Source organism: Synchiropus splendidus, chromosome 15, assembly GCF_027744825.2.
Source record: "Synchiropus splendidus isolate RoL2022-P1 chromosome 15, RoL_Sspl_1.0, whole genome shotgun sequence".
NCBI classification, from domain to species: Eukaryota; Metazoa; Chordata; class Actinopteri; order Syngnathiformes; family Callionymidae; genus Synchiropus; species Synchiropus splendidus.
The window spans coordinates 9,351,256-9,495,434 of record NC_071348.1 but is presented as its reverse complement, the minus strand read 5'-3'; the positions used below and the strand labels follow the sequence as shown (position 1 = coordinate 9,495,434).

The 144,179-nt window shown below is 41.7% G+C and overlaps 5 protein-coding genes across 6 annotated transcripts; 2 read left to right on the top strand and 3 right to left on the bottom strand.

Moving 5' to 3' along the window:
• Nucleotides 1-31,912: 31,912 nt before the first annotated feature.
• syndig1l (synapse differentiation inducing 1-like) lies at nucleotides 31,913-69,589 on the top strand. Of its 2 annotated transcripts, XM_053844055.1 has the most exons (5): nucleotides 31,913-32,172; nucleotides 38,524-39,143; nucleotides 54,538-54,675; nucleotides 65,967-66,128; nucleotides 66,280-69,589. In XM_053844055.1, the coding sequence occupies exons 2-4, from the start codon at nucleotides 38,634-38,636 to the stop codon at nucleotides 66,123-66,125; spliced, it is 807 nt and encodes a 268-aa protein (XP_053700030.1). In that variant the 5' UTR covers nucleotides 31,913-32,172; nucleotides 38,524-38,633; the 3' UTR covers nucleotides 66,126-66,128; nucleotides 66,280-69,589. The 2 variants fall into 2 exon arrangements, with proteins under 2 accessions (XP_053700030.1, XP_053700029.1); XM_053844054.1 differs by having other exon boundaries at nucleotides 65,967-69,589.
• A 36,497-nt stretch (nucleotides 69,590-106,086) lies between these two features.
• On the bottom strand, nucleotides 106,087-108,769 carry vrtn (vertebrae development associated). The gene is made up of 3 exons (XM_053843799.1): nucleotides 108,749-108,769; nucleotides 107,880-108,200; nucleotides 106,087-107,808 (listed from the first exon to the last, which is right to left on the bottom strand). Exons 2-3 carry the CDS (start codon nucleotides 108,189-108,191, stop codon nucleotides 106,087-106,089), a joined length of 2,034 nt encoding a protein of 677 aa, XP_053699774.1. The 5' UTR covers nucleotides 108,192-108,200; nucleotides 108,749-108,769.
• Nucleotides 108,770-112,176: 3,407 nt separating this feature from the next.
• Nucleotides 112,177-114,580, bottom strand: LOC128746596 (uncharacterized). Its single transcript, XM_053843756.1, has 7 exons — nucleotides 114,531-114,580; nucleotides 114,253-114,459; nucleotides 113,047-113,337; nucleotides 112,898-112,951; nucleotides 112,733-112,831; nucleotides 112,588-112,634; nucleotides 112,177-112,528 (listed from the first exon to the last, which is right to left on the bottom strand). The coding sequence occupies exons 1-7, from the start codon at nucleotides 114,577-114,579 to the stop codon at nucleotides 112,412-112,414; spliced, it is 864 nt and encodes a 287-aa protein (XP_053699731.1). The 5' UTR covers nucleotide 114,580; the 3' UTR covers nucleotides 112,177-112,411.
• Nucleotides 114,581-115,521: 941 nt separating this feature from the next.
• iyd (iodotyrosine deiodinase) lies at nucleotides 115,522-117,894 on the bottom strand. Its single transcript, XM_053843677.1, has 5 exons — nucleotides 117,705-117,894; nucleotides 116,422-116,622; nucleotides 116,180-116,339; nucleotides 115,951-116,107; nucleotides 115,522-115,860 (listed from the first exon to the last, which is right to left on the bottom strand). Exons 1-5 carry the CDS (start codon nucleotides 117,886-117,888, stop codon nucleotides 115,678-115,680), a joined length of 885 nt encoding a protein of 294 aa, XP_053699652.1. The 5' UTR covers nucleotides 117,889-117,894; the 3' UTR covers nucleotides 115,522-115,677.
• A 1,187-nt stretch (nucleotides 117,895-119,081) lies between these two features.
• On the top strand, nucleotides 119,082-140,556 carry ppp1r14c (protein phosphatase 1, regulatory (inhibitor) subunit 14C). Its single transcript, XM_053844034.1, has 4 exons — nucleotides 119,082-119,409; nucleotides 135,701-135,784; nucleotides 137,224-137,256; nucleotides 138,557-140,556. The coding sequence occupies exons 1-4, from the start codon at nucleotides 119,176-119,178 to the stop codon at nucleotides 138,629-138,631; spliced, it is 426 nt and encodes a 141-aa protein (XP_053700009.1). The 5' UTR covers nucleotides 119,082-119,175; the 3' UTR covers nucleotides 138,632-140,556.
• The last annotated feature ends 3,623 nt before the right edge of the window (nucleotides 140,557-144,179 follow it).

The window sequence follows — 144,179 nt, the reverse complement described above, 5'->3', positions numbered from 1 at the left end:
TTGCCTGGGGCAAGAAGCAGCAGGAGGTCACGGCACCACCATCGGGGGGGGGGGTTTACTATGGTCTCCATGCAATGGGGGATAATGGATTTATCGTATTTGATACATAAATCTGTTTTAAAATGCAAAGTGGGTGATCACGCAGGACATAGAAAGCCTCTCTCTTTCCAGTGGTTGGAGGCTTCATGGATGGATGGAGCCCTGGGTCGTACTTGTATTGCAGTCCAATCTCTGAAGCTCATCTGGTGATGTGAGAGACATGGCTTTCTGGACTCCATCATTATAAATAAATCATAGCACTTATGGTGCTTTATAGCTGATGATGGAGTGATGGAACTGGCGTGCACGTCTTCTACCACATGTGGCACATGAATCACAGACTGACATCTCTATATATGTTTTCATCCCAATCAAATGTTCCTTTAGGTGCAGGTTCTGGTTGTCAGTATGGATAAGCTCTTGTCAGATGTTAAAAAAAAATACAGTATATATTTGTATTTATTTATTTTTTCAATTTAATTTTAAATGTAATTTATGTAATGATATTATTTAATTTTTAAATGATTTCACATTTAATTTGATTTTTTATTGTTTTTTTATTTATTTCATTTTATTTTTTTAGAAAACTTACTATATATAGCCATAGTTCAGAGACAGTAGCTCTGACACGACAACAACTACAGTTAGAGTTGTCTGAGCTGAAGGTTGTAATATAAGAGCACAAGATTATAAAACAAGTACATCAGAGGAACAGCTCATGTGGAGTAGCCTGGAGAAGATCGCGGGGACTGAATCACATGGTCGTGTACATGAGGAGGAGAGCCAAAGAAAAAGACAGACGAAGGGAAAGACGACCAAGTGATGTCCGAGGACATAATACAGGCAGACAGGAAGAGGACAGATGTAACTAGAGAACATGATAAAGAGTGACTAATGTGTTCCCAAGGGCTGGTGATGGGTCAATGAGGTTTCAGCTCATCCGCTGAACAAGCTTGTTGATTTCTACACCCGGGTTCCAGTCTGCGCTGCCAGATGGTTGCTCTGCGTCCTCCGGTAAAGTTCCCCTCAAGATCTAGTTCTTTAGCATTCTTTGTAAACTTGTGATTGTGCGTGCCTTTTCTGCCATTTCCTCGGTTTTCCCTCTATCTTATTTTCTGTCCTTTTCTATCAGCGTTTGGTGCTTTGTGTGAGTGTTTTTGTACTTGCGTCTTGTTTTCTCTAGTTGGCTTTTTCTTTCTAGCATGTGTGTTTGAGTCTTCCACCACCGAGCGCTTTTTGTTGTTTGGGCCTTGCGAGTTTATCCGAGTACGTTTTTGGTTGTCCCCATTAGTTGGCTTGATTGTAACACGCCTCTTTTCTGTTTCAGCTTTTTCCCTTTTCTCACTCTGCGTTTTGGCGGCAACGTCTTTGGTTTCTCGTTTCCTGTCTGTGCCCTGTTATTTTTATTTTGTTAGTTGTACATAACATTTTGTAAACGTAACCTCGTCTGTGTCGAGTCCTGCGTCAGCCAGCAATATAGCACTGTTTCATGATACCTCATCTACTTAGGTCATTGTCCGGCAAGGGAGATAAAATGAGTTTCAACACTTCAACACACATTGAAAGCAGTGTAGTCACAAAAGCCTTTCAACTTGTATGATCGATGGAGCCTGACATCCAGCGTTGACAAACATGTGTTCTGCAGTGTTATTGTTGCTAAGCAGCGAAACGGACAGATTTGTGTGTTGGGTTTAGACGGGTGCTCACAACATGTCATAAAAACCTGCTCTCAGGCGTGCAAATCCAGGTGGTTGTTGCGCTACAGTTGACCTGATGATGACACTTCCTGCCAAATATTAGCCTCAGTTTAAAACAGTTTTCTAAGCCAACATGCATGAATGGGAATTGTTGGCAGAAGAAAAAGAAGAAAAGACAGTATGGATGAGGAGTCGGGGGAGGAAGCATCGTGGGGTTAATTAAAACTCTAATCGTATTAAGAGTTTGGGGTTCAGGGTCCTGTCAGCCGAGCGGATTCTGCCACTCGCAGCCTGCCGCTGGATTATTTACATGCCAGTTTGAGTCCATCAAGCTGCCATTGTTCTTTCTCACCAGGCTTTACTGACCTGTCACTCCTGCTCCCCCGACAGCCAATGCAGCTGCCTGAAAGTTTCCCTGCGTCGGTGGTTGTAGACTGATGGGAGCAAAGCGTCCTACGCCACAGCTGCTACGTCGACCGAAAACTTGACAGCAGCTCGCTAAAAAATATTTCACCGTCTGTTAATCCCCTCTCAAAATACCTCATGGAGCCTCACTGCAGCCGGGTTCAGATGAGGTCGGTGTCGGATTTTCAGAGGGCCAAATAATGGACTCACCCTCCAAGGACAAGCTTCGAGTCGAAACACTCGAAAATTTGACTCATGTGTTGCTCACACGGATTTTGAGACAGCAATTAAAAATATCTTCATCACTTTGGAATTTATCAAAGTAGCAGACAAAACCCACCAAAGCATAGGATCATATGGAAAAATGTACTACACACTGAAATGTTGCAGGGGACCTTATGAGGTCCCCAGTTTTGATCCCAATTTGTTTGTGGATGAGATATGAAATTATATTACTCTGGACTGTGTAGCTATATTCAAAAATCCTGTTTTCATGGTATAATCTCTTGTGAAACAAGCAAGCAAAGCGGCCACTCTCTTTGGTCGGTCACAAAGTAGGCTACGTGTGAGACCGTCCTCAAGCTCTGGACACCCTTGCACAACATCCAGAAAACCTCAGCCTAAAAATAGCCTGGAGAATAAAAACCACAAAAACACAAGTCTGTGTCAGTGACCAAAACTTTAAAAGTGTATTGCTTGACGGAGGGTACAGAAAACTGCAGACAGGATGTGTTTTGTAAATAAAAATCACGACCTCCATGTGCTCAACAGCCTCCGGCGTTCAGACATCGGCGATGTTTCCTATCGAGCCCCTCTCCTGAGCCAATAAACAAGCAGCTAAAACTCTTCAGTTGGTGGGAAAAACAATTCTCGAGAACTAGAATGAGTAGAAAAGAAAAAGGCCACACGAGGGAGAAAAAAATTTGTGGTTTGACTCCAAACATGAAACCTGATCGACACCCTTGGAGAAGGAACATGAGGGAGACAGTCAAGAAGTAGTGTGAAGAATATCACTGCTTGTCTTGCGTCTTTTGACAATGAACTGGCTTGGTTTCCACTGTGAAAATGTAGAGGTAAATGGGGGTGTTTTTGGCTTTTACATGAAACCTATTTGACAATTCACTTACTGAATGAAATTGAAATTGTTGAACTATTTCTACTTCTGTTTCTCCCTGATAAACCAGTAGAATTATTTTGAATGTGTTTATTTTTAGAACTAATTGGTCATTGCTGTTGATCTGCCCCTGCTGCGATCGGTGGTGGCGTGTGACTGCTGCATCCAATGTGAGCGGCAGAACTTGGTGAATAGTGTGGACTTTTTTTTACTCTTCTGTTCCCTCCACCAAGCTGGTTTTGTTTTTCGCTGGTGTCTCTCAGTCGGCAAAATGAGTCAAAGTAATGGACATTTTTCAATGTAGCTGTCAGGAAATGACTGAATTGTTTACTTGGTTTTTGAATTCCCATCTAAATCCCACAGCGGCTGCAACGCTCCTAGTAGGTTGTGTGAGCCAACACATTTTCATTTCTAGGGCGTCACATAACTATTTTCTAGAGGACGTTGGCGGCCAATGTTGACACAGAAGTCTGCGTTACCCATTGACTCCGGAGTTTCAATGTAGTCCCGCAGTCCCGCAAAAGTGTCCCGCAGCTGTGCTTCCTTTACGTACGAAATTGTACCCGACCCTTTCAATCAATGTTGCCGCTGATCACATGCATCCATGTGTTCTTTGTGTTGGTATTGCTGTTCACCAATATATCCACTAGGGGGAGCATTCCAGAGTCAAAAGTTTATGACAAACTCCAAAACCAACATGGTTGATAAATATATGGCGACGGGAGGACAGAGAATTTCCGCCATTGTTGTGTCTTCTTTGTGTCTCTTTATAGCACAAGTGGGTAATATAATTTTTTATATATTGTGACCATTGAGAGGGGCCGTCAAACTTAAAGAAAGGAGAATAAGAGAAAATCTTACCCACAAATTTGTTGTGTTTCATTTATTTTACACCACATTCCATTTAAGGATTCTCCATGTGTTTCATACATACGCGGACACAAGGCTCCGTCTATATCCGGATCTGTATGCAACGTTGAGCATTAAAAATAAACTTACCAGAAAGTTTGGCTAGAATTGTTGTGTATGATCAGTGTTGCGTGAGCCTCGCACCATAAGAGTTAAGAGTCGCAAAAAACATATACATTTTGTCGTGTATGGAGATATGGAAACCGAAGTGAAGGGCATCTTCCAACCGTCAGCGTCTACTTGTACTTGAGTTGACAATGATTCACGTTTCAGCCAGAGTCATTTATTGCCGAGGCTTTAAATCTGGATTTTTGTGGGTTGGTGGATTTCGTTGATGGAGCCTTAACATGTTTTTTTAAAAAAAATTGAAGTCTCCAGTTGTACTATATCAAGCTTGATAGAATACATGAATACTTCATTTCAGATCAAACAAATGGTTTTATCAGAAACCTTTTACACAACAACACTTCAAACCCATTTGAAGGCTGAAAAACACGAGTAATCCATCGGACCCAGAAGAATCCGGTACAGAACCATTACGTCAAAACTGGCATGAAACGTCTACCACTGGCCTGAATATTCTCCCAATGCAGCCAGAATTAAACAGTCTTGACAAAATACCTTTCCACCCAGAGGCTTTCATTTCCAAAAAATTGAGTCAGCTTTGTATTTTAAAAGCACTGAATGCGAAGAAAGAAAACCTTTGAGGTGTTGCAGTGGGATTAGCTATTTGAAAAGCCACATAGCTTCGGAAGGTGGCTCTTGGAAATTGCTTTATACACCCATTATGACGGACCACATGCAGCAAGGAGAACTGCTGGTGTTTCTCGGTTCGGGATTTATCACTGACAGTCCAGACAGCATTAACTTTAATAGGTGGCTTCATGACAAAGGCCGGGAGAATACAAAACACATTGCAGGTTTCACAATGAAAATTGATGGGGCTTGGAGAGGAATTCCTGAGCTGATATTTCAATTTCAAACAAGATCTGAAAAGGACAGGGCGAGCGGGAAAGACGAGCAATACATCATGAGAACGCAAAAAACAGCTGAGAAAAGATTCTGTAAAGCTTGGGCTAGTTGTTGGCCATTTGCCTGGGAGCCTTCCATAAAAGCGCCCTGCATGGTCAAGTAAAAGGATAAACAGTCGATAAAGATTTCATGAATAAACAATACAGTTTCAACTTTGTCTCTGAGTGTCACAAAATGTCATGGCCTGCAACTAGAGAGAGGGCAGAGACCTTCAGGGGTTTGAGGATTTTCACCCAATATTATCGCTCAAATTTACATTTCCTCAGCGGGACAGTAGGTGGCAGCCCCTCTGTTTTTATTAGAAGTGCGACTCAATAAAAAGCTGAAATTTAGAAGATAAAAAGATAAGATTCGATAGAAGATTAAAATCTCTACAGTGGTGAAGTTGACCTCTCTATTGTTCCAATTATTTCCCAATATTCTTAGCGTATTTCCATTGAGTGCATTTTTTTTTTACCTCATTATGCTTTTTTTTTGTCGTCTTTTCTCACACTTACAGCTGCACTGTCGGCCTTTAGTTCTGTGTTCTGTTTACCTTCTGTTTTCAGTGTCCTCAGTGCTTCAGTTTTTTTGATTTCCACATATTTGTGCTTTCAAGTTTATCCTCAGTTCTATACATATGCTCTGCCTCCTGCATTGGAGGCACCACTGCTTCTACTTCCTGTCATGTCTGCCTTTTGTATTGCGATAATTCATCATCAAAACCAGTATTAACCTTGCTAAAATTATATATGCTGTCTTTAATCTTGAAATATGCAACCAAAAGATGTTTAGAGCAAAGAAATATAATAGTTACCTGGAGCTAACTCCAGTTCTATGAGTACACGTGAACCCCTTGAACAGACTTTGCTATTGGTTCATTCCTTTAGGCCTTTGCTTCGGTTATAAACAAATAGCAAAGTCCGTTTGAGGTTGCAGCAAATAATAGTTACCTGGAGGTAACTCCGCTTCTATGAGTACATGCAAAGCCCTCTGACTGTTCGCGCAGCTGGGCCTTCACTCCTCTGCTGAGTTTCAACGTGGACTTCTCACTTGGATTAACTTACTTTACTTTATGTTTTGTAAAGTGAACATGAGGTCGCATAGAAGAGCACATACACAATGCACTCTCTTAACAATGAGTAACCAATGTAGAGAGACAGTATTCTGATGAACACAACTGCTACACTGTTATTTCTTTTGTTGAACCACATTGTTATATCTAAAGCTTGAAGCAGCAGAAGAACTACACATTGCATTGATCAGTTTCGAGGTTTGTCATGTCTAAGTTCTGCACGATACAGCGATTGCTATGGCAACTGTGGAACCCGTGTTGTTATATTTCAGGAGCAGAAAAGACGTGAGCCTTTCTCTTAGGAGACAGGTGTATTTTGGGGCTTACTCCTAACTTCATGGTGGGAATCTGGGAGTAGATTAAGGCTTAGGTTTCTCCACTGTGTTACTGCACTTCTAAATACAGATCTCCTGAACCAGGAAGTGTGAAGGTGAATTAAAGTAGCCGTCATTGGCCTATTCACTTCAGAGTTTGTGGGTTTAATGGTTTGCATCACGCGGAGTTTGTGGAGAAACAAGCGGCAACTGTTGCTCACCAACACTCAGGAAGCTCAACAGAAAATAAGAAGCTCTCAGCTGCGGCACGTTTCTCATTCAGCTCCTTCTTAGCACCGCTATCTTCTGAAAGTGAAGGCTGTCTGACGTTGGCTGATTTAGGAGCGCACACTTGACGCTTCATCTCACGGAGAGACGTGTCGGGTTGGGGGGGACGCGTCCTCGAAAAAGTGACTTCTGGTTATCGTGCTACTTGGGACTTGCTGGGCATCATTTCTCATCTTCTTGACATTGCTCTCTGTTTCCCATTTCTTTCCCATCATCTATGATGCTGTTCTCACTACTTCTGGATAAACCTCATTGTCCTCCAGGAGAAGACTCCTAGGTTTTGTTTGCTGGAAGTCACACAAGAACACTTTGTCCGCTGTCATGAACGAATTATCGCCATGTCTGAAAAGAATAATGGCGCTTTTATTCTGAGCTTGTCCTTGAGGACAGAGGTTCTGCAATTCAGAATCACTATTTAGAGAAATGTCTCTTACAAGGCATTTGTCACACAACTGAGGCTCTGCCTTTAAACACCATGTGGCAAGACAAGATAGAAACATGACAAGTAGATCAACTTTCCTGTTCATGAAAACAACAATTATATTCAGAATATAGAAACGATGCAGTGCATTTTTTTCTGGAGGTGGGCAGTCAATATTTATTTCCATGAAATGAATTCTCTAATATTTCTCCAGATTTTCTTCAGTTTTGTTTTACTGCTTCAGTCGGTTTCACTGCTTCATGTATGCATGAAAGGTTCCGGAGGTTATTATGGAAACACATATTTTCTATATAGCCTGATACCCTTTTTCAATCATCTTATTTCACAGGTTCTTCAAGCACTGTTGGTCTGTGAGTGCGAGTGTGTGTGGCGCAGATATGCAGAGCTGACAAACTTAAATGAGATACATTTCGTCGGAACTGTCGATTGAAGGATTGAAGGTTTCCAAAGTGGGTTTCTTCCTTCAGTCAAAACTACATTCACCTTTAATACCTAAAACATGTCTCGCTGTAATACCAAACTTTGTCAAATATTATTAAATGAAAGCACAAACCTGGAGGTAAGATTTGCTTTATTAGTCCCACAAGGGGAAATTCCACATTTTCAGCAATGAAGAGTGCAATAGAAATGAAATACAAGACATTAGAATAGAAGTAAAAACCATAATACAAGATGCTTAAAGTGTTGAGTGCAACTTGCTCAGAATGGATCAGAGGGGCGCAAGGTGCAGCCCGGGGGCCACATCCGGACCTTTGCCTGCATAAATGTGGCCATCATGAGGTCAATTGTAGTTCATTCTAAATTTTCATAGTATTTCTTCATTTCAAGTTTAGATACGTCTTCTTTGGTTTTTTTCTTTCTGAATTAGATTATTTTAATGAGTAATGCTGATTTTACTGTGTAGAAAAATACTATATAACTAACTAATGAACGGAAATACATATTGAAATTTTTTTTTTCTTTTTATCATGTTTTAGATGTTTCCCACTTAAATATATATATATATAATAATATATAAAAATAAATAACAATCATACTTTTCATTATATATATAAATTATTATGCCATGACATTGTATGTGTGTATATATATATATAATTTCAAAAAGTATTGGTTACATAATTTTATGTCCAGTGTAAGAATTCACAAAGTGACAATCAACTAACTGCAACAATCGAATTTGTTTGTGGAGTTTCTATTTGATTTAAAATATTTTTCATGGACAATTTTTGGTAATTTTTAGTGTATCTACCCCATTTTAATTTTATGTATTTGTTGTTTTTAATGTCTGTTTTATCCTGATTTAACAGGTGTACAGCACTTAGTGACGATCTTGAATTGCTTTTTAAGTGCCTTCTAAATAAATTTTGTATGGTATGGTATAGTACAATTTTATTACATTGTCTGCTCACTACCTACAAATAATCCTTGTATGGCGGCACTTGTGGCCAATCTTCAGACCTGACAGTCTTGGAGGGTCAGAGTATTCGTCCTTCTTCATGTGATATGTTGCAGTAAGTGTTTACTTGTCAGTGGCATCCAAAACAATTCCGGAGAATATAAACATGGCAAGTTCACACTGTCACCTTCTGAACTCTAACTCTGACCTCAGAAGTCGCTGCACATGCTATTAGCGACTATAAAAAGAACTTGCGATGAAGCGACACGTGTTCGACGGTGACCGTGGCAGAGGGGAGTCATAGCTGTGATGCTCAACCTTGGGGGTCAGGCACCATCCTCACAGTCCATTAGCACAACACCGAACCCTCTCAGGCACCAAAGCAGAACAGCCCATTCCACGCTGCCACACAGATTAAAGTGGTCTTAATGCAGCTGCTATAAGGTATCCTGCTCATGCCCCGGTGAAAGACGGGGAGAGGAGGAGAAAGAAGGAGAAGTGAGGGCATAATAGTGAGAAATGAGGAAGTCAATGATGTGTGCTCCTCTGATGATCACTCTATTTGATGTTGCATCCGATGGAGCATGCACACATTAGCACAGGAAATAGTTTGATTTGACGTCTCTTGAAATGCGGGAGAAAAGTTAAAACAACAATCATCCTTTGGCAGAGCATGCGGCGATCCGTTACCTCCGGTCTGGGTCAGATTAGGTCCATTTCCCCAGACTCCCCCTCCCCCAGCCTCAGGAGAGTGAGAGCTACTCTGTCAGGTGAAACCTGACAAGGTTCCCAAAGCAACTCTCACGCTGCCCTTGAGGTAGAGCAGCAGCGTCTCAACTCCGAGCACCTGAAGGAAGACATAGCTTCCCTTCGTATCACTCTGTTCTGACACCGAATAACCTCTCACTCCTGAACTGTCTCCTAGTTTTTGCTCGACCTTTGCCATGGAAAATCTGTCATCTCTCCATTTGGTTTGGCCCGATTCTCTTCCTCCACTTCTCAACTTACCTGACTGCTGCTCACCACATTTCCTTCCTGCAGTATGACTTATTTTGGACACAAACATGTTGGCGGTGAAGGATAATATAATAATATAATATAATATCATGGGGAAAAAAAATGAACAGCTTTATTGCTTTGTTCTTTACATGCTTAACACAATTTCACTCTTGAAATCTGGACTAGTGAGGTTTCATGAAACAGTGTCCTGATTTTCAGAGTCCACCAGATGGCGCTGTCTGCTGTCAAACGTTTGGTCATGAACAACTAATGCAATGAAACCTCACAGCATTTCTAAACCAAGAGCGCCATCTAGTGGCCTCTGAAAACTGGGACACTGTTTCATCAACCCTACAGTACTGTTTCATCATACCTCACCAACTCTTCACTCGAAATAATCCAGCACATAGTTACACTAAATAACTGAAAGACAAGGTGCTAGTTTCAGTGAATTCACCAAGTGAGTCATCTAAATCAGTTGAAACGCAGTCTCTTGTTTTAATCCAGGAAGTCGTGGCAGCGTGGGGTGATTCTTGATTCCTTCCTTAAATGCTGGCTCCGAATGAGGTCACCGCCCAGGCGACCATAATGCTTTAATCTGACTAGAATCTGTGTGCAAAAGTGGCCAGTGAAGCTGAGTAGTGAATGGTTTCTTAAAGCCAGTGGCAAGAAGGAGAATTTGTGGTTGAGCCTTGCAAACAACAAATGTGAGTGACCCAGTTTGTTCTCTCATGGCAACTGCCATCGCTTATTTCTTTCTTCTGCGTAATTTTTTTTGTTTTTTTTTCTTTCTTCATCGCTCTGTTTTCCAAAAAAAATAATAAAAAACACTGGGAAGTACATTATTAAGCGGATGCAAGTCTTATCTCCAAAGGACTGTGATCATGACTGCGACAATGTGAACCCCCTCTGAGGCAGAGAAACCAGCCCATTGATGAAAGATTCTCCAAAATCTCTTTGTCCGCTTGTGCGTTTGTGCCATCACAGACTAGTTTTCCTCAAAGCACTCTTTTAAATTTGTGTTATTCTTTGTTCCGATCCAATGATGTTGACGGAGCGACGGGTGTCAGGGCCGAGCTATTGAAAGCTTCGATATGATACGAGCCTCGGTGTTACAGTGGAGCTTCACCAGAAATGGTGTCTATGCTTTTCTCTATCAACCCCAGCTGAAGCGGAAGTGCTCTCACAGTGGGACGATGAGAAATATTGTGTGGCAGTGGATTCACAGATGGACGGACATCCTGGATCTATAATGACCTTTGAGAAAATGATATCATGGATGACAAAAGCGGCTGGAGAGAGATGCCGACAGGCTTTCATTCGTCATTTAATTGACTAGTGTGGGGGAAGAAAACAAAACAAAAAACACCACCTCGATTATTGTCAGGTGTTCACGGGGAAATGGGCTTTATGTTGTTTGGCTTCAGCATCATACCAATTGCATCATGGGTTATTGTCTGTTTATGCTAATGGGCCTTTCAAGTGTAGCTGCACTGGGGGTGGAAAACCATGATGTTTAGCACCAAGACTTTCTGCTGAAACAGTTTTGCATCGCTGATCCATGAAACCTTCACGGCTTTAAAATATACTTCTGGTGTTTCCACTGGACTCTTGCAACAACAAATGTTTGTCTTGAGTCGCCAGGTTCAAATCAGATACAGCAGGTGGAAGCCACATGACAAGTGATGGGTAAATGAGGTTTCATGAAACAGTGTCCTAATAGTTTCCTTTTCCTTGTTTCTCCCCAGCTTCATAGCAGCGCAGCTGGATCCCATTCCCATCAGACTCCACTGATATCTACACCCTCGCTCCCCTCGTGTTTCTGAATATTCTAAAGATTTCCTTTTCAGCTGCTTCCTCAGTTCTTGTTCTTCTCGCTTCATTTCTGCTTTCACTTTTCATCTCCGGTAGATTTCCGCGTGTGAGCATTTTGTAGATCTCACTTTTTGTTTTCTCATTGATGTAGTTATTTCCTCGTGTGTGTTTTCCACCGAGCGTTTTATGTTCTTGCAAGTTACTTCCGAGTGTGTTTCAGTTCTCCCCATTTGTAATGCTTGATTATAATTCGCCTCACTTTTGTTCCAGGCTTTTCCCCAGCCTTCACGTGGAACTCCAGGTCCATGTTCTGGTTCCGGCTCCTTTCGTTCACCTCGGTCTAACCTCAGACAGCCATGACACTTGGCTTAGAAGTCACCTGAGGTTTCCATTGAGTTAGTTCAAGTCCAGACACTTTACAGCAGACAGTGCCATCTGGTGGCCTGGGTACTGTTTCATGAAACCTCATCAACCGTTCAATACTGTGTCATGAACCCTCATTCACCAGTGACTATCCATGACCAGTGTTGGGTAGATGAGGTATAATGAAACAGTTTCGCACCTGATTTTCAAAGCCATTAGGTGGCGCTCTTCAACAACAGATAGCGCCATCTGTTGGCCTCTGAAAATTCCACCCTTCAATACTGCGTCATGAATCCTCATCTACCCATCGCTAGTGTTCAGTATTCAATAGTTATTCATTAACCCATGATGCCATTGAACTAGACAACTTATTACACCAAACAAATTATTTGTGAACCATTTGAAAATGAGACGCTTGTTTGTCAAATACAGACTCCTCAATAACAGTACAGTCATCAAGTGTTCTGTTATGACTAATAAGCTCATTTGAAATTCTTATCACTTCGATTACATCCATTAGTCATCGCTGTTGTTTACTGTATTGAGTGGAAACACAGCTGTGTGTGTGTGGGCCTGTGTGAGCGAGGGAATGCTGCTGCTGCTGCTGCTTTCACCTTCACGTCTCTGGTGCATTTCAAATTTAGCTCACAACAGAAGTTGACATTTTCTCTCAAAAATTACATACCCGCGCTTCTTTTTCCAGTCTCCCGAAAATTGCTAGATCATTAGTTTCAGGGAAAGTCTGTCACATCCTGCCGGCTGAAGTTGAAATGTCATTTTCAAATTGTTTATATGAACAGAACAAAATCCACAACGTGTTTCAAGACAGATGTTTACCCCTAATTTAGTGGTGGTGTAAAATGTTTTTTGTTTTCCCCTTTTTTTTTTAATCCCTAAAGTGAGACAAAAATATATACAATATAATAGTGTTGTCCCAAGCAAGCCACCCTCACTATTATGGTGTAATATATTAACGTTGGGGAAGTTGCCTTTTGTGTCCTACTCTGACGAAAAAGCATTTGAATGGAGCACAAAAAAACTGTATATTACACCATGGGGCTGAGGATGTGTTGCAATGTCTCAAGTGAGTGAAAGATGATAAGATCTTATTCCCGATTTTCACCTCAAACGGCCACTAGCTTTGGGTAGCGAACCAAAAAACAAGATCCACGTGGCCGAAATAACCTTTCTGACATGAGAAGTCTCTTCACATGGAGAGAGGCTTGTTGACTTGTCTGTATTGTGTTGTTCAGAACCCTCCTGGACAACAGCCCTTTACAAAAATGTCCAATCCGGAAGATACCCCTGGACACTCATTACGCCTCTCAGTTGAGGTTGTTGCTCCTCGATATTCCCCCAAAAGAGCGAGAGCGCGTTAGAGGCTGCTTGCTCGGAAAAAAAACCACCCAATAAATAGCGCTGATTCGCTTTTATATTTTACGGCCATTGGACTCGAATTTCTCTTCTGTAAAGGGTGAGCTCTTCTCACTTAACACCAAGTCACATGTAATGACACTTGATAGCGCCTTGCTCGTCTTGAGCGAGAATATGAATTATTCAGCGCTGGGAAATCGAGCATTGAACATATTCTGATTAGTTGTGGAGAATTTAGCAGGCAGCAGCGAAAGAGACGGGTGATTACACCTGCATAAAAATGACTGGGTATTGATTCCACAACTGCTGCTATCCACTCAATACCAACGTGATGTCAATACGAGATACTCTCCACTGAGCCTGACCTGCCAGCCAGACAGAAGGCCCAAGCATATTCTCATTCTTACAGAGGTTATTGCCACTCCTATGTGAGATATTATATGTGATAATTTGGCGTCAAATGTATGTTCATGATTTTCACATAGAGCAAACAAAAAGTGAACTGCTGGTCCAGGTATTGAATCATTTCTGGAGATATTTTGTGTCTACTTTATTGAGCCACACACCATATTTTCTCCAGATTAAAAGGCGTCACTGGACAATAGTCACTTCACTTCTAAAAATATTGTGACAGGATATTTTACGGCATTATATATATATATATATATATATATATATATATATATATATATATATATATATATATATATGTATATAGTTCAGCCAAAATAAAGAGCTGCAGTTCGTTCTCAGCATAATAACTTTGTTATAACCCAAACCAATGTGTTATCAAAGCATAACCAATAAAGAATGAAAACTAAAAGTGCTGAATTTGTTCAGTCCTACTTTTAACTCCTAACAGTATCAACACTGTGATGCTTGTTTTTCTGAGGTAAGCTTTGGTCAATAAGCTCATGAATGCAGTAGATGAAGAGAAATCGGGTTTGAGGAGGAGAATCTTTCAGAGTTTATGAGCCACCTAAGTCTAGAAGACTAGACTACAGGGGTCAAGGTCAATACCTGAAGGGTATGAAGCTAAGAATTCAAAGAGTTTTGCACTCCCAAAACCAGACAATGCTTATTCAGAATATACATTTTGCTTCAGACTCAGGCTGTGAAATGTTAACTGTTCAGTGCTTCAGTTGTTGCAGTACATTATGGAGAAATTATGGGAAAGATTCTATATAGATTCTCTGTGGATGAGTGTGGTTTAGCTCTACTTGCAGGTGTTGTTCCCATGGTGTCAGAGGTTCCACAGCCACCTCCATATTCTCACTACCCAAAACCAGAACAGGCATCTTTGTCCTCAGCTGAACAAAACAATACAATGTATTTCCCAAAGCAAAGAAGCTTCTAATGCAGCAGCACATTACCTCAGTCTGTATCAGAATATTTCCGAAAAATAATGACTGGGGTGAAGATGATTTCCCCTCTCGAGACCTTCAGTACCTGGTACACACACAAAGGGGAGAACGCACGTTCCAACCTCTCCTCTCAGAACCACCAAAATATATTCATTTCTATTATTTTAAAATATGAGGAGCTGTCACTGTCATGCTGTTGCCACAGCTGTAGTCGAGCAGAACCAACTGACCGGAGACCAGCAGACTGTCTGACTCTTATCTGAATGTGTTTGGTTGCATATTTAATAGAGAAGGTGGAAGCCTCACAGCCATATCCATAAAGCTACTTGACCAGGAGTAACATGGGGTTTTACTGCTCTTCATGGAACTAGGTTACACTGTTCATAGATCTATTTATTCAGCGCCTTTGTATTTTTCAGCCGACTATCAAGAGATTGACGTAATAACATGGTTATTATACATTTCATCACATATTGGCTGCATCAGTCAGACTCATTCTGTAACTGCAAATAGTTTCCCACATGGCAGTCGGAATTTGCCAATAAATCCACATCATAATCCAGATTCTTGCTTCCTTTTTAATAACCTCAGACGCATAATTATGATCATTTGTTTGATTTCAGTGAACACATGCGATTGTCTTCAGCAAAACAACTAAAAGCAGACTCATTATGTTCAGGCAATTCAGACACATCCGCCATTAGTTTTCTCCGCGGGCTTTACTACCTGCAGATAATGAGAGCACACATTTTTAAAGGAACTTAAAAAAAAAGGCTTTGTTCCATTTGCAAACATAACAAGTTGTTTGCACTTTATTCTTGGGCAACAGTTATAATAAAATTAATAGCAACTGTTGAATCTGTTTTTTTTGCCATGGTTTCAGCTAGAAACGTGACCTCTGACCTTTTCTACCGAGGTCAATGCCATTTCAATAGCTTTTCTTTTTGTTTGTTTGATTTGTTTGCTTTAGCTTTTGTCTCTGGCGCTGGAAATGAGAATGTAGCGAGAGAAATTGGTGTGGAAAACAGGTGAAGAAACCTAGAGATAGGACGCTTCTAACGCAGTTCCTCTCAGATACGAGGATTGCAAGCATTCTCTTGGGGAAAAAATGTCCAAAAAAAGAGTGGCCCAGAAAAGATACCTCAAATCAAGGTACCTCAAAGAATGAGTAAAATCATCCTGCTTGAAAAGCTTTCATTTTAAAAAATGAAAGCTTTTATTCCTCAAGATAGAATGTGTTGTTCACCGTCTATCCAGGGTTTGTTTCAACTTGGAAATGCATTTCAGAGTCGAGCAGAATGGCCTTATAATCCTGATCCCATTTCGTGGCTGTGCTGAAAACAAGACAATTTAAACAGCCAATTTTGCCGACAATCTTCTCCTTTATTTAAAAATTGCCTTCTGCCTAAAACCCAATGAAATGGCTCGGCTTGTTTCTGGCCCGTTCATTTAGTCTGTTCAGCTTTTCGTGGCGTGATGGGAAGAAAATTGCATCTCCTTGTTCAGGGATGAGGCAGGAGCAGAGTCGGAGGGTGTTGTTATAAACAAACTGAGCTATTTCTGGCAAGATACCCCCGTTACTAATGCGGTGCTGATTTGGGAAAATACTACAGTGAATGTTGGCGTCTGCAGAAATGTGACCCGAGCTGCCTCACTGCACGTGGAACACTCCAGTTATTTTCACACTGCGATATTGCGACTTTAAAAATATGAAGCATGTTTAAATATGAAAACATTCTCCTCCGGCCCAGTAGGGGCGCCTGTTTACCTTTAAAAATCCATCACACCTGGCGAAAATGCAGGAGGTCCTCGACTGTATGTTGGTTTATAATGAGACTTTTGTTTCACTTCAAGTACATTGATAAGTTTAACATACCCCTATGGAGAAGTACATCCACTGTATGAGTCAGCTGGGCAACGTTATTGTGCACTACACACTGATGTTCCTCCTGTATACACTTCCATCACTCATACGTATTAACCAAAATAACAAAAGACCCCCTTTTCATTCCAAACTTAATGGCATGCTCCAAACATTCTGACAAGCAATCCGCAACTATCTGAATTTAATGAATAACATCAGTCTCTGCGTGCTACCCAGTCGAGCAAATTGACAAGAAAAAAAAACAAAACACTGGCAACAAATTAAAATGCCTCTCACCGCAGCATGGGAGCTGCAACATCTGTCATGTTGTGCCAAATAGCTCTGTGATCAAGAAAATACACAAAGGTTCACATCGAAACGCAGTTTTATAAATTGCTTTTCCCCATTTTGACTGTAATGGAATGCCATCCGTTTGCACATTCATGGAAAAGTTATTTACAATCTTCACTTCGGAGCAAACTCAGCAGTCCACGGTTGGTTTTGAATTTTTTATTTCAGATATCAAGCAAGGTGAGTCTCAGAAAAGCATATTAGTGGTCATCTTGTTTGCTGAAAATTAAAGTTGGGCTCGGAAATTTTTACTTAAAAACATATTTGCTATATTGTGTGGTGTGTCCCAATACTCCTAAGACGGAGGGCACTCACCGTTCCTCACTTGAAGTGATCCCTTCAAACCCAGGGAGCTGCGGAGCTGACTTGAAACCAAGTGGAAGGCCGTGTTTATATGGAAATGTAGCTTGAATTAGACCCTGTTCTCGCTGCAAGATTCAGTTTTGGCAAATCCCTATTACCAGCAGTTTTCTGCCATCTTTGTAGTCCTTATCGCAGGGTCCGTTCTATCCAAGTGCTCCTCGCAGCAGAAGCAACGGGGTTGCACCACGTCCAACCCAGAAGCATATAAAACCCATACTGGTTAATTTAACTACTCCAGGATTACTATATATGGTGCTCAACCAGTGGGGTTTTTAACACTTAATGAACTTTACGCTCCATTCGGTTACATGAAATGAAGTCTAAAATAATGCCTCAAGAAGACTTACCAAAGTTCCGCGCAGGCAAGCTCCAGAAGTCTTTGAATGGCTGTGACTGAACCAGCTGGGGGGCAGGGTTTGACGTACCGGCCACTTTAGTAAATATAACTTGGTAAAACAATGTGACCATATTCCAAAGGCACATGAGATTTGTTTACCTGGAGAACAAATGATGTTTAATATCCCCTTTTAACCTTTGTTGCGGGGTCTTTCGCAAAGGCAAAAACATATGCTTCCCTCAGTCCTAGAAACGCTCTTCCTCATTGTTCGGGCGAAACTGTGAATGCAGGAGAAGAGTAGTTCTACAAAGTCCTTTGAGCAGTTGTGTAGTTATTTATCCTGGTGCATGTTGCACTTGCAACTTAAACTGAGTTAGTCCTGAAGGCAGAGAGTTTCACATTATATTATATGCAAACTTGACGTTCCATCTCGCTAACCCCTCCGAACTGCAGATAACTCTTGTACCACCCTTCCAGCAGTTGAACTTGCTTCTTTATCAAAGAGATTTGCCCAGGCTCAGCGCACAACTGTTGCAGACGAGGAGATAGAAGTCCTGGCTTCCTGTTAAGTTTCTCGACTCCCTCCGTTTTTCAGCAGAACAAGGGACCAGATGAAGAACTCTACACCTGTCAATCAAAGCTTGTCAAATATATTGAACACGAATAATGTATATTATAATTGAAGTGTAATTATATAAGCTAGTTTCAGTAAATGTGCATCCCTTGCTAGTGTTTAAAAACACCGCATTGGATCAATGCATTGGAATTGGTTTTCGGTCAGGGTCATTAGCCTTAAGCAACGTAGCGATTGCTGATGTGAAGAAATGTGTTTTTCTCAGAAAAGGTTTGGTGATCAAAAAAACTGTTTTATACATTTAAATGAAAAGATTCCTTCGACTTCAGGAGGTTATTTTGAGAAATCCAATGAAGTTAAGCCAGTAGTTCTTGGGGTGAAATCTCACAAGATGTAGTGCTGAGAAGGCAGTTTTTTAAAGAGTGAAACTTCATATAGACTGAAAAGAGCAGAGCAGATCTTGGAATGTGTTTGTGGAAAGAACAGAGGAAATAAAATGCAAATTCACATAGCATTTAATTGTATTCTGTTCCCCCCTCCCCTTTCATTCCTCCCCCTTTATGTGCCAAATGTACAGCTGTTTTGTTAACATCCACCTGTGTGAGTTCCTTCCTCCTTGAGCACTGGTGAGTCGCACTTGTTTATGATTTATTCTCAACTTTGCACATCCTCAAGTGTTACTACACATTATTTGGAATTATTCGGCATATCTCCTGGTGTATGTCTCTCCGGCTTGAGTGACAGTGTGTTGTCGGGACTTAACCTGCTTCTGATGCGACCGTGTGCTGTTTGTGTGTCCTTTAATCTTGGTGTGTTCTTCTTTGATGTTAAGCGTTTACTGCTTTGATGTTATTTTGCGCTCCTCTATTGAGTGTGCTCCCCCTGAGTTCGGGTTTCACAGTTCTGGGCAAAGACCATAAGGGACATTACATTCAGTTTCAGTTTTACAGACGTCGCTGACAATGAATTCCGACAATTACATTTCCAGTTATTAAAGTTTGTGATCTTACTTTCCATTCACGGCTCCTTGTCGCCAAAAAACAGCAAAATAAAGCAACATGTAATCTAGAATGACTCAACAGTTCTATGCCCAGAAAACCGATCTGTTATCATGCCAGAATTGGAATCACTTTTTTTCCCTTTTCACCAATGGACCAGAGGTGTGTTGGCTGCTCTGCAGTGAACTGCAGTGCATTAAAGAGACCTAAATATGTCACATTGTAAATGAATGGGTTTTCATATATTCATCAAAATTGCCCACAAACCAACAGTCCTTGACAAATTGGGTTCCGCCAAAGCAATAAACATGCAAATGCCGGTGCACCTAGTCCATGCACAGGTGCATTTCCCTTTATGTTGTTTTGCCTATTAAAGACAAACACAATGATTTTAAAAAATAGAGGTGAATTGGAAACGTTTTGTTCTTGTCAAATTAAAGGTAGCAAGCATTCACGATTTAAATGCAGGAGGTCACATCACCCCTTTAGCAGTCAAAAGGGTTTTTCCAAATGACTTGGTGACAAGCAGAAACCCAGTTCTGAGTCCTGAACGTGTCAAACTCACACAAATCACAGAATAAAACGGATTTTAAACCAACATCACATGTCCACAATTGTCAAGTGCATCTTTCAGTGAATCTGCATTGGACTTTTGTGCGAATTGGGGTAAGGGTTAAGACATGAGGTGGCTGCCTCAAGGTGGCAAAAATGTGGCACCATGTGTCAAGCTCATGATCACAGAGGACTAAAAAGTAGCATCTCATTGTGTTTTTCTCATCTCATATCTTCAGCTTCACTTCAACCATTTCCTTACATACAGTTGATACAGAAGGCTGCCTTCTCCGCCTAAAGTTCACTTGACTATCATCCATATGTGACGCCTTTGGTTACCACTTATTCCCATCTGATACCACAATCTTGAGGGATCAGTCGATGCTGGCCCGATACCTTCTACTTGTTGCTCATTGTTTCGATATGTGAACTGCTGTGATCACCACCCTACTGAAGCTGTGCACAGCTGTGGCTTCATCTAAACCAGACCTGGGCAAAGTGCGGCCCGGGGGCCAAATGCGGCCCTTTGACTGTATTTATGTGGCCCTCCTGGAGTCAGAGCAAAACTATAAAACTGACATTGTTGTTGTCTCTGACATTTTGTCTTATGGATTGTTTTTTGTTTATTATGATGTAACTGAAACATAACCTTCTTGTTTAATTATTTTTTCTAAATCTTCTCTCGTGGCTATTTTAGGAGCATTTCTTGTCAGTAAGTAAATTTTGAAATGTATGAGCCACATTGACAATCTTTAAATGGAATGTGGTTTAAATTAAATAAAACACAACAAACCAACAGTTTCTATGCATTTTTACAGTGTAGATTCATAATCACACATGATTTTTATTTTCAATTTTCTCTTGTCCTCCTCTCTTTGTGTTTGACGGCCCTTCTCAACGGTCACAATATATAACCCGGCCCCTTGGGAAATTTAATTGCCCACCTCTGATCTAAACGCAAAGCTTTTCTCAGCATAAATAAAAGAGCGCTATGGCAAAAGATATTGAAATAATTTAACAAAAATAAAAACCAAAAACAAAATACTATGCTACACACCTTCATGGTAAATTGAAAAAGATATTTTGCCATGTCACACCAAGTGAAACTAGAAACAAGTGAATGTGATTTTGGTCTCTCGAGATCAGATCCGATGCATATAACCTTCCCTACTTCGGAGCGACGATGTGTTGTTTAAACCTTTGAGTGTGAAACTTACAGTATGAATGATACAACTGTTAGTAGTAATAATAGTTTATAATCATTGAGTAACCAAAGCCTGAAGGCCTTGAGTTTGTTGGCATCTCCAGTTACATCACCACAGGCAAGGCGACTCACTATTTTTCTCTTTCTGGCTCAGCTCTTTTGTTAGTACTGCAGCAAGGAAGGGATCAATCCATCTTTTCTCCTTCAATAAGAATGACTTGACGTGTGTTCTGATCGTGACTACTGCTGCTTCACACTCATTATTGACCCGGGATGTAATCTTCAGCACTCTGAGCTACAAACCTTCCTCTCCATGATTCTGCCCCGAACACCTTCCTTCACTACAGCAAATGGGGAAAAAAGGTATCCCATTAAAAAGCCCTTGTTACCCTAGCAACCGTGTTGACACTTTTAATCTTTGAAGACATGAAACTATTGTGATTCGAGCGGAAGTTTTGGGATGCTGTCACAAATACTGACTGGATACTGTAGCTGGTTACCTCACTGGTTAGCATCGCCATGTGTATTTTGAAGTTGTCTCTTGAAGTACTGAATGTAACAACTCGATGATCGGAAAAAAAAAAAACCTGGCTCACTCTGTGTTAAAAGCTTAAATTTTTTTTTAGTGTATTGTGAACTTGCCGGCAGCAGCAAGTTGAAGACAGCAGTTCCAACACTGTAGGTGTGAGCAGCCGGGAGTCTGAAGGTTTCCACAGTAGTGACCTGCGACCGGTGAAAAGAAAAGTAGGTGTGCAGCGGCTGATTTATTGTCTACACTAGAAGGGAGGATGCTTTCTCTGCCGGCAAGCTGATGGTTTCAGGCACTGAAGATGACACGGACGATCTGTTGATATTTGAACCTTCAAATTCCTTTATGTAAAAATTGATATTTTCTGATGTGCAGGAGAAGTGTTTTTTGTCCACATGCATGCACGTGTTTTGCCGCTAATATCACTATGCATGTTGCTGAAAACACTCAGGTTTGCCTTCCTTCTCTCTTGGAGTTTCCATTCACATGCGTTCTCTCCACTGCCCTGCGGCGGAAAGTTCCAGTGCATTTGCAGCAGAACAGACAGATTCTGCAATTGTTTCTTCCCTCGGGCTCTCAGACTTACGAGCTCGCAGTATTCCCCTCACCCCCTCTGCCACACTCCAAATATACGCAGCGAAGCACCTGAATAAGAAATATGAATTAATGTGGCTTCATTTCTGTGTTGAGAAAAATAAATAAATGAGTGAGTGTGGAAGGAAATCTGACAGAACTGCACCAGGAAAGGGATAATCCGACATTAGAAGAACACGGCGGAAAATAGTTGGATACTTGCACTTGCTTTAAGACGCTGAATATCTGAATGGAGAAAATGGAAAATGGAAATGAACAGCACAGACGTCATGTGCTATTGAACATATATATATATATATATATATGTGTGTGTGTGTGTGTGTGTGTCTCTAGTATCACTTGGACCCTGTAACTATCTACTGCCACCTGCTGTCCAACTGAGCTCCCTGCTATCAAGGATATTTCAAATGATTGACTGGGTTCAGAATTACATAAATACATAGGTGTAGGGTGCCTAAATGTGCTCTCTTAAGTGTCTTCGTAGTTGGCATAGTATCACCCCTGGTGTCAGCTACTGCCTCTTCATGTACAGCAAAGCTTTATAAAATTTTCCATTGACTCTTGAACCTTAGAAACACCCAAACTATGCGAACAGTTATTTAATAGTCAATGGGGCAGTAGAATTTAAGTACTAATACTTGTCCAGATCTTCATCCTGCAGTGGTTTCTCTCAGGTGTTGCTATTGTAAGACACAAACCAATGAATTCCCACACTTTTCCCTGGCATCTCCACTTCAAAACTTCCTCATCTCCTCTCCTCCATGTGTCTAGGCCATTTGAATCTGTCCTTCTTAACTTTGGTTTTCCACCTGAGCTGTACTTCTGACACATTCTTCGCCAGTCACTCGCAATGAGAACCTCACAGTCTTATGTCAGTGTCTAACCAGCTCTCCCTACTTCCTAATACAAGCCTTGAACTCCAGCTGCTATCCACCTGCCCCACCCTGGCTGCACTGTCTTCTTCACCTCCCTCAGGATCAGTCCAATAGTGTGGGCTATTGGTAAGGTCGAATAACACTAGTCATCCCAGGGAGAGCAGTGATATAAATATTGATGGAGATGAAAAAGGAAGGAAATAAATTGTAGCCATGCTGTTGCATTAAAGCAGAAGTCTGCTGCTTACCTTGTTTCCTGTCACCATGCGTAATTTGATTTTATGTTAATATAAAACACAACTCCTCAGCTGGCAGATGGGGCTTCCAATTTTAACATGTCTGCATAGATGATACTAATATACCTTCTTGAGATGAGATTTAATTCAGCTGATCTGGGGAGGGGGGACTTTACACAAGGGGCATTTACTGATGAGAAGTGTTATCAAACATGACGGCTCAGTTTCAGTGGCTGGGTCATGTGATGGAACACAGCTCCTTTGGGGTTGTCGATGGTTTCACGGAGCGCTGACGGAACTGCAGTGGCCCTCACACCCAGCGAAGTGGTGGGATTAAATACGAAGACACAGATGCTTCCTGATATTGCTTTGTGTTTGCTCTGGTGTGAATTAATAATGAAGTCTTGACTCCATTTTTTTAAATATGAAATCTAAAAGTCGCAGCGGCTTGTGTGCTTTAGTGAGCAAGGTGTTCGGGCAACATCAGAAGCACCGAAAGCCTTTAAAGAGATGCTTGAAGACAGAAGAAACCATTTCAGCTCTTCATAACATCTACCTCCAGTTATCTAGTTTGAATACAGCAGTGTGTTTATCACATTATCATCTACATCAGCAGCCACCCTTTCTGTTCCAAGGTCATCTGAGTATCGCAGTGCTTTAACTTGGCACCATATTTCCTTTTATTTCCAGGCCACTAAAGCCTCTACTGACATGTTTTAAAATGTTCCTGAGCAAGACTCGTCCTGCACTTCCAGCTCCAGCGCGCTGTGCTTGTTAAACCTCTAAGGAGGATGCACAGGTGTTACGCTCGAAAGGCGCTGCAACACCCTCAACTGCCTTTTAAGATGCTGTGAAAATCGCTGTCGCTAAAGAATAGAACTCCCAGAAACCTTCTCAATACAGGGAGTTAGCAGAAAACAAGTTCCACATACCAAAACAGGTGACTGACAGAGGACATAAAGTGCCGCGTCATTTTTTTTATTTAGTTAGACAACAAAATATGGTTTATTTTCATCAGTTTGACAATAGCACAATAAATCACGATGGTGGCTATATTCAAGTTTTCACCTTATTTAAACTAAAGCTCTTTTAATGTCTTGAAAATATTTGTATAATAAAAATATAAAAATTTCAAGTACATTCAGAGTTGTGGAAACTCTGGACATTGTGTAGAGAAAAACCTCCCTGAACAAAAGCAAACAGATGCTTTTGTTTGCTTTTGTTCAGGGATTCCTCCATGTTTGTTGTTGTTGTTCTCATCCTAGCTGCCACGTGTCTCGTGCATCAGTGGGATCAGTGGACCAGGAAGTCCTGCACTTACAAAGGTTCCCTGTTCTCTGGAGAGCAAACTGTTATTATATTAAATTAAATTAAATTAAATTAAATTCCCAGCATTAATTCAAGTACATGCAAACAAAAAGTTATATTGTAAGACCCAAACCAATATATTCACACAAATGTTTTAACAGTAACATTGTGCAGTAAAAATTCTTTAAAAACCTCAACTTTCTTCTAAGCACTGCATCCACTGCTTTCTGTGACGGCATTTAGAGAGCTATTTTCACCGCTATTAATAGTGAAAGCATAGAAGCACAATGAGAAGCTGTCAAGAAATTTGATACGTCTCGTCCAAGAAATGGGCTTTTTCTCCTGTAATTTCTCTCATGTTCTAATTCAATCATGAAAGACCGTCAGAGTTGCTTAAACCAAAGGATGTTCGGCGCCGAGGACGGCCCACGTCAAGTCTTATTATTCTCAGACACTTCACATGTCCAGTCGGGACGCGCGAGATCCACGGTGATCCATTCCTGTTCCGAGTGTGAACAAAGATTAACCGTGGATAAAAAGGGTTTGGGATTTTAAGTGAAGCTTAGCAGAGCGTTTTGCAAAGAAACCCAATCATCAGAATGTTCGCTCTTCTTTTGCCCATGAAACTCACTCTAAACAAGTGATTCGAATCACGTAGGCTGTGTCTCTCATTAAATCCGTGTGCTCAAAAAGGAAAACTTGAAGAAGCAGGCTTGTTTACTGAAAGATGTTTAGCATTCCTCGTGTACCATTTCGACTTGTTGCAACGTCAACCATGCAGAGGACCGATCTCTGCTGTGAAACACTATAAATATTGCATGTTTTAACTTGGCCATTGTCTCCATGCCAAACTTTTCCAAGTGGGTTTCAAAGATGTCGAAGAATTGTCTAAATGAGGGGTCAGGAACCTTCAGCTCCCAAGCCAGACGTGCCTCTTCCGGCGAAGGAGTCTGGCTCTTTGGACCTACTGACATCAGAATCGAAAACCGTCAGTACTAAGCACAGTCTCCCTGACTTCAGTCCAATTTGCTTATCCTGCTTGACCACTATGATAAATGAAGCAGCATATGAGGCATCATCACCCTCAACAGCAAGCTCAATAAGGGTGACTTCCCATGATGCTCTGCAGCCCAGACAACCGTCCATATGTATTCCTACTTCTTCTTCTTCTTCCCACTTATCTTCTGTTCCCGAGCACCGCTGAACGGCTGTGGAGGCGGGACCATGTTGCAGCGATCAGTTGACATAGGATCATTTTTATGACCATTTTCAGAATCAAACTTGTCAAGTTCAGCGCCAACTGCATTTAATTTGGCTGGGCCCAGACCATTAGTTTATGATACTAACTACGTTCTTCAGTCCCATAATGCACTGCAACAGTTTACATCAGCATATCAACAACAGAGCTCAGAAGGCACTCAAAGTCTGTGGGTTATATTCAGCCAGTGATGTGATGTTTAGTGTCGGTGCCAGTAAGTTATTGGTGCATTTTAAAGAGTGGTTATGGCTAAGCATGTTTTTATGCTCAGTGGCAGGTTGATCTTCTGACAATAAGTCCCAGATCAAAATAAGCAGAGCTAATCTGACCAGCATCGCATGGACAAGCTTTTCCCCTTTTAATACGCTTGTGTGAAAGGTCTATCAATGTAACCATAAATGCCTTGGTGAAAGAGGAACTCGGTGAACCTCTTGGTACATCCAGATTCATGCCCTTCAAGAGTCCACCTTCTGCCTTTATCTTTGTCAATCTGTCTCCCATCCTGAGGCGCTTGAGCCGCCCGAGCCCAGGGATATTAATTTGTAGCACTAACGTTCTGTGGCAAAGAAATTGGAGTCATCTCCACACTAACAAATTGGATCTCACAGCTCATCTGCAATGCAAGCTGCGCCTGAAGCCAAAGCAGTGAGCTGAGTGACCACCTCTAAAATGCACAGCGGGGTACGTCTGAATTCTTCTTCCCAGCCCACATTCTGTTGCGCCATCATCGGTTCAAATGAGGGCAGCGAAACAAGAAAGACATAGGTGTATATGATGTCTGTGATTGATGGTTTTCTGATGAGCTCCTGAGAGAAACCGGCTTGAGGATTTGAATCTATTTTTCAGAATGGATTCCACTGACAGACAGTGAAAAAGACATGGAATAAAAATCAGAAAAGGTGGTGCAGAGGAAAGCTTGTTCACAGAGTGATCAGTGTCCTGTGTGGTTATTAGACTGAGTCATACTTTCATATTTAGTTGTCATAATCTGCATTGTATTTTCCCAAGACACGCCTAATATAACACTGTTTATGAATTTGTTTATGCTACTACTAGTGCAAATAACAGAGCGAAGAAAATAATCGCCATTGCAATGAAATGATATATTTTTTTAAAACATGTTTTCATAAATTTAAGATACAATTATGTCTGCTGGGGACAGACTGAATTATCGTCATGGCTTGCCAAGGAGATCGAACCCAGTAGCTGAATTGGTGCAAGTTTACAGCTGACTCGGTAGAGCGAGGGTAGTTTTAACAATTTATTATAATAAATAATGTGAAGACAAAAGACAAACAGGAACAATGAACCAAGGGCATCAACACCAAAAGGCGTCGAGAGGAAACAGGAGTTTACCGTGAGGACGAGAAGCAACCATCTGGCGACACGAGCTGCAACCGAGGTGTTGACATCCAAGCGAGCTTGATTAGCAAATGAGTCCCAGCCGTGTAGCTTGGAAAGCTGGGAAAAACAAGGAAACGGAAACACGGAACCGAACAGGCTATAACAGGAAAACGGAACATAACAATTGTTCTAGTCACAACCAGGTGAACGAATGAGCAGACCCCATCTGACGTGCTCAAAATCTGGGACCATTGTTCACAGACCAGAAAAGTAGTTGCGCCTAGTTAAAAAACAAAACAAAACAGCAGAACCAGTTTACCTATGATGATTAACTTTGGTAGTGACTTAAAGAACAAGGTCACACATACAAGCAGCCGAAGGGTGAGAAGTTAAGGACAGTCCGAAGCCAGTTGCAGTGGCTTGGCTGTGTGGCAAACGATAAAGGTAGAAGGGGTGACTTGCTGTGAGACGCTGGAAAACAAAGATGTTTTGTAACTCAGAAAGATGCTAACCCTTTAGGAACAGGAAAACAAACCTGTCTAAATGAACTTCATCAAAATCCATTCCACAATTCTTCGCCTTCACGGAGGCAGGAATATACATGGAAACACTTTGAGGAAGTTGGCGACAGCATTAATCATGAAGTGGTTATCCACGTAACAGAGAAAGGAGACAGGAGAATAAGCTACTACTTACTACAATTACAACTTACTACAACGGCTCCACAAGGTTAGAAAAATCTGACACACCACTGTGTCTAGAAAACTGTATGCGGAAAACTGATCCCTCTGCGAAGTACGTGAATATATGCATTCCAAAGTGCAACTTAATAAAAAGACGATGCGTCTGTTAGATTATTTTGACTATGATTCTGATTCTCTATCATCACACAATGGTGCTGTTTATCCAAGGGAGAGTGTTGCCTGGCAGAATACAGCACTGATCTGTGGATGGAGGCGAGTAACTGGGAAGAGGGAGACAGTGAAGACAGTGAAGTGATTAAATGGTGGAAGTTACAGCAGGAAGAATGCTGCTCAGTGTTGAGGGTGAGGGTTACGCTGGCTGGGGATGCTCAGGAGGGACTCCCAGAGGTGTAGGGAAGAACGGCAGAAGCGGGGAGGGAAAGTGCAACAAACAGGTGGGGAAAGAGGTGTATTGCCAAGAAAAGGAAAGGAAACTTCCTGATCGAGTCATGAGGTTCAGGAGAGTACCAGGAAATAAGGAAGTGAATAAACATAAATATTTATGAGAGACTGGAAGGGAGGAGCGAAGGATGGACTCAGGATAGCAAGGTGGAGAGATAGTAGGAATGGGTGTCCAACAGGGGAATGAGAGAGGCAGGGGGGTGGGTAAAGGCAAGGTTGGGTAGTTGATGAATTTAGCAGGGGGGAAGTGAGGGCAGCTCTTAGTAGGACGAAGAGTGGGATGGCAGTTGGTGCAGGCAACATGCCAGTCTAGGTGTGGAAGTGTTTAGGGCAGGGTGTGGAGATCTTCCTGACCAGGCTGTTCAATGGTGTTTTGAAGGCAGAGAGAATGCCAGAGTAAGAGTGTTCTCCTGCCAATTGAAGGACAAAGCGAATCTTCAGAGCTACAAGAGCGGAAGTGCGGTATTGTATGAGGAAGTCAGGAGCATTAGAATGAGGGTTGTGAAGGACTTGTTTGAAATTGGACAGACGGAGGAGTCTCCATGGACTATGGTGTTTGTCGACGATAAGGTGATCTGTACAGAGAGTCAAGATAAATTGGAGTAGACGTTGTCACATCCTAATGTTGTCCGAGGACAGTATAGTTTTAATGGAAAATGTGCTAGCAGTTTATGTTTTCTTTTTTTAAACTTGAGGCAGCACTGCATGATTCATGACAGCAGCAATTGCCTTTTGTCACATTACATCTGCTATGTTGCAGTCGCCTGAACCCTTCTGTTAGACTGATAGAGACATTCTTTTGCACCTGTCCTTGTGTCTTATCCTCTGGTTTTCAATGGAAATGATCAGTGTCAGTAAAAGGCGGCACCTTCTCTTTTTTTTTTCAACCTTCTTTTCAGCTCTTTTTCGATCCACCGTGTCGCAGACAGAACCAGCCCGGCACCCAGCAATAGCGTGTACATGAAAGCACAGCATGTCAATAACAAAAATCACTTGGCTTCAAAGGCGGCGGCTTTTTCCTCTTAGGATTAATATGACAAGATTGCTCAATACTCGCTGAACATATGGGATTTCAGACGTTGATCTCTTTGAAGTTCATTCGCTTCACTGCTATTACACCACTTCAACAGCCATTAACTGGGAAGTAGCAATTTTGATCTTTTCATTATGACCATTCCTTTTTTTATACCCAAAGAATCTCTGATGTTTACCACTGCTTTCTTCTTACAGATGGCTGTGGAAGCACATGGAATATAAAACCAGGCGCCATGTTACACAACAATAACCATCCTTCATAATACAGATCAAAAACTTCCCATGTCTTCATTCAATTTCATTTATAATATGGTAATTACATCGAGGTGCTGCTTCTGTGACTCAGATGAAGGAAAATATAATTCAATATTTAACAATTTAATTTATAATCTGCCTTGTAGCAAAACTCCTTTTTCATTAGGAGCAATGCAATGCAGTCTCGCAGCTACAATTATCCATCTTACCACCCACTTACCTTGTTCAACAACTCCAGGCATGTTTCCTACTAGCAAAGATGTTTAACTATTAAACTAATACTAAGATTTGTTTGAAAAACAAGGTCAAATAACTGGTCAAACAGTAGCTGAAACCACTGCATTTATTAGTTTCTGCTTAGTCACGATAATGTCCCGAGTTCTGGATCCCCATTTATATGGCAGTATTCTAGTAAAGAATAAAAAGCGGATAAAGCAGTGTTTTTCAAGCTCTTTTATGCCACGGCACAGTTATTTTTGTTAAAAAAAGAAGCTTGGCTGAGATTGTGGAAAATCTCTTTGACTTTGTGCACTAGAGACATTCAAACATAATGGTTTACAGGAAATTATTGAATGGTTGTTGACTATCTCTTGTAGTGAAAACATTGCTATTAAACACATAACCAACTTGGATTGACACCAACATCATCCAGGGTGAGCATGAAACTACTGTATTGCTCAATAAGAATTGTTTTTGTTGGGCATTTTTTAAAAATAAGTTTTTGATGTCTTGTTTGAACAGGTCAGGCAGAGATATCCTTCTTGAAACTCGGCCTTGCACGATAAATCGTTTAAAAAAATCACGATTTTGATTCACCCTTGTGTCTGACTTAATTTTGAATTAATATCGATTTGCATTTAATTTACAAACCGATGGTTTGCATCACAAATGCTACTTTCCTTAGTGAGTTTTACGCTCCCAAGCGGCGCTGCAAGCTACTACTTTCTGAGTTCCCACGATGCTTGTGACTTCTCCTTCAACCAATGACATATATATATATATATATATATATATATATATATATATATATATATATATATATATATATATATATAAATTTGCTGCATTCTTGCCTTCTAGAAGAGATATAATAAAACCTTTCTGAGTTAAAATGACACAGAAGGTCTCATCATTTTGAAAACAAATTCATTGTCAAGCCATGTGATCGATATCGGTGATCGGCTGCAAAAACCCTGATCGGAGTATTGCTACCACAAATCTTTATCAGCACCTCAAGCATAATATGCCTGGTGATGCAACTTTGAATTTTAATAGTGATGGCTGGATAGCTAAAAAAAAATCGTGATTCATATTTTCCCCTGAGTTGTGCAGGCCTACTTGAAACCCAACTGCTGAGCTGAACATGTCTGTCATAAAACATGTTTCAATAAACATTTACCAACATTAGATTCAAGGTTTGACCTCATGTTTTCCTCCATATGTTCAAAGTGAAAGGAAAGTGAAGGTGAAATGCCAGCAGTTTAAAACAGACATCATCATTGGCCGTGTATGTTGGAACCTTTCGACAGGAAATAAAAAAGAAAAGTTATTAAAACTGCCATCATGTCGGCCCTGGGAGATTACATACATCAGCCCCGGCTCTCAGAGGATGATTTGCAGCTCTTCTGCAGACCTTTCTTCAAGGCAAAATGATCAAATTATCCAGCAATTGAGACCATTCACTCATCCATCTCCAATTGTTCTCCCGGCCAGGATCATTCGTCTCACTGCGGTTGGAAATAATGGACCGCATGTCTGGAACTGAGCTCAATATTTGACTTAAAACATCCCGCATCCGTATCTAATTGCTGTGGGAGAGAACGTTTTTCTTCCCGCTGGTTTATAATCGTGACCTCTGATCGGCCTGTTTACAACACTTTTATAAAGTAGGTGTTAAATTAACTGGCACATTTACTGCCACTTAAATATCTCTTCATCTCGCCGCTCAGTTATGCTATTGATGTAGTAGCGTTTGACACCATCTGCTTTTGTCTCAGTGCCGTCGATCGTAAGCATGTTTCATTCTCGCCCTGTATAACTGCAGCAAGCTGCTAACAAGTTGTGTCCGCACCTCTATGTTCACCCTTTATGCTCTTTCATCTAAGATGTTTTATAAAATAAGAGACATATATTTAAAAAAAATCATCATTTTTTATCATGATACTAACTGTTGGTAATGTATAAAAGGTGGAACTTGGAAGACTGTGTCCATTTTGTCAAGCTTTCATTGGGAGTTTTCTTTAAATTATTTTATATATTTCAAATATGACGACGCCACACATGGTGTTTTCATGACGATTAACCAGCAAATCCACCCACTCTCTCAGAGAAGATTAACCTCGTTCACACATGAAAAACACTCGGAGAAAGTGCTCACAGGGAGGATGGGGCGGGACGATGCTGCCGCCTGTGTGAAGCCTATTGGACTCTCTCCTCCTCTTCCTCCTCCTCTCCGTCTCCGCTCCTCGCTGCGCCAGCATCGCCTCCCGTCTCGCGCAGAAGCTCGTTCAACTTTGGGAAGAGACGGCTGCCTCTTTATTTCTTCTCTCATTTGGAGTGCGCGACTTCTCACTGAGGATCGAGATCGCGAGGCTGTGGAGGACCTGCTCGCTTCCTTCCCGTCAGAAAGTCTCGGAGATGTCTCTATTTCTTGAGCGACACCTGCAGTGTTACGATGTCCAGCCCAAAACAAACCAGCGGTTGCGTCCCTCAAGCAATACGTGGACTGTCAACAACTCTAAGGTAGGACACGTTACCTCTCCTTGTTTTTATTTGCTCTCCGAATACACCGTCGGATCTCTTTGTTATGACGCGGAAACACGTGCTGACACTCCTTATAAACTCCATCCAGAAACTGCCGTTAAATAACACGCTGTTCTTTGAGTCCACATTGTTGCTTAGCGATGCGCGCTGAAGGGGGGAATAACTCCACTTTCCACCTGCTGGAGCGTATATTTCACCCTGTCTCTGTTTGTCATGAAGTCATCAGGTCAGTCCTTGGACTCTGGAATTGCTGCGAGCAAAAGCCATTCATTTTCGAAGAATTGCTTCATATGACTCATTGTGTTTATGTGTGTGAACGCAGCAGGATCACTTCCTCATATATACATGTATACTCTTATAAACCTTATATTTGTGACAACCTTGATGTTGAATACATCAAACATTGCTGGCGTTTTCGCATCAAGGATCATTAAAATAATTGTATGGTGCTTGAATTTTATTAGAGTCAAATTGAGATGATCTAATATTGGTCCTTTCCGTGAGTAAAGCTGATAATGTTTCGTATAAATCGAAAATATAGGTCTATTAAATTCAAATAATAGGAAGCCTAGTCCAGTATTGTCTGGCTGACGTCTCTAGTCTATGGTGAACTTTGTTGTACATTCAGCCTGTCTTGGTCTCTTCAGTAGGGTGTGATCCTGTGAAATATAATTAAAAAAAATACAAAAAAAATACGCTTTATCAAGGTGAAAGGTGAGCCACGATCTGAGAAGGGATTGTGCTAAACAGGAAGTCAGTGTTGAGAGAAAAATACAGTTCAAATCATGCAGAAATTCAAAGGGTACCATTGTCACGCACCTGCTGCTTTAACATGTAGTTACAGGTTGCTAGTACCTGGTCCCAGTAAAAGGGTTCAGTGGTTCTGGGCCCCAGACTAATGCCACCATGTTGTCAAAGCCACTTGCTTTGCACTTCAGTGAGTCGCCTTCATCTTGATGCTTTTAAGTGCTGCATTGAGTTGTTGCCTTGGGATTGGCTGCAGAGCAGTTTGTTTGTGTGTGTTGTCATTCATAGGAGGAACATATTTTCCATGTTTTGATCCAGCTATCCGATAAAATCGGCCATCTGCTTCGCTGGAATTGCAAAGATATTATTTGAAAGTACATGACTACAGTAGAATGAGACGTGGTGTCACATGCTGACTGGTCGACTAACCTTTGGTGACTTAGTCGGTTTGTTTTGGAGAGCATCTGCAGGATCAGAACTAGTGCGGCATTTAATTCCTGTATGTCTCATGAACCGATGTCGTGAACACAGATTTGTTTACAGATGTGGAGTCAAAATGACTCCACGTCTGTTCTCATATTGTGTTTTTTTTTGTTTTTTTTTACGGTAATCTTGGATGATGAATAAGCATTCCCCAAAATTGGCTCTAGCATAGCAGGCCGACGCGCGATCATCAATAATAACCGACTATTCCATTATCAAGACAATCACATATGAGCCACTGGGGCCATAAATTAAATCACAGAAAGACGTTGCGGTGGTTTAGCGGCTGAGCAAATTTCCAGACGCAGAGGAAACGCTGGCTGATGGAAAGGTTTGTTAAGAATGGTGGACAGTTAAGGCGCATTGGTATTCAGGTGTGCCTGGCCGCTGCGGCCCCGGGGCCGCCCGATAACGCCGGCTTGAGGATGCGGGGTCAGAGGTCCTGTGTTGACTGGCAACAGGCTGACACGGAGAAATAGAGTGCTGACTGGATTAATAGGGCTGAAGCTCATGGGTGAGGCATCGTCGCTGGCATGTGAGCAATGCCATGCTCTTGTTCTCACCCCCCTGTAGCCTCCTGCTTACAGGTTGTTCACTAATCTATTAGCCCCCTGTCAGACACCGCTGGGCATTCTCTGGCTGCATCAGTGTGGCGCCGCGCCGGCTCCTGTTTATTCCAAGCGTTCAATGCCACAGCAGAACAAATCAGCAGCTTAAATAAAATCAAATCATATTTACCGCTTCTTTATTTCTATGTTGTATTAGCATTTCCTAGACTATTTAATGTGGCCTATGAATGTGCAGAGTCACACTCACACAATGCAACAGAAGCTTGCTGGTGTCGTTTATCATTGAGTTGGATACTATTGGTGATACTATTGTCAGCAACAGAATATTTATCTTCCTGTCTGTAACGTACTTACAAGAAAAAACACTATAATAATAACAGACACCTTGTTACTGGTGGTAAGTCATGTTACAGCGATTCCAAAAAAATGGACCAGACCTATTTCGAAGTATCATGGAAGTCTATTCAATATTCGGAGCCAATTATTATTTTCATATGAAATAATAACTTCAATTCCAATAACTCACGTCCTCTCGATTCATAGTAGCTGCTCACAGTGTTAGCATTATCTGATAACGTCGAGGTCTTGGACCCTAGATTAAATCAAACGAAATGTAGTGATGGAAGACCCAGCTGGTGATGAGGTTTCATGAAACAGTGTCCTGATTTTCAGAGGCCACCAGATGGCACTGTCTGCCATAAAATGTTTGGACTAGTTCAATGAAACCTTGCATCATTTCGAAATCCAGAGCACCAACTAGTGGACGCTGTTTTGCCAACCCTGCGACACTGTTTCATGATGCCTCATCCAGCCATCACTAGTATTAGATGGAACTTTCCTCTGTGCACTTGCTACTGAAAATCACTACAAAAACATCTCATCTGTAAGCTGGGCGGGATCTTCTTGAGCTAATCGTACATTAAATAAAGCTAGATATTTTTCTCCACTGCCTCACTGTGCTTGTTTGTGTTTGAGGCTGATGCACACAAACCCCAGCGTCATGGAACTGCACACGCCTGGCGATGCTATCTCTTCTTGTGTCATGAATCCTGAGCATCTCACCGTCCCGGCTGCCCTTGTAAAGTATTTAATCGAGTAATTCTACTCAATTGGTTTCTATGCTTTTTGCCTATCGCTTATCCCGAAGTGGGTAATTATCTGGAAACAATACCAGCTGACAGGGTGAGAAAGGTTGCTTTTATCCCGGGGTCTACGGCGGAACAGCTCGACAGCTCCTTGCAGAAATACCTCCACTGACAGTGACAATACGCTTCATATACAGGGTTTTATTTGAAACTAAATAAATGTGGTGTTTTTGCAGCAACACTAGCGCACAACTGTGTTCAGAATCAATGTGTGGTATCTGTAATCTTTCATTATCCTGTCATTTAAGCGCAGAGAAAATGACTCTTCCCCCTTGTTATGGATTTACTGTGCTGCAATGAAAAGCTGTGGCTTAACACGTCATGTCTCATAGTATTGCATCTAGTTCTCCAGAGGATAACTAACTCCGCAGTAAATTAAAAAAACATCCTTTCAATATAATGATAAATGGATTCTCTCTGAAACGTATCACTTGTTGTCAGACACTGATATGCTCTGACATCTGTCCGCCCCCCCTCTTCACTTACGCTGGTTATGGAAGATCTGCACTTTAATTTGAGTCTGATTTTAGTTATTTTTTTGGTCCTTGGCCTTCACCTGGTAGATCCCATCTCTATTCCAGCGTCACATTTTTCATCTTGGCTAGTTGGGAGGAGACAGTGTGACACCAGGGCAAGGTAGATGAAGCTATGGGCCTTGGCTCCGGGTCATCCTTCCTGCTGGTTCTGAAAAGCAGCAGTGCAAAGAGATGTGCGCAGCACTCTTGCTTTTCTATTATGAAACAGCACTGCTTCCTGCCGGCTGCACTGGTCTGGGATCTGTTCAGGTTATTGCAAGTTAAAGATTCCATGGCTGTTTAGGAGTGATGTTGGTTAAGTGCAACATAGTACACCGTCATTGTAGTACATGAATTGAATCCAAAGCATAGAACAAAGGTCATTGCTGGTGAATTTTTAAATAATGCATGGGTAATAACACTATAATAATATTGTTATTATTATTCTTGTTATTATTAGTAGTAGTATTTCAGGGTTCTTGCAGGCACAATAGCATCATGTCCCTAAGATTTTGAACCCCTATGTTCAGGGGTTGTCTGAGTGAAATTTGTGTCGCGCTATTGTTCTAAAATTCAATGCTCCATACACCAGACATCACTTTTTCCAGCAATCTTTCGCTCTTCTGCTGACTTGGCTATCTTAAAGCCCTCTTTGTTTGATCCCTGGAATGACATGCCTTACTGTCAACTCTCTCATCATCTCCCCATCGGATGGACCGCCACCTTCCCACCATCCTGCCCCTCCTTTATATAAGGGGTGAGAGAAATCATCTCACTTGCACACAGGTGTGCTGCACTGCATATGCACTAAAACTGTCAGATATATTGAACCATGGATTCTCAAAATGTACATTTTTTAAAATCATGTTCACATGTGACCTGTTGGTTACCTTGTATTGGTCTTATTAGCGCCAACATTTTTGCTAGCTAAATGGCTTCCTCCTTCTTCTCGCAGTTTGAGTCTCTCCACCGACCTGCTCTGCATTTGGGATCAACCTGTTTAACATCCGCCGCTAATGTTTCATGAAACCGTGTCTTTCAACCCTGCTGAATATCAATTCACTCTGATCACCTCAGCAACTATGCAAATCTCAGAAGCTGTGGCCAAATGTTTCATACTAGAGTAGTTCCTGATGTAATCATCTGGCTGTAAGTCAAAGGAATGGCAGCCAAGCTCCAATTTCAAGGGGAGTTTGTTTCGACTGATATTAGATCCTGAGGTTACATCTCACTGGAGGATGTTAGAGGGCCAAAAGTTTGTTCTGACCAGTGCTTAATACATACAGTTCCAGCTGTGAAAAACCACAGTTTGTCCAGAATTTCATCTTCATCCATTGATAGTTTGATGTCTTTTGGGTCTTACACAAATACACAAAGGGACCAACAAGTGATCTGCCTTTCTATTGTCAAAACAATTTCAAAGGTCAACAACGAAAACAGAATTGCTGGTAGAGTATTAGGAAGCTGCATATTTATCTCTCAATATGATGTTTAGGAGCCGTGTGTGCACTCAACTGCAGCTAGGGGGAGCAGGTTTCGTGTGGGAGTTTTGTGCCTGATCAATACAGTTTACAAGCACGTCAATATCCACAACGTCTGCTCATCCATATTTATGGAATGTGATTTCATATTGTAAATTGGCTAAAGGTTTCGAGGGGCGATGCAACTGTGAGTCCTTTGAATTCATAAATGAGCATATTTCGAACCGCAGACCTCTCACTGGTGTTCAATTTGTCCAAATGTGGCACACATACTTAATAAGAAAAGGTCCTTTCTTGTCATGTGCTTCCATGACTGGAGCATCTGGAGAAACAAACCATCCCTCAAGGGACCCACAGGATGGAGGGCATAACATAAGCTTACTCAGTGTCGCCCATGGAGTGAAAGCTTTCCTGCAACCTCTCCATCTTTTTTTAATAATGCCAGTTTTTGATGCATTCATAATGAAAACAACTATTATTTATAAAGTCTGAATTCAGCATACTGCAAAGAACATTTGAATAAATTCCACTGAACACATGCAAAACCACTAAGAGTGTCCTCCTCCACAGGAAAGCAAATAAATTCAAGTAAATGTAATGACCTGGGAACTGTTTCCACTCATCGCACATTGAGATCAAGTTGTAGGAACCAACCTCATGCTGTGGTGGAACCATCTAGCTTGGTTGCTAATGCTTTTTAGCCCCCAAGTTTTTTATCATTTCATTCCAGTTACCTCAGAAGTTGGAAGTTCGAACTGGGAAAGATGTCACAGACGTGTTCAGTGCGTTCCAGTTACAAGAAAGGAAAAAAATAGTTATCTTGGATTGAATGCTCGAGGTGGAATTCTCCCACCTCCAGGCTCAGAAATCCAGCGTCGGGTGACGTCATCCGGAGCTTTGAATTTCTCGGATCCAAGGACAACTAGAAGACAGTTAAAGGCGACAAATACTCTCTGTAAAAAACAGCAACAAACAAAGTAATTGGATAAATGTACTCACCTTTGATGATGGACTACACATTCTGTATTTTGAACTGGCGGATTTTTTAGTCACCGCCGTCAGGCTGCATTGCAGTCGCTTGATGGCCCTATTTTCAACGGACCAGCGAGACAACGGCATGATTTCCAATAACATACTGGTTGAGTTTGCAAAGATACAGCTATAAATGTGACCAAAGAAGCAGTGCTCATGTACTTGGGTCCTATTCTGGGTTGTGCGTAGAAGAGTGTGTTCCCTGTGTGTCTCCCACACCGTAGCAAATGAAGCATAATTTGATCATCTTGAGGCTGCGCGGCTCTTGACAAGGAGAAGTTGTCACAGCATCCTAACTTTGATGTAACGTGAGCGCCCCTTTCTCCACTGAATGTTTCCGATTTTCCTTTCATTGTAGGTGTCGTCTCTCTGAATGCTGAACGCGTTCACCGTTTCCTGGCCAATAAGGAAGTTGCCATCGTCGACTCTGCTGAAAACTTGAGGCTAAATCTTTTCCATCCTGTTGCCATGGAGAACCTGAGTGAGCTCCAGAACCCTTTGCTGGACAAAAACAGCAAGTCGATGGTCAACGGCTACGGCGGAGACTTTCCAAATAACCAGTACCAAGAAAACATCATTAACTATTTTGCTGGAAGTGGGGGCGAGGGTGGAGGAGGAGGAGGAGGGAAGGTGAGTAACGGGAACGTGGTGAGCGGAGGAAGCTACAACACATCTGGCAAAATCAAGACGCAGCAGCTGTTGGATGCCACATCGCTGCATCTGGCGGTGGAAGCTTTCTACAGACCCAACTTCATCCTGTACAAGGAGGACAGCGGAAGCATCAAGGCTAAGGAATACAAACCGGAGTGTTGTGAGACGACTTTCACTGAGAAGAAGGCGAAGGAGGCCTCGAACATAACGGTGGGCGATGTGGCGGCCACGGAGGATCCTCAGGCAAAGCTGCTGGAGGACGGCGAACACATTAAGATCCAAACTGTGTCCTACGAGGTGGAGGAGGAGGAGTATGTGGAGTACGAGGTGAGTGAGGACATGTGTGTGTTTGTCATGGTTAGTGATGGATTGTGCACCATTAGGGGGACCATTGACTGAGGACGTGGGTGCTCATAGGTGCGGAGCTTCATGTCCACCCCACCGTCTCTTTTGGTTAGAAACTGTGCACCAGAGGGAGTAAAATCAAGGGGTTTCCTTATGTAGGTGGTCACCACTTGCCCTGTTGTTCAGAGTTGGGCACAGTGTTGATGCTCAGGAGGTCAGTGTCAAAATGAGTGCATGGAAACGTTCCACAGTTTGTCACTGTTTCTGTTGTTATCTGTTTTATTTTGATTTTGAACACTTTATTTCCTTTGTATTTTTATTGTCATATGTTCATTTTATTCACATAGTTTTTATCATATTGTGTTTTGTTTATAAACGCTAGTTTTCTTTTTTAATGCCTTGGTTATATATGTCCATTTTTTTTTACAAATCTTACTCTGAAAACAATATTTCAATAATTATTTAAAAAAATGCCACGATATTTACTTATTTTAATCATATATATGTGCTTTTTTATTTTTTTCTATTCTAAAAAATATTTTAAAAATAATATTTTTTTATGATTTTTTTTCTATTGTATGTGTTTATTGTATTGTGCATATTTTTTTAATCCAGTGCTTTTTAGAATAGAAAAAAATGTTTCTATTCTAAAAAAGAAATTTAAATAGCAGCGCTGCATTTTTTTTTTTTTTTTCTAATCTCTCTTTTTTATTTTTATTTTTATTTTTAATTTTATTTTTATTGTTGATGGCCTCTCAGGCTCCACTGAAAGTTTTAGCTGCCCCCTGGCCCACTATTGATGGCTGACAGTACTCCTGTTACTTTGCTTTTTTATTTAAGCATTATGAAATTATGGGACATGCATTGACTATGTAATTGTATCACGCTGAGTACGGCCTGCAGGCCCTAAGTTTGATGTCTGCTCTGTTCTCCTAAGGAACCATCCTCACAGCGCTGAATATATGTGGTCATTTTGGAAACTGACTTGTGTTGTGCTGTCTTTCACCTGGACCTGAATATATATGCCAAATATGTTTTCAGAAAGACGCATCCTTTGCCTGAATTACATTTATTGATCACTGACATTTTTTGCTAATTTTCATTAACACACTCTATGCTGACTTCATTTCCCTGTGGATCAGTTTTCATTGTCATCAATCACACGTGTTGAGCCAACCCTGAGGCAGAAGGCCACAGCGCTCTGCAGTGCTTGCCACATTATTCTCAGTCGATAGCATGGAGTAATCCAATGGAATTAAGGGATCGGACCGAGCGGAAATAGGGTGTCGCGTTAGACCACTGTTCTGCAGGAGACTCCAAAATGAACCTGGAGTCTGGCGATAAACACAAAGCTCCTTGTCATTGACAATTGTGTATACAATTGAGTGAAAGGTAATTGACATGTAATAACAGGAAGTTGTTATGTTGTAGCATTGAAACCCTCTGCAATACTTTGTTTTTGTCTTTGTAAACATTTTTAAATATCTATGCAACAGTGTGCTGTTATTCAGAGCTCTGTAGGTGGCACTCTCCGTGTAAAAGTGAGATTCAATTGAAACAGTGAGTGACTGGGTCAAGGGCCAAACTATATGGGCAGGATCTTTTTTTTTCACAAAGTTGTGTCTTGGAGAAAGATAACATTCTCTTTGGGAAAAAAACAAAACAAGCCACTCAGTTCTTGGAATAAAAGACTCAAATCAGATTGGATGTGCTTAACTCTAATAACTATCAAAGGTATGTTGTGTAGCATTTTTTTGTCTGTTTGGGGGCTTTTGTGTTTGGCAGAATATTAACTGAACCACTGCGCCTCCTGAAAGTACAGCACTAACATTGCTACCGACAAGCTACTGACCCTTTGTAAGTCAATGTCTGCACATTTTATTTTACTTTTCGTTTTGTACTGGGGCTGAAGTTGATCAAAAACCAAATGAGTCAGAGGTTTTCAAATGAACTAATTCAGTCTGTAGCATTAGCTTAAACATCAAGTGCTCCAGTGAACTGTTCGCTGCTGCACAGAACAACATTGTTGATGCTTCTTTCCTGACATGTTTTAAACGTTTGCAATGTCATTTAGTCTCCATCATTTTGGTTATGACATCACATTGTATAAAGAGGAAATGGAGACTGAAAAACGCTCCCTGAGAACATATGATGATAATTCATTTTTCAAAATTAATCTCTGAAAGTCACAGTTATTATTGTGTGAGTGTGCAGCCAGACTTGAGTTGTCCCTCCACAACAATGTTAGCATACATTCACAAGCTGAATCAATGTCCTGTAAATGTCAGCGTCTCATGGGAGCCGATAACTGTGACCCCTCCTTCAGTACTGTGTTACTAAAACATTGCAATTTGAAGGTTCATTAAAATAAAGCTGAAACACAGCGGTCGCTGAAGAGTATTAACCAATGAATGATTTCCCCCGCGGTGGAATAGTTAAGAGAAGGAGAAAATTCATTAGATGGATCGGAGGCCTGGTCTGATTTCCCGAGGCTCTCTGGTAAAATGGTGGATGTTAATGGTGTAACAGATTGTTTCTGCAAAAGGGCAGTCCCATTAAAAAAATAAATAAATACGGTAAGTGTAACTTCAAGAGCCTTACGTAGTCAACTTACCAAGTCAATGGTGGAGTACAACCACAACACAGTGGGTAAAAATGCGCCGTTTTCCAGAAGCCAAAACGCTAACTTTTCGTAAAATGTCTGCGTTAAAAGCAAACCAAACTGATATTAAGATTTATTTTCACTCACTCTTGAGTCTCCTGGTGCTTTTAAGAGCAGGGACAAAAGCATTTTGTCGACGCTGCATTTTTCCCCACCCGCTGTGGGAAGACAGTTTTTCCCCGCTGCTTCTATCTCTCGACAACCAAGACAAACGCATCTGTCTTCTTATCAGTTCCAGACTCTACAGGTAGGCAGCTCTGGCAGTCTGCCACGCAGACCCCCTGCTCCTTATCCTTCCTCTTGTCTACCTGCTGGCATGCGACCAGAGGGCGCTCTCTCGTTTAAAGGTCCCGTTTTATACTGATTTCAAGGGCTTTTCAAATGATTTCAGATCCCGGTGGTGCGCGATCATACGCTTCTTTTTCATGAAATACTGGATGAATCCCGTCTTTATTTCTCTGATCCATTTTTCACTGCGATTTGCTCGGAATGGGAATCATCCTGTAAGGAACAATAAAATGAATATCAAAATACATTATTATTGTGAACCGATGACAGCAGTTCTTCCGCTACATCTCTTTCAAACTTTGATCTTTTTCACTCATATTCGTGAGTGACTTAGGATTCAATTGATCATAACATAACATTACTGCCACACATATACCTGTACAGCCTCATCGTCTTGCCCAAATATTTTTAAAAAGGGTTTGTTTGTCCAATGGATGAAGTGGTGAATGTATTAGTTTTTTGGGGCATTTTTTATTGATTCATAACTTCTGCTTCCTGCTTACATTGGGGGAAGCCATCTTGGATTGTGTTGTACTTGGGGTGGTGATGATTCCCACACTTTCCAACTTGGAAATCCTACGTCAGGGTAGCAAATGGGAAGTCAATTTTCCAGCTCAGAGAACAAATGGAACGCACCCTAAAAGTCCACGCACGGATCTGGATCAGTTCTCTACGTTCATTTCCTTGGTATCTTTTCATTGAGCTAATGGATACAGAACAAACGGAGCAGTACCACCGGAAACCATGGAAGGGCAGTGTTGCCGTTCTTACCTTTTATTTAGCTCTAATGTGACAGGAAGAAGACTTAACAGCGATGGAAATTCGATATATATATATATAACAACCTCATTGACCACCACATCCTATAACACTGCCCCCATTTCTTCTTTTGTGCAAGAGGTACATTACACAGTCGCCATGTTGATTTTGGAGTTTATTATTGTCATAAACTTTTGACTCTGGATATATTGGTGACCAGTAATACCAACGTTAAGAACGGATGTCATTTGAAACAGATAGGTGCGTTCAATTTCGGACATACAGAGAGCATAAATGGGCCTTAGAGAGCAAGAAGTGTCTGTTTCCAATACATTGTTTGCTAGTTTTTACATACAACAAACGTAGCAAGGCATTGAGCGCCCACAGTGGTTTTCAAATCGAAGTACCCTCAGTGGTACTTAAAGGTACCCCAGGGTGGAACATTAGATTTAAATATATGTATTGATTTAAAAATGGCGGTAATTCAAAAGTAGTCTGAAGAGAATTATTCACATTAACATATATACATGATATGTACATCCACAACTTGCACAAATCTATTTCTACAACTCTACAACTTTATATCTTTTTAAAAACAAAACATTTTGTGTGCACGTGTGTCAGTTGCAAATTATGAGGGAGCAGAAAAAATGGTTTGGATTTTTCAAAGGGAATAAAACAACTGAAAAGACACAACCGGCACTAAACAAAACCCTCCAATCCTCATGAAGAGCTCCACGCCGCTGATCACTTTACCTTGAGATGAATGTGAACACGACGGATAAGAATCGGTTTTGCTCCCCTCTATTTCTTCGGCTCATACTCTGGAGCTGCCTAACTGCGCTAATGTGGAGGGTTTCACAATACAGTGAGTTTTGTGATTTGTTCATTCAAGTGAGAATGTGGTGTGAACGTGTCTCATTAGGAGACACTGCATTAGATCAAGCTTGACTTGGGGAAACAGCAAATGGTGTTAGTGAGAAGGATTATCACTGAAGAAGCGTCCTTCTGACTCCCACAGTATCTTCTGAATTCTCAACACTGCACTTAAATTGCAAGACTGTCACAGTATTGATCTGTCTTTGGGTAAGCATCAAAGTATTTCGGCTGCTTCCATGTCAAATATTCCTCACGTCAAGTGTCTGGATCAGATGAGAAATGCATTGCTTTGCTCTTACCTCTTTAGTGAGATGCCCATTTGCTTGTGCTCAGTAGCGTCAGCAGTCATTTGCATGGTGGGGCAACTCATGAGCCCTCAGTACATCTGAAGACTTACTCAGTTTAGTGTTCACAAACCTAATGCTCAACATGGATTATAAGTCCTTCTCACTGTTCCTTGGTTTGGAAATTATGATAGTTTTATTTGAATACGTTTTTCAAGTCCAAACATTTTACAGTAGACACTGCTCACTGGTGGCCTCTGAAAATCAGGTCACTGTATCACGAAACCTCATCAAAACATCAATGCTGTGTCATGAAACTTTGACTCATTTAAGTGACCAATGAGCAGCTACTTGAAGAGGTACTTGTAATTACCACGCTGTTGTGGAAGGTGACATGGTGGCAGTGGTGTCTCCACCGCTGATGCTATGGGCAGATTGTGTTTGCATCAACATGAAAGCTCGATCCTCCTATAGTTGCCTTGTAAGTGAGCTCGCTCTGTATACAGCTGCAATGGCCTTTGACAATATTCATACACACCTCCCCTTCAAGAAACTCTTTATAACCAGTGAAAACTGTCTCACACAAATAACTCAACTGTCTGAGTTATTTGTCTCACACAGTTGAGACAAATAACTGTCAATACAGCCTCCATTTATATTGAATGCATTTTAGAAATTTGCCTCAGAGCCATCTTGAATTACTGTTACTCACTGTTTTTATTGATTTTTTTTTTCTCACAGTATATTAAATATAGAATCCAAGTAGTGTGCACTTCATTATACCAACTTAGTCCTCAACACTGAATGGGCATCCATTCATATTTTTCTATTCACATGTTTTTCCTCTTTTCTTTTCCATTTCTTGAATGGTCAGTGCACCTCTGCACCCTCGGCACTGTATTCTGTAAAGGCAGTTTGCTTGAGTGAGCTTTGATAACAGTGTAACAATGTAATCTCTCTAACATGTGCTGACTCATCACTAAAAAATAAAATAAAAATAAAAATCTGCGCATGATTTCCCTTTAGATTAGCAGTATAACATAATGATGTAGTTCATTGTCCCCTGTCCTTGTGCTCTTTGTTTCATCCATCGGCATCTTCATATTTTCAACTCAATAAAACAGGACACTTGATTTCAGCGTCCATTCGTCCGCCATCTGTTGGTTCATGCTGCATGGATCCGTGCCTTTCATAATAGCATGAACATGTGCTCGTCGTTCCCACTGTTCCATAATCCAATTGATAGCCTTGTTATAGCTGAAATAAAAAAACATTCGAACAGCAGAATTATAAGATTAAAGTCTTTGCAGATGTGTTAGAGCTGACTTTACGCAATGTAAGTTATTCACCCATCGATTCTTCTTTCCGCACTTAACTTGATGTATTGTCAACGTTATATGCTCTTATTCATCATTAGCCATGTTGCAGAACAGCTGTCCTCTTCATATTCAGCATGTTTTATTAAAATAATTCTAGATTTGGAGATTTTGCTATCATAAGTGATGCCTCGCAGAAACACTTGTATGATCGGGAAACAGGATGTGCTGAGAAGATTATGTCCTGTAGCGTGTGGCCTTCACTTGTCAACACTGTGGTCAAACTTAAGGCCCTGGGGCCTCATCCGCCCCTGTGTCATTTTATGAGGACCACAAGAGCTTAATCTGAATTAACTCTAAATTTAAGGCGTCCTCGGGATATTTTCATATCAGAAACATGTTTACAAATGTCGACATTTAATTTAGAAGAATTTATCACTTCATTTGTGATCAAAAACCATATTTAATATACTTGCACGTGAACAAACCAAAACCTTGTGAAATGACATGAAACCATGTGATCATTGCAAAGATATTTATTTGTTAGCAGAACCAGTTGCAATTCATATTCAGTTTACTAAAGAAAAAAGAAATGCACTTGATGAGAAAATTGTAAAAACTGAATTCAATTCTGAATAAAATAAATACAATAAATTATTATTTTATTTAAACTCTAAAGAATATATAAGTGATGTGTAAATAAAAGTATCGCCGTTTCAAAACTGTTTCAACAGTTGCTTTCATGAACAGTTTTTACTGTTGGGGGCGGCGGCATCACTTTATCATTTTTTCTTTTCAGGAACTCCTCCATAGTTGGTAACTATCACAGATTTGCAGCTGTCAAGTCAATTCAGTGACACACTACTGCCACCATATGTGGCTCATGTGTTAAAACTGAGCGTCTCACGGCCCAAAGGTGTGAAACTAAAAAATTTTAAGAGGCCCTCCAGGAGGTACTCATGGCCCAACCTATGTTTAAGAATCACTTCTTAAACTGAGCTGTTCTCTCAAGATGTGTCTTCAACTTTACCCCCAAATTTTCCCATAAATGAATGGAATCCACTGCGTTCCTAGCGTTTTTCATGTTGATACAGTATGCCGACGTTGATCCAAAAATGTCTCAATCATCAAACACCCTTCAGTAAACAGTAAACAAAGCAGTGAAATATGAAAATGTGATTCAATCCAATGGGATTTTCTTAGTGTTTATTATGCGCGTGTATTCCTGTGTGAAATGTGTTTACAAGAAAGGCTACTTTCATTTCTGTTGAGTGGGTGCTCATAAATGATATGTAAAAACCTAAAAACTGCTGAGGCATCCAAGCTGGAGATATGGGACATGGTCATGTTTATTCATGTAAGAGGAGGATTATTGTTGTAGTTGTAAGGAAAAAAAAAAAAACTGGAGGCTTCATGTTGTAGCACAACTCTGCCAAAAACTTCTCTGGAGTTTTTTTTTTTTTTTTTTAATCCGCGACTGATTCACAGCTCAAAGTATTAAGTGAGTCACAGGAAAGATGCTTCGATGCGGTAAGGAAGTGATGTCACCCCTCTTGGGGGCGTTTACAAATCAGAGCAGCCGTGTAGTGTCTGTCCACCGGGTCTGTTTAGATTTAGATGGAATTAGATTTGGTTATTGAGAAATGAGCACAGATCTCTTTTGGGAGATGCTGTATTAATCTTTCAATGATAAAATATCACACCTCTCGTGGCTTAGTGCCAAAGAAACCAGACTTATTTTCTTCATGGATCATGTCCTGCTCTGGTTTAGCAAAGGGTTGCTGGCATCTTTTTGCCATCCCCAACAAATAGAAACTGCTCTCATATCCAAAGACTTTCTTGTCATCTTTGACAGATTAAATTATTGATTTACTTGCTTGGCTGCACTGTCTTTCCCATGCCGCTCCGCCTTTTTTTCCCCGGACCTGGCGTGAATACTAACCAGGGCGCAGTCGCTCTTGTCGTCTCATTACACCTTTCTAAATTGCGCAGCTGTCAACAACAGGCCACTGCACAGCGGAATGAAAAAATGTTCAGCTCATTAATTCGACACAGGTAGTGCATCCCCCCCGATGACTTTAAGACGTATCGGAGGCGACAGCGTCACGACGAAGCTCTTATCATTTGGATCACACACTCGGTGAGCGAGTGTCCCTCGGAGCCTCCAGAGTGGCATGGACCTCATATGACTGCTCACCCTAGTCACTGTGTAAATCACAAGCTTTTATTAATAGCACTGTCTCGCTGGCATTTATTTTCTGCAGACATCCATGTTGCAGGTGCTCCATCATTGTCTCTGATAAACATGAAACAGGCTGCACTTGACTGCCACAGACATATTCTTCCTTCCCACACTATCAGTTGACCGGGCTTATGTTTAAATTTAATACAGAGTGGTTTGCAGAAAACATTCCTATGAAGGACCCACTCAGCGCAGGGGGCGCACCAGCCCAGGTAACCAAATCACATGACTTAAAAATAGCGTCAATAAAAACTAACCAGGAATCAAACTTACGCCACAGGTGTCTTTAGCTCTGTGCTACACTGATGCTTGCTCTGCTGCATTGCTTAATCCTCTGTCCGTGGATGTCAATTTAACACACATTTTTCACCACAAACGAAAGTTGTTTTTTGTCATTTTGTCTTGTTTTTTAAAGCCCTGATATCCAGTTTTTTAGCACGTTGAGCCACACCAAACAAGATTTAGATTAGCTTGGCTACAACTGCCTTCATAACGTTTTGGTTGTTACAATAAAGATTAAAGATAAAATTAACATTATTCTAGAGCGAGAGCTGGAACCCGTTTAACACAGCACAGTCACATCCGCTTTTTTCTATGGCTCCTTAACTAGCATCATGCAGCAGCAACACTAGCTTGTCCATCATCCTGTTGTCGTTGCTGGGGACTGACTCCACGTCGTCTTCCCCTCCCCAATTCTCTTGTCTGTTCCTCCCATCTCAGAACTGGGAAAACACCAGCCAGGCCACTTCCCCAGATCTATGCAACGAGCAAAGTCTCTAGACTCGAAGGTATCACTGTCCATGTTGGATCCAGGACATCCACCCAAAAACAAGGCAAAAATACAACAGCAGATGAAACAAAAAACACAAAAAAGCTCAATAAGAGCAGGAGCTACTGAACTAGCTGCCACTCGTACAGGCGCCTCGCTGCTCGCCCTTGTCGCTCTGCTCGTACCCGTAAATGCACTAAAGAAACTTCCCCCTCTCATCTCAAGTCACATTAAAGTAGGTCAGTCTGCAAGACCAAAGTAAGCAGGATGTCAAAATGGTGGAACGGCGGAGCATCATTTTGCCCTTTAGCTTCTGGGAACTACTGTATATTAAAAGCAAAAGAGGATGTGGACACTGGCATCTGTGGGTCCAGTTGGTGAACATCAGCGTCCTCTTCATTTCACTTCTTGTTGTTGCACTTTCCCTCGCTGCATACGTGCTCTGACTGGAGTTCGTATTTTTCAGCTCAAAACTATGGACTGGTACGTATGTATTTGCAATATGAAGTCGACTTTTACTTTTGGCTCAGCCAGACAAGAGAGACTCAAGATGGTTCCTGTTCCTTGGTGTAGTAATGTGTTTCCTCTCTGGTTCAAACTCCCGTGTGGAGATGTTTCTGTCATCATTAGTAGACAGAAACATGACATCAGAGATGTTGCCTGGATCCGCAACATCATTTCCTTCTGCAGCCCTTGTGTGTATTTTGGTTCGTGTTTTTGTTCTGCGTATCGTCTTGAACCGATCATAAATTTGTGCCTTTGGCTACAGGACTTGACAAAAACAACCGGAGCATCTGGTCAGTGGATATTGAGCAGCCGAACGTTGGCACAGCTGATGACGTATTTTAGATGCAGCACAGCGTCTTTTGCTGAACAAATATTTACCGATGAAATAAATGACCAGCCTCTGTTATCACTGCTTTATTCGAGGTCAGACCCTTGGGGGGGGTAAAAATCACGATAGCTCATGAATAGTTCAGTCACGTCTGATTTAGGAATATGTTTTTTTTTTCCTTCCCCTGCATCATTCATGACAATTGCTCATTAATGTTGCTTATGCATTCAGCCCGTATCTCAATTCCCTTTTGCTTTGAAGCGTCTTCTGTCTAAGAGTGTGACTCCAACTGAAGTTCTAAATTGGTTTGGGGATGAAAGTAAATAACTTTAAATAACCTAGCTTGTAAAAATAATATGTGAGCTACACACCACTTTTTTGTGGGCTTCTAGCCAAACAAAACAATGGTACAGATTTTCAAAGGCCCTAACCCAGTGTACCGTTTTGCTTTGTTTCTTGTTGTTTTTTTCGTCTTAACATATGCAATTTCATTTCCACTGACGATCTTCCATGATGATCAATGATCATAACATTGCATTGAGCCATTATGGATTGTATTATATTTCCATCCAAGGAATCCATTATTTAGGTCTCAAGCAAGACATGACATCACCAATAAAGGACCAATAGCGGCGAGACATACTCCAAATTGTGGTATAAATTGGATTTTCTGTTTGTGCTTCAAGGACTGCTGGAGCAGTTACATCTTTGTCTTTCAGCATTTCCCATCAGGGTTTGCCTCAGCTCTGGCCTCCTCCACCTTATCTTGATCACCCCCCCACTTGTTTACAGCATCCATGAAGCTCTTCTTCTTTCACCTCCATTTCTAACATCCTTCATCTGGCATTCTTCTTCTCCACATGAGCAGCCCCTCTGACATTGTTTCTAGTCGCTCCCAATGAAAACTTTGCTTCTTTCTTCCCGCTTCTTGTTGTGACAGCTACATAGTAAACTTCCCGTTCTGGATTGTCCCTTTCATTTTTTTTTTTTACTTCAACGACAACGTAACCACAGTCATTAAAAAAAAAAAAAACGTCTCGCACTTGTATTGGATTAAACAAACAAAACCCATCATTATTAGCCACATGTGATAGCTAACAGCTTGAGCTAGCCTTCCTGTCATGGCTGACTGGTCCAACCATCCATTAGCTCAGTCCTGCCCATCAAGAGTGTCGTCCCCTGCTGACAGCCTGCATGGTGGCGCCGCCGAGCACCGCTGACATGCAATCGATAGAATAGCCTCTGCTGCAACAAAGGTTAAGACAAAAGCAACACACAGACTGTCTGTGGCCCAGGAAATTGGTTAACTAGAGTAAGTTACCTGCAACAACACAAGAAGTGTCAAAGAAAATTTGGCATCTTTTAGTAACAGAGAAAACAAAGTGGGCATGCAGTAGCCATAAGCCTAGTGGTTATGAAGGAGCGTAACTGGTCTGTGGAAATAAAACCAAGCATTTGTGGCTACAGCTGAATGATATTGCATTAATAAGCGCTTGATGTTTTGAAGGTTTGGTGCCAGATTATTTTTTTTTTTATCATCAATCTTGGCATCTAGGCCCATTTATGCTCAACGTTAAATAGGGTCCCGGATACGGACGGATCCTTTGTCCGTGCTATGTTTTCGTTTGGTCCGTATTTCTGCTTGTTTCCACAAAGCTTACAGATACTGACCAAACAGAGCTGTACCACCAGAAATCATAAGGTGCAGTGTAGCTGTTACCACCCGATGCCTCACTCTACTGAGACACAAAGAAGGCAACAGCAATGGCAGAATATTGTCCGTCCACAAGTCGCGATATACTTAATGGCTTCAGTGACCAGTGCCTCCTACAACACTGCCTTTTTTTCCTTTCTTGTGCTAGAAGTACATTATCAGTACTTCTTACAGTTGCCATGTTAGTTCTGGAGTTTGTCATAAACTTTTGACTCTGGGCTGCTCCCCCTAGTGGCTATATTGGTGAACAGCAATACCAACGTAAAGAACATGCAGAATCGGTGACGGTAACATTGTTTGAAACGGACAGGTACAATATTGTACGTAGAGAGAGTTTTTTTTTTAAACACAAATGTAATAATGTTACTGGGTCCGATGCAGACACGGTCCAATGTAGCATTACGCAGAATGTAGCCAGCAATGTGCTTGTGTGGTCTGACCTTTAGTCTCATGTCTCTGCTGTGATATGTGGCGGACGAAAGGTGTAATGGCTGAACAGGAAGTCAGTGTAAACACTCTGTTTGCACTCCAAATGACCAATTCTAACATTTTGCTTCCCTCGCCACTTTTTCTATTTAATATGTTTATTTGGGGTTCTATTTTCGGAGTCAGTTAATCCTGTCTTTCTCCAACCATTAGCGAGCACCCCCCCCCACAAATCGTTGACCACCCTCCCGATAATCCCCGTCATCCATCAGGTGGCATGAGTGTAAGGAGTAAACCGTATTAAAATGAATTGAAAACTGTTTCAGCTCCCCAAAGCAAACGTGCGCCCGACACACCGTGGCAGTAATTTAAGCAGAAATACAAAGCAAACACTTTTGTCCCGCTTCTGAACTTTTGCTAATAAAACACTAGCACACACAGAAAATGAGCTTTTAAGCAAATAGCCTCTTTAAACCCTGCTTCTTTATAATTGCCTCCAGAGATTGGCCGTCTGTATTAAGCCAACGCTATTAGAAATCCTCCTGTTGTTCTAAAGCGAAACTGTTTCAGTGTTTTATTGAAAATGTAATTGAGGTTAATGCTGCTGCTTCTGAAGTCTGATTGTTGTTTCATCTGATTTTGATTCCATTTATGAGACATAAATGCTGTGAAATACTGATATGGCCGGTATATGCGGCTCATTATCTTCTTTTTTCACGACAGAACCTACTGTTTTTCAAAGCAACGCCAGCAGCGTTATATCACTGAGCCTGTATTTTTCCGGAGTTTAGCTTGCGACAAGAACAGGTCAGATCAGTCATAGCCTTCATTGTTGACACGCCTCTAACCAAAACAACATGGCGGACTGCTTCATTGTGTTTGTATCTCGGCTCTCAGTACTTTACGTAAAAAGACACAAAGACGATAAGACGATGATAAAGTTTGAAGGAGAATAGCTAAGGGGATTAAATATGACAGGGGTGTGTGTGTCAAGTTCCTTCTGATGTAAATTGTCTGATGACACAAAGCTAACCTTGTTAGCTAACCCTTACTTGTAAACCTTTTGTTAGCGTTTAAAGTTTTCAAATCATGTCAGGAGTTTTAGCTGTCACAAAAGGAAAGTCCTTTTTTCCCTCCAAATTTCATGGTCCACGGACCTCAAATAGCAACTTTCCCTACTGAGGAGTTAGCTACAGTACGTCCGCTTCACCGTGAGTGAAGCTCAGGGCTCTCCTTAGGTCTTGACCCTAAAGATGACAATGGACAGAACACTCTGCTTTGGTCTTCTTTCTTGCAAAACAGAATGAGCCAGCAGGGTTTCCGCCACAGGTGAGAGCCACCACGCCAACACAAAAAAATTATCTCTATTTAAGGACAAAATCTCAGGTCAACATTGAAACAAACTGATCATGGAGGTGGATGTGAACATGGCGGTTTTTGCCCTGTTATTTGCGGAAAAATCCCAAAAGTAACATCATGATGACTGAAGTCTGTTGCTCGCAGAACTGCACATTCCACCCGAACAGAGGAAGAGACGGACCGTGTGAGGGCGGCCGCAGATTGGAGACAGATTTACTTCTCATGATTAAAAACAAGTGTTTTTACTGTCTCTTCTTTATTGACTGCGTTCAATTCCGTTGTCTTATTGTTGCGACCATATATGTACTGTATAATATAAGAGGGAAGGAAGGGGTCGTGCACCAGCTCCACCACAGTTTCAAAAAATCCTGGTGGAAACCCTGAACTAGAGTTCAGGACCGTCCATCTTGACCTTGAGTAAACAACTAAATTGTTTCTTGTATCAGAAGTTAAACACAATATGATGTGAGGCCATCGCTCCTGCGCGATTTGGTCTGAATCTTCACGTCAGAAACTGCTCGAATGTTGCTTGACATTTTGGGATACAAATGATTTCTTGTATGTCGGAAGACAATGGAATGTCTTATTTTTGAAATATGTTATTTGCTAATCTGGCTGGATTAAGAATTATAAACCTGCTCAAAACATAGACCAGCGATGAGATGTCAGAGGGAATATTTCAAAGCCCAAGCGTTCTGTTTATCAGGCTCTTAAATGATTTGACTTCCTGTTTCATCTCTGAGATTGAAATGTTGTTCTATATCAAGCTGAATGTATTCCTCACAAAAATAGATTGTTAGCCCTGATTCTTTTCGTGTTCCCCCGTCGTGCTGGATCATCCTTCAAACAAGATGATGTGAGAAAGATGCAGCCTAATGGCTTGTACTGAAATCATGGCCTGGATTGCGGATGTGTTTTCATCCCAGAAAATCAATCTTTTTACTGGCTCCATGAATATTAGATCCTGTTAGCTGAAAGAGGTCAGAAATATTAAAGCGAACGCGCCATTTCAGAATTTACATCGGAACAATATGCAGATGTATGATTGTCTTTTCCGTTTCGCTGGAAGCGCGGCACTTTCCATGTGAGGAATGTTGGATGGAGCGTGAAATAGTTCCATAAAGCTTTGGGGCGGAGGTGTGTTTGATTCATAAGTAGTACACAGCTAAAATGAAGTGTACTTTCAAGCGTGGCTCTTTTTTTTTTAATGCCATCTGTTGTTTAGATGCAGGAACCTGGGAATATGCATATCTCAAATCTAATGAGAAACTAATGGGCCATCGCGAGAAGTCCATGAATACGAGCCGAGGTATTTCAAGGATGCGAATGATCTCGCAGGCAGAGAGCCGTTTTCTATTCAGTTTCTCATTATACAAATGCCTTTTTTCTCCTTTTCAATGATGGCGAATTGTTTCCTCACCCGAAATCCTCCTCCATCAGGCAGAGAATAGAACTTTCTTTTTGAGAGTTTTCTTTTTTTTCCCTGATATTTCCCAAACATGTACCTATAAATGAATAGTAACATTTGGTGTGAATTAGTAACATCATTTTGTCATTCTGTTCCCAAAATGACTGAGCTTATTGCTAGCCTCATTTTGAATCTTTAAAAAGATGCTTTATAGGAATTGTGACAATAACATGAAAGTTAGAAAGCTTATGCTATTTTTGATTGACAGGTTTGACAGCAGTCGAAGCGAACAAAAATGCGAATGAATAAACAAGTTGGGTGCCCCAGGTGGTTCATTGTCTGCTTTTGTCAACATTGGCTATGTATGAATTCTCGGCTCAGTCCTCCACGCGTGGGAGGGGAGTGGATTCTGACCTGCTGCTGTTGTGTGTGCAGACCGACTGCTCCAGCGACAGCGAGAGTGAGGACAACTTCATAGTGGTGCCACCGCGAGATCACCTGGGCCTGGCCATCTTCTCCATGCTTTGCTGTTTCTGGCCCCTGGGAATTGCTGCGTTTTACTTCTCACAAGGGGTGAGGATGCAAACACACACACACACACACACACACACGTTTATATTACTATCCTTGTGAAGACATTGTTTCTGATTACCATGCCCCTTTCCCCAGCCTCTCACCCTCCACCTCACCATCCAAAACAATTGGCTAACCTTAACCAAGACTCTGAACCAAACTGAAAGAAAACTTCATCCTCAAATTGAGGTTTGACCTTGTGAGGTCCAGCAAAAGGGGCCCACAAGAGGGTGTTTTCCCCAAAATCCGCAACAATCCACAATGTGCGTGTGCGGTTTTTAACTGTCTTTCGTGGTGAGCATGGATTAAAGCAATTGTTGTTCAAAAGATTATTCAAAATTATTATTCGTGCCCGAATAGACACATGATCGTGCAACGCATCCCGAGGCAGGGTTGCTCTTTTTATCCTTTGTTTATATAGGCAAACGCATGTTAAAGTGGATTATACTAGGGCTGCAACTAACTGGTAGTTGACTAGACAGAGACTAGAAATTTGCGCTAACTATTGTGAAGACTTTTGTAGTGTAAAATGCTGTATCGAAACTACATTTCAATTCCAATTGCCAAAAATGTGTTGAGAAAGGTATTGTCCTTTGATGTGTCCTATGTGAAATGGGTCGCAGTGGTCCTACCCTCCTCTTAGGGAACATAGTGCGACTAGAATGATGGCATCACGACATATACCAGCATGCCATTGTTTTCAGTGTAGCATGAGGACCCCTGAAACAGCTTAGTTTTCATGGCAGATGTTTTCATATAATGGCTGGGGGGAAAGAGTGGATAGGAAAAGGTTTGAAACGGAATATAACCTTTATATTAGCATGATAGAATGACAACCTTTTGACTATATTTGAGTGAATTTATACCCACAATAGCATTAACTTAATATTTAAGCAACCTGATGTGAGTTTGCCTTGCTCAATACACAACCCCTCCGGCACAGAACTGCCGTCTAATTTTGTTCTTTTAATCCTCGGCAGCCTCATATTGACCATGTATCAGCGGGAGCCGGTAAAGCTTCCTTTGCTTACACGCATCCCTTTAAGCTGAAGGTGTTCTGTAATAAATTGCGAAACATCTGTTGCCGTGTCCGTCACACAAAGATGAATGACTGTATTACTACAGGATCAGTGGTTCTCCGCCAGGTGTTTGAAGGCCGCTTCTTACAGAATTCCTCATTGCTGACTAAAAGCAGTTTAATGCCACCGTATGAGGACAAAGAAGCCGCTCGTAATCTCTCAGAGGAAGATGTGCTCCGAATGTTTCACAGCAGAGGAATGTGTGATGAATGAAAGGTAGCACATCACATGAAAAATAGACAGCTAATGTTTCGAGTGAGGATGAGTGATCACGTAGTCATGTTTCATGAAGCAGTGTCCTCATATTCAAAGCTCAGTAGGTGGCACTCTCAGTTTGTAAACATGAGGTTTGAGAGTGCCATCTAGTGGGCACTGTTTCATGAAACCTGCTTACCTCTAGAATCTGCTGATGGAAATTGGCGGTTGAACTTTTTTTGAAGTTTTTTTCATATAATAATATGAAAACTCAAACACACGCATATTTTAGAAAATATTCATTTACAGGTTCTGTTTGTTGGAATAATATTTAAGTACCGGACCATTCTAAAGTCATCAATGTTCGTAGCAACCTCAACAATGTTGTCACCTCAGTCACATGAACGTTATTTGTTTTACTTATTTCATGACATAAATGTAATGAAAAAACATTATTTTTGGAGTATGCTCTTGCAAAAAAAAAAAACTACCACTGGTGAGAACATAATACCTGCTTGGCAAAAGTAATAAAAAGTGAAAAGTCTTACATGAAAAAAGCTGATTTTGTCCTTGTTAAATATTGTCTGGCTGCTGTCCAGCTACTCCGCTATTTAGGGGATTTTCACCTTGAACATTTCAGACAGATCACTTCTCTGTAAAATACTTTTGTTATTGATGTTCCTGCTTTCTTGTGTTTCGGTCCAGACATCTGGAGTATTGGCATGGTGACGTCTAAAGTAATATGTAGCCTCATCAGTCATGTATATTACTGCTTATTATGATTATCACACTCCAGTTACTTCACTAGTTGATTCCGATTTCCATTAGTCCCTTTTGACAATGTGCGATTTCAAGGGAAAACAAAGCAAGGACTGAAAAAGGCAGGGCAGGAGAAACTGTCTCTCCATAGTAGGAATTGCTGTTCACCATACAGTACACTGAGCTCGAGAGGAAGCAGTAAGGCTGCGTGATCGTGAGTCTGTCGATAGGAGTCCATTTTGAAGTCTGGTAGATAGCAAACGTAATGGTTGTCTAATAGACCTTCACTGTCAACTCAAGTCTAAGAGCGTGTCAGTCAAACTAACCAGGATGTGACTAGTGTTTGTCGTGGTCTGACTCAGTAGCACCTCTCAGTATTAGAAGAGAAAAGCCAAGTCAAAAAACCCATGCCAAAGACACACAACTGTGGAGGCGTTCTCCAGAATTGCTCTGTCATCCACAATAAACTCTTATCAAAAAAGCTAGCCGCCTAATCTGCAGTCGTGAGCCGACCAACGAAGAGGAAGACATTAAATGAATTCTCTTGTCAGGCGCTAATTTGATTCTTCCTGTGTAATTATGGGGAAGTGGTGGATGTGTTTAGGGATGGATGACTTTTCTGCCCATCTGCTTCTTTCATGAGGTGAGGGGGAGAGATATGGCAGGGGGTGAGGTTGCTTCACTTTAGTGCTGTTCATTTCACCCAATCCTCCGTGTTTAATCGATGGTTGTTGCCATCGGCAACGGCGATGTGTTGCGCTTCTGAGAAGGTGCTTTAAAGGGGTCATAGTCTTGCGTGCTAAAATATTTCATTGTTTGTGTGTCAGCGTTGAGTGGTAAGAGCAGGACCAGAGGTTTATTCTGAATAGGAGGTCTTTGTTTGCGATGGGGTTCAGGACGCCTGCAATGGTTCAATAGGACTTATTTAAAAAGCTCTCTGGTAGTGTTTAGTTTGATGTGTGAGTTGGCTGTTATTTTTTATCCTTCATTCTTTATCATGACTAGTACTTCCAAAGCCATAAGAAAAGATACTGAACTCGGTTATACTTGTGCGAAGTCTCTGTCATTTTCTGTAACTCAAACCACAACTTGGGTGGAAGCTAGAGAAACTGCTGACACAGCAGAATGAGGATTGTTGACCATTATAGTTTCACACCTTTAGCTGTGTAGAGCGCAAGGTCTTGTGGTTTCCTTGCTGATATCTAACCTTGATACTTCCCTGTAGTGCAGAGGTGGGCAATTAAATTTCATAAAGGGCCACATTAGAAACTGTAACGGTTGTGAGGGACCATCATCAAAAGAAAGACAGCGATAACTACAAAACATGATGGAAAAATATCTATCAAAATATACACTTAAGTAACAAGAACAAAATGAACCTAAGAAGATGATAAAGATATTCAGAGGTGTAAAAATGCCCTGAAACCTATTGAAATATTTTATTTTTTGTGCACTTATTTTGAATATAAATCAACTATGGATTAGACTTTCAAGATAAATAGGCAATTTATGTCAAAATATATCTTCAGTATTACTTCAATGTATTTTGAGGAACAAGAAAAACACAAAAGTGGCAGAAGAATAGAAGAGAATTTTAGTCTTAAACAAGAACATGCTATATTTGCTGCTGGACATATTAGTTATAGTTCTAGTCTGACGTCAAATGGGCCACGGAAATACAGACATCAGGCCGCATATGGCCCCCGGGCCTTCGCCCAAGTCTGTTCTAGTGCTTGCGCAAATGTCTATCCCTCTTCAAAATTCGTTAACATATTGACAAAACTGACTTAAACCTTCCATTTTTAAGATATGACTGTAATGTACGTGCGACTGAGAGTCTTTTCCAGCTGCAAAAACGTTTAGGACCTCTTTTTAGGCCACTTTTATTTCTCACTGCTCTCCTTGACCTTATTTTTCTCTTGCCTGTTTCCTGTGTTGAGATGCTATTTGCTGAGATTAAAGACACACGTCTGAAGTGATGGGATAGGTAAGGACGTCAGTTATCTGCAGCTTCTTCGTCTTAAGAGGAGGCAATATAAGGTTCAAGCTTGAATGTCACCTTGTCACCTTCATTTGTGGGTGTTTAAGGCTTGTCAGTGTAACCCCCACAGTAGCGAAGGTGGCCAGGCGAGTCGTGGGAGCCGTAGCCTCTGGGGCTATGAAATGAGATTTCACGTGGGATTGCAATCTTTAAGGCCCAACTATACATGTTTTATTACCACTCAAGAAACACCTTAAAATAAATGTTCATGTCAGTCTTTTATATGGCCCACGAGAGATTTAAACGCCTTTAGTCGGCTCTAAATGGAATATATTTGTTGGTCACCTAGTAACATGTGCAGGGTAGGTGGCTCTTTTTAATCTCTTAATTTACTGTAAATTCTGGACTATAGAGTGCACCAGAATATTAGCCACACCACTAAATTTAAGAAGAAAAATAGATCTTGTTCATGCATAAGCTGCACTGGTCTATAAGCCCTGGGTGCAGTGGTGCAGTTTGAGCCGTAGAAAGGTCAGTTTTGAAAACGGGGTCCAGCATGGACTCAAACTGGACACAAACTGGGCAATGTTCTGAAATCGAATCATGAACTCCTCACATCTTTTATTGACATTAAAGCGCTCAAATATATATTGTATAATGTGCAAGTAAAAAGCATCGGCTTATAGTCCGGAAATGACGGTACATAGCACCTTATGTGACTCCCCCCTTACTGACTAAGTGACTGTGACTGTTGGAGGCGCTTTATATACCAAGTGACACATGGTGAAAAGATCAACATCCCATGACACTGTTTGAATTACCTTTTTACAGCTGTTTTTCGGGCCTGTACTGGGACCATGGGTTAAGATTTCAGGCCTTTCTGTGACTGAATTTAACACTGTTGTGAGAAGTGTTGATCAATAAATAGCCTGCTTTGTTTCCCATTGGAAGGTCGTGCTTGTGTTCCGACTGTGAGCTCCTGGCATCCTGAGGAGAGGAAAGGAGCTCAGCGTGGGTGTCATTGTCAAAGACCGCACACAGAGCCTCCAGCATGCAGTCAAATGTTTTTGCTCTAAATCTATAGCATGAAGTTTGCCGAAGGTCTGCACTTCTAATTTGGTGTCATAGCTTCATGGTACACATCAGTGTGGCGCAGCTTAAGACTCCGCATCATCCACCCATGCGTACAACTGATAATGGCTTGAACACCATGAACGTCTGGGGAAAATGAGCTTTGAGCGTTTGATCGGGAAGCGAAATTGACTTTCAATTATTGCCTCTAATAGGGTGAATGTTTTGTTTGGAAATGCTGATAAATGTTAGTCTGTGCTGTGAGACACCAGCGCTACAGAGCTGTGAAGCCGCAGCGATTCCTTTCATGATTATGCAAATAACCCAAGTTATCTAGCGGCAGACTCGTCACCAGAACAGATGAAAATGAAGGAGGTAATTATTGTGGAACACTTCATCATTCCACGTCTGTCTGACGGAGGTGCTGGGAGAAGCTGCAGCCGTCAATACGCGGGTTGTTTATATGGACGGCTAAGCTGTTAGGGCTGCAGCAGTGACTTTGGAAAGCAGGTATTGCTGCAAGTCGCATGCAGCTAAGCCGGCGATTTTATCTTGTTTTCCATGACGCCACATTTCACTCATTTTGTCAAGGTTGTGGAGATAAAGCTCCGATCCTTCTCGCTCTGAAGGTGATTCTAGGTAAAATCACTTCACGTACAAGCTCAAATAAAGTTCACAGTGCAGCCGTCGCTTATTCATAATTCATAATTGGTGCTGAATGAATACAAGATATTGTTTGCAATAAAATTGACCTATAATCGTTCATGCTGAAGAGTCATGAACGAGTCAGTACCTGAGTCTTTCTTCCTCTATGAGTATCAGGCAGCACCACCATGAGAGTCTGTAAGTTTCACATTATTCACAAGGGCTGTGTGTCTGCGCTTTAGTCCTCGACTCTTCTGCAAAAAGAGACTTCCTCATTGTCTCTCACCTCGCTGACCTTGTCTCGGTCCATCAGCCTCATCTCCGACAACAAAAAAGTGAGACCTGGCCAACCCGCCGCTCGTGCGGCTCTTCTTTTCCAGAACAAATGGGTTCAGGAATATTGTGATGACTGATTTCATTTGTATGCAATAACCAGACATGTAAACAAACCAAACCCTTGTGAAATGACATGGAACCATGTGATCAGGGCAAAGACATTGGTCATCTGAAAGTCCAACCAGCAGCAGAACCAGGTGCAAGTCATGGTCATCAAATTTATTAAAGAAAAAAAGGAGAAAAAAATGCAAAACGCAAACTGTTGAGAAATTTTGAACACCACTGCCATATGTGGCAAGTGTATCAAAACTGAGCGTCTCACGGCCCAAAGGCGTAAAACAATAAACTTCGCATCACTCGATTCACTATCCTAGGGCGAAAAACTCTGAACTGCGATTCCTTGAGTCGTGGTTGTAGTTTTGGTGATTTAATTCTAAGCTGTGTTTTTTATAAGCAGGATCCTTGGTGGTCTTCCTTGTTGATCTTCTTCCTAGGGCATTTTTTTCTTTTCATTTGGAAGAAAGTCAGCCAGAGCTCAAGGAGTGCATTTTATTTCTAACCCCGTCCTTGAAAGGATGGGCTGGTCACCACGGCTTTTTCTAGTACAGTGGTGCCTCGATTTTCAAACGTCTCGGAATTCGAACAAAAATTTCTAGATTTTTTTGCTTCAGATTTCGAACAATAATCCAGAACTCGAACGCCCCCGAAATAAGCCGGAAAAAACATAACGTGCGCGGACCAATCAGCTGACCCACGACGTGCTTTGTTATTGTGTATAACGCAGCCTCTGTTTGCAGACGTGTCCCGTTAGCTACATTTACTCTTCATATTGAGGTGTAAAACCTTTCCTGTCTCCGCACTGGACCGTGGTAGAGTGACACAGGGGAGGTGCTCGCTCTCCACACCTCCGAGGCTGGAGCGCACTCCAGGGTTTGATGTCCTGTTGTGGGCTGGAGCTGGGACAGGGATGAGGCGAGTCTGGGACAGAGCGTGACTTGGTTTATGACTTTGTCACAGCCAAACTGCACAGAAGCGCACATTCAGAGCTGGACACGCACCGGGCACCTCTTCACTTCTGGAGAGACGTCACTCACTCGCCTACCCCTCCCACATGCAGCGGCTACACACATAGACGAACAGCGCACCTGCAGCAGACACTCTACATTCACTCCTACAAAAGACTATTTTAAGGCTCGGAACGCATTATTTCTTTTTCTGTTCATTGTAATGGGAAAAATCGATTCAGATTTTAAAAAAAAAACGCTTCTCGAACAGCCGTCTGGAACGGATTGTGGTCGAATTATAACAGGCGTTTACAACAGGGTCACCTTGTTGATACTCTGCCTTTGATTGATCATTTACATTAAAGAATGACAGCCGGCGGCTGCTGTTGCTTCATTAACAGGATAATAAATGATTAAGGAATATTATTTATTATTCCCCGGGTTATTCAGGTCCCACTAACTAAATCATTACTAGTTTTAATGAAGTGAAATACTTGTCAGAACACATTACCCCGCGCTGGGTGATGTATACATTCACTGTGCCTCACCTCCTGTGCTGCGCTGCTGTCCAGCAAAAGACAGGGAACGTCATACAAACATGATCACATCCACAATCTGAATAGTGTCACCCAGTAGACACGCTGATGTCTTACGTCGCAACCCCAGCGGGAGCCCTCTGTCTGACTGATTCAGTCCCGACATGCTAGATCAAACATTTCTCCCCTTAATCCAGTCCATGAACTCTAAAAGTGGCTAAGTAAATGGAGTTGCCCCACTTCATCCCAGAAAGCAGGGACACGCTTGGATGAACAAGCCCGGGGGGGTTCCTCGGAGCTTCAGAACTCTTCAGAGTCAAACTCCTTATAGAACTCCCACCTGCCTTCAATGGGGACTTCAGTCAATGGCAGATAGCTTTGGAGCAAGAGAAGCCTTTCTGACTCACAGAGCCTGAGGATTGGATGTGGAAAACGGGCAGTGGTTTAGAGCTTTAACCCTCTGATCAACTGCCAGAACACGCTTCCTTTTGTGACACGTTGCCTCACCATGCTAAATGTGCTCACATTTCTTCAGATTTTTTTGGGGCTAAATTAGAAAGACTAGGGTTGGACCAATGCTGGTGATGAGGTATCATGAAACAGGGTTGAAGAGACAGTGTCCTAATTTTCAGAGACCACTAGATGGTGCTCTTGGTGTAGAAATGACAAGAGGTTTCATTGAATTACCATACTTTCTGGATTATAGAGCGCAACGGAATATTAGCCAAACCCACTAAATTCAAGGAGGAAAATAGATCTTGTTCATACATAAGCCGCAAGATCAGCGGTGCTGTCTGCGATGTGGACAGGTCAGTGGTGCACTGGCTTCAGAACGCTTTTAAAAACTAGACAAGGTGCAGCTCTCCAGTCGGGATCAAGTCAGCAGCCATAACCTGACTCGCTTGTGTTCACGTGTGACTTTTGAGCCGAACGCACTTTGTCTCGATACAGCGTTTAGTCACATTAAAGCCCTCAAAATGCGCCTTTTTCGCCCGTGTGCCCAAAGTTCCGACATCACAGCCAGTCTCAGCGGCTGCTTCTCCATTCCATACCTCCATAAGATCGACTCTGTTGACCGAGCTGTGGACAGGCTGGGGAAAAGAGCACATTTTGAGGGCTTTAATGGTAAATAAAAAGTCTCCGATTTCATCGCATCTGATTTCAGCCCCTTAAAAATCCATATATTAAGCTGCAGGGATCAGACCGGGGTAAAAAAGTAGCGGCTTATAGTCCGGAAGTCAAACATTTTACAGCAGACAGAAATCAGGACGCTGTTTCATGAAACCTCATTAACCCTTCAATACCGAGTCATGAAACCCATCACTACCCGATACCACCACCTCATTTCCCATATCCTTACCTTGTGCATCACCTTCTCGACAAACACCTCATTCATAGTCATTTTCACTGCCGGTAGATGACGTCACTTACATAGTGTTTCGACGGCAGTTACCCACAAGATAAGTGGAATGTGTGAAGCACCCTTGACTGGCAACCCCAAAAACCACCACCTCCCTCTGTAGTCTGTCCATCAATGTTTAATTCATGGCCTTGCCATCTCGTTCATTGTGTCCTCAAAGGACGAGTGAAAGAGACAACACATAATGGCTGAGTTAATTCATCCATAAAAGACCTTAAATATGGTTTCACATCTATGGAGTCCGCATGAAACCGGCCCGGCATTGAGCTTCACAGAGCACTTCAAAAAGAGCAGAGGCCCCAGAGGTCAGGCGACTAAAAGAAGAAAAGTTTTAGCTGTACTTTGTAGTTTCAGAGCTTTAGCACGGAGGTCCAGGTCAAAACATGGGTTGATTTTTAAAAAGCCTGGCTCTGATGTTCACTTATTCGCCGCCTCAATGACATGCAAAAATCCAAGTCTGCGTAGGTGCCGAGTAAAGCCGTCAGTCTGTGTCTAATCCTTCCAAATTCCACTTAATTCCAGCCCGTAAAGGTGCCACAGGATTAAAGGTTTTATTTTGTTTTGCTCTGTTGAATGAGGCACTTTTGATGGGCCATAGTTTTAACTAATCAAGCTCGCAATTGCACTTCTTAAATCCATGTATCACACTTCAAAGTATTCTGATGTGACAATTACATATGAGGGGTCATGACCCAACGGCATCATGGGAAATCATTATACAGCAACCTGGAGTGAAAATCCGACTTAGAACACAGAACACTTAGAAGGTACTGTTGTGTGAGTGGAGGCAGTTAAATGTGTTCATGGGATCTATTCAGGAAATAAAATCCCAATGTGTATTTCCATCTTAAAAAGTTTTTTGACATAGTACTGTAGGGTAAGATAAGGTTTCATGAAACAGTGTCCTAATTTTCATAGGATTTTCATTTTCATTAGATGGCGCTCCATGATGATTCATTGAATTTCAAGTCTGAACATTTTACGCAGACAGTGCCACCTGGTGGCCTCTCAAAATCCTGACACTGTTTCATGAAACCTCACGTATATCGGACAGACAATATATATCATTCGTCCTTTCAATCATTTTAAACCTGATATTTCCGACCTCCGATTCCAAAAACATGGATGAAGGATGAGAGTCACTCACTGCATAATATAGTGGCATTTCTGAAGTCGGAGTTGGGTGTTTTTCGTCTCCTCTTCCATCCATTAAACTTTCATTGCTGCCTCATTCACGGTCACTGTCACAAACTTGCCCACAGACAAACAGAGTTTTAGCAAGAGCCAGTGCTGCAGCTCTCTTGGGTCATAGACTTTGATGAGTAACACCCAAGTGGTGAAATAAAAACACAACTACAATATTAAAGTGTTATGGGGAATGGGAAATGTGACACAGTGAAATCCTGCTGGTTTATTGCGAATGAGATGCTGCCAGGTTTCCCCATTCACAGTATATATTTGTGGCGTGACGCAATACGCTATTACATAATCCCTTCTCTTTCACCGGAGTGAATGGTGTGTATTGGGCTGGCTGTTGTGGAAGCAGCTGGGGCCTCAAGTGGGGAGCGTTTCTGTGAGAGGAAGGAGGTGGTTGAGCACCATTTTAAAACCAGAGAAAAACCAGTTCTGTTTGATGATTCACATGTTCAGAGGCAATTCTGGGCTTCATTGTACTCGGCAAGAAGATATTTATATTATGTAAATACATTTACCGTTCTATAACTGTAAACACGATGTGACAGGTTATTGCTGTTGGGAGAAGCAGAAAAAAAAATTCAACCAAAAACCTACTGAAGAAAAGTAAAGCAATGAAATGGTTGCTTGTCACAAAGTGCAATGTCACTTTTATGCGTTGTTGCATGTTAGAGTGATGTCGGTAAACGTACGACGCCAATTTCAACTGTTCTGAAATGACAGTCAAATCGAGCGCTGAATATTCTCATGACTCAAAAAGGTCTGGGGCTGTTTTTGTTTTCCAAAATGCCAGTTTTTAAAGTGTTTTTTCCCTGTCCCATTGCAGTTTTTTTTTAATGACAAACGATGATAAATGCGAGTATCCAGTGCTGTTTATCATTTAGCAGCTGATACGGTCATTACGTCCAGTCCGTGACATTTTCCCACTAATTGCCATTTCTAGGTTCTGCCGTGCGTGAGCAGCTCGCTGGTCTTTTCTCCTCCTGCAGTCCGACACCATCCCTGTGCAAGCAAACAGGTCCGATCATTATGTTCATTTGAATACATGCCGTTTTTTGTCCTCTCTTGCAGACCACCAAGGCTGTGCACAAAGGGGACTTCCCACTGGCGAACATCGCCTCCAGGCGCGCCTTGTTCCTGGCTGCCCTCTCCATCACTATAGGCACCGGCGTGTACGTGGGTGTGGTGGTAGCTCTCATCGCCTACCTCTCTAAACCAGGACATATATAGCAGGTATGACTCCACACTCCAAGGAAATAAAAAAAAAGAAAAGCCCACTCCGGGGAACAGCGCTGCTCATGCAGATTTTTCCCAGAAAGTTTTTGGGGCGGATGTATAGTTTCTTCCTCCACTTTCCTGACTCTCTAGCTTTCTCTCCCTGCAGGCCGTCTGTCAGCCAGGATTAGCCACAGTGACTGGACAGAGGTCAGGCTGAAGGGTGCGGAGATGGGGAAATGGGTATAGATAGCGCTGAAGACAGAGTAATGGACGGATTCTATGTTGTCGCACGTTTGCATCACATTGAATCACCCCACGCTGCCTCCTCTCGAGTTTTTCACGGACCAGAAAAACTTGCAAGACTCATTGAAAAACACCAACAAGCACCGTTGTGAGAGGGTTGGCGATTTCAAAAAAAAAATAAAATCCCCTCCGTCACTTGTGTTCACCGTAGACTGCAGCGATATCCATGCGATGCCCGCTCTTTCCCCTGGACCTAAATGTTCGTCAGTCGCAAAGGACAGCGGCGCCGCTTTCTGAATGTTTAAGAACTGTTTAATGATTCTCATCGCCAAATGGATAAAACGTGTTGGAGGTCAATAGATATCAAATGGGATTTTGGCCAGACGGATCATTACACTGGGGCATCAAATCCAAGGATCTCAGAAGGAGTTGGCTGCCATCTGTCAATGTCAAACCCTGAAATCTGTCAAAACCGGCTCACGCCGTCTTCACCTCGTGCCGTGGATTCCTTTATTTCATGTCTATGTTTTTCCACTTCTTTTAAAGGCTCTTTGATGGAGCTGCCCAAGGCATCTGGATTTATTTCTCTTAAAGGAATGTTGCTTTACAGCCAAAGCAAAACCTAAATGGCCATAAATCCCAAGCAGTGCCATCCAAATTAGATATCTACATTCAAGAACATCACAAGGAGCAGAAGTTATAGTGTTGGGTGGCGTCAGGCGACTTAGGACATTCAAATTCCACCTTAAGCGTTCAGCCCTGTCGACCCTAGAGCGCAGAGCTGGGCTCTTAATCCATGCACGACGCGAGCTACAAACACTTCACAGCATACAGTGCCATCTGGTGGCCTGCGAACTACAGGACACTGTTTCGCGAAACCTCACCTGCCCATCACGACTAGCAGTTTTACAGAAACAAAACACAAAACCTGAAGCAGAATTTGGGGAAGCAAGTTGTTATCGCACATGTGCTCAATACAGTAGAGGAACATCTGAGTCTTCACTCAACAATTGATCCCCAAGCATTCAGTATCTAATAACATAAAGTGACAGTGGCATAACTTGAATGATCAATTGAATTTTTTTGACAGTCAAAATCCATGGTTTTCCATGGTGTTCCAAGTCATCTGGTGTTTTAGGCAGATCTCTATGTGGGTAGCTTCGTAGCTTCTAAAGCTCTTTTTTGGTTCCAGCTGCAACAGATGTTCAATGTAATGGCGTTTGATTCATCCTTCTCAACTGTCTTCTATGTTTAAATCTTCATGTTATGAGGTCAACGAATGGTGACTTCTGCATTGCAGAACATTGATGTTGACAAACATTGGTGAGTCGGCACAACTGGATGCCATAACAAGGCAGCATAAATAGGGTTTTTCTGAGATGTTTTCTGAGGTATAAGAAGTACTGTAAAATGTTACTTAAGTAAACGTTTGAATACGGTTCACGTTTACAAAGCTAGCTAAGATGTTTCTGCAGATCAAATTTGCTCTCTCTTTCGTAGGCTGCCCACTCATATGGCTTCACACACATACTTCGATTGCCAAAATATGTGCCACCCAGTCATCACTGTTTACAAACTCTGAACGGGTCTGTCGCCGCCGCCCTGACAAGAACTGCTCCCCGGCTTTATGAGTTCTCCCCTGAAAAGAACTGCAGTTGCATTATTTACTTGAGTAAAGTACCCATGAGCTGTACTTAAGAACAGTATCAAGGTTCTTCATTACTCTCTACCTCTGGAAGTAGTTGTACTGTTGGGAGCGTCATGAGGAAGTACTCCAGAGAGGTAAAAAAAAAAAATGAAACGTGTTAAAAATCATCCGTCCAAAACTGTTCCAGGGTGCGACACTTCAACAGCACGCACCAGTTGTGTGACACATCTAGTGACACGGTAACACCAGAGTGTGGAGAAGTATTTATGAGGATGCAAAAAGGGCTAAGCTCACGCAAACCACTCGCTTTGTATTTGCAGACCTTCCCGGGTTCATCGCAGAGGCATCAATACGTGACATTTCTCAGTTACTTTCCCCGCACCGGCGCCCGCATTAGTCATACTTGACATGCCGCACAATTAGCTGCTCCTAATGACTTTTTCTGAGGGAATGTGTACACTCCCTGGAGCATACCGCCCAAAATAGCGCCATAATATTCATTCCACTAATAAGCCGTTTTTCCCGTCGCCGGCTGCTGTCAAACAAGTCATCAATCCCGTTGCACATCCTTCTTTAAATAAAGCTGTTTTGCTCAAGGTGCGGTGCTGAGATGGGAATTTTTTTTTGTTTTTTTTTATGTGTTTTTCTGACGGCAAGACGTATGTTTGTACGTGCACATCATGACCATAACTGTAACAAAGGTTTGTCATCATTTCTTGGCCAAAATCTGCTGGTAATGATGTTTATATTGTGCCACTCCAGTGATGTGTTCTTATCTGGCTCCTCTGGCAACCCAGTATAGTGCGATGTGTCACCACCATCCGTGGTTCCGATTGCTGTTCTCATTGTAATGAGCTGATGTACACATGCTAATCCCTCAATGACCATAGTAATGTGTTCGGCAAAACAGGAGAGACTTTTCTTTTCTTTTTTTTTTTCTTTTTTTTTATAAGTTTGGGTGTTAAGGCCACATGTGTAAATATAAAGATCTGTTGAAATGTAAAGTAAAATAAACCAGAGAGGAAAACATCCCTCTTTAAAAGCAGCTTCCCTTCCTGTGGTTTATGTAACTCTGGATATTTGGGTTCATTTTATCTCCATAGGGTGGATGAACAGGGTAAGTAATTGAGATGCTTGAAACTGAAAACGCTGGCACAGACTGAGTCATGGAGTGTAGGAGTCGCTTTTATTTTTGCCAGCAAGATTGAGAGAAGCAGCTCTGAACATTGTAGCAACGTCAATCTGATGGCTGCCCGAAGGAAAGTGCACCTTCCACGTTGACAGGAGTTTCGGGGGATAATGGAGGAACATGACAAACTTGACATTTCACACCGAGCTTTTATACTTGCTCCCAACAGAGCTGCAATTAGTGCTCGAAAGCTGCATGAATTAAGACACATTTAGCTTGGAACGGTTGAAATGAGTTCATGCTCCAGCAACGCGCACCATAACCCAGGTCATTCGTGAATGCGCTGTCACGTTGAACGATTCAAAAAGACCAGGTTGTTCAAACCTGCCAGGAAGCAGCTCAGGTGTGGCACTATTCTTAATGGCACTACTGCCCTCTTAAGGCCATTTGTGCTCCTTTTATGGGGGAAACAGCCCAGAGTCAAAAATGTACAAGAACAACAAACCTCAAAACCAACATGGCGACTGCGGAAAAAGTACTGATAATGCAGCCCTTGCACTATAGGAACGGATGCAGTGTTGTTGGAGGCGTTGGTTGGTGAGGCTGTTCAATATATTGCCACTGGAGGACGGAGAATTTCTGCCATTCTCATGTTATTCGTGTCTCATTAGAGTTAGGTTCCTGGTGGTGCTGCTCTGGTCCGTATCCGGAAGCTTCGTGGCAACGTGCAGAGATACGGACAGAAGGCTCTGTTCTTATCCCGATCCATACGTTACGTTGAGCACAAATGGCCTTGAGAGTCACACCAACTTTATTTCTTTCTTTCTGGTAGAAATGGGTTATAAATGCACAAACCGCACTGTCCACAGGTTCCTTTGCAGCCCACAATCGATCTGACTGGAAGTACGTTACCTGCAACTTTGCTACTTTTATGTTCCGTTTTAAAGGGTCAAAATAAAAGACACCTGATACTAAGAAGTACCTAGCAATGCATCTTGATCTGTTTTACCTGAATTGCTATCTGCTTTATTTTTATTCATTATTGTTTACTTTTAGATTGGCTGTATACTGCGTCCCTCATTGGGTGAAAAATGTTTTTCACAAACATTGTTCTTATTTATGTATTTTATTTCTTTTTCAGAGAATATTTTGCTTTGTTTTTAACTGATATATGTTTTCTTGTGCTTGCATTTGTACTCGCAAACAGATTTATTGTGACAATCTTTAAACATGCATGAAATATTACCATAAATATACAGTCCAAAATTATATTTACATTCAAAAAATATTTTTTGTTCTTACCCCTCGGTTATTTTATTTTATTTTTTTTTATCATTTGTATTTAAAAGCAAATAAAGTGCTTCATGCCGCTTTATTTTATTTTTTACTATATATATTTGTTTATTCTGTAGCTCAGGAAGAGCCCTGAATCTGCTTCATTTTACCTTTCTTGTGAAGACAGTTGACAAAGATGCTTCATTTCTAATGTGCGAATATTGTCTGCTGATTCATGAGAGGAAAACAAGGCTGGAATTAAGGGCATGCCATATTTTATTTTTTTCACAAGGATGCTTTGTTTCTTCATCACTAACGTTAAGATACTTAAGTAAAACAAAGCTCTGGCCCGGCGCCGCTCTTCTCTACAGTGGAAGCACGTGTGGAAGGAATTAATAAGCTCCAGATCAAACAAAGTCCATTTGTTTGCTCGCACTCGACTCGCAGTAAACACGCGAGAAATCATTTTCTCGTCTGTTTGTGTCTGACGGCCTCGTGAGATATGGATTTGATATACTCCCTTCCAAAAATAATCCCTCATAAATATTTGACTCAATATGCGTTCAGCAAAACAAGATCCATCAGTTATTAGCTTCAGTTTTTACCCATGATTTATGTTGTGTTTCTCTGACATCCAACTCCAGAACTCGACAAGATACCAAGTCGCTATGTGCTGTTTCCGTACACGCTTGGGTTTAGTTAGTGTTCAGCTTTTGACCTGGCTGTGAACAAACCTTCACCATCGTCATGACAATATGTGCTAAAGCACTGCAAGCATTGTTTACAGGTTAAACCTGTTGCGACCAAGTTTGAATGCGAGCCTCGGGGCCCTTAAACATGGTTTTGACGAGTCGCTTCAATTAATTTTTATGACTTGGGTTGGAAAAACAAGTCATAAAAGCAGTTGATGGCTCTAACGGAACGCTCCATTGTTACTCAAGAGTCGTAATCTTCCGTGCTGTTGTGTTTATTAATGCATTTTAATGCATTCCGTTAAATAGAATGTGTAATAAATGTGTTTTTTTCCTTATGACCATCATGTTTCAACTCCCATCTTGCTACAGACATTTTTTTTTTTTAACTGACGCAACATTTTTTTCTGATTCAAATTTTGAGTGATGTTTTTAAATAAAAAAAGTTCTTTTTATTGTAATAATTATTTCAGCTTTATTTCTGTTTCATCAATATCTTAGCTTTTGCTTTTTATATATATTTTTCATGAATAATATATATACATGAATATGTGTGTGTATTTTTTTTTATTTAGTCATATATTTGTTTTGTTTTTTTTCTTAAAAAATATTAAAATACAATCCAAATTTAAGTTCATTTTTTTCCCCAATTTGGGTCACTGCTGGTTATTGAGGGGCGATGTGGGTCCCAAAGTCTGATCACTTGGGAACAACTGCTCAGCCTAGTCCATGCTGAACAGAGGTTTGTACTCTCTGAGTGTTTTTCCAGTTCCGGATGCAAGTGATGTGTAGACTTTAAAATACACACTCTATAATTTAATTCACTCATGTGTTCAGGCCATAACTAAATGACCTGCTTCACGAAACAGGTGCTTTTTAAGGTGTTGCTTCACAATGGCGATGCGAGTGAAAAAGACAGAAGCTCAGAGCAAACAGGAAATAAAGCAGCCGACCGTAAAAAAGAGCCAGATGTTGCATACTAGTGTTGTTATGCTCTCTTCTTGGATGATGGGACTTTGCAGAGCTTCGGGCTGTTTCTGATATATTTTCATATCAGTCTGTGAGGTTCCAGCAATAGATCACAAAAATAATAAAAAAGAAAAAAGAAACTGATCTTGTTATTCCCGTTCTGTACCAACTTTTCCCATCACACACCACCATTTCTTTGCATTCTGAAGTCTATTATGAGACTCCACATTCTGCAGGCGTATTGCTTTTACTTATCTCTCGTTCCATGGACGCTTTGGGTCTTCGTTTGATGACAGTAATGTATTTTGCTCACATTTATGATTTCATCAGCTGTCAGCTGTAAAAATGTGGGAATTGAACCGAAGCCAGAGAAAAATCAAAGAAGGAAGCAGCAGATTCAGTGTATCTTATTAGCTGGGCGAGTGCCGGAACAACACCCACGGATGTTTCTGAGCAGCCACTTTGTCAGAACACATGGAGATGAAATATTAAAGACACATTTGAAGACTGATTCCTCACCTATTTCGCAGCTATTATCTGATCATATTAACATATTCCCCTTCTAATTTTTGTCTCTCCCTGTTTTACATAATAAGATCGCCTGATCACAGGTGTCAAACTGAGGCCACCAAGCAGTTTTCAGTCGGCATTCTGTGTTCAGATGAAGTCATGTGCGACGCCACACCATCACATTTGCCCACTAATATTGACACCGAGATTGAACACTTTACGCGGCGAACGTAAACAAACATGGCATGCTACTCCTGACGCTCTACAGCTCGACTCTGTGGAACATATCAGTGAGCCACTGAGCAACTCCTCTCATGCACAAACATTTCCCGCCTTTTCCTCTCAGACTCCGCCCTTCCAAATGTCCGTCAGTTTCCATCCATTGTGAGGAGCTCCGTAACAAAACAACAAGCACTCGCTACTTGCTGTCAGCTGGGAAAGTACTCATCTGATCCGGATGCCCCCTGGACGCCTCCCTGGGGAGGTGTTCCGGGCATGTCCTACCAGGAGGAGACCCCAGGGAAGACCCAGGACTCGCTGGAGAGAGATGTCTCCGTTCTGGCCTGGGATCCCCCGGGAAGAGCTGGAGGAGGTTTGTGCGGATCTGGAAGTTTGGGCTTCCTTGCTCCGAATGCTGCCTCCGCGACCCGACCCCGGATAAGCGGCAGAAGAAGGTGAAGGTGAAGGTATTTTCTGAGAAGTGTATGGAATACAAGGAATGTCCATGATTTCACCTTCCCTAGACAGGAAGACTGCATCCCAACCTGCGTCCATGACTCTGCACACCTCTCCACAAGGCTGTATGCTCTTCGAAATGCATGGAATCTCATCTTCTCCCACCACCTCCAGCTGTTATCTGTCTCTGCACTTGTTGGTTTGGAACTTAAAGAAAGAAAAGCAGCAGCCGTGGAACAAATTTCATGGATTTGAAGGCCCTCGGGAAGAATCCCGACACCTCTGTAAAGATTTATTTACCAAGTCAAAGGCAGGAAAAAACAGAGATTGGAGAACATGAGCGTGTAGCGTGGTATATTATGTTGTCGAAAAATGGCCAGAGAAAACAGCAGTGAGGGGAGCAGGTCCTGTCAGGAGATAAAGGAGTAATCAGTGGACAGCATTTGATTCTGGCTCCACACGTCAGCAGCTGCTTTGTGAGGAATAGTTTTGCTGCATTACTTGAGCGATTCAAAGATGAGGTTTGGATCAAAATGACTGATTCTTTTGTGCTCTGTCATAGTTTTGCATAGAGAATGACTGAGGATGCTGTTTACTGGTGTCATGAGTTTGATTTCTATTGTGACAAACTTCAGTTAGACATGTTTTGAACAAAAGCCTGAGGCCGAATCTGGGCCCCCGAATCATTTTATGGGACCTGTAAGAGCCCCTTTAAACACATAGTCTTATATGATAATTCAGTGGCAATTTGAAGGTCTTCAAAAACGACATCACCTCCATATACGTATTGCATTTTGGTTGAGCTCAAAAAGTGCTAGGATTTAGTTATGTTTTTTTTTTTTTTTCATAGGGGGGTGCACATTTACTGGGGCACTGTCAAAGGGTCCGAGGGAGGGACCATCAAAACTCCCTGGTAGACCATTTTCTGCATTTTGAGGTTACAATTTTGTGGCTTTAGGAGGCGTCCCGCGCAGCTGCAAATAAGGAGCAACCATGTGGGGTAGTGTGGTAGACCGTCACCCGCTGCTGCCTCAGTCCGGGCGCTTATTTGTCCTACTTTTTCAAAGTGCACCTGAAGTGAACGCAGGCAGCCCCGATGCTCAGACAAATCTCCTGGGGAGAAATGTAGTTCTATCACAAGGTCTTTGTTGGCCAACATGTCAACTGAGTATTTAATGTTAGCATAATAGCATTAGCAATTGCCAAGGTGATAAAAAAAAATAACTTAGGCATTATGCTGTTTGGCTAACAATAAGTTGAGCTCTACTTCAGGATTGTATAACTGAAGATGAGAGAGTCGAATGGTTTGACTTGCAACAATCATAGATCAGAATTATCTTTCGAAGCACGGAATAGCTTGGACTCGCTATATGAAAATCCTATCATTTATACACAAGTGCAATGACTTGGTGACCCTGGTCGGAGACATGGAAGTGTTTTCATCTGACTCAGCTCCGTCTCAGCTCCTGCTAGCTATGCATTAATTTTTTTTTCATATTGTCGTTCCAGGTTGCCCTGCTAGCTAAAAGCCTGGTAACCATTTTCTTTTTCATGCAAAACTGAGTAAGTAAAATAGCAGTGAGGGTCTTCTCCAGAACGATTGCCGTTTCCATTTAGTCTCCTTGAAAAGAGCTGAGCCATGGGGTAAAGCTTCAAGGTATTCTCCAAGACAACATTTAGCATGTGCTAACCATTCTGCTAGATAGAAGAGCAAGACTGAATCTACCGGTTAAAGAATCCTATTTGGGAAGTGTTTAATGTGTTTTTTATTTCGTTGGATAGACGGAGGATGTCATCATAAATGTGGTAGACGAGATTAAGAACATGAATTTATATTAAATTTAAGCAGTGCATCACAAGCAGCGGATTAATATTCAGAGATCTCACACACAGCTATTCAAGTCTCGCCGCCTTCAGGCTAAGAGACACCAGTTCATGTTGGAGGAGCAGTGAAAACTAATCTGCTCTACGGTTCACATTGGCTGTCACTCCGCGGAGCATTACAAATGTCGTCCAAATTTCAAAGGGATCCGTCCTCAGGACAAAGAAAAGTGGAGATAAAAACGTAATAAAATCGACCACTTATCTGAGGAGGGGGAGGGTGCGGTGACAGACAACCGTCGGCCCAAGTCGGCTGATCTTATTCTCGTCGCGGTTGATCCTCGACTCGAGCTGCGACCACCACCGAAACAGACATGAAGGATTTTTTTTTTTTTGGTCACAAATTGGATTAAAGTGCTGTGTCATTAACTGAAACATTAATAAGGAATGAGCAAAGGAGATAAGAGCGCTGTGCTGCCACTGCAGCCCGCGTGTGTCGGACGCTGCTACTCATCGTGCACGTTGGTTTGCTTCAAGCACTGTTATTCTGTGGGGGAGGCTTTTAGAACTCTATAGCACCAATTTGCGCAAGTTAATTGAGAGCAAATGGATGTCTGAAAGGCATAACTGTGTCTGTAAACGTCACTTTTACTAAAGGTCCATTATTTTAAGGTTCTTTTTTTAACCGCTTTACCTTTTGTGTGTAGCAAAGAGAGAGTGTAGCTAACAAGTGCATTTTTCCTGTCGATTTGCCGCTAAATGTTTCTTGTGTGGGTCAAAAGTATCCCATGACAAAGGGGTTCTCTCTCTTGGACTCCAGGGAGACTGCTGCCATATTCATTACGTCCACATGGTTCATCTTCAACACACTCTTGATGGCTTGCTGTACTCCGTTTTGTTGCTAACACTCCCAGAAAAGGTCACATGAAGTAGAATCGATTGCACTTTCAATGTTGCACCTGCTCTACACATAATTTCTGTCAACATTAGGTCAGCAGTTGGAAGGTATTGTGGTGTTATAACTACACATTCCATGTGTCAAAGCAACAAAGCAACAGTACTATGATAATATATATATATATATATATATATATATATATATATATATATATATATATATATATATATATATAACTGCTTGTGAGAACTTCTGCAGTCCTTCAGGAAGCGTATTCTGTCTCTTGAAATGAAGCCATTTTGTAATACAAAATTGTCAAACGCATGGCCCGGGGCCAGGTCCGGACTTGCCGAGTCATCTTGCACGGCCTGTGAGCTGGCAACATTCATCGCCAGATCAAAATGACTAAAATTCAATTCAATTTTGACCAGCGATGATGGCGGAGTTTTGAATCTTGCCATTTGGTGGATGTTTTCCGGTGCTTGGAATTTGATTTGGTAACTTTCAAAAAAAGAAAAATCGATGAATGTTTGTTTTTATAGACTTTTATAGACAAATATACATTTTGTTCGGGCCAAAAACTTCACCACCTTTGTTTGTTTTTGTCGGTTTTCTTGAAGAAATGAGAGATGAATAACTTGATTATAAATTGAAGCATGTGATTCTCACCTACCTTATCAGAATAGTTAGCATTTTAGCATCTGTGAACTTTGGCCGACCCAGCTCTCCATTGTGTTTGTGTACTTTCCACAAGGTTAGTTTCTGGTATAGCGCAGGTGGAAACAGGGATAGCCAATGAGAAGGCAGCCTTAGATCACATTAAATCTTTTAGCATATGCTACAATTATACACAATTTAGTGGAGAATAGTGGCACAAAAAATGACACATAAAAAAAATCATAAATGATTGTTGTTTTCCATCCATGTGACATAAATAGCATCTCACATCTGAGTCATTTGCCAGATTAAATGCCTCAATATTCTCAACATGTTGGTCATTTCAAGCTTAAGTTTGTTTATCAAATATGATACATATGGTTTTTTTTATAGAGGTTTTGTGTCTCTGAAGGTATTTAAAATTGACAATTGATATCTTCGTCAGTCCAGCATCTCACCAATTGTTTTTATGAAAAACATGATCGAAATTAATCATTTAATAGAGTGAGACTTTCATTTTTTTTCCATTATTTTATTTGGATACTTAGGCGCGCTCACGACGCTGCAGCAGAGAAAGACAAAGCTGAGTCGGAATCCCAAAGTTCACGCTAGGAAAAAGCGAAATAATAAGCTCTTGAAGAAGAAAGAGCGAAGTTGCATTTTACCGCAGGTATTGGTGTTTTGTAGTAAGAATTAAACAGCTTAGTGATTTATGTGTGTGTCAAAGCCGTAACGGCATAATGAGATTGTTTGGTTGCAAAAGCAAAACTTGCTTCTGGTGATGTTGCACGGTTATTTGAAATTGTGTATAGCGGTTTTATTAAATAGCTGTTTAAATTAAAATCTATTTCTTTGGGGGCGGGATTTTGTCGTCGGAGACAAAAGTGTGTTCCCGACCTCGAGAAATGTCATATGGGTCCGACACGAACAAGCAGACTCAAAGTTCACTGCATACATGATGCTACGTATGTTTACTGAATCCATTTGGCCTTTAAGAATGAGGAAGAGCAGAAGGTGACCTTTGAAAGGGAAGGGATTAGATGTGTTGTCTTGGCCTGATAAATGAGCCATATCCAGTTTGAAAGGTTCAGGGGAATCAGTTCGGTACAGTAAATCCCAGTGAAAAAGAGGTCATGATCAGTTTGCTCTTAAAATGATACCTGTATTTTTTCAGTGACATTTGGGCATAATTGGACTGACTTAAACTACATGTTATTGAGCTACATATTTTATGCTGCTACTACTTTCATGCTTCATTTTTGGTTGTAGATTGATATAGAAAGACACTATCAAGATGAGTGTGTACTGAATGAAGTTTCCACTCAGTACGCGCTCACAGTATTACACAACAAAATGCGCTCCTCAGCACGCCTCCAGCTGCAGTCCTCTGACTATGGTGGCCTCAGGAGGACAAAAGGTACATCTCAGAGCGCCTATACAATTCAAGTTTGGGCCCAACATTGTACACCAGACCACAGTGTTCAACAATCACAAGCCCACCAGCGTTTTGCTTGGTATAGATGCATCTACACTGTGTGTATATGTATATATGTGTGAGTTTTTTGTTGGCTGGCTTGCTAAGTAGAACTAAAGTTTCTTATTTTTGGCAGCAGTTTTAGGAGCTACATTCTTCCTGGGGCACAAATGTGGCTACAAACTACTGCCAAGCTGAAGTACATGAAGTTTTTCAAGCAAAGTAGTTTCCAAACTCTTTGGAAATACTTGGAGCACATTCCATTTCTCTGTGAGGGAAAAACAAGCCTCAATCAAAAGTAAGGAAGACGTCACTTCTTAATATGTGCGTGCTGTAAGCTATTCTGTGTCATAGGTCATTCACATCTTTGGGATGTTGTCATGGCCCAAAGCACTTGGCATGTCGGAAGACATTAACATTCATCTATTGTCAAATGGTTTGCCATGTATTTTGGGTTCCATTTTGAGCCACATGACAATGAAAGTCTCTGTATTTATTCACAGATAATCTTTTGTCAAGTCGCACGAACAAGCCCAGTCTCGTGTCCAGTGTTGAGTTGAGCGCTCACTTACAACAACGGCTGCCGTCGCCACTCATCTCAGATTTTGCTTGTTGACTCCCAGTGGCGTCTGTGGCCGTGTCACTGGCTGCTGTTGTCTTTTCGCGCCCCTCTGCGATCCCTAATGAGGCGAGCCGTGCCTGAAATGATTTGGGCACCATTTGGCGGTGGGAACTAGGGATGGTTATCCTATCAATGGTCAGGTATCCGATTTTTTTCTTCTCTAGAACTCATCCCATCTCATCCATTAACCCAAATATGCATGACACGGCGTAATGTCTTATTGATTTGAAGATGTAGTATTTTTGTTTTGTTTTATTACTTATTACTTACAGTATTTCCCATGTAGCTCTGTTACGTTCTAATGAAGCCAATGCTTTTGACTGACAGTGTCTGATCCGATCCGGACCGATCCTCAAGGCTGCAGTATCGGTATTGAATGCGAAAAAGGTGTATCGAGCCATCCATAGTGGAAATGCGACAAAGGGTATGAGACAGACAACTATACACCTCGAGAAACAACTCCAGATGTTTATTGTTCTATTGCACCTACAGCTGTGTGTGTTGTTGGCGATCCATCCCCCGGAACATGATGAAAGCAATGAGCACCAGAGAATAAATGACTGACAGAGCTGCTGGAGTTGTTGTTCTTTTTTTTTTACACACTGTCAAACCTGAGTGCTGCAGTATTACAAGACATAGCAGTTACTCCTGTCTCCTGCTTTTCAGTGTTTCAATGTATTTCAGGATATACCTCATACATCACATATAGTGACTTGGTTGAATGCCAGAATGAACTTTGACTTTTTAATAAAGTGAGCTAGTTTGGACACAAACAGGGCCTTAGGATACTACACACCGAAACAGAATTTGTTAAAAAAAATTGAAGCTGAGTCAATGAGTAGCACAAATTGTCTCTGAGGAAACCACCGGATCAGTTTGTTTGTAAATCCCTCAGTATTTGCTGGTACAATAGAGAGTAAGTAAACAACAGTCAGTAACAGTCAGTGTTATCTTACTAAAGCAACTGCACAGACAATTGCAGACAAATATGGTGTTATCCTCTCATTGTGGCATGTTTTCACCATGAACACGGGTGTCTCCACCAGCGAGTGAAAGCTAGACATGAGCCCAGGCAGACATGTAGTGATACACCAAAATCCTACTGGCTCAGGTGACGTTTTCTTGACACTCAGTTATGTTTGACGTGTCTATGCAATGGCGAATGCAAAGGTCCATTGACATCTGATGGAAATGACCAAGTCATGTCATTTCCCTGGAGACTGAACTCGTGTTGTAGGAGGTCGCTGCTCGACGCAAGTCTTTCAGATCACGGGACCCAAGGCGCATTACAGTGTGTGTGGTTGTACTTGAGTGTTATGTTTACAAGGAGAGATAATGTTCATCAATGCTAGTCACAAGAGTATGGATGTGACATTTCAAAATGTCACATCAGGTGAGCTCTGGAGGCGGACTAGCCCGCTGTGTCGATTGGAGGGACGGCAGCAGCTTCTATTAAAGCAACATTCCGGAGTCAAAAGGCACTGGCGAGTAAAGCGCTCATGACCCTGCAGTTTGACCATTCAAACATAATCTATTTGATTTCTTCCAGCCAGTGGAGGAGCCAAGATGTTGGGGCTCTTTTTTTTTTTTTTTGTAGGGGTGTATGGTAGGTCCGCTGTGGCCGAATCCATTTATCGACGTGACTGCGGCAACAGACCAAACTAACTTTAGGGAGTTGCTCATCGATGAGGCTCAAAGCTCAAACACAGTTTCGGAACCATTTTGAAAGGCTTTAAAAGGAAAGTGTTCGACTTCCTTGCAAGGCCGTTGCATGGAGGATTCACGTTTAGTCAATATTAAATGCTGCGTTTTGTTTGGGCTGACAGGAATATCAGGGATTTAAAAGTTGGGTTTTGACAATAATCGATGCCACTTCAGTGTTGAGAGCGCTGCAACGCCACATACAGGCCAGGCATGTGCACTACATCACTATCCAGTAAGATAATGTGTTTTCATCATATTGCCTAAGAGAATGGGAAATAAAACTGAACTAAAAATGAACTGGTTAATAGGTGAGGTTGGGTCCAGGTCCTGACATGAAGCTGGACCTGGTGGCGCTCCATGTGGATTCAAGAAGGTTTCCCTTGATTTGTGTCTCACACATCCAGCTCCACTTGCTAAAAAAAACCACACCAACTTGACCTTCTGCAACTCAGCCATGAGATGGTGTTAGAACATGTCAACGTTTTTTTAAAGCCCATTGCTAAGGAGGAGATGCAGGTAAGGGGTTATGAATAGCAACTGACATCCAATTTGATTCAGTGATTCCCGTACCCTTACGCATGCCGCTTCATGATCCACACCTCGATACAAGCAATTGAAACGCCCATGCATCAACATGCACCAGTGAAGGCTGCCTTTGGCTTCAATATTGGACGCAAAAGTCCACAATATATTGCACCACGAGAGTGAGGACTGACATATGTGCTGTCTCAATGTAAAAAAAAATGGTTAATAAAAGTCATCCCAATCGGTTTCTCCAGATGATCCCACACCTTGCTTGCTTTTATGAGCAGACCTTTGGTGCGCTGCATGTATCAAAACATGTTTTCACCGTGACTGACATGTCCACAATTTCCAAGCTGATCTGTTGATGCGGCTGCCCTCTGGACTATTGAGGTGGGAGAAAAGGCAGCCACTCCCCGGTGCTCACAAAAGTGAACGGTTGTTTCATGCTTGTTGTGACTCATTGTGCTCCGACGTTCATTTGTGCCGGCAAGGTCTCAAGGATTTCTAGTCACACCTGTGGTTGTAAATGGCTTTTTCATGCAAGGTCTCATCTTCCATCACGGACAAAAACAGCTTGATGAGGAGGTGAACTTGGCTGGGTAATGAAAAGACAAGCCCCGGGGCTTGAAAAATGGCTCGACAACACCTGCTCAATCGGCTCGCGAGACCCATCCTTAAATGTTCTCATCAGTGCCGGCGGAGCGGCGGGTTCACAAGGAGACGCTGGTAATTGGCTTCTGTTTGTGCCCGCGCTTATCAGTGCATTACGTTCATGGAGAACTTGGAACTAATTCATCAGCGGGACGGAGGGAGGGGTGGGATTCGCTTTCCTCCTTCATTTCCTCTTACTTTTCTTCAAGGCCAACTCTTGGTGCTGCTTTGCAAGCCCCCCTCTGAGAGGGATATGGATTAAAGAAGCCATGAATTGTAGCACGTCTCGATTAAAGAGGTGTTTACCTGGATTATTATTCACTTTTGTGCGCTTGTTGTTAATTGCACATCAACTCACAGCGCTCATTGACATGCAAATACGCCTCTATTTTTAAATCAAACCGTTCAAATAATCCCTTTGATAATATCTAGCAATTCCATTAGCTGAAGCCTCGCGGCCGTTTTTGATGGGATTTCTTTTGGCTTTGGTTGAGCAATAATGCAGAAATTCTTACTCTCCTAAAGTGCAGAGCTGAAGAGCTCAGATGGTCTTTCACGTTAACCAGACTTCACACACATCTCAATGGTCTTACCTTTTAGGAGGATTTGGCTTGGAAGAACAATAAAGAAAAACAAAGACGGCTTTATTCCTTTTGTTGTTTGTTTTTTTGGTTTTGAAAATCATAAAAGCTGAAAAGCAAAGTTTTGTTTACACATACTCCAAATATAGGAGCGAATAAATGTACAAATATGAACAGTGCAATTCAAGAAAAAGAAAAATGAAGTTATAAAATAATTAAAAAGTATGCTCACGCCCATTGATAGGAAAGTGAGGTTTCATGAAACAGTGTCGTGATTTTCAGGATCCAGTAGATGGCACTGTCTGCCGTAAAATATTTGGACTGTTTCGTTTCATTTCTAACCCAAGTGGCCTCTGAAAATTAAGGCACTGTTTCATGATACGTCATCCACCCATCACTGCTCACACCTAACACGATCTTTACAACAAAAGCAAGTGATTTATATGTAGATGTGGATTATGCGCTGGAAACTGTTGCACTGCAATGTGCAAGTAATCTCTTTTGTTTGCCTCTACTTCTTTCCTTACCTGATGGACATGATGACCCTGCAGTTTCTTTCCAAGTACAGCATTTGTGACAGCAGCAACTCGACTGAGAGGCGAATGATTCATAACCTCGCCGCTCCCTCCGTGTCGGCATCACAATGTACTGGATGCTGCAACTTTTACACGTCATTGCACTCACATCCACCTCCACTTTGATTGACCACTGTTGCGTAACCCTTCTGTATATGAAGTAAAGCTCGGATTAAGGCAGAATGGGACAAAAACGGCAGTGGAAATAATAGATTTCCTGCTTGTTGTCAGTCAATTTCATGTTAATATTTGAGCATTCTTTCATCATGGAATATCTTGAAAGCTGCAGGCTGCAAGGCGTCCTCTATTATTAAAGGAACAGCAGGGAACATATCTGGGCTATAAAGCTCTTTGACACTTTTCTTTGGTTGTGAAATGTATCCTGATCCTTCAGCCTGTCATGAAGTCCCTTCACTTCCAATCCATCATCCGAGCGCTGGCCCATGGGACATCCGGGCTGCCATTTCCTTCCTGCGAGAGTGTGGGAGGAGAGCAAAGAGGTCTTGTGTTGACGTCTGCTGCTTCCAGAGGAGAAGCTCATCGACCCGGGGTGTGTGTTCATTTCATTTGCCTGATATCGCAGTCAGAAGATGGAAGTCAGGGGATTAGCCGCTGCGCAGCTCAGCAGCAGTGGGGATCTCTGTTGGCTTTGCAGCTCCCAGCAGACCCAGTGCATATATATACTCTTGGCTTCAGGAGCCCCGCAGCTGTTGACGTTGGAAAAGACACCGTGACTCGATATGCGGACTCATGTCTGCACTTTACATGCATAAATCGCTGACAGCCTGCAGCAGCACTTTTCATGTGGACACAGAGTTGTCCTTTTCACGCTGCTGACTGATGAAGCTTCAGTTTTTCATGTGTGGCTGCAGCAAATAAGGCTGAAAATTCCTGAATTATCCCACGCTATATTCCCTGAACCTTTTGGGGTTTTTTTTCCAATAAAGTTATGACATTTAAAATGGAAAAAATATATATTATTAAGTTATTTAATATGTACTGTGAAACAAGTTAGCTTAGTGATGAACTGGTGTGTTTTCGTGAAACAGTGTTCTTATTTTGAGAGTTCTGTAGGTGGCGTTCTCAGTTTAATGATGATGTGAGGTTTCATTGAAATGAAGTCTCCACGAATAAAGATGATTTTTTTTTTTTAATCCTGGATCCGGACAGTAATTCGGATCACTCCCAAAATTGGGTCATTTGGTCCTTGGTCCTATTTCAAATGTTTCCTGAAAATTTCGTACAAATCTGTCCATAACTTTCCAAGTTATTTTGATCACAAACAGACAAACCAACTCCACAGAAAACAAACTTCACCTGCCCTTCACTAGTCAACACGATGTTGGTTCGAAACCAATTTAGCCAAAACCTTGAAGAACAGTTTTCATTGAAATTGTTGTTCAAAAATGAATACTGAAAATGAGGACACTGTTTCAAGAAACATGATCGTATCATCAAAAAAAAGTTAATATGAATGTATTACATGAAAAGTGGCACCTGAACTTTTCAAAATAAGCAGAAAATAAATAAGTCTACAAATGAAAACAAGCATAGCAGAATTATTATTATTAATTCTGAAGCAGAAAAAGCCAGACCCACAAACCTGAATATAAAACTGCCGTCTAACTGAAGTCCAACCACGACCTTCACAAAAATCCCTCTGTCAGTCATTGCATCAGACCGACTCAGTATGTGATAAACAGATGGGACTGACCAGCCCAGATTCAGGTCCGATGGAAAATCCGGCGCTCCTGGAGCGGCGCCAGGTCCATCTGTGTGAGCAAATAAACCCCAGATTGAGCTTCTCTCCAAGCATGAGTCAGTCAAAAGTCTCCATCAGATTAACTGGTGTTCCTCCGCTGCACTCACGATTCCGCCTCTCGGCTGGTTTATTTCAGCTTCTTTCAGGAAAGCTAGCGCTGCTTTCGGACTTCTTTCAAGCTGACGCGAACAGTAATAAGAATTCATGAGTGGTCAGGCTTGGATGTGTGTTTGCCTTTCATCCTATGCTGATCTCTACAGGCTTTTGGTTATTAAAGTTGAACGGTGCATGTCATGGGGGCGCGTCTTCTTACAGATTCACTCACTATAGGAGAGATTGTATTTTTCAAGACTAGACTACGTTGCTGGGTGCGAGTCTATACTAGTGATTTATTGGCTTGCGGAAATTCATAGTTATTGAACAGAATGTGTTGCCAGGTAACAGATGGTTTGTGTGCAAATGAATCAAAGTGGAAGTGTCGACTTTTCACGCTCAGCCTTGTGGTACTGTGCAGAGTAGCTCAGATCGGATCAAATGCCTGCTGTGTGCGACGCACACCTGAATTGGATTGTACCATTTTGCATCATGAAAACATGGGCGATGTTATCTGTGGTTGGAATACATTCACTCAGATTCACTCAGAGTTTTTGCCGAACTTTCATTCGTCAATAAGGCCCATGTACGCTCAACGTTACGTACGGATCCGGATGGAGCTTATTGTCCGTTCCTTTCGTCCATATTTCTGCATGTTTCCACAAAGCTTACGGGCCAAACAGAGCAGTACCACCGGAAACCAAGGGGAGCAGTGTTGCTGTTGCCGCCCGATACGCAGCTCTTATGAGACACGAAGAAGACATATCTATAAGGCGTATCTATACTTATTTCACAGTCGCCATGTTTTTCTTGAAGTTTGTTATAAACTCTTGACTCTGTGCTGCTCCCCCTGCTGGATATATTGCTGAACAGCAATACCAACGTAAACGGATGGGTACAATTTCCAACGTATTACCTATTAAACACCGCATGTCTCAAACATAATTGATATAATAAAAGTATAAATTATTGCCCTGCGACTTACAGCGAAAACCGCCAGATGGTAAGCTAATGAGTGAGTTGCTATAAGCATATAGCGACACAACTCAGTGGGTTTTGTAGGCAGCAAGCCAATCTGCAAACCTGCAGGTTCATGGCAGGCTGGAGCTCCACTCTTAAAATGACTCGCAGTGACCGCGTGGAAGGCCGATTTACATGTCCCCATAAAGGAATTAATGGAGTCTGACTTTTCTGAAATGGAGGGTAGGCACAGATGATGAGCAGGGATTGTCGCCGTAAAAGAACTTTTAAGAGTCTTCATACCAAAAGTTTGGCCTGAAGACCATAAAAACTAAAAACTAAAAATTCAGTAGTATGGATCTGGGGTTTATCATACAAGGAAGTGTCGCACAATAGAGTAGAACAGACTCAGAGACTGGTTCAGCTGGTTCCCAGCCATTTTGAAGATTCTTTAGTTCATAGTTGAATTTAAATGCGGTTATTTGGACATTAGGGGGCGGTGTGGTTCACTAGAGCATTAAACCAAGTGTATAAAGAAGATGCTAATTCAAACTTCTGATAAAAAAGAAAAACAATCCTATAAGATTGAAATGAACCCTGAAGTCAGATAAAATGTTTGGATGGGTTTTTTTTTGTTTTGTTTGTTTGTTCTGGAGCTTTACATTTTAATTCATTATGTTGAATATTTATTGAAACTGCATGCAGAATTACATTTGATAAATAAATACAAGAAACGTCAAGCTACATATTCAAGTTAAGCTCTGGTATATTTATTTAAAAAAATAAAAATTTCGCATGCTCCCTGTGTCCCTTTCAGCGAAGTATTTATTTTGGCTCGTGTTACATAAATAATCCTTTTTGCCTGCTGAAGAATTAAGAATTACCAATGCAAAACAATCCGCTGTGTCCGTTTTGCAAAGAAGTAAATGTGGCGGTCTGAATGTTTATGAGCACAACAGGCTCAGCAGCAGCAGGTTCATATGGGGACATCCATCCTTCATCCCCACAGCTGGAAGATCCAACTCAATTGTGGAGACACGCTCTGATAACCAGCTCATCTTCTGAGCCACTTGAGGGCTGAGAGCTCCACTCCAATGATGCCTCCTAGCTTTTGTTTTCTGCTACACCTCCAGAGAAGAGCATCCATTTTTCAACGTCACGTCCAGTCATAACTCTCTCTCATTCTTCTTGCCGTTCTCAAGAGCACAGTCGATGGTGTTTGTTTTAGCCGTGACTGCTGGTGCGATCTGGCCGCCTCATTCTACATAATGTCACCTTCATCATCACATTATCACCATCATCATCGTCACCTTCATCACCATGGTCATCATCATCATCATCACCATGATCGTGGATTCAGGACAAGGCTGTAGGTGGGTGGATGATGGTTGGAAACAGCCTCCTGCTCTCTCTCAGTGGCGCCACCAGATTTGGCTCCCAAATGAGAATCCTACGGAGAAATATTGTCAACATAAACAATCATCCCTCCACACAAGGTGACAAATGGATCAGGGACAAAGGTGGTCTCCGAACAGGGATGAGTTTCACATGACTGCTCGCTTGTAAACTAACCCATCGAGCCCAGTCACCAAATACAAACAGAGTGATTGATGGAGGAGAAACGTTCTCACACACCTTTGAGCAGACGAGGAGCCCGACAATGTTCTTCTGAAATGGACTGCAGACTGAAGTGAGGGGTGAGACGGATCGCAGGGGATCCACCTGAACCCAGACTTCTATACTCACCAGAAAAACCACCATTGTCACAGTATCCAAACACAACAGTGCGATAGTTTGTCTTTCTCTCAAACTGAAGTCATAGAAGTGACTTAAAAAAAAAAAAAAGGATCATCATTTCACCAACTTTTTTTAATAACCTTCAAGTTTCATCTAGAATTAATGAAGAAAATGATATTTAAATCTTTGGAATCTGTCCGCGCTGCCCTTCCTCCTTCCTTCTCCCAGCCGCGGGGGTCGGCTGCTAAGACAAAGCATGAAAAATACCGTCTTTAAAATTAATACTTGTCATTTAATAAGCAACACATTGTTCCTTGAATGTCGTTATTGTTAGAGATCAGTAACACAGTTCGCTGTGCTTAATATGATCTGAACTTTTTAATTAAATTCAAGAGGTAAATTAATTTTCATAATTAAATTGATCATGATAAAGAATGTAATAACTGAATAACGTGTGATGAAACGCAGCGCTAGTAGTATTTTTTTTTTTAATGAGAATGTAGTTCCCTTTTTTTTATTTGGGTGATTTATAATACGTTAAAGGGTTTAGTTTGTGTCTTTCAAAGGTGAAAAATTGTGTTTTCAATGACTTCAATCTACCACAGGCAATAGAAGTTATCTATTTCACTCACAGAAATTGGTGTTTTTCAGCATGTTTTCAAGGTGTGTTTGACTCAAAGCTTAAGTCGATGCTCCCATCTCTATGTCCGTGGTAGTTCTTTGTTCTAAAATTCAGTATTAACTGTTTTTATTTTAGCTTATTTTTATTTGGATTAGTTGCCCCTTTCAGTCCCCAAAAAATCTTGATGTTTTCTCAATAGATTTAAAGTGATTTAAGTGAAAGTTTAACCAGTTTTAAATGTGCGTTTTGGTCCCATGATGTAAACAAGCCCCACAGTTTCCGGGGGTGGACCTCAGTAGGAAAGGAAGTCTTTGTCAGTTGCCACTGCTGTCCCATTTCTCTGGACCGTCTTTCACTTGAGAAGCCGCGGGGACGATGACTGGAACACATTGACATGAAAATGTAATTATAATAGCATTAAATGATAATTAAAAAAGCCACCCTGGTGATCCCAGCGGGGCCACCGGTTCCACATCTGCCATCAGCGCAGCCGGCTCACTGGTCTGTGGGTTCCACGGGGGACCTGACGGGGGCGATAGAAACGGTGGGGGAGCGCCGGAATTACTCTTGGCTCAGGAAGTAGCCGCTCCACATTTAACTGCACATGCCACTTTTTTATATATAGTACCGCGACATTATATGTCACCTACTATACAGAAAAAATATTCTTATTATTACCGCTTTTATGGTGTTTATTCTTATAATATGGCAATGTTTTTTTATGATTTTAATTCTTGCTTTAATAACTCAGATTTAAAAACAATGGCATGTATTCATCTATTCAGCTGCTTCAATTCTCTGCACATCCTCCAACTCATTTCATATTAAAATCTATGAATATTTGAGTTTGACGTTTTCATATAGTGGCTTTTCATATATCACCTTTGACACCTTTGAATAATATTTTCACACAGGTCAAGGATCCACACTGGCATCATAATGTTTCAAAATATTCATTGGCGATTGAATAAAGCTGATTATAGTGACGGTTGAATCTTTACACTGCATTTACACGCTGAGTTTCATGTCACCTTCTGAAAGCGCAGTCAGTGAGGACATGACAGCAGCAAAAGATCCACACTCCAGAGACTTTAACAGGCACCAGCGGCCTTTAATGTACCTTGAATCCTCTTCTTTTTTTTTCGCTGTTGAGCTTAAACCTCAGATGTTTTTCTTCTTTGATGAAGATGAGAGAAAAACCAATTCATCCAAGAAGGAGGGTGATTCTCTTTTAATAATTCTGTTACACCACTTCTTCCAACGCACTTTGAAAACTGGCTCAATAGGAGAGGTGTAGCAGGAAGCCCAGAGCGGGAAGTCAAACTTCATGAAACACTAAACACATCTGAGGGGAGCCAAAGGTTTCTCTGACACGTCCAACATTCTGTCCGAGGCAGCACCTGTGTCCTGATTTACAAAGTTTTCTTGGTCTATCAGTCTTCCTTTGCCAGAGCTCGAAGGGCAGATGAGGTTTCATGAAACAGTGTCCTGATTTCAAGAGGCCAGCAGATGGCGCTGTAAAAGGTTTGGATTTGACCAAGTATCAAGAGTGCCATCTAGTGGTCTCTGAAAATTAGAACGCTGCAATACTGCATCATGACTACAAACATAAATAATGACAGAAGAAACTTGATGCCAAGAAAATCCCAATAAATCTGTGAACTATGTCCCTTAATGCTTCATCTGGTCAAACAATCCATCGCTGTAATCTGTTTTCCCACTGACATCTAGCTGCGCCGCTGCGTTTTATTCAAAGACAAATATTAATCTAACAAAACTCCCCCCACCATATTCAGAAGTTGCAGTAGTTAGCGCAGGAATAGATCATCTTCTCTGGCACAGTCGGAGACGTTTCTTGGACTCAGCAGGACGCTTTCCTGGCAGTGGAGCTCCAGCTCAGTAGGACGCGACACTTTCATCTCAGCAGTGACATCATTTTAACTTTGGTAATTGCCCAAAGTGTGTGTGATGCATTTGCGCTGACAAGTGTGCAGAGGTTATCAGGCAGGGTGGGGTTCTCGGCTGTGTGTGGCTTGTTTTCTATGCACGGCCTGCTGCCACTTATCTGCTCTAGTGACCAGCAAACAACCCAATAGTAATGGACCTTGGACAGGTCATTTCACTTCCTGCTGGTTCCCAACACCGTTGTGCTCACGCTGTAGTGGCATGGTGCAGCAAAACATGCAACAAGGCTCATCCCAAAATACATGGAATGAGATGATACATGAATTTCTGCCCACTTTTTTTAGCTAATGCTGCCCCACATTTATTGAATCGATGTGATTCAATATGAGCTCAACCGTACAGCAGGTGGGAATGGCGTCACAGAGCTCCTAAAACACGCACAAGAGTCAAGTGAAGACGAGGTTGAGCAGCTCTTGCATGTCATCAGCCAATGGCCTTGAGTCCCAGTCCAGGAGCCGAACTTTTGTCATGAGTCAAGCGGCTGGACAACGCCGATGCTAGCTTGGAACTTCTTTATTAAAAGCAGTCTTGAGTAAACATATCAGCAAAAGGCAAGATTTGCGAAGCGGGTCATTTAGCAAACACGTCTCTTCTATTTCCTGGTCTGCATGCTTCGTGATTGGCTGACTTATCAGACCAAGAAGTAGCCCTAGCTCATTCTATAACGGTGAAAAGCTTGACTCACATTTTTTGCTATATATGGTTGGATTTATCATTTGAAGGTTTATTTCAATTTTCAAAAAAATGCAGGTTTCCCATGCTGGATATGCTGTCATCATGCGGACACATTCCACATTTGCTACATACACGAGAACTGGTCACGTGACCTGCGTGATTTAATGGAACTCTTCTTAAAATCCAAACAATCTGAAGAGCATCACCAATAGATCACTTGTTGTGCTGTGCACTGGTTTGTTCTTTGAGCGCCGACTTTAGTCTTCGGTGTGCAAGTTCTGTCTGTACTTCCACTCCATGTTTTCCATGTTGTCGTTTTAATTCTTGCGTGTGGTTCATCTTTTCCCTTGCTTCTCCTGTCTGTCTTGTTGTCAATTCATAAATTGTTGACCTTATCTCTTGGTCTGTTGCGAATCACCTCACGTTCTTGTGTTTCGTTTGTCCAGATTTTGCCACAAACTCTGTAAGGAACATAGTCAGGAGACCCACATGCAGCAGACAGGGACTGGAGATCGAGTTCAGCGGTTTTATTGAGCTCACTTCTAAAACTAATTCTCAGTATAGAAGGAGTCAGAAATAGAAACAGAAACAACTACAAACTAACAAAGGAGGTAGGAGAAACAAAGGCAATTCCAAAACATCACACGATGGCGACAGAGTCCAAAGAAACTCTTTCCAAAGAAACAGTCGAATGGATTAACAAGCATCCGTGAGCGCGTAGCAAGTCCAGCAAAGCAAAACAAGTCCACAGGATTGGAGGGAAGACGAATCAGGGGGAAAGACACAGTGGAAAAACAAAGAAGATCAGTCAGTAAAACTCACAACAGCAGAGCACATGGCAAAAATGTCCATGGTGCAGAGATGACTAATTCAGGACGTTGAGACGAACACAGATGGTCTTACCAGACAGAACACATGTGACGAATTGACGCCGATTGTCGTCTGACTGGCGTTTAAAAGTTGCACGGGGAGATTGCGGGATCAGGTTCAGGTGTGTGTGTCTGTGGCGGGACGAAGCAACCCCCAATCCTGGAAGAGAAGAGGGAGAAGAGGCGGGAGCAGAAAACAGACCAAACCATTGTGAACCATAGGAGGGGGGGTTTGTGACAAACTCCCCATTATCTCACCCCTTTATAGAGCATCCGCTAACACTGTCCTGTGGTCTGAAGTGTGTATTGTCTCCGGAATCTGACATTTTCAAAATCCTTCTGTGTACCGCACTTAAGTTTGCTCGAGTCCAAGGTCACTAAAAGTGCGGAATGCGTGTGCTTTGGAGTATGGCTGAATGAGAGAACGGTGGTGAAGTATCTGTCTGACGCAGCCTCTCAAGCCTGGGAAACATCATCTCCCTTTCCTTCATGACCCTTCATAGAGTAGATATTGATTTTCAGTTAGGCTCACCAGTTACATTCAAATGGTTTTAGGATCCGATTTAAAAACTTCTGTCCAAGATCTGTCCCATTTGTGTGATGTGCTGAGATCTCAACATGAGTGATTCCAGCTAAAGTAACCGTGGGAGGTGGGAGAATCAGAAGAGATTATGCAGGTGTCGCCCTGCAGCGCGGCCTCGCCGTCCTGACTGTGAAGCATAGGCGGCCTCCGCTCTTAAGCCTTGCTCAAAGGTCCCTCACCGCACTCCAGATGCTCGATGCCACTAAGCCCCCCCTAAAGCCGGCAGGGGTGACAGAGGTTTTGCGCTCTAATATCGCATGTCACAACAGTCATTAAATGAATGTAGAGAACTAACCACACATTGCCATTTCTAAACGGGACTCACACGTTCGCTAGCCTGCATTACGACTGCCCTGCTGGATTTAGGCTCTCAATAGCATCGGCCGAATTAAAGTGTAATTCATTTCAAAAGCTTGAAGGGAGTTGTTTGACACTTTTACTGCAGTCTGCTCGATACGGTCAGCTCGACTAATATGTCAACTTAAGTCAAACCCTTTCCATTTAATTGAACCTGTGAGTCATCTGCCATTGACTTGCTGGTTTTTTTTTATCTCATTGTGGAAGGAAAGTCCAACAAATTCGGGTCGCACGCAGACTTCTTCTGCTGATGGAGAGGAATAAATTGTGATTTTTGCTCACTGAACACTAAGAATGAGGCTTCCTGAAACAGTGCTCAGTAGGTGGCGCTCTCACTTTAAAAATGTTTCAGTCAAATTGAATTAAAAATATATACATATTTGAAAATGAGGGCGCTGGAAACGCCCAGTTAAACCTTGGGTGCAACAAACAGCACTGACAAGGACAATGCACTAGTGCTGGGCTGGTGAGGCTTCATGAAACAGTGTCATTAATTTCAGTGCTCAGGAGGTGGCGTGACGTGAGCTTCAGTGAAGCTAATGATTTTATAGCAGACAGTGTCATTTAGTGGGCTCTGTTTCATGAAGCATCACCAGCGCTTCACGAACAGTCATGACATATAATTGTGTTTATAATAGTGATGATGTAATGAAACTGTGTCCTAATGTGCAAATCTGACAATGTGGACGCTGTTTCATGTACCCATCACTTATGAGCTTGTACCTGCTGCTGAAGCAGGAGGTGAAGATTGGTTGGAGTTGATTTGTTCACATAATAAAGCAATTCGTTGCTAAATATTAATAATGCATGGTAATAAAAAAATAACCTTTGTAACTTGGACGAAATAGTGGCCTATAGTCAGACAGACAGTCTGCTGCTTTGGGAAAGAGCCACGAGTGATACAAAACAAAGTCACCAGATGAAATCACGAGATTATTATTGATTCATTCTGCTGCCATAACTTAATCCTGAGCTATAAATCCCACTGATGGAACGGCCGATATGGTGATAACAATGTGACGCCCGTCCCATATTTGTTCGATCTTCCTCGTCATTGCTGAAATGGTGCAAAAGAAGGGCCGAGGAGAAAAAAGGAAAGGGAGATTGGATTTACACAACTGCCTTCCATGTAAATCGGTTGGCAGTTAGTCCGACTGAGATTGAGGGATGTGTAGTGCTGCCTCTGGCGCCGGTGCTGTGACAATGTCAGGCAGTATTTGATAGGTGAATTTGTGTTTCCACAGGGGCGAAGAAATAACCCTCTTTCCTTTATTACTTATTTATAACCTCTTTCTTTCTCCTGTTTTGTGCCGTTGTTGTTCTCGGAGGGAGCTGCTCTGAGAATCCTAAACAGCGTTGCCGTGGAAAAAGTGAGTGTGCGATTATCGCCCCTGGCGCAACACAACATGGGTCTTTTCCATCAAGTCCAGGAGTGTCCTCAAATATAAACTGTCAAAAGGTACGCAAGTAATTCTCCAAAGAAGGTCTTGGTTCTGGCAGCGCTTTTAGTTTGACTACTATAATCACCACCTGACTGGTGGCGGTAATTTCTTAAAAACGTGTTATTTTGTGATGAGGTTTCATGAAACTGTGTCACTGTTTTCAGAGTCCACTAGATGGCGCTCTATTTGCCTTTGAATAACTTTCAATGATCGCTTATTTTAAAACCGAGAGCGCCACCTTCTGCACTGTGAAATTGATGACACTGTTTCATGAAACCTCATCAGCCCATCGCTGCTGTTGTTGTGTCAACGGCTCACAATTTACTCGCGAGCCAAGCTCACATTATGTCCCAACATTGTACTGTCAGATATCAGCCACCACAGAACAGTATACTAGTGAAAGATATTCTGTTTTGTCTTGTTAAAACAATGGATCTGATGAAAGCTCTCAATGTCAGTGCTTCAAAGTCTATTAAAAAGGATGCTTTTGATGAAGAACTTTTTATTGTGTTATTGTCGTTCTATCATTAATATAACACATTTTTTACCAAGGACATAGAAAGTCCCACAGAAAATCAGCAGTATACTAATACTTTTTTTTAACCAAAATCTCTGTATTCCATTATTAAAATGATGCCCTTGATACTGCACTACTTTTTTTCCTTAATATAAAAGAATTTCTTGCATAAAGGTAATGATTCATACCCATCCGACAGGTTTATATACCACCCCATATTACAAAAACACTTTCTTTAAGTGACATCACGGACAGAAAAATACATCACCCCTGCGGAACTCAACGTCTCAAGCAAGTTCCTACATGATTTATTTGATAAATAATGAATTCATATTGAATAGGAACTGTACAAACTGTAAAACTTAAAAATGATTCATTTTTTCCCTCTGTAATGTAAAATGGAGCTAAACGCTAAAAACAATGTCACCTGGGTCAAAATAAAAATATTTTGCATAGGTCATATTCATCTTTGATAATGCTTGCTCTAGATGCTTTTTAAACTACATTAGATTAGATATCCTTCATTTCTCCCACAGTGGGGAGAGTCGACATTTAGTCTAATGCTCAATAGTGAAGTCACAGAGACCTTCAAGTCCACAGAACCCCACTCACCTTAGTCCTGTGACTAAATAAAAGTTAGCCTCCTCCTCCTTCTACATCTCAACTTATTGCTATTACTGCAGCAACAGACAAAGTGCTCTTTGTGACTCAATGTTCTCGACTGGATCCTGACATTCAAATTATTGTTAGCACAATTATTTCCATTTCTATTTGAACACATATCGTCATGGGCTTTTGATAAGCAACAACGTACAACCTTTGTGCGTAAACAAACCTCGGCACAGTCATGAGAGACAAAACAGGAGAGAATGAAAGGAAACTTTGCCCTGGTTTTCTGCTTGAAACGGTGGGAGGGCTGCTCACATCACTTGAGTCTAGCTTTCTCATTTTTGGGCTAAATAAGAAGCCAAGGATTTAAAGGAGTCAGAGTGTCACATGGAATTTTGAAATCGATTTACGGGTATTTTTCGATGAAATCACTCGTACTAGTTGTGTTTACTTCAGATTGCCATGATCCATCTTTGTGTTCCATTCACTACTGGTACTGGTTGAGGGTGGTGCGCTCAGCTGGGAGGAATTTGAGGCAGTTTTTCTCTCCTTATGAAGCACCTAACACAGAGCAGGCCACCGGACTATCATATTCCGTAACTACTGCAGGTACCAGCTGAAGTTTTCTTGAATTCCAAGGACTTCTGCTGACGTTGTCATGCAGTTTGAGTTCCTCTGAGACAACTTACTGCTTCAGTATATGGGTCCTCCTCCACACTGAGACTGGTTCTGGTTTGGTGGGAAGAAATATCCAAGTGAAATATGTGGAAAAATACCCCGAAAACATTATGTATAAAAATGTCCTGAGAATAACATGAACTACCCTGAACAACCGTCAATACAGTTGTCTGTTTGAAACGTGTCAAACTCATGGTTTGGGGGTCCAAATCTGGTCCACCCAGTCATTTCACATGGCCCACAAGCATTTTAAACATGCTTCATTGCTTCAAATTTAAAGACTCCTCTGGAATAAAAGGTCACTTCCAAAGAGTCTATTGTCGTTCTTCTACTGAAAGTAGGTGAAGATGAACCTCAAACATGCTGGGTTCATGCCTCTGGGTTCAAGGAAAATGATTTTTTCTGTATCACGTAAAAAGCCAGAGGATGCAGTGTTGCATACAACTTGAATTTCAATGGCCTTTTAAGGACGTGTGTAATGGCGGTGTTTGTTCAACTACACTTACTGAACAGTAGAATTAATTCTTCTCCAAATGGAAGTAATGCTACGTGAGGGTTCCAGTCGCTGCTGAACCACTCCATGAATCGCGTGCCCTCAGGCTTCCTTCAAGTGTTCTTCTTCAGATGTGTCTTTATTGAGATTGAGCGAGAAGTGCGCAAAAGTCAATGTCTTCTCCTCGGCATCTTTCAAAGATCTTTAAAAAAGAGGGGGTGTGTGAGGGTGCAAGGGTGTCGGAGACAGACGTACGGTTACGGAGGTGTCGTCTGCCCGCGTGACTTGAGAGGCAGCCACACTCTCCTCTGCTGACATGTGACGCCGTCAATATCCTCCTGACAGTCGTGACTCACTCTGTCTGGACACGCAACAGTGTAGCCAAAGCCGTCCCTTTGCTTCAGATGAAGAACTGGACCCGCGGGACCTGTTGGTCTTCTGTTTGTCCCGCGCCCGCAGTTGCCTTCCAAAGCTAATAAATCTAGACAGATTGAGTTTGGAGCCCACTGGGGAAATTCTATTTCATTTAAGGTTAATGAAAACAAAGAGAGTCCCTCATGTTTTTCTCCCCTCCATATTGTATTGATATATGAAATTATAGTCCACTTGTATGGTACTTTGTGTCTCACTGCCAGATGGTTCTGGGTTTGAATCCTGCTTAGCTCAACTGCCTTGCTCTAAGCGCACTTGAGTGCACTCTGGTTTCCTCCCACAGTCACTTCAAATCACTTCTTTATGAAATGTCTGAGTCACACACACTGTAGATTATTCGTGATTCCATTTGCGACAGTTTAGTATTTAATTTAATTTATTTTTATTTCGACAATTTAGGCAATTAAGTATTTATTAGCGTCTTGTTCAGCCAGAGTGCAGTTTGCCCAAAAGTTCACTCTAAATAAGACCATAATTTCTCATTATTAAGAGTAAAAAAAGGAGTCACTGGCTTGTTAATTGTTAATATATGGACCTCAGTTTAACCATATAAAATGACAATAATCTCAATTTTGGGATTGACTGTTTTGCACTTTAAACGTCAAGCGTTTAAACGTCACGTTCCAAGAATATAGTCAGTCAGCAGTTTTCGGTGGTGTCCAGAGCGACGGTCTGTTGGGCCACAGGAATGTGAAAGTCACCCAGAAACAACTACTTTGACGCTGTTGACAAGTCAACTCAGAACTGATCAACACTGAGTTCACGTTTTGACCTGGTTCACACCCTTGTGTTTTGACTTCATTATGAAACACAGATGGGTAGTGATGCATAGATGAGGCATCATGAAACAGTATCACAGGGTTGATGAAACAGTAACACAATTTTCAGACGCCACTAGATGGCGCTCTTGGTTTAGAAATGATATGCGGTTTCATTGAATGAGTTGTTCAAGTCCAAACATTTTACAGGAGACAATCTGAAAATCGGGACACTGTTTCATGAAACCTCACCTCAACAGACAGTGAGTGTCATTTTTTTCTTTACTCTTTCACTAGTCAAATCTTGCATTCAAACCCTGTTCTTCCCTAAAGTTTCCAGCCCTGAAGCTTGCAAAACGTCAGACTTTCTGTTCAGTCCTTTTATTTTTAAATACAAGTAAAATCGGAGGTCAAACAAGAGGGACATTGACCCTCGTCTGGACTAAACACCACCAGAATATTAACCTGAGCTTGAGAATAAATGGCTCGGTATCAGAACTGACTGTCAAGTTCAAAAGGCGTACTGGCGGAAAAAACACTTTTAAAAACACCACAAAGCTTCACTGAGCTTCAGAAAAAAAAGTCAACATTCAAACGTTGACCCAAGGAGGGAATTAACATGTTTGTTTGAGAGGAACAAAAATCACCTATCCAGCACGCACCCCCACAACCTTCCATCGACAGACTGACACACTCCCACACTGTCTCATACATAAATCCATGTTTGATTCCTAGGTCAAACATCTTTGTTTTCCCCAGTGTAGTCCCGATTCACGGCGTATTTTCTGCACGCAGTCTCACCGCCTGAATCATGGAGAATGGTTCTTTTCGAACCCCCCAAAAAAATCATCTTATAAAGTGATTTTTTTTTTGCTGCTCTTTTGTTATTCCAGAGCTTTAACACACTGCAATCCTCCAGATACTATCAAAGAGAAGTGTTTTTGGAGGGGGTTTTGGGTCTCTTCTCTCTTTGTGTGAGATATTACCGCGCGGATTGAAGGTGACACAGCTGGGCCGTACATGGACCCGCCATATGGTCACCTGATCGCTGGGTTTAATTCTCACTAATTGTCCCTCCTATGCCTTAATGACTGAGTAATAACATGTGATCAACAACATCATCTGCTGGCAGCTGCTGTTATGACACACACACACGCTATTTTTAAACCTGTAATATAGGAGGTAAACAAAGGCGCGGCAGTTGGCCGCCGGCTCTGAACGTGCAGTTCTTATGAAAGCATTAGCGGTTGCTACGTTAACTGCTGTTGAAATGAAGACGCTGTAATTAAAATACATCTGACGCACCTGACAAGAGGAATTCATTTTAATGAAGTGATCATTAAGATGTTTACAATGCTGTATTCTCTTTATCACTTTCATCGACGCTTCACGGTCATGTTTTTACAATGGTAGACAATAAAGAACATTTCATTTGATATCTTCTGAATGTGTAGTGGGTTTTAGAAAAGCTAAAGCTAATAGCTAAAGTACATTGCCTTGCTATAAAAAGAAAACCTTCCATCCATCCTCATCCGCTTATCCGTTGCCAGGTCGCGGGGGCAGCTGCTTCAGAAGGCCACACCATCCTCCAGCTCCAACTGGGGGATCCCGCAACATTCCCAGGCCAGTGTAGAGATCTCATCCCTGCACCTGGTCCTGGGTCGACCCCTCAGTCTCCTCCCAGCTGGCCGTGCCTGAAACACCACCAAAGGGAGTTGTCCAGGGGCCATCCTCGAACCACCTCCACTGACTCCTCTCAACACGGAGAAGCAGCTGCTCTACTCCAAGTCTCTCCCGAGTGACAGAACTCCTTAGCCCAACTCTCAGGGAGACACCTGCCCACCCATCCGAGAAAACTCATTTCAGCCGCTTGTATCCGGGATCTCATTCTTTCGGTCATGACCCACAGATGAGGGTTAGGATGAAGATTGATCGGTAAATAGAGAGCTTTGTCTTTTGGCTCAGCTCTCTGTGTGGTAGAGCAACAGCCATTCCGCCCCTGCTGCGCCGAAAAAAAGCACATGGCCTCACCATTAAAAGAGAACACCACCTGGATTCAACTATTCGGGGTGAAGCTATCGTAGCCTCCTAAACACAAATCATTTTGTATTTCATCATGAACTCAATACTATGAAGTGGAAATAAAGCTAAGTATCAGTCACTTCACCACTGAATGAAGGCGAGCACTGAGGTCTGATATTTGTAAAGTTCAGGTTCCCCATTGTGTCACAGGAATTACGGTGAATAACGGCGCGCCAGAATGAACCTGTGATCTGTGACGGCAGATCAACACGTCTGTTTAATACGTTTTATCCCCGTAATAAAAACCATTATGCGTCGTTGACAGCTTCACCTGAGCAGCTATGCATGTGTGGCTTTTAATACAAGTCATTTTCTGCACAGGTGCACAGCCCTCTTTTCTGCTGGCTTTCGCCTGTTTTGCCTTCAAATAAAAAAAATGTATGAGGTGAAGAAAACCCAGCGAGCATTGGGTTCAAACTCGAACTTACAGTCTTGTGTAGTGATGGGCAGATGAGGCTTCATGAAACAGTATTGCAGGGGTGATGAAACAGTGTCCTATTTTCAGAGGCCATTAGATGTCGCCCCGAAATGGTGCAATGTTGCACTCTTAACTCACCATAGACATAAGGATTCTCTCATCAGATCATCTTAAAACAGTTCTAATAAGAAGCTGTTCACCATTCTCCGTCAGAAAGTAGCGAAATTGGGACAGAAACAGCCCAGTTATTCTTATGTATGTGCGTGACAAATTAATATATTTCGGCCACAGATTGGTCAGTAACTTTAAAACTGCAGCACTTCCTTGTTTGATCATCAAGCCACGCCCCTGCACAGCCATGATGGTGCCAGGCGGAACCGGTTGCTAGGCAACAATTTCTGCAGCTTGGAAACCAGAGGTTAGACGTCAATAGTTTGTGGTGGCTCACGTGTGTCATCCAGAGTTATACTACTGACACCTGCTGTCCAATTCTGGTCATTGCACATAGATATTTCAAATGCTAAATAATCTATTAGATTATATAGATTAAAAAAAGCAAGTCAATGGAGCATTAAAAATAATGGCCACGAGGTGCCATGAGGCGGAGGGCTTTGGTAGACATGTCACACGATCACAGATGAAGCCATTCAATAAACAAATGGAGGAGTTGCGTGTCATCATTCTAGCAGAAGGAGAAGCCATGCTGGAGGGAGATCTTTGTGGCAAGGTTTCAGTCCTGTTTAGCAGACAGATGGCTGAAGGAGGCAAAGCTTCAGTTGGAAGAAACTGCTGGTCCAACTTCCAGAAACACATTTGATACACAGTATTTAATCGCTCACCAATTCAAAAGGCCAGTTACCGCAGACTCAGTCATTTCACATGCATAATGCAAAGTTAGTTCTTCTCCCACGTCTTGAGCCGAAGCGAAATCACGCAATTAGCTCTTATCTCCGAATTCTGCGGACAATGGCGCGGAGTGGAATGAGTTCATGGTTCACGGTCAGAGAGCTTTTAATCACAACCCTGGATATCAGCCATTAGTGGAGCGAGCAGCTGCACTTACACCCAGCAGCTACCGGAGACGCAATGGTGGGGCTTCATTAGACGGAGGGAGGGTTACTAATGAGGCTGTCTTATTCACAGAGGGGATCAAAGGAAGAGGTTTGTCGCGGAAGACTGTTCAGAACATTTCATAAAGCGCTGTGTCAAAAGACCAGAGCCAGGTTCTGTAGCGACTGACTGTCACCATCCACTGAATCCAGGTCTGAACCGAGCCAGAAAAGCCTCTGTATTAGTTGGTGCTAATAGTGAAGAGTCCACGAGGTTTCATGAAACAGTGTCCTGATTTTCCGAGGCCACCAGATGGCACTGTCTGCTGTAAAATGTTTGGACTTGAAGTTCATGCAACCTCACGTCATTTCTAAACCAAGAGCGCTCGCTAGTTGTTTTATCAACCGTGAAATACTGTTTCATGATATTTGATCTACTGATCACTAGTATTGGGGGAAAGGAATTTTTCAAATACTGTCTTTTCAAAATGTTCACTCATTTTTTTTTATCGCATAACGTTTTGTCCAACTTTGCTCTCAGCCTGCTCTGGCTCCATACATTCATGACGTCATGAAGAAGGTATTTGTGATATGTTTTTTTTTTCATCAATTCTTTATATTCTTCTCTACAGGTTAGGGAACCCATGATCTTTGCCGCACAGAAGGACAGAAAATGTGTATTATAGCAATAAGAAGATCAGGACCTACATATTGCTCACAAATTTAGATTTTGTGGAATACAGACATCAGACTGAAAGTGCTTAAAATAGGACCAAATTTCATCAAAAACAAATAGTAATTCATAGATTTTTTTTATTATTATTATTATTTTGTGAGAAAAAAGTTATTTTTTCCCCAACATTAAATAAACATCGGTCAAATGCCAAAGATAAAATAAAAATAATAATAATTGCAAAAATGAGACTAAGTTAACTAAAATAATGTGAAGGGTACGTTGTTATTTTTTTTATTTTTTATTTTTTTTTATTAATTAGAAAAATGGATGAAAATGTGTTGCGTACAAAATACAAAACATCAGCCATGGATCATTTCCAGGTAACACAGAAACCTCATGAAATGAATCTCTTCTGATCACAGTGACCATTCATTTCACAGCAAAAAAAAATCCACGCACCTACAGGCTTCATCTCTACCTCCTTGCTGTGAAGCTGCAGCATTAACCTCTAATCCAGCTTGCGACCAAAAGTCTTCAGAGTGATTGTCGGATAAAACTGTTTAGTCCCATAAAGGAGAATGTAGATTTTGATGGTCCGATCTAAAGGAAACGAAATGACAGCCACTTCAGCATCAGGTTGATGCGCATCACGTCTTTGCTCTCAGGGTGAAGAGTCAGAAAATCCGTTATAAACAGTCGAACACTGCCCTCTAGTGGTGTGCTGGACAAACCCCTGAAGTAGTTGAAGTAGCAACTTTCATGATGGTGAGGATTATCTGAGCTGCCAGGGTCCAGAGACCCACTCTGCTATTAGGCGCTGTAATTGGCGGCAAACCACACAGATAAAGAGTCGGATTTGTTTACTCTGAATATTCTGTTTCCCTGAGACGCGTCTCCTCCTTTAATGCTCGCTCTTTCAGAACCAGCAGCGGCGGCCCGGTAATCCTCGAAGACTTCAGCTCCCTCCTGCCAACCCTCATTATTTTCATGCTATTTTTGAGATAAACAACGTGGAGCAGCTCGGCACCGCCGAGATTTCCCTCCATCACACATTAATAAAGATAGAGACGACGGCGAGGTCACGGAGTCATGAAACACTTGCCCCCACTCAAGTCACTTGACTCCACATCATCACCACGTGGCACTTTGCTTTTCCATCCATCCATGTATCTATCTATCCATGTATCTATCTATCTTTCTGCCTGTCTGTCTATATATCTATATGTCTATCTATCTATCTATCTAGCTATCGATTGATCTATCCATCCATCTATCTGTCTGTCTATCTATCTATCTGTCTATCTATCTATCTATGTGTCTGTCTGTCTGTCTGTCTGTCTATCTATCTATCTATCCATCATCCATCCATCCATCCATCCATCCATCTATCTATCTATCTATCTACCTATCTATCTATCTATCTATCTATCTACCTATCTATCTATCTATCTATCTATCTATCTATCTATGTCTGTCTGTCTGTCTGTCTATCTATCTATCTATCCATCATCCATCCATCCATCCATCCATCCATCTATCTATCTATCTATCTACCTATCTATCTATCTATCTATCTATCTATCTATCTATCTATCTATCTATCTATCTATGTCTGTCTGTCTGTCTGTCTATCTGTCCATCCATCCATCCATCCATCCATCTATCTATCTATCTATCTATCTATCTATCTATCTATCTATCTATCTATCTATCTATCTATGTCTATCTATCTGTCTGTCTGTCTGTCTGTCTATCTATCTATCCATCTATCTATCTATCTATCTATCTATCCATCCAACATCCATTCATCTATCCATCTATCTATCTATCTATCTATCTATCTATCTATCTATCTGTCTGTCTGTCTGTCTGTCTGTCTATCGATCTATCTATCTATCTATCTATCTATCTATTTATCTATCTATCTATCTATCTATCTATCTGTCTGTCTGTCTGTCTGTCTGTCTGTCTATCTATCTATCTATCTATCTATCTATCTATCTATCTATCTATCTATCTATCTATCTATCTATCTATCTATCTATCTGTCTGTCTATCTATCTATCTATCTATCTATCTGTCTGTCTGTCTGTCTATCTATCTATCTATCTATCTATCTATCTATCTATCTATCTATCTGTCTGTCTGTCTGTCTGTCTGTCTATCTATCTATCTATCTATCTATCTATCTATCTATCTATCTATCTATCTATCATCTATCTATCTATCTATCTATCTATCTATCTATCCGTCTGCCTGTATGTCTGCCTGTCTACCTATCTATCTATCGATCATCTGTCTGTCTGTCTGTCTGTCTGTCTATCCGTCTGTCTATCTGTCTCAAACATCCATCCATCCAGTACATATTGTATTTGTTGAATGACTCTTGTATTGCAGGGTCGTGTTCTATTTTTTTGTTTGTAAACACAAAAATGACAAAACTAATATATTTAAAAATAGCATTTTTTACAAAAATGCGTTTGAAAATGGACAAGTTTAAAAGTGGTTTTATTTTGGTTGTGTTCTGTAGGCACAGATGTTTATGAACGATCCTTAGTGTCCCCACTACAGTCACCAAAAAATATTTTCATATTGTTAATATTGTGTAGCTGGCTTATAAAGCTGTTTCAGATTATTCTCCAATGAAGTCAGTGTAATAAATAATGTGTCATGTGACTATGGTGACAAAATTCACCAGCGCTTTAAAGGTATTCATTCCCTACCGCTTCTTTTTGTGTGTGGTATGGAAGCTCGGCAGCGCTGCTGCCATCTGCTGTCCGTTTGAGCTCATTACATCCGAAATATTCCTGACCATCGAGAACAATGATTTGGGTTTTCAAAAAACACCGTGGACGTAAAGGAGAGGATTTTGGAGACACAGTGAGGAGGAAGTGAACTCAAATATGCATTCAAACTTACTTGAGTACTTTCATAGTTGACACATTTTTTTAAAAAAATACGGCAAAACATGTAAATAATAGTAGTTTTTATGTGCTGAAAATTCATGTTAGTCGAATCATAAATAACTTGTAAAACATATTGTACCATTTTTTTGGTGTGTGTGTGTGTGTATGTGTGGGGGGGCGAGCTGTTTTTAAAATTTCTACTTTAATTTAGACTTGATGCTTGTAATATAGTCCCAGTAAAAGTATCAATATATCAGCCTTGTATAAGGAAGATTTGTTTTGTTTTTTCACTTTCAGACTCAGTGTGAGTAAGCAACAATGGGAGATCGGCACCAGTATCACCACCTTCCATTCCAGTCTGATCTCCTGATACCTCCTCCTCCTCTCACCTCCCTCCCCCAAAACTTCTTATCTCAACACCTCTCTGCTCATGCATACAATTACCCCCCCTCCCCCTGTCTGGCCCGCGTCCCTCCTAATCATGGCTGCCACCTTCTTTAGCATGAGCACAATAGTTGGACGCAGAAAAAGGAGGCAGCAGGTAAAAAAAAAGGGGGAGACTTATTTACACATGTATCCATCCCTGACACTGTCCTCTTTTGTGCACTGGACTTTAACATATTTAAATGAGGTGATCTGGATGAAAACACAATTTGGCAGCTCTGTAAAAGCAAAAACAATATATATTCTATGCCTTTTCTGCCTTACTTAGACAAATATTACTTATATTTATAGTATCAAGGCAAATCTATCCCAAAACAATGAGACATTTAATTCATTCATTCATTCATTTTTGAAGATTACTTTGTTTTATTTGAAATAATGTTGGGTGAAGCTGTGACTAAATTTCCTGCTAAAATCTAGTTGTAAAATGACTGTGTAGTTTTCCTCCTTTTTTGATCAATTTCCTCACCAGTAAAACATTTTTTAAAGATGCTTTTTCTGTTACTGACCCATTTCAATATCTAGAATTGTACGACTAGTATTATAGAAACTACAGCAAATGCTAACATACTTCATTTTAGTGTGATATAAACTACAAATCCCTTGGAATCTGTGGAATCTATTATTTACCTTTTAGGTAAGACACGGGAAGGAAGGAGTCCATGTTGTTTACAGAAGCAGCATTTATATTTCAAGTTTAGCAGTTGATGTTAACATTCATTTCAAATATAAAAGTTGAAAAATTCACAGTCGTAACTCCGCGGTCATAAAGATACATTCAATGGTGGGAGGTGTGCGTAGTGCAAATGCAAAACAAAAAAAATATTGACCATAATTTGACTGTGTGTGTTAAAGACAAGTTTAAAAGACCAGATGTAGCAACAACAAAGATGTTGATGTTGATGACATTACAGTTATTAACAGCATAAAAATTTAGAGGAAAAAAAACTTTTCAAAATAAGATAGTGGCTGAGATGATGACGCTAAACTGGTATTAAAAGAGTGGAGGAAAAAAGTAGAAGGCTTTGAACTGCCTTACGCCTGCAGGGCGGCGCTCAGGGCTCAGAGACCCACAACTCCTGCGGTGATGTACTTCAATCAAAACATTTCAGAGTCCAGCAGTGTCACTGTTCTGCTCTGATGGAAATGTCAGTCAAAAATGTTGGGCAAAGTTCGTCACGGGACCGTGCGCACGTCTCATCCGTGGATGAGGGAGATGCCATGATGCAAAGCGCGCTTCCACATGTAGTACGTGGAGCGCGGCGTGAAGGGGAAATATGAGCGGAATTCTTTAAAGGACGGGAAGGATTTCTCCTCAAAACGCTGCTGAAGAAACAGCTTGGCTTTGACCTTGAAGTTGGCCAGGGCGACCACGTCCATCCCGAACATCTGCTCTTCCATGGGCATCTTGCTGTGGAGCGGGATACGTGTCTGCGGAGCGTCAAAGCAGGCGGCGAAGTTTCCGACAAACCTTGTCGCTTCACCCGCCGGCTCCACCAAACCAAACCCCCGCTCTGGGATCTGCTTCATGACGGCATTGGCCTCCAGGGCTGGAGGGAGACTTGCCTCGTCGCTCTTCTGGATCTTACGGTTCTTGCCGTTTCGCCACAGCCAGTAGAAACAGGGTGACATTGAGGGGAACTTGAGCATGAACTTTGCTAGGGGCAACTTAGGGGCGTGAAGCTTTGCCGCATCCCTCAGCTGCTTCTTGCTCAGGTACGCCTGGCGGAACTTCTTGTGCTTCCTCCTGCAGACCTTCACTCTCGGCTCGGTCGGACGCTCTACATGGACTTGGGTGAGATTTTTGGGACTTTGGCTCTTGTCGGCGTCTGAGCTGTCGGAGCTGCTGCCGCCGCTAGTTTTGTACCCTCGGTTGAACAACATGGCTTCTCTCCTCCAGTTGTAGTAGGTGGATCTGGAAATGCCGGGGTAGCTCCTCTTAAAGATCCGGAAGGGGAATGAAGTGTTCATGGCGATGCAAGTCTGCAGGCAGCGCTTGGCCTCCTGCATGTGGGTGGTGTTCTGCACCCGGTCCTGCTCCACCATGCTCAGGCCGAACATGCTGGCGACGCTGTCGTGTTGGTCGAGGTCGTCGTGTTTGGCCTCCGGGGAGGACCAGGCATCGTGCTCCGTGCTCTCAGTGGGGCTGATCTCCCCACCTGATGACGTGGTCGAGAAGGCCCCGCCCGACTTCATGAGCTCATGCTTCCAGTTGTAGTAAGACGACCTGGAGATGTCTGGGAAAAACTGTTTGAACTGATGCAGCGGGATCAAGTTACCCTGCAAGTAGCAGGCCTGCAGGAAGTTCTTGGCCTCATACCGGGCCGCGGACTTGTTGCAGTGCTCTTGCGACTGCCTCTTCCAGCGATAGAAGGTCCTCTTGGTGATGTTGTACTTGTCTTTCAGGCTTGGGTAGGTGAACCTGGAGCTCGGGTTCGGCAGCTCCTCCCTCTTGATCGGCGACCTCCTCTGGTCAGGACTTCCCAACCTCAGGTCACTTGAATGGACCAAGGCCACAAAATGGTTCGGTCGAAACACTGACTCAGAGAGGAGCTCGCCGGACCACATGACGTGGAGGGTGGAGACCTGTGAGTCGCTCGCCTTGGTCCTGGGGCGAATCATTCTGTTGAAGTAGGGTCTGATTTTGGGGTTGAACATGGGGTAGACGGAGTAGATGTTGAACTGCAGGACGGATGACAGCGCGTACACGTGCCACATGTTGGCGTAGGAGCCCGGGAAGCAGGAGGCTTTAACGTCAGCGTCAAAGATGGCCTCCAGGACGGTGGCGGGGAGGTTGAGCATGTCCTCGGACTCCTCCGCGCTGAGGCTGAAACGAACCGCCTGCAGCATCATTTTGGAGTCGATCATCCCAGACAGGTAGTATCTCTTCCACAGCACCATTTCGACCACCGTCCGAACCTGTCCCAGAGAAAACACAGCTCTCAAAACCTGCCTCTCCTTTGGTCCTGTCTGTGTAAACAAAGCCTCACCTGCAGCTCCAAGCTCAGTGCCGTACTTCCCACCAACAACATGCTCACAGCGTCAAACAACAGGTTTCCTTCTCCCTTGCAGTTGATGGGCAGCAGGTCTGCAGGGGCGTCCATGGGGTACAGGCCGTGGGCAGCATCGTCCACGCTCGTCCACTCTGGGAAATCCTGACAGGGGGTCCTGGGGAGCTGAAAGGGGGCAAGCACCTGGTCCACCTCCATTGCAGCCCTGGTGAGCGCGTCCAGGCCAGAGCTTTCCGTGGCATCCTGGAGCTCCCTGAGCACCGACAACACCACCTCCTTCCTCTGAAGCATTCTGCTCAACTGAAACAGAGAAATATGTTTTGGTCAAAACTTTTGAACTAATAAATGACTTGGATGACACTAGAACTAGACTAAAAGTTTATTTTTAAAAGCTATTTTTATAAATATTGTGCAGCAAAAGAACAAAACAAAAAATGTACCAGCCTTTTTTTTTTTTTTTTTTTTACAAAAGCAGTGTTTTTGTGTGTAAAAAAAAACTCTTAATAATAGGGTATAAAATTGCAAGTGTGTGACCTAAAAAGTAGTATTCAATGAGGTAAATAAAGACACATTTCAAGACGAACGTCCGGATTCATTCATAATTCTCCAGGATTCACCCAAACCACTAAAGATGGCGGCGCTCACGTAAACTTTCAAAACAAACACGAGTATTTATAATATTTTAATGGTAATATCAACGCAGTCCTGCAGCACTATTGCGGGTCCGTTAAAATAAGACGTTAAACTCATTCCGCATTTCGGATTAAATCAAAGTCAGTGCCAAAAAAACAGACCTCGTTCTCGCTGCGCAACAGTTACTCGGCCGTAAATGAGATTAAAACGTTCACCTGATGTCCTCTTGGCTTGGAATAGACGCGGCTCCTTGAAAGTCACTTTTAAAGCAGCAAAATCCAGCAACGCGACCGCAGCTCCAGAGGCGTCTAGTCCATCACGTGTGGCGAGCTCAGCTCCGAGCAGGAAAAGACGCGGAGGTGAGCGCGTTCTTCAGGAAATTGTTAATCGCCGTTTCGCTTTTTTGTCTAGTAACACCCCCCACTCTGACCCCCACCCTCGCCCCCCGCGGGGCTGCAGCAGCCAGGGTCAATTTCAATGTGAAGTGTTAACAAAAGGAGCCGCAACAAGTCCCGGCGGGTATCGATGCAGAGTTTGATCATCTTTGTAAAGTTGTTGTTGCAGCAGGTCACATGACAGCGACACTTTACTTCCATGACCCCACTCCCCATTTTGATTTCTCATAACGAACAACTAAATCCGAAGAGTAAGCAGCAGCGTTTGCCTTTAAAATGCTCCTCCTTACATTCATGTTTACGAGACGACTGAATGTTTTCGTCAAACATGAGTGTATGTTTTTGATATTCAGTCATGATCTATTACTATTTTCAATCCTCATGAGGTCGCCGGGGGCTGGAACTTTTTCCAGCTACTTGTGGTGAGAGGCGGGGAGGTTATTCATTTATTTTTGTTTATCATTTATTAGCGCACCACTGTTTTCGTTTGGTTTTTTTCTCTCGTAATGTGCACTTTTAAAATAAATGCATTCTAAAAGTACCACTTGGTTTGAACTGTTTGAAATGTTTTTTTTATTTAATTTTTGAATTTTGAATTTAATTTCCAGATGTTTGTATTAGAATTTCTAATGTCAGACACATTTTTGTTTTATATATATATATATATATATATATATATATATATATATATATATATATATATATATATATATATATATATATGCTATTTCTTGATTCAAAACAGTGTTAAACATTGTAAAAATGATATTGTTTGTCAAGCAACATTAAATGCAATCGTAACTTACAAGATGAATAAATAAAAATAAATTCTTAACGTTGAGAATAATTTATGTGACTCTTCCTTTTTCATTATTTCTGCTATTTTTAATCCAAAACATTGTTTTCAAGCTTTGTAATATATATATATACTGTATATTGTTTGTCAAACAGCATTAAATACAGTCACACAAAACAATCAATGCCCTGTTGTCACTTCTTGTTGATCTTTGGACCGTTAATATTTTCCTTTTATTTACAGTGTAAAATGGAGAGGATTCTAAGACATAGTCCCAGGTAGTATTGTGTGACCACAACAGACTGTATGCATGTGTGTATCTATGCACACGTTGAGTGACATCAAACTGAACGCGATCACTACTGGAGCAGCCATTGTTCTCCCCTCGATTGGCTGAAAGTGTTTGTATATTAGAACGCATGTGCAGACTGGGTGTGGACACCGTGACGTGGAGAGAGGAAGGCGGCCGACCTCCACGTCCACTGTATCACTTTTCACACCTTCTCTCTGCAGCCTTTCGCAGGATTTCAGTAATCAAGGCCTTTTGTTTTACACACACACACACACTCCCAATAATCCCTGCGACCCCCAACCCCCACCACTGTAAGGCCTTTTAAGCATACATACACACTCACCCACACTCCAGGGGACGACGGCATTTGGCCCCCACTGTCCACTTCAAGGAGCAGGCAGACAAGCTGGTGCCTCAGTTCACCGGGGTTCAAGACTCTGACCTTATCAGGACAAGCACCGCCACACGCTTTTAATAATGTTTTGAAGCGGAAATCAGTATTTATGATCATAACATAAATGTTATAATCCACTCTGAGCTGGCAATATTCCCTCCCACTCTCCTGCTCTACATGTAATTAGATCAGAGCGTGTGTGCGCCCCCCTCAGGCCTGTAACTGTCCTCCATCACACTCACCTTAGGTGTGTAGATGAGCTGTGCTGCACTGTGAACGCAGTCGTGGGCCCACATTTAAAATGCAAATGCATCAACACTGGGGCGGCTCCGGCGCGGCGTCACCTGCTGAGCGCGTGTGTGAGTGGCTCTGCGCGTGTGTGCCAGGTGTGGCTGTGTGTGTCGCCACGTGGAAACAGAGGGTCGGAACATGAAAGTCTTCCAGAGAAGCCAAACACAGAGAGGGATCCAGGGCTCAAACCCGAGGCTCGGGGCCCAGATCCTGAACCATTATTAGGTCGGTGGTAGCTCACTAGACCCAACTGCATTTTTTATGGTTGACTTTCTCAAGGTGACACAAACACGCAGACTCTGACACATGCAGTCCACATTTTAAACATCAGGACAAAATCTTGTGGATTTGAATCTCTGAAGATTCAAGGGTGAAACACAAAACTCTTAACTTAGAAAAGATGAATTGTTTGATGAAAAAAGTCAACTTGAGATGTTGGGGAAGAAAAAGACAAACATAATTGACACAATAGTGTACTCTACTTTGGTTAGGAAAACATATTGGATAATGCCAAAATAAACTTCATATATCAAAATATTGAAATAAAACTAAATTAATCACAAAATTAAAGCTGTAATTCAATAATAATTGTGCTAGAAGAGTTATTAATGATTAAATCCTTGTTTCATGTGATTTCAAGTGACGGTTTAAAAAACAAACATCACTCATCATTTAAAAAGTGGTTTGTCATTAAATAAATTAAGTAGTAATATGTATGAAACATAAATATTTTGCATGTATGTTATTAAATATATTTAACAATAAAACAATCTGGTTCTGACATTTAAAAAAGGAGATTATGTGTCACTGAATACTTTTGATATTTATTTAAAAACAGAAAAGAAAATCTATACATACGATATTAGATTCTAAAATATCCAGTTAAATCTAAACATTTGCAATATTCTGGAAAATAATAACTTAAATCATCCAAAATATTTTATTATAGAATGATAATTAAATAAATCAAGTTGTCATATTTATGAACAAAATTTTGTTTTTTATCCAATAAAAATGCTAACAAGTTCTGATATTTAAAAAAAATAATAATAATATTAAAAGGTTCTATAGTGAACCATTGCAAAATAACGTTGTAATTATTTAATTGTATTAACTTAAAACAACAAAAAAATGCACATAAAAGGTATTAAAAAGGAGACCTTTAATCGTTTAAATTACGCCAAAATATCTTAATTTAAATGTGATAAAAATGAATGTCTACTTCAAAAAATTAACTTTTGATATTCACTTTGAATAGGGAGAGACTTTCATTGATTCAAATATTGATATATGGAAATGTATGTTACCAACATAAAATAAGTTCTCATATTTATGGAAAGCAATATTTTTTAATAATTAAAAATCATACATTATATCACACTAATAAAAGAAAAAAGAAAAAAACATGCTGAGAGAGAGAGATTTCGACTTGGGAAACGTTTATTTTAATACTATTAAAATGAAAGGGACAACTATTGTGAAAAAAAGCACACATTCATAAATGCAGAAAGATATTACTAATACTAATTATATTATTAATACACTGAGAGGAGGAAGTTAGGAGCACATAGTTGGAGCTAGATGTCCTTCAGGAGATGATCTCCTGAGTATTTTGTGTAGACAGTCATGAGGTAGCCGTGTGTTGTTCATCTCTGCTGGACACTAAAACCTGCCTTATTTGCATATGTTGCGCTGGGAACGACCAGAGTGTCATTTGTAGCGAACGCAGGCGTATTCAGTGGCGTCCAGGTCCAGGAAAGTCAGCCTGCTGCTCACGTCCGGGAGGACGACCTCGGCGTAAATCACCTCCTCCGCTGAGTCGCCACCCTGCCAGACACACTTGGATTCAATCTTCACTTTCAACACCGGCAACAAATGGAACTCACTTCCTCATTGACGCTGGACTTGGAAGTCGATGTGCCAGGTAGCTTTTCTAAAAACAGAAGTTAGAGTGGAACATGTTGGGTAAGGTGACCACACTTGTGCAAGGGGGTCCATGGAGAAACTTCCCCGACAGGACGCTGGACTCACTGATTCTGCGTCTTCTGGCCACAAGCAGTGCAACCACTGCAGTCAAGGCCACACACAACAGCAGCCCCACCACCGTAGAGACCCAGGCTCGGCTGCTGCCTGCAGAAGCGCATGTGAGATTCACGGTCCTTTCTTCTTGGAAATAAGATCATGAGTTCCCCTCACCTGTCTCCTCCCCATCTCCCTGTGGAACTGCCGGGCCTCGCCGACCACTCAGTTCTGCAGGAAACAGGCATTGCTCAACAGGAAGTGACAAATACGCACCAAGGTGCAAATGTCACGCATAGTAACTTGAGATGGAAGCATCACCAAACCTGGCACTTTGACTCGAAGTTTCACAGACATCTCTCTGTTCTGACCCACTTTGGCCACACAGCGGAAGGTTCTGGACTCAACGCCCGGAAGCGTGACGGTCACACTGGCGTTACAGGGTGAACTCACTCGGCCATGTGTGGTGTCTGACCCGATCTGCTCTCGTGTCTCGTCCACCCAGAAAAAGGCCACATGAGAAGGACACCGCCGGTCTCCTATGGAGGAGAGCAGAATACACTGCAGCGACACAGGCTTCCTCGGCGCCACCTTCAGGACAGGGGCTTCAGTGACAGCTGTGGGGGAACAAACCATCACATTCAACCCGATTCATTTCATATGAAGATGATGATATGCAATTGAACATCGTACAGACAAAACCACAAAGTTCTGTGGTGTTTTTCTATTCATGAACAATTCATTTCAATATGTTTTTAATGGGAAACAAATGGAGAACATTGTTCATTGTTTATCGCTGAATCAGTCCACACATCTATTGACAATTTAAAAGTTTTTCTGATCAATTATTTCTTGCCTTCGCAATTATTTTGAGTCAAAATCATAGTTAATAATACAAAATGATATGAACTAAAATTCATAAATCTCTTATGTTATAAAAAAAACATTTTATCTATTTTTTTTATTACATCTATTTGATATTTTTGTTTTTAAACATTGTAAAATGTTTTAAGTTATTATAAACATAAATCACACCCACAAAATGTATTCAGTTCATTAAGTATTGACATTTTAACATTAATTACATGACAGAAAAAAAACATAAAAAAATTCCAATGGATGTTGAAATGTCATTTTTTAAAATCTAATATTAATATATTATATAGTAAAAAAAATACAACCATGTTTATGTATAATTTCAGATAAATTTCAGATATATCAGATATAAATTACAAGACAAAAACACATATGTATAAAGTAAAATCAAATAAAATATTATATATTATAGCGATTATGTTGATGACCCAACAAATACAGAAGCTAAGATAATTCACAAACTATTTTGGGTTGTTATATTGACTGGTTGATTTTCTAAAGAAAAAGAAAGGAGAATGCAAATTATAATAGTAAAGTGAATTATTGTTTGTCGTTGTACCAATGGCAAATGAGAAAATGATATTACAATTATTTATATATCAAATTATTGCGCTTGCTTAAGGTTACAAACGGCGTCATAGAAGGATGGGACCAACCGCTCTCAGCAGGAAGACCGTCTTCCGCCTGCCCGCAGCGATGCTGCCCAGCGGTGTCGTTCAGATTCTCGACTCGCACGGTGCATCCCTCCTCATCTTTGGTGCGGAGGATCCTTCCATTCCTGACGATGCCGACTACGTAGCTGTTGTGGAGTTTCCACGTGTGGAAACAGACCGGTGCATCACAAGGTGAGGAGATTTCCAACCCTGAAACGCCAGATCGCGGAGGAACACCGTCATGACGAAGACCCTCGGATGAGAGACGAGGCCTTCCTCACCTGCGGCGATGAGGGGGAGAAGCACCAGAGAGGTCAGACGTCCAAGCATCATCTCCGGATGGAAGTGGAAATGAAAAGTTGAGCAGCTCTCTTCAAAAAGAGAAGTACCACTTCCGTTCTGTAGCAACATATTCTTGTCACACCTTTTTTTTTATATATTCTCCGACACAAATAAAATCATTACCGTTTTCGCGCAGTGCAACCGTAAATAATTCAGGTAAGATATTAAATTCATATCAGTAAAACGTTGATACACTCTGCGGCCGCAGGAGGGCGCTGTTCCGAATGAAACCAGCGTAGTGCGAGCGAGCAAAAGTGCGCTTCACTAAATGAAAAGCAGAAGCTGGTTCATCTATGGTGCTGGTCACGCGCTCCATTCCCTATTCGTCCATCACTTCACTTTATTTCTAAATGTCACAGGGGTTTTCTGGTGTTAAACTGGAGAGAAATACACCAAGAAAACTTATATTATATATTTAAAATGAACACATGCTTCAAGAGAGTTTCTTTCTCTCTTCTCCCTCTTTGTCCATAAAATAAAACCTTCAAAGTGAAAATTGATTTTTGAGTTTCCTTGGGTCAGGGCTGTGTAACTCCACAGTCATTTACACAGAAACTTCATACCTGTGTCACGTCCATGAGCTGCTTGTCTTCCCGCTTCTTCTCATCGCTGCTGATCCTGGCAGCCAATAGGATGCATGCAGTCGGCAGCAGCTTCCAGTAAAGTCGACCTTAAAATTAACTCAATTTCTTTTTCAACCGGGGCAGTAATACAGTTAAATGACCGTTAATGACTTGAAAACAACTTTTCTGGCACCCTTAGACCATCTGAACAACAAAGAAAGCAAAGAAATTTATTAAAATAATAAGTGAAATTTTGCTGATTTTTTTTTTTTAACTGGTCCTGACATGACGATGACATACATGCTTGACACAAAATGCCAAAACTCAAAAAATGACTTGAAAACAACTTTTCTGGCACCTTTAGACAATCTGCACAACAAGGAAAGCAAAGACATGGATTAAAGTACAAAAGTAGAATTTTTTTTTAAATGGGTCCTGACACAACAACGACAGGGCCAACAATGACATATTTTCAAAAATTAAAGTTCACATGTTTCAGGCACTATTTATTGAAAACATTGTCTTACACGTGCACCAGGATTTTGTTGAGAGATTTGCGCTCCAAGTCAGGCACAGTGGCATCGACAGCAGGGTAGCCAACAGGGAGCAGCATCAGTAGCTTTTCATTTGTTGGACGGTTGAGAAGCTGTCGGAGACGTGGGCCGCAATTTAGAGGAGTGGAGGTCACGGTGACAAGACCCACGTTCTGAGGGGAATTCAGTCGGACAGTGAACATTACATTCCAAAATCATGCGAAAGAGTCAGCGAGAGAAGTGTGTAGAAAGCTATTTTTCACCTGCAGTGCTGCCAGTAGAATCCCACATGACAGAGAAACACTGATTTCATTGTAGTAGTGAGTCTTTTTCCTCCCGTTCGGAAGGATCCCATACGTCTGCTTGAAGATGAGAATCAAGTACGGCGCCACATCCAAGTATTCTTTTATCCAGTTTGTCCTGCAAGACACCTTCATTTCACATCCCTGGAGCAAATACCTTTACTGATCACTATTCTGTAGAACTGCTTACTTTAATTTGGCCAAATCCTGGACCCACTTGTCCCCCATCCTCTGGCGGTAGTTCATCTCCTCCTCTTCTTCCACTATCAGTCTAATCTGGTGCTTCACGTCTGGGTCAGAGACGGCAACAAACGTCCAGGGCTCCGTGTGCCCGCCACTAGGTGCAGTCCCTGTCAATGAATATGTAGAAAGACGAAAACATCCGATAAAATTCCAATAGTTGAGAGGCGCCCTTTAAATGCACCCGCACACCTGCAGTTTGTATGACTTTATCGATGACTTCTCGTGGGACCGCTTCAGGGCTGATGAACCGGACTGACCTCCTTTGGTTCATGAGAGTGTAGAAGTCCGCTGACCTGTGCACCATTTCTGACTCAGGGTACTGCTGCGGTTTGTATGGGACATGTGGGAGGTCCTCTTCTTCTCCTTTATTGTCCGCCCAGTCATTGTCTTCTAAAGTAAGAAAGGAAGGTAAGAATAAACGTGATATTACGTTTCCTACGTTTATGTCTTACGTCTCCATGTTAGGTCAGTGGTGCATTCACTGACCACCCGAGAATGCGAACCAAATGTTCCCGAAACACCCCAAACAAATCAACATCAAAAATAACAAAAAACATATATTATTTACAGTGGTGATCATAACCCTGTTACACAGGGTCAAACACATTGACTGAAAGGCCAGAATAAAAATGCATTAAAACAGTTAAAGACAAAGCAGTGGTTGGTTAAATCACACATGACATAACAGCGCATCAATTGAACAGAAAGTGCATTTCCGGTAATGAAAGTAATAATATGTTGTTGACAAAGATTTTACCAAATGTAGCAGGCATATGTCAAAAATAACCAGTTAATAATTTAAATAAATTTGATGGCAATGTGAAGGAATATAAATTAACAAATTAAAACAAAGAGGAAAAAAAGAAAAACACATAAAAATAATAATATAACTGTACCAATAAATCTCAAATCAAACTGTGGTTTTATTAAAAAGATAATAAAATACTGATAAATGTGATTTAAAAAAGAAAAATTTCAATAATATGAAATAAATAATACAGTGGGTCAAATATATAATACATCAACTCCCCTTCCTCTTTATAATGGATCAACAAAACTTCTGTATTCTGTAAACAATCATCTGTATTAACAATATATTTTGATATTTAAATTGAATCCATATGCTTTGAATTGTGTGTTTGATTCTCCTTTAAAATTAATCATTTACATTTTACAATAAGGCAAAAATATCATTCTATAATTTTAGAAAATGTGTTGACACAATATAAAAAGTGTCCCACTTTTGGCACGCGTTTTGGTGCTTTAGTAAGTCAAACAAAAATACTGCAAAATGTATCTCATGAGTCACATGACTGCTCCATGGACCCTGACCCCACGCTGACCTTTCACGGCTAGAGACACCACACAGCTACAGTGTTATGTAACCATTGACTTGAAGTTTTGCTATTCAAAATAAGAGCCAGTATAATGCAAAGTGTCCTCTATTGAATTATTAGTGAGACAAGTCCTACCATCTTCCTTTGCTGAAATTTCCGTGTCGTCCTGCAAGTCTTGGTCCACCCACGGTGCCGGTTTCTCTTGAGACTTTCCGCCAACTGGCTTTATCTCAGCGTGACGGGATCTCACCAGCAAAAACCCCATCACCATGCACAGAGCCAGAGCCAGAACTGGCGTGAGAACAGAGAGCAGCGCCATGCCTCGTGGAGTGGCAGAGGCGTTCTACAGTTGGGCAGTGCTGCAGAGCTTCATGTTGTGAAATAGCACAGTTATCTGAAGTGAGCGCGCTCAAGCTGCTGACACAGGGATTGCTTTGTGCGAGAGTGTGTGAGTGTGTGTTGGAGAGAGAGTAGTCTAGACAGCTGTGTTGGATTAGAGAGGCATGAGACAAAGAAGTATGGAAGGCTGTTACATCTATCTATCTATCTATCTATCTATCTATCTATCTATCTATCTATCTATCTATCTATCTATCTATCTATCTATCTATCTGTCTATCTGTCTGTCTATCTATCTATCTATCTATCTATCTATCTATCTATCTATCTATCTATCTATCTATCTATCTATCCATTTCTATAATAGACAGATCACATGGCACTAAAGTCCGTGAAGGAAAGTTTAATAATTTACCCAGAGACACTGCAACTGTTAAACAAAGAGCTGGCAACTTCAACTTACAACCCTCACTTATGTTGACTTGTAAATGGCGATTACACTTCAGATCTATCAATCTTTGTTCCAAACATTTCTCCATGTACAAGTGAGACTGTTTTATATGGCATAACTAGGACACAAATACTATATTTTACAACTATTGCATCATTTTTAGCAGGATTTTGCAATGTTATATTGCAAATAAGATAATTGTCAATGAACGTCCAACCGTATTAAGTTGGACGCTCAAAGCAAAGTATCTCTGCTCCTTCGCATTGAGAGAAACCCGTTTATTATTATGAATTGGGGCATTTATGTCGTAGTAATACGCGCCACAAGGTGGCGCCTGAGCTCTCCAGCATTTGCGCGTTCAGCGTGGCAGAGAAGAGCCATTGAGGGAAATTGGCTGGCACACTGTAAAAGGTGTTCGCCAAATGGTGTCCATTATATTCCTCCTAGGAAACATTTCAACATAACTAATTCGTATGAAATAGAATGTTTTAAATAAAATGGTTTAATGTGCAGCGCTACCTTCATACGCGTATATTGGTTGTGAACACGATATGTAAGTAAATTTAATAAAATAAGGATTTAATAAAATCATGTTGACACATTTCTGGTCTCATAGAAGAGGCTGTCTGAGTTTTACTGCGCTTGGGATGCGCATTTCTTACAGCTCTCGCTCCTCCCTCTCTCTGTCTACGGCGCTGCGCTTTAAATAGCAGCTGTTTAAAAGCTCCGGATCATTCTCCTGTCTGTCGCGCACCCTCCACTCTCTCTCTCAGATCACCCATTCACACATCTCTGACCAGCTATCACATCCCCGCAATGTCTGCCGCCAGCACCGAGACTAGTGCCCCGCTGCCCACCGCCGGCAGCCGGGTCTTCTTCCAGTCTGCGCCCGGTGTAGGCTGCGTGGGCTCCGGCCCCATCTCCAGCGACGACCCGGTCCAGAAGAAGCAGGGCAAGGTGACGGTCAAGTACGACAGGAAAGAACTGCGGAAAAGACTGGTGCTGGAGGAGTGGATCATCGAGCAGCTCAGCGAATTGTACGACTGCGAGGTTAGTGGAACAAGTCCACGCACCTGTCCACCGCACACATCTGGCTCCACATCCTGAAGCTTGATCCACTCTCTTGAACACGTAGACGCACAAGCCGTCATTCCATCACCAATAAATACACAACTGAATCTACATTACAGATCAGCGTTCATGCCTGTGGTCGGTTTTGTTGGCTCCTCTCTTTGTCCTCTACACTGCTGCAGGCTCAGAGATGATGAGAGGACAGAAAAATCTCGCCTGTGTTATTAATGTTGGATTCTATAACCTCACCGCAGCTACTTCATTGCAGCCCGTTTATTATAGAGCATCGCAAAGAAAAGAGAAACCACATAGTTGCCCCTCAATGCGCTGCAGTCTGGGGTTCTGAACATGAAGTTATAATGGTTCTTGAGCACATGTTTCCAGCCTTAGCAACGTCAAAAGGAAGGTTTTATTCCCTTCAGAGGTTGAAACTCACCCCCTCAGTTCTCCTTGCAGGCAAGTGTGTGTGTGTGTGTGTGTGTGTGTTTGTGTGCCCACTAACCAGCACAGTATGCTGCCAAAGCTTATAGAAGGGGGAGGGGAGGTAGGCAAGAAAAAGAAGGGCAGTGGGTTAAGGATGTGCTGATGCTGTGACTCTCCTCCCCAGCCAATCACCTCCTCTGACTCTGACCCCCTTCCTAGCAGCAGCAGAGGTTCTGCATGAACACCCATATGGACGCACACAGAGCCAATCGCCGATGACACATTCACACGTGCACATGAACCTGGCACTCCTCGGATATCTTCGAGGAGTGTTACCAACAGCCTTTTCATTTGCACACAATGCTCATTTGTCAGCATGGCAAACATGATTGCGCTGCGTTCTGAATTTACACCTGCAACAAAACAATATGTCATATTTATAACAGACACTCCTGTCACCTCCCGCTGGCAGCATCGCGACGCAAGTGTCCAACTCACTGGGAGCTGCTCTAAATACTAATGAATGCACATGCATATCAGTCCTGGATGCTGTGAGCCATGATGGTGTTTGCTCTGACTGACAAATTCTGCTTTAGATTTTCCTCCTGCTGTTACACAAAACAAAGGATTTAGCTAATGTCTTTTAGATAAAAAAAAAATAAATAAAACCACCGCTATATCCTAAAATCTAATGATCAATTTATTATATATTAATGAAAAATACAGATGTTTTTTAGCTGTGATAGTGTCTGAAAATTGTTAGTGTATGTTAAGAGCTAGGTGCGATACATAAAAAAAAAAAAATAAAGGTAGAATATGTTCTTACACTATACATACCACACCACTGAACGTGTGGACCTTCTTCTTTTTCTTTCACGTGCTCCCTTGTGGCCACAGTGGATCATCTTCCTCCATCTCACCCTGTCCTCTGCTTCCTCTTCTCTCAAAGCTACAAACCTCATGTCCTCCTTCACCACCTCCATCAATCTCCTCTTTGGCCTTCCTCTCCACCTTCTGCCTGGCAGTTCCAACCTCAACATCTTCCTACCAATGTACTGGCTCTCTCTCTCTCCTCTGTACATGTCCAAACCATCTCCATCTAGCCTCTCTGACTTTGTCTCCTAAACACCTGAGCACATGTGCTGTCCCTCTGATCTACTGCTTCCTATCCATCCTGCTCAATCCCAGAGAGAAGCTCAGCATCTTCATCTCTGCTACCTCCAGCTCTGCCTCCTGTCTTTTCCTCAGTGTCACTGTTTCCAAACCATACCACATCGCTGGCCTCACCATCCTTTTGGACACTTTTCGCCAATGATTCCATCCAGCCTGCATCCGCTTATTCAAGTCTGCCTCACACTCTCCATCGCCCTGGACAGTTGAGCCTCAGTACTTCAAATCCACCACCTTCTTTATCAACTTCACCTGTCCACTTGGCTCCCTCTCATTCACACACATGTATCCCCTCTTACTGCGGCTAACCTTCATTCCTCAAGTCTCCCAAGTCAAACCTCTACCCCTCTAGCTTATCTTCAACTTGCTCCCTGCGCTCACCATAGATCACAATGTCATCTGCAAACATCATCGCCCAAGGGGCTTGTTGTCTAAACTACGCCTTATTTTTACTAGTGCCTTATTTTTCTGGCTGTAAATGCAACAAACTACATGCATTTCAAACCCTTAAAACATCTACAATTTTAAAATATTCTCATGAATTTGTTCAGTGATTTGCCAGGCTTATGGAACGCAACAAGTCAAATTTGTGTCAGGGTTATGTAGCCAGGCTACTCGGTACTGTGTCATGGAATGCTCATAAACATTCCAAAGGACATTTATCTACATGCAGCCGACAATAAAATAATCCTTAGTGTCCAACACAAGTAAACCATGCTGTTACTAACCATTGGATAGAGTTGAATTATATAAACCAGACACTTATGAGGTGTGGAAACAAAGCAGGGGCGGTTTGCCTTTCTTTTCAAGTCATTGTAGCAGTGGATCAATGAATATTGTACAACATGAGCAAATTGAAATGCAGTGAAGCTTCTCTTTATCGTTCAACAAAGAGGTTCAGTCAAGATGTTTGTATGCAAAAGAAATTCTGTCTAATGTGTTAGTGATCAAGCTGTTGTTGATGCCTCTGGGCTTTCCTTCCTGTTAGTCACCGTTCATGGGTGTTCAACACACACATTCAGAGAGAAATGCCTTCCAAACTATTTACATTCATTGAGGTAGTCTGTGGCCAAATAATATGAAGCCATCCTACTCTATGCCTTCACTTCTCCCAGCTGAAAGAGAGTTGACTTGACTTCCTTTTTTCTGCTCCATGTCACACCCTCTACTGAACCCAAACTGTAGTTTAACTCACTCTTGCTCTGACACATTGTCCAGCCTTTGGAGAGGACACCTTTACAAGCTCTCAGGAACCTTGTTTCTGCTCAGATTCTCTTGAGGTTTGCCACTGCACCCACTCCCCACAGAAACCCCAAACCAGAACTTGCTATCGTAGCTCCAAAAGTGAGTTTATTTACTATATATCCCTATAGACAGAGGTGATAAAATGCTGGATTTAAATATACATATTTTCCAGTTATGGCTCCAGATGTGGATAGTACTTTAAATACATCCAGTGACGCAATAGGTTACTGAAAGGAAATGATATATTATTTCAGATGAGAGTGTGAAGAGTCCAATTCTCTGTTCAAAGATGTGTTTTCTCCCCAAAAGATGACATGATTAACCTTCTCGTCCCCCATGTGGTAACCTGGATTTGATGATTGAACTGTGCTGCTGAGGTATTCCCAGCAGCGTGACACCTCCTCATGTTTAGCCTCTCACACAGCAAATGGGAAAATATCACATGAACTATCCGCTCCGATATCACACTGGCTGCTTGAATAAGCGCAGCGTTGAGTGGAATCTGGCGGCAGTTCAGCTTTTGTTCTGGACAGCAGGTAATGAAACCAGAGCGTTTGTTATAGCTTCACTGCGTGTTCACTTCCATCAATCTGTCACTCAGCTCGGGCCGTGAATAGCGAGATGACGCCACTGTTTGAGCAGGTGGACTTAACCGCCATGGTGTTTGATCACATGAGTGTAAACAGGAAGTCACACAGTCATCATGTCTGTTAGCACCTCTATGGTCGGTCCAAAATTAGACAGAGGTGTGTGTGAGCTGCGGAGAGTGTCTGTGAGATAGAGTGAGTGGGCAGCCTGCTGATATGCCTGCACGAGTCCAGCTTAAAGGTCAGTCTCTGTATCAGTTTTCATACATAAACCTGATACAAGATATCGCTGCGAGCGTGTGATGTGTGGCGGAGGGAGATTCACTTGAGCCGCATTCAGAGACACAAAGGATAAAACGGTTTTCGATGAGCTACAGGTCCAAACACCAGCGAGCACTGACCCTCCGATAGTTTTCCTCCCTTCCGTCCCCTCTTTTTCTATCCTGCTCACCTTCACTGATGCGGATCAGCTCTTCCCAGTGCCCCAAGTTATGCAACATAAAAGAAACCATAATCAATCCTGACCTTTTATAACACCTTGTTTCCGTTAGAGAAGCCTCAGTAGAGGAAAGTTCATGAGTCAGTCAGCACAGCAGCAATGGGTAAACGTTTTAAAAGAAACAACCACTGCAGTTCTTTTTACCCATTCACCCGACCCGAAAGTCTCTTTTAGCAGCCCTTCGTCTTCAGGAAAAGTGTGTCAGACTGTGTTATTCTTTTACTGCTACACAGGCTGCTTTATACAGGTAATCTGGGACATTTCTGTCTATAAAAAGAAGCCAGGAGGGCATTCTAATCCATATTTAGAAGGCTTTATTTATAACAGCACCCAATATCAAGCATAGTCACGACTCAACGTTTTTTAATTATTCAGTCATCACTACACTGTTTAGTTCAATGCATATTCCACCTTTGACTCGAAATCATCATGTGTATATATAAAACAAGAGCTAAATATACATATAATTAAATAAATTAATTAAAATATATATGTATATTAATTTTCTCTTATTTGGGCTCATCTGAGCACATACAGTAAGTATTTCTTTTCATCATTGCTAAGAAGTAAAACTAAACAGATTTACTGCAGAGTATGAATCAAAAGATGAACCAGAGTATAAGGCATGCTAACTGTTGTTATATATATATATATATATATATATATATATATATATATATATATATATATATATAGACTATGGAAGTGCTTTTCTGTTTGTGACAAATATGATACACAACATTCTAGAGGTTAAGAAGCAAGAAGAATACAGTGAAATAAAATGCTGTTAGCCTCCCTTTTGACAAGGCAATGAGGCAGATGGTTAAATCTATGCCTCAGTTGCTCAGTGAAACATGCCTAAATGCGACTACGTCGACAACCCTCTCGTATATAACGTTCTTGCATCTTTACATTGTTCGATTTGCATTCGTGTGGAGCAGTGGGGGTCGACTCTCCATGTCTCCTGGCTATAGGATAACAGAGAGTAGGTTTTGTCAGAGATGGATTCCACCCTCCCCTCTCATGGGAGACTTTGCCTCTCTTCATTTCACCGCTCAGAGGACAGGAAGGGGAGAGCAAAGGAGAAAGTGCCTCTGCACAGTTCTTTATGTAGTCGATATCAGAAGCATTATCGCTGCCTGTTCCGTAGGTGGATGAAATTAGCAATGGTTATCGAGCTTTGGTACCAGACTTGATCACTTGGTCGCCACAATAAGGACATTATATGTAGCAAATAATGTCCTTATTGGGTAAACAAATCTAATGTTTGTCTATTTGGAATGATATTAGAATAGAATAGAATAGATTAGATCAGTGTAGATTAGATTTCCTTTATCGTGTGATTGTTCTTTTTCCCCGTAAATAACTTTTCCTTTTTCATGACCCCCACCAAGGTGGCTGTGGTTGCGTTGAAAAGTTATAGATCTATTTGGATGGAGTTTTCAGGATATGAGGAACAAATGATTCAGTGATCCGGATCGCCATCTGGGCAGTTTTTTTTTTGATGCAACCACCATCTTGTGCCATTGTTGGGCCACTGGCGCAATGGATAACGCGTCTGACTACGGATCAGAAGATTCTAGGTTCGACTCCTGGCTGGCTCGAGTGTTTTTAGTGCTACCAAGGAGGTCATGTTTTCGACAGGGTTGGTTTGTGTGCAAAATATCTTGCTTATGGATTTGGTTGAAATTTTCGGGAGATGTGTGGGGACCAAATTATTCTGTTTTTTCTAACAATTCCTGCGTTCAATACGCAAGATATACACACTCCATGCTCTCTGGTGTTCAAGGATTCGGCGCTGTCGCTTGATGGCTTTGGGTCGATTTGTGTCAGGAAATTAAGTTTAAGTTCTTTAAAGGCCTCTTTACCGGTGGAGATTTGCTCTCTCTGAGTGCTTTTCTTGTTCTATTATCATTTTTATCTGTTTAAATTATGGTACAAATCTGTTTAAGATTTTAAATCAGGTTTATTCTAGACACATTTGAAGGTCATAGGATGGAAAAGCTCACGTGATGGTAGACTATCTCTTTTAAATAATACCAGAAAAGCTTGGTATTTTGTAGTCTATTCTATAAATCAGGAATGAGGATCACTGTTCAAGTGTCACTCTGTATCAACCAGCAGTGGACTGTGAAAAGGAGTACAAGATTGTGAGCCGACAGAATGCGTGGTGATGTCTGTCTGTCACGGGTGAATGGTGATTCAGTTCCAAGCTTGCAGAGTCGGCACTTTCTATTTTGTCCTGCATAAGGGATGAAAGACACTGTAATGTCCCACTTTTTAGTGGCTGGGCGTCAATAGAGCTTCCGTCAATGAGGCTCATTCATGTGAAGAAGCACAGACACAGTCAGCAACACCGTGTTCTGCCTTCGGGCCCGTGTGTTTTGCTGTGTGTGAATGCCTTTTTTTTTTTGTTTTTGGAAGAACACCTCTGTTGAAGCAGACAGTGCAACATATTAACGTTCTCACTGAGCCTTGACTGAGCCAACAGCCAGCTGTACTGCCCGTGAATAGTAATAGAAAGCATCCTCCTGTCCTTCATGCTGAAGGATGACCATCACCAATTTGTCACGTTTCCATCTGAAGCTCATCCTACTTTCCCGGCATCATAAGGGAGACAAATCCTTCGGTCCTCAATCAAAAACCCAAATCACTGTTGACATTATGCATCCAACTGATAGCATGACAAATGTAAATGACACGGGAAGATCTCAAGTGACTAAACCTTCAAGAATAAATAGTTCATTCGTTTTATTATATATTTAGCATAAGTCACATTTGAGGATGTTTTTATTCTATTTATTTATCTGGAATTCATCAATAATAGTGTACAATTATTGACAAAAATATTTAAAGCAAGAAGCATTTTGAGAGTTGGATTTTTTAGTTTTCTACTATGCATTACATATTTATAGTCACTAAAAGATGAACCTTGTGAATGAATCATAACTGTTCACATGAAGCGATGTCACATTATTCATGGTTTATAGTGGTCAACACAGAAGAGTCAACAGGAAAAAAAACTTAGAGAAACTAAGAGGTGAGAGTGCATGCATTGTATGTATGATTGGCCTTCTATTCAGCCCAAAAAACCTCAACACTATTTGCGAACTTTCTTCAGCTAAGATAATTTCCCCGAGGCTTGAACGTTTGTGTTGTGTAGAGAGAGTTTCTGCATCATTCCAACCATCTCATCCATCTCATTATCTATCAACCTCCCACCAACTCTCCTGACATCTCCTGTGACACAGTCAATAACAATTCCCCTCACTCTGCTTTCATGCTTGAGAAGGAGAAATGCTGTCATGTGAAGCAGCACAGGAGGAAACTGGGGAACACAGCCCTGGTCATTAGCAGCATTCAATAACTTCAGGCTGAACCTCCTGAGCCAGGATTGTGTTACAGCACTGGTCATTTCCCTAAGAACATTTGAGCGTCAAGTCTTGGTCTTTATACTGAGTATATTTCCGGCCAATGTCGACATCTCTGACCTCTGGTGTTGTTATGGATCCTGTCAAATCGGGAGGTTAACTTAGTTTCACTTTTGTCTTAGGAGAGTCAGCCCCACCATCATTTATTAAACTACTGAAAAGCCTCTTCTAAAGCCCTCTTTCTCCTTTATCTACCTAGAAAGTCACCTCTGACTGTGTGTTAGCCATTTCTCCTCCGGGCCTCACTTCCTGGCAATAATTCTTAGGATTTAAAACACACCGTAATAAAGGTTTAAAATTTTAGAAACTCAAAAACAAGGCTGAAACTGAGCCAATAAGTTGGCTGGAACTAATTCAAAAGATCCATCAACAATGAAACCTAGTTAGAGACCCGCTAGAATTTGCTCCCAGTGCCTGTCTGCATCTCACCCCGGGGTTCCCGCTATTTATAGTCATCGTAGCATTCCACAGCTTTCTCTACTACCACCTCACACGGGCAACTTTCTTTGCTCAGCTTTTAAAAGTCACTCACGACTTAGCTGATATGTCACCAGATAGACCTGGTCATGAAGGCCCTGCTGACGGATCCAGTCACGGGGAGATTTAGTCGGTCAATAGCACACGTGTTTACTGATGACCCTGATGTAGTTATGGATTTGTCAGGAAGGTCATTACATTGTTTGTTTCTAAATGCGCAGATATTTATCTATTCAAATGGCAAGTGTGTGCGCCGTGTGTTTGCAGACAAGCATTTGATGGCTCATTTCACATCTCACCTGTCGACACATGCATCTGCGGCCTAACAAATCAGAGGTGTTGACACCCAGGCTTTTTAGCGCATGAGAGACGGCAGCTGTTACGGGCGCATGCTGGAGTGTCATGTGTAAACCGCAGATGCAAAAGCAAAAGCAAAGGCAAAGGCTGTGCGATGCTTAGATGTCTTCCACACACAGTTCCCTTTGCTCCACCGTCTCTGTCTACTTAGGTTCCCTCAACATTCTATTATTTAGTTCAATGTCATTTGAAAAGTCTTTTCCATAGCTGAGCATCCATTGGATCACTGTTGTTAGAACGTCAAAAGAACGTGTTGTTCACCTTTCCATAGACACATTTAGGCTATTGTCTTGGGTGGACTGTTCATGAGTGACCCCGCTGTTATTGATGTTTCCAGCCCATTCAGCCGCAGGCTCCGCTTTATTCCAAGGGTGAAGGTCCGACTGGGCCCCAGCTGTCAATATATTCGCCTCAGGGTGGTTAATACAGTAGAGCTCATCTTGAGCCCTGAACCACAACACCGTGAAATATAGTCATGAGACAAAGACCAACTGTTCTTTAGCTGAGGTCTCAATAATGCATGGTAATATATCGCGAATATGCATATGAATAAGAAGTTCATTTGTAGAAATACCTGTATATCCTCCCCAATAGAAAGTGTAACCGATATTGCAATGTTATTTGTAAAAGATAGACTTTAAAGATTCCCTCTAGCAATGACGACCGGTAAAACAAGACAGCTCAGTTATACCTTTCCTCCCTCTGCTCTGCATTGAAATACATAGCGTCCTGTCCTCCAGAGTTCAGCTGAATCAGCGTGGGAACAAGCTTCTGCAGCAGCTGATACCTTCCAATAATTATGCATCATGTTCTTTATTTATTGAAAAAGAGTAAGTTCTTCTCAATGCTAATTTTATTATCGTAACCAAGAAGTACTTTTATTGCCTTTTACATGTAAAGTTTGAGTCCAAATACGTTCAGTAACTGTCTGTGATGTTCCCAGAAGACATGGTGACATCACAACAAGATGCTTGAAGTACATTGAATCCATTCTGGACATCAAATCTCTTTCCAAATCCCTGCTCAAATTAGACCTAAACATCACTGTTGCCTTCACTGACCTCAGCAATGTGAGTCATAGCGCTGCCAGGTGTGAAGGTTGGACAGTAATGAAGCGAGGCAATACATTTTCTTGTGAGGCTTTTGATGAGGAAGTGAAAACCATCTCAGACTCATCTGTGACCGCCTCATTGGGAAGCTTGTTTTTACCGGTGGCGTTCACCAGAACCATCTTGCTTCCACTCCCTGGTATCAAACAACACAACACACAGTTTAGAAATGCCAGTCTTCATTCGTCATCTTAAGAAAAGCTGCCCAAACCAGCTTTGAGTCATAAGACGGAACCCAGTGTTTTGACCAAGGCATCTTTCACATGTCGGTGTTGCATATGTAATACTTTCCTTCTTTTACAGCTATTGCTTTTATCACAGTATTTGTATATTTATCTGTTATTACTATTATATACTATACTATTTTTCAAACACTTTCAAAACATTTGAACACTTCGCATGCTTGTTCACTTGCACTTTAATGTGATCATGCGTTGCCATTTCTAAATAGTTTTGCAAAGTAACTTTGTCCCGGAATAGCAGTCCTTCTCAAATAGTGGGGCAGGCCCTCTTGGGCGGGCCGTGGAGCGATACATGTGACCTCGGAACACACTTTTTTTTGCCATACTAGAATAAAGTGTTATTGAACATCCACTCATGATATTTGATTTTTTTTTTTTTTTCGGGCAAATTGTCTTTTCGGTTGCAGCCAAAAACAATGTCAATAAAGTTATTCTTTATTGTTAGTTGATTTATATTCTTTTTTCTTTTCTTTAATGTTAACATGAATACAATGTAATGCAGAGGTCTACTTCTGATAAATTTCAAATTTTTGAGAAGCACTGCTGTATAGTGATGTCACTGGAAGAGCATCACACCATGAGCAAACTGAGAATAAATGAGAAAAATAAACATACCTAAAGTCATCAGTTGCCAGTGGAAATGCCTCAAGCCGAAAGAAAAATTGAGTAGCCAAGAACTTTGGCTTCCGGGTCATGGCTAGTTCTCAGACTTGAACTGGCAACTTAACCATGACAGCATCAGGTGGCCTGTACATGATCTGGAAACGGATAGTTGGGTTGCTTGATGGTTGTTGCTCACATGAGGCTACATAAACGCATACGGCGCTTCCTGTTTCTGCGGTGGCTTACTTGGGATAAGAGTTTCTCATGAAAAGTGAGTGTCTTTCTCTTGTTTTGAAAGCAAATTTAAGTGGTGCAGACTGATTTTGGGGAAGCTACACTGGGTCAGCGGGGTAATAGTTAATGTCCATCTGACCTTGAAATCCAAGAAAGAAGTCGACCACGCTGAGCTCCCCAGCTAAAATGCTGTTCTCCTTCACATTGTACCCCACATTAATATCAATTTGAGGCGCTCCAGCGCAGAGAGCTCTGATCCCCTCTTTCTGAGCAGTGAAATAAAAGCATTCCAGCATATCTGGTTGTGAGGTAAATGACTGCGGCTCTTCAGCGGTGACTTTGGTTTCAGAAGAAAAAAACTGAAGAAATCGAACAGGGGTCTGGTTCCGTTGTGACCTCATTCCAACACAGATTTCTATCTTCTATCGGTCACTGCAGCGTCCGAGCCACAGTTCTAATTACCTCAGCCACCAGGGGTCACCTTGTTGTTGTGCAACGTTTATGTGGAAAAGGCTGACTTCTATTGGGGTTAAACACTACTCAGAGTTTGGTTAGTTTAAGCCTGTGTCCTGGGTGTCTGTCGACCCAAGTAGGTGGGGTAGGATCCAGGCCCTAGTTCAGAGAATGAGCTAAAGTGGTGGTGTTCTTGACGGAGATGTCTCTCCCCCTCATGTTGCTGAATCTCAGAAGAAGAATTGATCCCACCTTGAGTTCCTCCTCACTTTGATGTGGCACTGAGTGGCAGTGTGGAGAGAGCTGAGTCGGAGGCTGTTTCAAAAGCCTCCGCCGCCTCCTCCGTCCTCTTAGCGTCATCTTCCCAGTGACCCACTTATCAATGCTCTCCCTATATATTTATGCATACAAGCTGCAAAACAGCAGCTATCAAGGGGGGATGCTATTTAAACTGTGGTTGCTACAAGATAAAGCAAATAAACAACGACTTTTTAACTCTAAAGAGGTGCCCCATGTTAGGAGGTATATAAACAGCAACACACTAGAATGACACGTTTTCTCTGACACTCAACCTGTGGGGTGTCAGTACTGACTTAAGCTCCAAACCTCGGACTCTTTAAAGAGCTGTGCTCACAAGTTTGAGTGACACCAAGTGAGTGTGAGTTTGCCTTTGATGCTTGTGTCGATCCTGACTAGAGTTTATGAGTCACACGGGTCAGGCTTCTTTCATGCTTTCGCCTCATCACGGCAGACCAGACTGAAAGTGCCGTTGGCTGCTCCGCTGTCGGCAAAAACATGTCTGACACACTTTTTATGCAGATAACAACCCACTGTTTTTCCTCCCCTTTGACTGCTGTCTTTCATGCCTATTGCACACAAAGTTTCCTCTATTACACAAACACTTGCTGCCTTGTTATCACAGGGACACAAACTAGCTTTTACACATTAAGGAACAGTAAGCGTGACTGTTCATCGCTCGCTGCGTAAAAGCGGCACTGATTTGCCGTCTGCTCCGAATGCACCATCTCTTTTCTCACATGCCGTCTTGCAGTTATTCTCGACACATCAGAATCGAGCAAAGAGATTGCGTTGTAGTCACGCGATAATTTATAGATGCAGCTGATGGGTTTAGAGCCAAAGATTCCAACATCAAATCAGTCGATATTGGCTTTAACTCAAAAAATATTCCCATCATAATGTTGTCATCGTGGGAAAAATGAACAAGCTGTGTCTAGTCTTTGCTACTTGCTTATAATATCCAATTCCCAGTGTGTTCACTACTCTAGTATTGATACTTGACTGAAGAGTGTGTCGCACTCCTTGAGCAGCCATGTGGTGAACTTCCTTCCTCACTGCGGTTGCAAACCAAAACACACACACATATATATATATATATATATATATAGTAAGTAATAAGTAAGAAGATTTGAAATCCAATTTTTTATTGGTGAACTGTGCTTCATAAATGAAATCCTAAAGTAAAGGTCAAGCACATCTGCAAACCAGTTAGGCCAGGTGCATTATTCAAAAATGTAAAACAAATACAGCAACACAGTGAAATAAATAAAATAAAGCTGTCTTCAAATATGTAAAACAAACAGCAATACAGTTAAATAAATAAAATAAGGCTGTTTTAAAAAATGTAATACAAATACAGCGATTCAGTTAAATACAATTCTGAAATAAAATAAAGCTTTTTTTTTTTGAGTTATGTCATGAAGAAATCTTTTTTCATGTTTACTAACGTTTCATGTTTGAATGGAGTTATGGATAAGCTCCTCCTGTCAGCTTAAAAGCGCTCAAAAGCTAGTGGATCATACCATCCCAAAACATGGCCTAAAAAATATGCATTTTAAGCTACCCAGAATCATATCCACGGCGCTGTTCACAGACTTAGCACTGTCACCGAGCCAAGTTTCACTGAAAAGGATTTTCCCAGAGGTAGAGGGTGTGACCCTTGCTTTCTGCGGCTGTCAGTCAACCAGTATGACAACAGTGTGAGTGTTTATTGGACTGTTAAATGTGCTCGCATGCACTCGTGTTTCTATTTCTAGCACTGGGTGCAATTTACTTAAGTATTTTCTCAAGTACGTTGTATAGCGAACATTGCCCTGCGGGAGATCGATGGGAAAGAGAATTGTGTGTGTGGACGATCAGCTTCACTCATAAGCTTGGTCCAGTTGTGGAGATTATTTTATGACCCTAGTTTGGGTTGACCTTTTGAGGGGATATCAAAAAGCACCCCCTTTTTTAGTTCAACCAGACACCCCCCAACCGAAAAAAAAGAAAAATGCTGTCTCGACCTGTGTTTGCTACAGATTCCTCAGCATCTGCTGCTTGCTCAAAGGTCAACTTGTTTGAATCTGACAGCCACTACCTGGAAATTGAAGTGCTGTGAACTGAACAGGCCGTGATGCAGAGCTGCCAAAAACAATACCGGATCAATATCAAATTAATTGAAAGAGCAGCCCGGCGTGCAAGCACACACACGGGATGCTGGTCAGGATTATCTTTCTCACTGTTGAGGGTGTGAGAATGGATTTGTGCTGCAGAACCTTCGTCTTCAGAAGTAAATGTAGGTCGTTGTACTGCGCTGTGAATAGACAGAAAATGGTGTGTGTGTTTGACCAGGCATCTCTGTGTGTGTGTGTGTGTGTGCGATTGGGACTTGTCAGCAGGGATCCCGTCACCCTCTGCCATGCTGATCGGTGATGACTCGGAAAAGTGTGGCCTATGTGTCAAGCTTGACTGCAGGCCATCGCTGATAACTCAACACACGGATGCACACACATTTTCACACAGACCCACACTGCGTGTGTGCATGCTCAGTGCCTGTTGAAATGTGCAGTGGTTTTGTGTGTTATTGTGTGAGCTTATATATCACACACTCCAGATCACCTGCCGGCACAACATCAACCTGTGAACAGGCTCCCCTGTTCATGGCAGTTCAGGGGGGGACAAAACCTGTTCTGACTATTTTTCAAAGTGCAGCGAGGGCCGACTAATGGTGGAGAAGCTTTGATCAATTCCCAGCGTCGCCTCATTTCAGCGTCAATGGCAAGTGGGATTTCGGTTTCTCCGAGAAATTTCCTGTCTGAGTGGGACGTCGGTCCGTGGTGGCACATCTGAAGGAGGATTTCTGTGGTCTCACCTGGTGTGGCAAGCATGAGTCAGCAAGTTTAATTGACATGGATGTCGAGGCAAAAATGATGAAGCTGTGTAATACTGAGAAATATCCGTCAAAATAGGGGATGCAAAATTACAATAGTTGTCCTTGCGATGTAACAGAATGTTTTGATATATAGATTTATTTTAATGTTTTAAACATCATCTGCGAACTGTCAGTCATCCCAAATTTAATTCTAATATCGTGTAATACATAAACATTAGTTCTTGTTGTATATGCTCAGCAACGTAAGGGGTTAATATTTGTAATTTCAAGTATATATAATATAGCTATTATATTTGATAGGCTTTTTTTTTTTTTACAAAATAGCAAAATTAAATAAAGAAATGTGATTGAAATGAAGTAAAGTTGTTATAAAGTAAATCAACATGCATCTTTCCATCAATATTAAAATAGAGCAAGAAAGAAAGGCAGTTTAACTGAGTTATACACTTAAATTAATTGGGGATATATATATATATATATATATATATATATATATATATATATATATATATATAAATAGTAAATAAACATCACAGAAGAACATGATGCTTTTTGATTGATGACAATTTACAAATATATTGACATAATTGTGTTCATAAAACTGTGGAAAGCCGCCCCTTTATTCTCACTCAAAAATAGCAAACAAAAATCCACCATGCTGCCTGAAGTATTAAATAAGGACAACAAATGTGGCTGTTCTCATCTTAAACATATTAAAAGAGATGAAGAAGAAACAGATGAATATGGAATAAGTCCAGTGGCTGTGGAGAAGATGGAGTAAAACCAACAACCATAACAAAAAGATGTAATTGTAATTCCACACACACACATCTGTTTGAGACACAAAGACTTTTGCCGCCGAGAGCACAACTCTAAATCTTTCTTTTCTCACTCGGCTGCTGCTGCCTTGTGTGAATACCAGTCCAGGCTGCGGGCAAAAGAAAGGCTAGCATCCTCAGAGAGTCGGGCGAACACGAAAACACACAGACGCATCGGACTTTTCACTGGAGGCGTTTAACATTCACCGAACCAGGATCGTCGTCCTCTGTTATTTAAGCTGTCTTATAAAGAACCTCAAGTTCTGATATTTTCCTAAACTTGTGCTGCTATATGAATAAACATTTATGTAACATGAATGTACAGTAAGATTAGCAATAAGTACCTTTTTAATCTGCTCATAGTTTGTTATACATGACGGATTCATGACATTCTATAAGCAATGTGAAGAATCAGGAATTTAGATGTAAATACAAAGACTACACGCTAAATGATAACACGTAAAATGAGACTGAAATAAAATAAGATCCTTGATTTAAAATCCATTGAAAAATTGCTTTATTTCTTTCTATGAAATGAAAATGTAGCATTGTTTTTGCAGCTTGTATAATCTCAAATAGTTATTCATCATATTATTCATATTATTCATTACATAAATGTTTTTTTTCTTAAACTTTTCCTAAAACTTAAATTACTCTTAAAAAGCAGAGCACAGTTATTTCATAGCTTCATAGTATATTTCTGCTAACAGCTAGCCGTTTTCTTAAGCTAACATTTGGCTTTTCAGCCTTTAAATACATGACTGAGTGGATTAGCAGTCAAAACTGGCCGTGTGAGACGGTTGATCCTCCCTGCGTGCGCCTTGTGGTGAACTAAAAAGTCAAGCGCAGGAAAATGGGACCTTTTGAAGTGGTTGAAGAGCAGCCTCTAACCACCAAGCAGCCCGAGCCAGCGCCGCTGTACAGCGATGACATTTCCATATGATTCCAGTCACTCGTGATCTAATAGACTCTGCTGACATGCTGTTGACGTGGATGTGAGTTTTTTGTTGTCTCAGTGTCAGTACATGGAGCTTAATGGCACTTTTACTGAGGCACTAAACGGATTTTAAAGGAACATTTCATATTTTTCAGGGGTGCGACAGTAGTTTAGCGCTGTTTCGCCAGGAAATCTGTGAGTGGAAAATGGTAAATAGAAGGTGAAAGTGACGCTGACGAACATTCCACGAACTTCATTGTACAATTTAGTAGGTTTTAAATGTCACTGTTCCACCTCTTCCATCCAGTACAATACAACACACGTGTCGTCGCTTTTTTTCTGTTCATGTTGTGTTTAGGTTCCCAACACTGTCTGAACTCCCTCCCTTTGTTTTTGGACCGAGTTCTCAGTAAAATAAACAGCTACCCATCGCAGCATTAGTAGCCAAGCACCTTAACTGGTTTTATTCTGAGTACATTTTTGTAACGTGTCTGTCTAATGTGTGTGTTACAGGAGGAGGAGATGCCCGAGGTGGAGATCGACATCGACGACCTGTTGGAAGTCAATAGCGACGACGAGCGAGCCAGCAAACTGCAGGTCAGTATACACCATTTGTCTGATAAAATGGTGCTTTCAAAGGAGAAATGGAATGGTTATCGCTGCGATATCTTCCCTCCACACATGCCATTATCACTGAAATATGTTCTCACGACCAAATGTTGTTACGGTCTCCGCTCCATGAAAAATGCATCTTTAACCACAAATTTAGTTCATTCATATGTGGCACCATTAGCAATCACTGAAGCCACAACGGCATTGTTGTTTTTCCTGATAAAGACATGGATATCAGGTAAAGTGTGGTTCTTGATTAATGTGTTTTTCAGTGTGTCCTTTGACATTTTACTGCATGATAATCTTTGAAAATGAGCAAAAAAAGCATGACATTGTGCCACCATTTGCTGCTGAGTTACAATGAGTTATTCAACAGCTGTTTTGATAGCACATATGAATTAATAAAAACAAGACCATTTATGCTAATGGTTGTTTAGAGGGTTAATAATTGCTCAACATATGGTGTGAAAGGCATGCGTCCTTTGAAAAGGCCCATTACTTTTGGGTCGCCATGGCCCCGTAGTGCTAAAGAGGTTGAATATGGAATGTTAAAATGAGGGATCAAGACTGAATAAAAGTAGGAGTCCAAATGAAATGAATAAAAGACGCTGATGCCAGAGTTTCTTTTACTCAGGCATCAAAAGTAACCTCTTTTTTATGTTGCTTCTGACCTCAATGGGAGCCTTGTTAGAAGTCATGTAGTAAAATCATGCAGTAGACGTCATGTGGTAACGTCATCCCTCAGGGCCACTTTAAGATGGCAGCAGTGGATGGATGTAAAGCGTCTTTACAGCTGACTTCAGTGATCTTTTTCCATCACCTGAAATCGATAAATGACAACTTTAAATCAGACCACATTTTACTGTCTAATTTCAATTTGAGCATAAGTGGAAATGCTGATATTGTTTGGTTAATATGTGCCAAGTACAGCGACTGCTATTGAGTAGTTGACACCAGTAGTTGCTCAGAAAGGAAATTCCATAACCACTTTAAAACAAGTTAAACTCTGAAAACATCAATGACTGACTTCACTTTATGTTATTCCAGGTTTGATCACAGAATCAAGGGTGTTTTGTTCAGTGCCATGCTGATATTGGACCACTATTCCTGTTGTTTAAATGCTTCCTGAAAGTGGCATACTGCCCAAGAGATTTCATTTTTACAAAAAACTAAACGACTCATGAGTGGGAGAAGCAATAAGTCAGTGTGATGTGGAGATAACAAAATTCCATCTTTTGGCTGTTTAAGTGACACTGCTCTCACTTCACTCCGCTGCTCTTCCTTCATGTGTTTCCCACCGGTAAACCTTGAAATATGCCTAAATATTAGATGAACAACCAGTAGTTGAGTAACTGCACAGCTCAAAAGTTTCAAAAGAACACCACGCATTCATTAATAACCAGCTCTCCCTTTCTTCCCGGCAGGAATCATTAATAGACTGCTACAAACCCACAGAGGTGAGTACACTAAAATGCTCTATATAAACAGTATTGAGAAGATTTTGGAGTGGATTAATATGATTGATCTGTGTGTAAAATGCCACGCTATCAGGCCAGACAGTCTGCTGTGACCCAGTTGTGTCACTTCCGTCGATGACTCACAAAGAAGTTTCAGCAAATCGACTCCATCTTTCCATGAATACGCGTGTAAATATGTGTGTACTAAGGTGTTAAGTGTTTGGGTGAGGCGGGGTTAAGCCACCATGGCCATTATAGGTGGAGCAGACAATCACATTACAGCTTCGTACAACAATCCCATTCAGCCAGGACCTCCCATCTGGCGTGTGTCGGACATTGGGTCACACTGTCATAACCACGACAAGGTCATTCTCCAGCCAGGTCGACAGCCGCTCATGTGTGTAAAACCCTTACACCCTTGCTAATTCTCCCACACACACACAAAAACAAATACACCCCTAATCCCCTGAGAATGGTGAGGCGCAGATGCCATTTTGAACACAATCCCTCTCAAAGGCATCAGCTGTCAAAGACGATGGAGGGAAAAGGTGAACAACGGCCAAAAAATACAGCAAATGGAGGAGTGAATGAAGATGCAGGGGTGGTGACAGACAGAATCGGTTCACAGGGAGCTAGCAGAACACAAGATGTGGAGGAAGAGATAGGATTGGGATAGACAAGACAGTGGGAGAACAAGATGGAGGACAGGTACAGAGGGAGAGTAACTGTAAGTAATGAGGTCATGAGCATCTTGGTAGAGTTGTAGTCCGACGTGCTTCCCAGGGAGTCACGCCATCATGGATGAAAATTCAGGGCTTGATGGGTACGGTGGTAGTTCTCTCTGTGGAGGAGCTTCAACCAGCAGAGGTTAGGTTCCCAAACCATTTTGGAGGCTTGTCATGATGTGCTATACCAAGGAACCGTCAATTTTGGCGGCAAATCATCTCCTAAAGTTTCTAAGGCAAGAGCCGCGTCACATGATTGTCAAGTGGACGTTTGTGTCCAATGTCGACGCAGAATTCACCCTCCTGGGTTGCATTAGGAGTTCAATAGAATTCAATGTTTCACCGTACTGTCCACCTAAAGATAGATTTCTTATCTTGGCGTGGTGCTCCCAAACGTAATTTCCCATAGTACCTTCAGTTGTACCACCAAATGTTCTCTTTGAAAGCCATGGGAGGGGAAACATTGGATTCAACTCGAGGCTGGACTTAAGAACATATTCTGAAGATACACAATTAAAATCACATTTCAAGAAGCATTTCTGATTATTTTTTTTTGTTTCCTCTCCTCTTCACAGGACTTTGTTCGTGAGTTGCTGGGCAGGATAAGGGGAATGAGGAAACTCAGTGCACCGAGCAAGAAGGGCCTATAATGGCCGGAGGTGCCACCACTGAAAACTCCGAACATGAACATGAATCAAAACACAACCCCGCGAACATTCACCACAAACTCTCAAGCATCTAGCACTACGTCATCCATTTTAATTGCACATAGAATAACAAGGTGTGTCACATGAAAAAGTCTGACTGTTTTAAGGTACGTAATGATATTTAAAAAAACAAAAAAAAAATGCCGCTGCTGTTATGTCTCCTGCTGGAAACCTCCAGCCCTGACTTCAGAGCCATGTAAGAGCTGGTGTGGCGTTCCCGACAGCCATACAAAAACTGACAGAAAGGGGGGTGGTCAAATACGTTTGTACTGCGGTGGGTGTGAAAGTAGCTGTAGCACTACGTAAATACAGTGCTTATGGTTTTTCTACTGAGGTGTTTTACTGTAACTTCTTTCAATAAAAATGTACTCCATGTTGCCATTTTATTGTTCATGTGAAAGAGGTCGTGGTCTTCGACAGTTTTTTGTCTCACTTTCAAGTCATTATCCTTATATTCTGCCTGCGTATTTAAAGGGGCTTTGTACTTTTTAGTATAATTTATAAGCTCAGCCATGTTTTTACGTGTTGCCGCCACAGCGAAGCATGATGGGTGTTGTAGTTCAACTACAAAGACCTGTATGATTGACAAACCTTCAATTACCATTGCTTTTCCTGCTACTTCTGCTGTAGACATATCAGCTGGTTGCTTAGGTTGAAGCACAAACACACATCTCACACACCCGGTTCACCGAACACACCTCTTGAGATGTTGCCTTCAGGGACATAGAGGATTAACTCATCTATTTCTCAACACTGGACCTTAACTACTGACAACCTGAGGCACAAAAGGGTGAGTCAGAACCTGAGTACAACTGAAAGTTCTTAAAGGGAAAGTGTTGAGCATGATGAGTGGTGGAACCATTGAATCTGTGTTTAACACCAGAGAGGAAGTTTCGGGTTGGCTAATCCAGTATGGCATTACACCAGGAGATTTTGGTTGTTTCTTGTAACGCACCGACATGTTAAAACCTGTGGTACAATCATGACTGTGTAACAGGGTTGGGTTCCGTTTCATTTCAGTTATTCACAAACTAACCGGAATGAAGCTAAACGCAGCTCGCCACGTGATCGACGAACCCTCAGCTGCCAAAGACAAAAAAAGCAGGGCAATGTTTGATTTCTCACACTCGCAAAGCCCTCGTCTTGCATGCTTACAAACATTAACAAAGCCTAGATAATTAATATAATTAAGCAAAAAATAATCTTTTTAACTTATAGCTACCATATATGACTTTGTAGAACTTATGTTTTTTAATGGACGTGACTGTCACGTCGAAGGAAAATCCAGGATTTTTTAAAATGGTGCTGTTTTTGATGTTCTTCCCAGGTTCTGGTCGTGTAAACAGTGATCACTGTGGAATGAGGGTTGTGTTTGCGAGAATGTCTTTGTCGATAGGATGCAGATGGTCTCATGAAACGGCATCTTCTTTGTGATCCTTTTCTGAAAATCTATTCACTACTGGGTTGAAAAGGATCAGTTTGGGATCCATGACCTGGAAGGAAAAGAGAAAAGCCGCTATAGGCAAAGGAGATGCGTCCTGGAATCACGTCGACCTAGGAGTTCCCTCAGTATAGAATCACTTAAGGGGCAATAGGATTTTATAATTTATGGGATCCACGCTAGAAAGCTTTACGTTTGCATGTGTTTTAAGTACGTAGCATGAGCAGGGAAACATTTGGTTTTGCCGTAAATTTTTTATTTTCACAAAATAAAAATACACTTTCCTTTTTTTATACCTTTATTAAGACTGAGTTTTGCTGCAGTTTTAATTTTTCTGTACATCCACAATAAGCGTTCTTGTTTTAAAAATGTGATGTGATGTGTGACTTGTTTTTGCTGATAATAAAAATGCAGAATGGGTCTGTACTGTTTGACATTGTGTCTGCTGTTTATTTCCAGGCAATTTGGGTGGTTTGCCTGGAAGAACATGGCATGCTTGCAATGTGTTTCCCCCTTAGCGCCACACAGTGAGGCAGTAGTTTAGTAGGCCAGTCCTGTCTCATTGAGTAAAGGACTCATCAGAGTATGACATTATTGCTCAATGTACGCATGAGTAGGCTTGCTCTGCGGCACGTCTAGCCCCATATGGACTAGTTTTCCACTGTACACTGTTGCTAGGTAGAACATTGTGATCCTCAAGTGGCCACTGCAGGAATAGGGTGGGCAAAATCCCTGTGAATCCACAAGAAACATGCCTATTGGTATGTGTGAGAACCAGTCAACCTTTCTGCAGTCAAACCAGCACCATCATCACATGGACAGCATTAACCAGAGATGCCATTTTAAGGGATTGTGGAATGAAATTTAAATAGCTCTGCCTTTGCTTTAAACTAGCTTTCCGAGATGAGCTCTGGTATTTGAAGATACCATTGAGTCACAGAAAGGAGTGGATTGCATTGAGTTGACTATCCGCCAAATAACTTGTTTCCTCTCGTAATTTAACGCAGTATTAGACCTCATTGTTAATGGGATGATTGGTCCTGCGTCGGAACATTTGAGTTCTGGAGGTGGGAAGATTCTTGCAATGTTTTTAGCCATCCAAAAAATTTAATAAAAAGTGGGCTGAATGGAGAAGATCTAAATGAAGCCATGAACTAGTTAGCCTCCATGCCAGCAGGTGGTGCTGGGGCTGTCTCTGAAGACAAAAGGAAGAGAATGAGAGGACTGTTTGATGAAACTCTCTTCATAATGCTTAAAAAGCAATAAAAATGCAACATTTATAGTAGGTGTACACCTGAAAAAAAAAACAAAGTGGAAAGATTAAAGGCATTCTATAAAAAAGAACTATATCTAGCAGCTCTCTACCGGAAAAGAAGTGTTTGTCAATTCAATTGTAAATAGAAATAGAAAAATAAACAGAAATAAAAGTGGACATATTTATAGATCGCCGTGTTCAAACACTGCTGTTTTTTTTTTCAGATGACGAATGGGGGTACAACTGATGTACACTCAAACAAACCTGAAGTGCTTCGAAGGTTTAAAACTGATTTTCTGTCTGGACTCTAGTTTCCTGTTAAACCAGGTTCAAGCTATTGCTAGCTGACAGCACAGCTCATTCATTCAGGGCAGAAAGGGAGATGAACAAATTGAGGTCAATATCTGAAAGACAGCGAGTGTCTGTGCTCAGTCTTGTCGTGATTGTGGTAATAAATGCCTTCTGATGCAGGGACACACCAACAGCCGGCTGGGTTTCACTGCAAGAATCGCAACCGCGTGGAAGAGTTGACCAGGAAGCCAAGCAAGAGCCGCGTGCGCCTTTAAATTCTGTGACCCACTTTTCACAGCTGGGGCTGACTGGCTGGCTGGATGCGAGCGCTCGTGCACGCTGCCTTGAATAATTGGGACTGCAAGGTGAATGTGAGGAGAATGGTTAAGGACGGGAGGGTCCCCTCCCCACCAGTGTGTCAGTCAGCTGGCTGCACACCAGCAAATCTGACACCAGGAGGGCCTGTCGCTCATTGCCAGCCTGATGCTGTAGGAAATCTAAAACGATAGCGGTGGAATATAGAGGATGGAACAACGAAATCATCGACGGCCGTCTTACGTCTCACCATCCCCCCTGTCCGCATCTTTAATATCCCTCCCGATCCTATACGTTTCTCATCATTCCAGCCCTCTCCCTGGAGCCTGCAGTGATCCATCATGCAGATATTTGCCAGCGATACAGACCAGATAGAGAGGAGGAGGAGGAGGAGGGACGCGCAACAGAGATGAGAAAAGCTGTGACACCAGCAGCACCCTTGAACTGGAAGATAGATACCGACTCGTCTCCATCAGAGTGGAACCCGAACGCAGCATCAGACAAATGCTGTCACGCTTCTGAAGGCAGCTCATCCATTCACATGACACACACACACTTGAGTGTACAAGGAGGTCACAGTTTCATTGTCCACCTTCTGGAGAAGCTCAAGCCCTCCTTCTTTCACTGGAGACTACAACCATAAAACTCACCTCAATGTTTGTGAAAGTGAGATTCGTTTCTTTGGTTGACTAAATATTTTATTCTTGTTGTAAATCCCAGTGAGTGACCTCCTTACTTGACTATATAAATACTATATAAGGAAGCACGCACATGCTCCACTTCCAAGTGGCTATGTGTGTGTGAAGAAAACCCATCTCTTTGAAAATCTCTTTAATTACACTAGACTGGGTCCATTCACTGTTTCAGCTTTCCAGACATAAATATTACAACTCCTGCCCCTCAAGCGTAGAGAAGGACGCGGGCGCGAGTTCAAGCTGACTCCTTTGCCAACATTGATCTTTTTATTTTTACAAGTCTCGCTAGTGTGTGGAAACGTCAGCTTAAAAATGAAATTCATCTCAGGGAGGGGGATGAGTAGGTCATCAGAGAGGTAGAACCGTATCCTTTATCTACTGTGGAAGCAGCTCAGTGAGTGGTGAATCCCAGCTACCACTGCGATCAGCTCTCTCTTTCAAATCACCTTGTCGCACCAAACGTGTCACATCCTCCACTGTCATACAATAATAGTCGCATCTCTACATTAGGGCTGTATTGAGCATTTGAGCGTTCGAAAATGTTTATAAAGGCAGATGATGGATCCAAGATGGCAACAAAACTCTGGCAACATACTGCTTTGATCCCGATGATTCCCCTACATTTTGATGCACCATGTCTGTACTGACGCTCATTGTAGTCACTACTGAGGAGCAAAATAACATACCGAAACCATAAAAGATTTTGTCAAGCTGCTGCCCCTCTTTAAAAGACAACTGCAGTGTCAGCATTTTTGGTATATTTCCCCACCCATTTATGCATTTATGCATTTATTTTCTTCACTTCTTCAGCAAAAAGTAAGTGCACTTGAAGTTTACTTTTGACATACTACACTTGACATATTTAAGAGTAGCACACTGAAGTATAATTATACTCAAGCATACTTCAGGCACTACTACTACTTTTTTATTAGGGATTTTAAGTATATTATTGAGGCAATCCAGAAGCAAACTGTGCAAAGGATCATGGAATTGGGTGAACGGGGTAGAAAACAGACATTTGATATTATAGCTACTTTTGCTGTGATATTATTTTGTTCTCTTTTGACAGTTGTCAATTAGTACTTTCAATGAACTACTGAATCATTGTTTGACTGTGAGTATGTATGTATGGGCATTAGTTGGTGATGTACTAGGAAGCACATCGCTAACTGTGAATGACTGAGAGGTGAACACATACTCCTTTGGATGGTGCACATGGTAAACAATTTTATAGAGTTTTCGCCGATAAATAATGTGGACTTTAAATATACATTGACTAAATGAAATGCGGATGAGAAGTATATGTCTTTAACACCAGTGGCATACTTCTTGTATGCTTTCTGAATACTTGAAAGTATACTTTAGTGAACTAAAAATGTTCCAATTTACTCCAAAGAAGTGTGAACTACTAGTATATGGTCTTGGGTATACTTAATAAAATGAACTTCAAGTGTACAAGTTTTTGTTTGAGCTACTTCTGTTTTGAACACTGAC

Coding starts and splice junctions, on each gene's coding strand:
- syndig1l (XM_053844055.1), top strand. CDS start 38,634: ATGGAGAACCTGAGTGAGCTCCAGAACCCTTTGCTGGACAAAAACAGC. Junction 39,144..54,537: donor AGGAGTATGTGGAGTACGAG/GTGAGTGAGGAC, acceptor TTGTGTGTGCAG/ACCGACTGCTCCAGCGACAG. Junction 54,676..65,966: donor CGTTTTACTTCTCACAAGGG/GTGAGGATGCAA, acceptor CCTCTCTTGCAG/ACCACCAAGGCTGTGCACAA.
- vrtn (XM_053843799.1), bottom strand. CDS start 108,191: ATGCTTCAGAGGAAGGAGGTGGTGTTGTCGGTGCTCAGGGAGCTCCAG. Junction 107,809..107,879: donor CACTGAGCTTGGAGCTGCAG/GTGAGGCTTTGT, acceptor TCTCTGGGACAG/GTTCGGACGGTGGTCGAAAT.
- LOC128746596 (XM_053843756.1), bottom strand. CDS start 114,579: ATGCTTGGACGTCTGACCTCTCTGGTGCTTCTCCCCCTCATCGCCGCA. Junction 114,460..114,530: donor TCTCCCCCTCATCGCCGCAG/GTGAGGAAGGCC, acceptor CTGGCGTTTCAG/GGTTGGAAATCTCCTCACCT. Junction 112,952..113,046: donor ACTTCGAGTCAAAGTGCCAG/GTTTGGTGATGC, acceptor TGTTTCCTGCAG/AACTGAGTGGTCGGCGAGGC.
- iyd (XM_053843677.1), bottom strand. CDS start 117,888: ATGGCGCTGCTCTCTGTTCTCACGCCAGTTCTGGCTCTGGCTCTGTGC. Junction 116,340..116,421: donor TAAAGTCATACAAACTGCAG/GTGTGCGGGTGC, acceptor ATTCATTGACAG/GGACTGCACCTAGTGGCGGG. Junction 115,861..115,950: donor TTCTACTGGCAGCACTGCAG/GTGAAAAATAGC, acceptor AATTCCCCTCAG/AACGTGGGTCTTGTCACCGT.
- ppp1r14c (XM_053844034.1), top strand. CDS start 119,176: ATGTCTGCCGCCAGCACCGAGACTAGTGCCCCGCTGCCCACCGCCGGC. Junction 119,410..135,700: donor GCGAATTGTACGACTGCGAG/GTTAGTGGAACA, acceptor TGTGTGTTACAG/GAGGAGGAGATGCCCGAGGT. Junction 135,785..137,223: donor AGCGAGCCAGCAAACTGCAG/GTCAGTATACAC, acceptor TCTTCCCGGCAG/GAATCATTAATAGACTGCTA.